General features: G+C 36.6%; 1 protein-coding gene and 1 long non-coding RNA gene across 2 annotated transcripts; both read left to right on the top strand.

Annotated features, from left to right (window-relative positions):
* The first annotated feature begins 72,733 nt into the window (after positions 1–72,733).
* PDZRN4 (PDZ domain containing ring finger 4) lies at positions 72,734–130,043 on the top strand. Its single transcript, XM_053463095.1, has 8 exons — positions 72,734–72,988; positions 110,843–111,096; positions 111,850–111,952; positions 121,600–121,698; positions 122,776–122,838; positions 125,476–125,577; positions 127,138–127,254; positions 127,924–130,043. The coding sequence occupies exons 1-8, from the start codon at positions 72,920–72,922 to the stop codon at positions 129,445–129,447; spliced, it is 2,331 nt and encodes a 776-aa protein (XP_053319070.1). The 5' UTR covers positions 72,734–72,919; the 3' UTR covers positions 129,448–130,043.
* Positions 130,044–133,982: 3,939 nt separating this feature from the next.
* LOC128490946 (uncharacterized) lies at positions 133,983–136,510 on the top strand. Its single transcript, XR_008353995.1, has 2 exons — positions 133,983–134,091; positions 136,263–136,510. It is a non-coding gene; the product is annotated as an uncharacterized LOC128490946 (long non-coding RNA).
* Positions 136,511–144,179: the final 7,669 nt, after the last annotated feature.

The raw sequence follows: 144,179 nt of genomic DNA, 5'->3' as shown, positions 1-144,179 counted from the left end.
CCTGTCCTGGTGTGTGTGTGTGTTTGGTTATCGGTGTGGCAGAGTCTGTCCTGGTGTGCGTGTCTGGGTGCGTTGTTGCAGAGCCTGTACTGGTGTGTGTGTTTGGTGTGTCGGTGTGGCAAATCTACCATGACAAACCAAATAATACAAGTAATGAAAACAGATATTTATTTATAAACAAATTTTTTTTTTATAAATATGGCCTACTTGCTTGGCATTCTAAGCCCTCTAAAATATGGCATAGATAGCTAGCACTCTAAGGGTTAAACACCAATTTCAAACAGTCCAGTGTTACACATCCTTCTTATATGTGACAATATAGTATATCACTTATTTACAGATGCTTAGATATTTGCATAACTGACCTCATTACTAAAGACAATTAGTGATGCAGGTGCTGTCTATCAGGTTGTACAGTTCTGAAATAATAATAATAATAATTAGAGCCGTAATTATGTTTTGTTTAGATTTTTACTACCTATTCCAATAAATGCTTTTAATACACATTTCTAACCAGTGACTAATTGCTTTTTCTTTACATGTAATCAAAGAGTATTCTACAGATAATATTTTACATTGTTTACGGATCAAACAGATTACCGGACAATGTACTTGTTTTTTTTTGTCAGTAATGTCTTACTAAATGCATAAAAAGACAAGAAAATCATTTGACACTTAGACAGAGATAAAAGTACAAATCCTGTCTATTTGAACTTTCCACTGCCATAAGCCAATCAGTGAAATACACTAAGTGACATTTTGAATTTTCCACTTCAGTCAATGCATCTTACATGTCTGCTTATTGCCAATGGCATGTGTCTCTTTCCTCTAAAACAGGAAACTAAAATCTTGGGTATCAAATGCACAGTATTCCCACCATGGTGTACAAGGTATCAAAACTCAATTAATTGCTGCCACTTTTGAGAGTGGTAAATTTCTCTGTGAAGAAATGTCACAGTTGAGCGTATTTGCACCAATGAAATTGTTATTTGAAGAAAGCAGATTGTAACAGAAATAAACTGGCAAATTTACACAAAGTGGTAATTAAAGCTCTTGGTGGCTGATGCAGGGTCAGAGGATCCTCCCTGCACTGACAACACATCCACTACTGGAAGGGACAGGAGTCACAGGGGCATTGCTGTTGTGTGGCTTAAACTTGCCTAACACCTTGAGGCACCTGGGATAGGTGGCCCTGAATTTCGATTTACATTTAAGGTAGAAAGTGGTGTTACATATAAATATTTGCATGCTTATACTATCTTTAGATGTGAGTACTGAAAAGTGTTTTGGTTAATTTAATTTTTCCACTCCAGCATTGTTGGGAACCTCTGAGGGGAGTGGTTGTGACCATTTGGCTCCCATGCCTGGAAAATAAAGATACTAACTTGGAACCCTGGAGAAGCAGAACTTCACTAGAGACTTGAGCGAAAACTGGCACTAGGTACCATTGTTACAATCCTACAATGCAATGGTGTAAATACAGGGGTCATGTAAGGAACTGGGTCCATGCTGATGACTGAAAGGACCCAGCGCGCCCAAAGATGGAGTTCAAGAGTCATTGCGCGGTAGCGGAGATGGACAGGGCCTGATGCAGGGTGACCGCACTCACCTGGGAGTTGAGTATCTAGGGTTGTGCAGCCAAACACCAGCGCCCTGATATAGCAGCGGATGAAGTCCAGAACGAAGTGAAATCCTGAAGGCACCCTGGAACAGGCATGAGGCATCACACAAGACTCATGTGCGGGATGCTGCAGGCTGGGAGTATGGAAGCTAAGCAGAGAAATATAGCAGAAACATAACAAGCAAGGGACAGGGAGACCAGGCACGAAACATAACCAGACAAGATATACATGTGACAGAGCACAACAGGGAACAAGACAGGACACCCCGCTGCCGGGGATACAGGACAGGACACCCCGCTGCCGGGGATACAGGACAGGACACATAAATACAGGAACTAGCCTAGGACTGTTTGATAACTATTGGAGATTCCGTCACATCTTTTGGCCATAGTATGCTTAGACCACCACTACGCAAAAGTACTCCAATGACGGTGGGTCCTAACGCTAATCCCTGCTGACAGTGGCACGAAAAAAACCAAATGTTTAAGTGTACGAAAGCACTTAATGTTTAAGTGTCTATGTTTAAGTGTATGAAAGCATGAATGTCTATGTAAATATATATTTTGTGTTGGCATGAATGTGTACATGTGTACATGTGAGTATGAGTAAGTGTATACGTGTTAGCATGTGTAAATTTGAGTAAGTCTGTTTATATCTGCGTGCCAGGGTGTATGTTACAAGAGGCAAAGAAGGCACAGACAAGCTGTGTGGGGGCAATGATGGTGCAGACGAGTTGTTAGGGGACACAGATGGCACAGGCAGAGTGTTTGGGGTTAGGATGCTGCTTGGGGCAAAGGTGGCATTCACAAGCTGTTTTGGGGCAAAGAAGGCACTGTAGGAAATATTCCTTTGTGAAGTTGGGGGGGGGTGGGCAATTTTCACACCCGACCCTGTGGTTTCTAGTTATGGCCATCCTACCATGGCTATAATAATTACTGTACCTGCATACCACCCAACATTGCAAATGGCCAAAGACGGTCACATACAGTGGATATAAAAAGTCCACACACCCCTGTTTAAATGCTAGGTTTTTGTGATGTTAAAGAATAAAGATAAATCATGTCAGAACTTTTTCCACCGTTAATGTGACCTATAAAGTGAACAATTGCAAAAAAACTGAAATCTTTTGAGGGAGAAAAAAAACCCTCACAATAACCTGGTTGCATAAGTGTCTCCTCTTATGACTGGGGCTGTGTTCAGAATTAACCAATCACATTCAATCTCATGTTAAAAAGAAGTCACAATGTTCATCTATTCTAGTAGGATTTACCTGACATTGACTTAGTTGCATCTCAGAGCAGGAGCCATGGTCCGCAGAGAGCTTCCAAAGCATCAGAGGGTTCTCATTGTTGAAAGATATCAGTCAGGAGAAGGGTACAAAAGAACTTCCAAAGCATTACATAAACCATGGAACACAGTGAAGACAGTCATCATCTAGTGGAGACAATATGGCACAACAGAGATATGACCAAGAAATGGACGTCCCTCCAAAATTGATGAAAAGCTGAGAAGAAAACTGGTCAGGGAGGTTTACAAGAGGTCTACTGCAACATTAAAGGAACTGCAGGAATTTGTGGCAAGTACTGGCTGTGTGCTACATGCGACAACAATCACCCGTATTCTTCATATGAATGGGCTATGGGGTAGGGTGTTAAGATGGAAGCCTTTTCCTACAAAGAAAAACATCCCAGTCCGGTAGTTTGCAAAAACAAACATCAACTATCAATGTATTATGGTCTGATGAAACCAAGGTTGAACTTTTTGGCCATAATTCCACAAGGTAGGTTTGACGCAAAAACAACACTGCACATCACCCAAATAACACCATACCCACAGTGAAGCATGGTGGTAGCAGCATCATGCTTTGGGGTTGTTTTTCTTCAGATGGAGCCAGGGCCTTAGAGTGGAGGGAATTATGATTAGTTCCAAATACCAGGCAATTTTGGCAGAAAACCTTCAGGCATCCGTTAGGAAGCTGAAGAGGAAGTTCACCTTTCAGCACGACAACGACCCAAAGCACACATCCAAATCCACAAAAGCATGGCTTCACCAGAAGAAGATTAACGTTTTGGAATGGCCCAGCAAGAGCCCAGACCTGAATCCAACATCTGTGGGGTGATCTGAAGAGGGCTGTGCACAGGAGATGCCCTCGCAATCTGACAGATTTGGAGCGCTATTGCAAAGAAGAGTGGGCAAATATCGCCACGTCTTGATGTGCCATGCTAATAGACTCCTACCCAAAAATAATGATTGCTATAATAAAACCAAACTGTGCTTCAACAAAATATTAGTTTAAGGCTGTGCACACTTGTGCAACCAGGTTTTTTTTCCCCCTCAAAGATTTCAGTTTGTTTTGCAATTGAATTGTTCACGTTATAGGTCACATTAAAGGTGGAAAGAGTTCTGACGTGATTTATCTATGTCCCATTCTTTCACATCACAAGAACCTGGCAGTTTAACAGGGACTTTCGATTTTTCGACAACGATTTTCATTATCGATTATTATCGATTTTATCGATTAGTTGTTTCAGCCCTACTTGATTATTTCCAAAATTTTAAATAAACCCTTGTCACAAAAAAAAAACATTTTAAAAAAAGTATTTCGGAGGTTTCCTTGCAATATAATTATAACAAGAATATTATTACCTCAAAAAGTCTTATGCCAGATGTTGCCATCTGGTATTTTTTTCTTTCCCATCCGTCTTAAAAATAATCTACATTATTAAATTGCAGATCTGAGAGGTTCCTGCTAATTCATTTAGTAGTTATGCTGAGATTCTTTTAAATATTACGAGGGATGTTCGAAAAGCTTCCGCACTTTTTTTTAACTCTATTTATTTCAAAAACAAATTACATCAAAAACAAATTACCTGACTTTTCTACATAGCCACCTTCCTTTGCAATGCAATTTTACCAAAGGTGTACCAACTTCTTCCCAGAAGACGGTCAACATCAACTTTCCTGCCAACAGTTGCGTCTTGAATTTCTTTGCTACAGGAGATGATAGATGCTTCCACTGCATACTCTGCAGTTTGCTTCTGGGCTTGTAATGGTGAACCCATGTTTCATCACCAGTGACTATCTTCTGCAGAAAATTCATCACCTTCTTTACGATAACAGACCATGTGTCAGGAACAAATATCTAAGTGCTTGCTCTTGTGCTCCTCTGTCAGCTGCTTAGGCAGCCACATGGCACACACTTTACTGAATTTAAGGTTGTCAGGAATCAGGGCATAGGCAGATCCAACACTCACATTCAGCTTTCCTGCAACCTCTTCAACTACTATTCTTCTGTTTTCGCGAATTAGTTCCAGGGTTCTTTTTTCATCCCTAGTGGTCAAGATGAATTTGTGCTCCCCGCACACACCCTTCTGCCCACAAAGAGTATATGACAGAACGCTGTTCCTCTTCTTTTATAAGTTTCACAGCCATCTTCACCCCAGGGTGAAAACTCTTATACTAAACTGCAAGGGCAGCCGGCTTTTTAGACAAAACTAGTCACATGACACGCTAAGACACGGCCAATTACTACTACTCCTGCCTTCACCGAAAATATAAAAGTACGGAAACTTTTCGAACGTCCCTCGTACTATCAGATTAAACATAAATCACCCAGCTAGACATTCGGACTAAAGAAAGTCTATGGAGGAACAAACCTCATTGGCTTTGCCAGAGATGCAAAATATCACATAACAACAATCGAGCCTTAAGGTTTGCAGATAAAGGAAGTATGTTAGAGCTAAATGACAGACAACCATGTTTTTGTCAATGGTAGCTCACATTAATGTATGCAGCTCACTGTTTTATTTTCATGGAGAACAATATTTTTGCCGTGGGACTTTAAAGTGCTTCATATCAATGCTTTTGAGATATGTTGCATAAAGTGAATTCATGGGCCTGTGTATTTTTTTTCCAAATCTGCAACATTCATATTATAAAATTAAGAATTTAAAAACTCAATGATTTATTCAGATATTTACTAAACCAGTGTTTCACTATAACAATGGCATATATGTTTTTAATGCTGGATTAGGTGTTCTCCAATACATCAACATTCTTCTCAGAGAAGATACATCACCAGTAAAATCATCTTCTCTTTGTGCTTAACTTACAGTATGACATTGTAGCAGGAATCACTTTAATAATACAATTTTATCCTAAAAATAGAAGATGGTTGCCTCTATTGAATTAACAAATATGTTGCATGCTATTTGTGGCGAGTTTATCAATAGCTCCATTATTTTATCAAATAGCATACATGATATCTTAACGCACTAAAAATGGGGGGGTTTAAGCTTCCAGTGTTAAATCTGTATCATAGTTCAGCCATATTACACTTGAAAAGGTATGTAGCACAGATGCTTTATGTTTATTTCCAATAGACCCTCAATCTGATTTCCATAAAGTCACAGATTGCCAACCAAGTATCTTGCTGCCATGTACACAAAGAGATTTTTTTTTCAGTTGATTGATGTACTACCGACGAAAGTGTCATCCCAGCCATTTGGGTAACATTGAGTGCTTGTAATCAGATGTTCAAACTTATGTAAATGCGAATGGTGGTCTCTATATGTCAGTAGTGATGAGTGCATTGAATAGGAACAGTTTGCTTGAGTGATGGGGAGTACACTGAAATAGCCAATAGCTCATAGGCTGTCCTTTATACCACACATGTCATATTAAGACCCTTTCTTTCTTTTCTTTTAATCCTTTGTTACAGGTAGATGAGGATATTCTCTATTCATATTGCAGACACACAGCCATTGATCTGAGAGGTTTCTCACTTTCCTCTGAACACTATTAGAATATAGAAAATCCACTATCCCATACAAAGAAACATAGATATACCGTATGTTTCCTCTTATCCTACAGCCTTGTGGAATTCCAAAAGATCTGGGGACTGCAAAGAGAGACTGTTTTTAAATGGGTTTCACATTTCTTATTGTGTTTGATATCGTTTATAATGTTGATTAAAATTAATATGCTGTAATATAAAATCCTTTAAAAGTGAAGGTTATCATTATCTTACGGCAGATGGGTGGAATGGATATTCAGAATGGTAATTTGCAATGGCAATGCTTAAACACCCTTCCTATATCGTGGATACATTCAACTATTGTATTTTGTGAACATGATATGTTTTGCAATCCTGATCATGTAACTTCTGTAATCGTACCTCCTGTTTTCATATATTATGAACTATATTATATTGTAAACTAACCTCTTTTTAAACAACATCACTGAAAATCATGTTGGATTTGGAAGCAATTATAAAATCAGTGCATGCAATTTAATGAGCTGTTTGAGTGTGGCACTTTTCAACCAACATCCCTTTATATGTTCAATGGGATTAATAATTTATTTATCAAGTGCTAACCTATTCCACAGAGCTACTAAATGTAAAAAGGTTGAACCATGAAACTAGATATAAAGTTATTGGGGGTCTTGTTTCCAAGAGATTTTGGTACTTCTAAGGACCATTAGAATGGCTTGTCTGATATCTGTTAAATCTGGCTTTGCTCTTTTAATGTTTCATGAAAATCTGATTTTGAAAGACAAACCTCCTACCTGTAGTAAATGTACTGTTTGATACTTGAATATTATTAATACAATTATTATTAGTATTCTTAGTATTATTTTAATTATATTGTATAATTAACAATATCTTATATAGCACCAACAATTTACACAGTGTGTCTTACAGTACATACATTAAAAAAAGTATGACAAAACTAAAATTCTAAACTAAAGCAAACTGATCCATTAGGTAAAGAGGGACTTGCTCACAAGCTTACAATCTAGATTGTAAAAAAAATGTTAGTACCATCCATCTGACAAAACTTTTACATGTACAAGTAATTTCCATTAATGGTAGCAGGGGGCTTTTGTTAAATAAACAATATACAATATATACATTTACATATTTCCTCTGTATATAAACACTCTTGTGGAATCTTGTGGAAAGCCTTCCCGGAAGAGTGGAAGCCGCTATAGCTGCAAAGGGGGGGACCAACTTCATATTAATGTCTATGTAGTTAGAATGCAATGTCATAAAAGTCCCTGTTGGTGTAATGGTTAGGTGTCCCAGTACTTTTGTCCATATAGTGAATATTAAATTAGGAAGACAATTGTAGGTTTTAAACAAAAAAACATAATAATTACTTTGAAAAATGGCAGGAGAACAACATAACGCTATGCTTTCCTTACCAATTTGACCTTTGGATTATCCATTCACATTTTTCTTGTTCTGTGACCTTTTCTTCCTATACTTTCTTCACCTTTTTGCTATAAATATCCTTAATTGTATCTCAGGAAGCTCATTTCTGTAGTGATTTTTCTCCTATATTGTTTCCTTATTAAAGATATTTATCACTTTTGCTATATTATTCATATTAATTTTGTGTTTTGCACCAGACAAGGTGTTCAGTAAGGATATAAGTTAGCAAAAGATGAATCAGAGTTCATAGTAGCTAAATTCAGAAACAATAAAAAAAAAAAGCTGAACCACACTACAGAGTGGCAATGTGAAAATGTAGTTGAATTCCAAGGGAGGGATCATAAACAGGAAAGCAGCTAATTCAATAATAGGTACAGATAGACAAGACAGTACTCAAGAGATACAAATGACCTACGGAAGACTGGGATCCAAGAGATAGCTGAGCCTCCTAGTGGCCACATGAGGAAGTGCATAACCTTCCAAGATCTCAGGTTCAACTAAGTAGTTGCTGACACCACCCAGGGCCGGCCCTATAATGGGGCAGACTGGGGCAATTGCCCCAGGCGGCACTTTAGAAGGGGCGGCACTTTGCCGCCCCAAGCACTTTTTTTTTGTTTTTTGAAGCGGAGGAGAGAGAGAGAGGGGCACCGAGTGGTTTTCGCTTACCCGCACGGCGCCCCTCTCTCTCTCTCCTCTGCGGCGAGTCTCCCTGTTCGGTCCCAGTGTCGGCTTGTAATGCAGAGCGCCGGAAGTGACGTCAATTTCCGGCGCTCAGCATTACAAGCCGGCACCGTGGCAGAGCAGGGAGACTCGCCGCAGGACTGTTTAAAGGTAAGTACCGGGGGGGGGTTATGGCGTCGGCAAAGTTTAAACTTCGGCGGGGGGGGGCGGCGTTTTAAACTTCGCCCCAGGCGGCGTTAAGTCTTCGGCCGGCCCTGACACCACCCATTAAAAAAACCCAATCTGTGCTCACATGAGTCTGAGCTAAGAGCCATGGAAATCAGAAAAGAGGGAGCCCACATATTGCATAAAGTTATATTTTCATTTTGCTAACAAAAGCAAGATTTTTTTAAGTATAGGTACAGACACATTTGTAATGAAACCAGAGATACATCTGTACATTCATGTATATTCAGAGAATAGAGTGGATATTTTATGACCACTGCAGTGTAAACAAAAGGATCACATGACTTCTTCTTGTATTCTGTTTATATCCATTAACTGTTTTTATTGTACTAGCATATATATTTTCACTCCCACCCATATCATTTTCATCATATTCACACACCTGGGTCTGCTCCTTTCCTTATCCTTCACACTACAATTAATGTATTAACTGATTGGGCATCTTTTATGTCACTTTATCATCCGTGTTTTTAATGGTATATAGGCAGAGGCTTCAAAATGCTTGTAACTGTGTATATAATATATGCATTTAGTGAAAAGTATAACATCTAAGACTTTTTAAGCTTAATATTTACAAATAACCTCTCCTGGCTAATATTAGTATTAGAGGGATGCTGTTAAATACTGTAAATATGTATTGTATAAATGATCAGAACAATTGCCACAATATTGAAATATTGTATAATTACATGATATCTATACAGTTTATGGTACTATATAACATGTAAAGGTACAGCAATACAGTGTCACGTACAAGTAGTTTGGAGACACCGTGGTCAGGTAGGACTCCTGGACAGAACAGTTCAGACAAGCCGAGGTCAGGATTCCAGAGAACAGGATAGCCGGTATACGTAGCCGAGGTCAGGATTAAGGAGATCAGGATAAACGATAAACAAGCCGAGGTCAGGATACAGGATAACAACGAAGTCAGGCAAGCCGAGGTCAAACACAGGAATCAAGCAGGTAAACGCTATCTGGGTGCTAGCACAAGGCATAGACGACCATCAGAAGGCAAGGTGAAACTGGTCTGAGGGGTTTAAATGGAGAACCGCGGAGGAAGTCAGAATCTCCCATCAGCCCCTCATGACATCACTTCCGGTGTCTGTGACTCGCGGCCATCTTGTGGATGGCGTAATCTCCCCTCATAAATTCCCGCAGTATGCGAGTTCGCCACTAGAGGTCGCGCCTGCGCAGCAGCAGGATGCCGTGTACCAGGAGGTCTGCCTCTCCTGCGCAGTACTTCAGAGGAAGGCAGTGGAAGCGGCCTTGCGGTGGAGGGGGGTCTCCCTCTCCCTCGTGGCGGCTGCTGCGGAGGTGGCTGTGCAGTGGAGAGGGGTCTCCCTCTCCCTCGTGGTGGCTGCTGCGGAGGTGACCGTGCGGTGGAGGGGGGTCTCCCTCTCCCACGTGTCGGCTGCTGCGGAGGTGGCCGTGCGGTGGAGGGAGGTCTCCCTCTTCCTCGTGGAGGCTGCTGCGGAGGTGGCCGTGCGGTGGAGGGGGGTCTCCCTCTCCTTCGTGGTGGCTGCTGCGGAGGTGGCCGTGCGGTGGAGGGGGGTCTCCCTCTCCAGCGTGGCGGCTGCTGCGGCAACATGGGGGCCGAGGGCAGGTGAGTAACATACAGTTACTGAAATGACAGCAAAATCATATAGCATGCCGCGTGCTCCAAGAATATAAGAATATAACATGGGGCTGCCTGCGCTGGCCGGGTTTGCTTTTCAGCCCCGATTCAGTCTTGGTGGTACTTGTAAAGCAGATATTGTAAACCACAAGATCACAGTGGGATCAGCTCACAAAACGTATTTTATTTAAAAAAAACAATTAGGTGACAATATTTGGAACTGATAAAAATCCTATAGCGTATGCTTATATTTAATCTCTGCAGAAGCCATGATACAGTCGAATGATTCAGAAAAGATGTTCTTAATCCCTGCAGTATGTGTGGCAGATCTGTTTTAATCCCTGTGACTTTTGGTTTCTAAATAATTATGCTTCTTTAAAATGTTTTTAAGCAAATTCACTCACAGTCTTAACTATGGACCTTTTCTGTCATTATATAAATACATTTTTAGTTGACACAACTTATTTTCATTTATCAGAGCATTAGCATCTGTTTTAATTGGTTAAAATGAACAATTTATACATCAAGAGTCAATCCATGAATTGTTATAGGGATATTATACATTTTACAGCTGCTGTATTCACTGGATACAATGTGTCTCTTATTGGTATTTCTGTTATTAGATTTATATATTGAATATTAATATAATCTGGACTATTTTGAAAAAAAAATAATCATGCAGTAGGCTTTTTGCTTTTAAATTAGATGCCCTAACTGTCCGGAAGGAGCAGAGGGCTGATACTGTGTTTTTGATCTGAAGGTAGATATGGAGTTACCTGCCGACTGCAAATAGTCCACAATTTGTTTAGGTTGTACGCTTGTTTTGTTATTTGTAATGTCACCAAGAACTTGTAGCATTCTTGTTTTTTTATTTGCATACACAACATAAACCAATGTACTCATATCAGGGGAGGGCTGGCAGCCTAAGGCCTGGGGGGCAAGTCAAGTGAAGTGGCTCCGCCCCCTCGCACTCACCTTTCACCCCTCACGCTGCTCCAATCACTATGCGGCCATCAGACTGCTGGAAAACTTATCTAAACGGCCGCTGGGTGCTGATGCCACCGGCCGGAGCTACTTTAATACTTTTTTTTATTTATTTAATATGCTGGATCGGCTTGCCATATTGAAAATAAATAAATAAAGTATTAAAGTAGCACCGGCCGGCAGCATCAGCACCCAGCGGCCGTTTAGATTAGATTTCGGGCGGCCTGGGGGGCAATTGCCCCCCTGCCCCCGGCCCAGCCCGCCCCTGCTCATATACGCCAATATATAAATTTGACAGCATATAAAACCTATTCAGCCCTTGTCTCATAGCTCAATGGGCAAGTGACAGGGGAGATCTTTGATCTCCTCAACTGGCCCATTTCCATTATGGAGGCTGTATCGACTCATGTCATATTCATACACCCTGTTTTTTAAAGGGCGCCTTTTAAGGCAGTGCCGACTCCTATAAGGAGAGGGCCCTGGGGTGCGCTGTCCTAAGCTGGGCCTAGGGCTGCACAAAAGGTAAATGTAAATAAATCGCTGTGCCACTTAGTAGAGTAAAATATACATCCATGCATATAACAAAACAAATACACAATATGAATATGGTGCTTATACCTACGGAAGACACAGCAGATGTAATAGAGACATGCCAAATGTAAGACCATCATGAGAAGACAAGATGGGCCAAATGATTCTGATCTGCCATCAAATTTCATGTTTCAATGTAATTCTGGAAAAAATACAAAATCAATAGTGACCAGGCTATTTGTAGCACATATACTGTGTTGCAAACACAATAGCTTGGAACTCTTTACTAAATAAACATATAAATGAACTATAAAGTATAACGTAGGTTACACGTTATTATCCTTCTGGTAGTCAGTACAGTGTAACTGACTTACAGGTACTATTTCAAGTAGTACATGCTGCAAACGTACCTGTAGTACCATTATTTTGTGTGTGTTCGGGGGAGGGGTATCTAGAGAGAAAACTAGGTACGTATTAATTATTGTCTGCTCAATCACAACTGTCTTGGTGGTCATAAAGTGCTTACTTTCCCCTTTTTAAGAAATCCCTTTCTTGGAAGTCACAAACAACTTTTTTGGTTGTAAAATGCCCAATAGAAATTTCTTAATGCAAACTTTTGTGCATATAATGATATATGTGTCAAATATTTTGTAAGACTACTTTGTATTGTATGTTTGTGCGTAGATGAAACCTATAAACAGATGTTTCTATACATTTGCTATGAAATTGGACATAATATTTGTAGCATTTGTTGCATTGTTTCTAAACACAATACAAATAATTTAATTTAAAAACTAGAAAAAAATATCAATAAATAGTTGGATGCAGGATAGTAAATAGGAGTGGGAAGAGTCTGACGCATGGTAGAAATACCAATTAAAATTTGGAATTGTAAATAATTAAAATAATTAATAGAAGGTTCGTGTAATTTATGCTAATTATGTGTTATGTCTTATTTATAACTCACGCAATCATGCAGAATTGTAGTGATTCAACGTTAGTATTATTTTTTACATGCTGTATAATACTAATTAAACACGCATTTCTTTGTAATTTAAAACATTGGACTATAGATGGCAGGGTATGTAAATCCAGTGCCAAGAATAATAATGGATAATTAGGTTAATGTATGTACAGGAAAGTGATATGGTGCTGTGAATGTAAACCTTCCCATGCCTCAAGATTAAAGACAATAGAACTGGTTATTGTAAAAAAATCCTACAAATATCTAATATTTATCTCTTGCAAGAACGTAGGCAATATTTTTGTTATAAATAAAAAAAAATCAGTGATAACTTTGTTCTAATGGTCTTTTGGAGGCGCTTTCTAAGACGTTCCTCCCATAAATAAATATTTTGTGATATATTGTAATGTCTCATTGCCTATACATAACCTCAATCACTATTTTACAATTCGTTGCCCTGCTGCATTTGATTATAAAACCCATTAACTTATATTGAGATGCATTTGTTAATTTTTGCAACACACACACACACAAACCTCTGCAAAATAGCTAAAAAAAAATTCTGTTTGTCTTTGTAATAGAGAAGAGTTGATGATCGTGCTGAGATATTTCTATGTGAGACCTGCACCTGACCTTCTTATCTTACAATCAGGCTCCCTGCCACAAATGATCACTAGAACAAAGGAAGCAGAGGCAGATCAGGAACTTCACACAGACCCTGGTGCTTATCTTCTATTTAACTGGCAAGAACTGTCATTCATGCTGTCATTCGGTGGGAAGACATAATGAATGGAGTCTGTAGTGCACGCCATAGATAGCAAGCCAAAGTAAAGTGATTTAATTCTACACTAAATAAGATAAAATGTTGATTTCAATGTGTATGTTCTCCTATGGTTTGTTAAGAATCTGAGATACCTAAAATAAACAGAACTGATGCAAAACGTAGTTAACAAAATGTTTAAGGCTAATTAGTACAATAATTATCATCTATTCATTTAGTTAGCAAATAATGCACTTAGTTTCAAAAGTTCTTGTGCTGTATGAGTGGCTAATTAGATGCATTTAGCAGTGGGGTATCTTAAATCAGAACATTGCTATTTATATCTTGTATATGGAAACATATGAAAAAAATGTGCATTTTCCAAAATTAACACAATTGCTGTGTTCACATGAAAAAAATGTTATCTATATGATTCAACTCTGCTAGCTTGTGTATATTTAATAAAATCTTCCATATAATCATCCGGCGAAATCATGTAAATTAGATATTCAACAGAAATCTACTTTTTACATTCGTTTTATTTTTGGCTGTAATTCTGAAAATGGGATTTGGTTATAGAGGTTATACCTTTCTATAATTCTAATGTAAAAATATTCACCTAATATTCTTTCGCTGCACATGTAATGGTTTGTTAGTGCAGATGAAATGGAAGGATTGTCATCACTGGTTCAAAGCTAAGCCTAAATACAAATGGCCCTAAGGTTTGTAGCCATGTATCTGGCAGCCTCCTCCTGCACAAACTTACAAGTTTATATATTATAAAATGCTTTGTGGTGTCCCCTAGCAGCCTACGTGCTAGGTAGTCAACTAATTAACCTATTTTTTTAGAGCCAACTGAGTGTTATTCAGTGTTGTAAAAATTGGTCAATGGGCATTGAACCAGTTGATGTGTGCTCCAGAAATACAAAGTGGCCACTACTTTTTCTTGAGTAGCGAGTTGGACTTGTCCTCTGCTCTTAAGCCAGGCATTCAGCCTTATTGATACAACGGGAATTGTTACAGTTCAAATGAGTGCAAGAAAATGGCTGATTTAACTGAACTGCGATACAGAAGGAGCCAAAGATGTTAATGAAATTGGGTAGATGTCTCAAAAGACTACGTGGTTTAAAAAATGAAGAAATAAGTAAAGTGTCGCGAAACACTGGTATGTGTTACTGTTTGACCCTTTTAATGGATGAACACATGTTAACTATACATTCTGCCAAATACTAATAAATCAAGAGTTTGCTTTGTTTGTTGATATTTATGTATATGTACATTTGCCACTTCATTTTCTTGCATACGTGAGCAGGTGTTCAGGCAGAATTTATGATGATAAACAAGGTAGTCATTAACGGAAATCCCATCATAAATCTTCTTATGTTACTGGGCTTTGTTATGGCTCAGATCACAACTCCACCTTTAATATATTAATGTTTGCGCAAGGTGCTGGATCGTCAACAAACTTATCGGTGGTACAATTTGCTTTCAAAGCAAAATACAAGACATCTGCCGAGATTTACTCACAAATTAATTTAATTTAAGCTTGCATGTTTATTTATAAGACTAGGCTCCTCTTTATATATTCATACACAATATATTTAATTTATTTTGTATGCTTGAGAGTGATGTCTTCTATGTCTTGTATAATATTTTTATTATTAATTTTACAAAATCTCATGTGACACAGTTCTATCTTCCTCTGGCCATTAGAAGAAATTCTTCTTTCTTAAATTGGGCGACGATGGGGTGGGGAACGGATGTATGTGTTTATTTTATTTTGCCTTTAATTGATTCTTGCTTTCCCTTTTACAGAAGGGGAACCATATGCCTCTGGATATCCAAATAGGTACAGATCAAATTATGATCTTCATAGATGAAGTTGGTCTCCACCATCTCAGATTCTTCACTATGAAGCGTAATCCATAGATTTAAATACCTTGAGCTGTCTCTGGGTCTCTGGGTGAAGAGCTGCTTACCTATGGCATTCTCTTAATTCTCAGAGCACAGGAACATAATTTGGTCACCCATAACCCCTGACCAGGTTCCAATCACTCTCTGCCCACTATCGGATACTTCTCCCATAAGTGTAGTAGCATGGGTCTGTTTAAGAAGCCACAAAAACAGGAGAGAGGGAGTTTTGGATAATCTACCTTGGGAAGCTCCCAGATATGCTTATTTAGGGTTGGTGATAGATGCTGTAATACATAATTGATATCTGACATTTTGTAGTGCATAAAATAATGAGTTTTTTTTTCTTCTATGAACTTCTGGTACATTTTCATTTGATTCCCATTCTTTCTTACACTCTCCATCGTAATCCCATGTGTGTAGAGTTATAACTCCCTTAAAAATACATTTTATAATACAGGGGAAGTAATGATGAGAATATTTTTCAAGACATCAATGAGACAAGTAATGTTTGAGACACTGCTTATTAACTTCCCCAATGGCTGCCAATTGCCTCTTTGAAGGCAGCACTACTGGGTGTACTGTGCATATGTGTGCAGGCATTCACTACACATTCTCAATTCTGTCTCGCCAGAAGTAGGATTGAAGAACCTCGTCAACAGTTGGCCACCGCTACAGTGCACTTGCCTACTGAACAACAAGCCAAAACACACTAAGCTAAATACTCTGACATACATTAGGAAGCTTGGGGTGATTGATACATTTAGAATAAAGGAAGAGCTATGTAAAACTGAAAACACGATATTCCTTCAAAAAGAAGTAAAATACATTATACTTGTAAACACAGGACACTTTCAGTGTCTGATCGAGTGGAACAAGAAGGCAACTAAGAATGTATTTTCCACACTGCATATGGGAAATGAGCATCAATTAGATTAAAGACATTATTTGTAATGTTAATATGATTGCCCAGTAATTATTTTATTACATGGAGGCAGCACAGGAGTAAAATTTGACAGTGATGTGAACAATCTGCAGTTTTCTGACTGTAGCATGATAATAGGATGATGAAAGTATTAAATTATGTGATTATGGTATACAAAATTAGCTTATTGTTTAAGCAGGAAAAAATAGTGTCTGTGATTTACTATGCAGTCAAAGCCTTTGAACTGTTACTGTTTGAAAAGCTGAAATACTGAAAAATTGATAACTACATTTTTAAGCTTGAGAAACATGTCCTTAGGTACCTTTCATCAGTGCTGGTGTTGGAAGGTGTGTTTTTATTACAATATATTTGTGGAATGACTGAAATCAGAGTGGAAACATGACTCCATTGTGTCTAAGGCAGGGTTCATACCCTCAATAATTACATAGTTACAAAAGGATGCAAGGTCCATCAAGTTCGAAGTCTCATATCAGTTGCTGCAGAGGTGGCCACATTAGTTGTCTGTCAAGTCTCTCCTCAGTATTGAAAATGTGTTTAATTGTATTTAATTAATGTAAGTGCTTAGTTTTTATTTGTTATTATTATTATTATTATTATCATTATGTATTCATCAGTTATCTTTCTATGTTAAGGTTATCGTATATGTATTACATGGTGAAGTGTAAGAGCAGAGATGATGCTCCTGTTTTTGCAAGGACTGATAAAATTGACAGTTCCAAAAAACAGGGTACAGAATATGGAACACAATAGCCAAATCCAGAAATAGGTCAAAGGTTAGGGTTGCTTGCTACTAAAAGAAAAAAGTCAAGAAAACTGATGTAACAAAACACCATGTACATTACTGAACACCATAGTTCCAGCTAAATGCTTTTATTCAGTTATGGAAAATGTATGCTTAATGTTTCTTTGTTTGAAAGAGGTGTGAGAATTCCTTCCTGACCAAAGAATATAAGAATGCAGACTGGAAACCCAAAAGTGACACCATAGCTGGAAACCTGGGTCCTTTTGCCAACCATGCACGATGAACGTGGTTGGCATTAGAAGTGTTTAAAATACCTTTCTGTATAATAGTAGAGAGCCCTAATTTTTACAGGGTAGTGGCATAACTGTAGAAGTCATTGGGTGTCTCCTAGGAAGGTGCGTCATATGGTTTATAGTCTGTGGCTTTGCATTCTCTCAATTTGTATAGTACACAGCTTTTTTGTAATCATGTAATCTGTGTAACAGATGGGAAGTTTTCCAGAAACAGTGCAATCCAATGCCCCGTGGCTAGATCTATCATATAGATGTTCCGGGTTACCTACAACACTGAGCTGGTGTTCAGAGGTATCTCTTGTAGCCTTAATCCATAGGGAAATGACAATCATAAAATGTTTTAGATTTAACAAGTAGAGATCAACCTATTGGCCTTCCCTATTCTATACCATTGCTTTTTGGGACACACACTATAGACTTTGATGACATTGCATTCTAAATACATATATATTAATATGCAGCTGGTCTCCCCTTTGCAGCTTTAACAGCTTCCATTCCTATGGGAAGGCTTCCCACAGGATCTTTTAGTGTTTCTGTAGGATTTTTTGCCAATTCATCCAGTAGAGCGTTTGTGAGGTCAGGTACTGATGTTGGACTAAAGGCCTGGCTCACAATCCCTGTTCCAGTTCATCCCAACGGTGGGGTTGAGGTTAGGGCTCTGTGAGTGCCAGTCAAGTTCTTCCACACCAAACTCATCCAACTATGTCTTTATGGATCTTACTCTGTGCACTGGGACACAGTCATGCTGGAATAGAAAAGGGCCTTGCCCAAACTGCACCCACAAAGTTGAAAGCATAGCATTGTCCAAAATGTCATTGTCCTGAATGCCCCATTCAGTGTCCCAATAATTTTGTCTGTATGGTGTATCTCTTGGCTTACTTTTGTCTTACCACTCTGTCTTTGTTCCCCATACATTGTGTTCTGCGTGCTGCCCCATTCTTTTATTTTGATTCTTTTTCACACCTTACTTCTATTGTACTTGTCATTGCAGTTCTCCTTCCATCTCTCTTGTGAAGGAATCCAGATTGATAGGTTCCTAGCCATAGGATATTTTCTGTAGAGCTTTGATCCTTTTTGTACAACATCACATAAGAGTAAATACATTGTTGTCCACACAGGTCATCAGTGGCTTTGGCAGAAAAACATGTTGTGAAATTTAAACAGCCAAACTTTCCATTGTACTCTAGAGATGTAAAATAAATCAGACAGCCTCTCAGAAACAGAAACCAAATAGAGATTTTCTTTGTGTGCCCTTTTTTTTTTGTTACAATCTCTACAATGACTGGGTCAGACTCTGCCCTAATTTATTATCTTTGCTGTAAAGCCAACTATTTTTCAGTATCATGAAAGCTTGTTTGATCTTTGTGAAAAGACACTTATGGCCTATTTCAAAAGGCAGTCATCTGCTGCTTCAATATTCTTGTTTGAGAATTGCAGAGCTCCAGCATTTTATTTGGTTCTTCTCTATGGTTAATTAAATTCCATTTTAAATCAAATGGAGAAAACATCTATGTTTAACAATATTCTCATTATGTAGAACACAAGTACACTGTTGAGATACGTATAAGAAACATCTTTTTTTCAGAAGCCAGCTTTGTCTTAAGTAATATGAAAAAACCTCCCCATGGCCTTTTAAAACATACAGCACAGCTACATTGTTTTAAGTATGGGGAGCCAACATAATTTAAAACAATAGAAAACTCAGCTTTTATTCTGATCAAATAATTCTGGTACACTTTTTATAAGAGCTCAATGACAAAAGGAAACCTTCCAGATATTTGCTAATGTTGAAATATTTTCTTCCTTGTACAAAAAAAACTCATTACAATAAAAATTCAATTATAGTTATTATCTTCCCAGCTGTTTGGAGGATACTCACAGTATATACTGATTACTCGTCAGGGCGGTTAGACAGAGATTGATGCTGTATTAAGGCAGAACACAGGCACTTCTCCTTTGTTACTGAACATTAGACAAATTAGCCCTTACAAATTCATGCTCTACCTCCACACCTCTAAATCTAACTAGGGATCTTTGGCTGGTTATTATTGCTAATAAGCTTCATTCAAAGGGAACTCAAGCATTGACATTGGGGGTGGGAGCAAGGGTGAGGCAAGAGAGCCAGGAGTCAATAGAACCTAATAACAATCACTAGACTCAATGCACCATCCACTGGTCCTGGGTGATGACAAATGATCTTGTTATTGTCTGTCTGTAAAATTCATTTTACCCCCACTTTTGTAAGAGGTCATATTTATCACCCAGATTGCATTACCTTCACTGTCTCTCTGGACAGGAAAAATGGTAACATAATTTAATATATAATAATCTCATACATGCAATTCACAAAAAATGGTGCACAAGACTAGCCCTTTTCACTGAAAGAATAGCATGATAAACTTTTTTTTTTAAATTCTAACTCTGTCAAGTTAAAAGAATTTAAGAGAAATGTTGACATCTCATAATAAAACATTTTATACCAATATCTGGTAGTATCCTGTCAGGCCTGTAATAATTTATCTTTTATGACACTAATAATCCTGTTTTTTTGAAAAATCCATGTTTTTGCACAATGTTATATGTAATATGTATCCTAAAACTAGCATTATCCAAACCAAAGTCCTTTTACATCAAAAAGTTGTAACTGGGGTGCCTGGACTGCCAAATGACTGGCAATTCATACAGGAGTAGCAATTGTGGTCAAGCACCAGGATAGTTGCCCTCTGCCCTCACTCCTCCCACCAGGTGAAGGCTGCTTCTTCACCACTGCATGAAATTACTCGATCCTGTTTAGCATCTGCCACCCACAACATGCCATTCTATTGTTAATGTTCATGCTGAGCCAGCCCTCTTTGCCAAAATCTGACAAGCTCTCATTGTGGAATTCTGAATGGTTTAAGGAGCAATTGTCCCCCGGGCCATCCCACCCTTGGTGATCACGCAACGATTAATGGCTGGGTTTATGTGACCATCTATGAATGGAAACTGTACACTAGATGGTCACAAGCTTAAATACAACATATTTATCAAAAGTGTTTGGCACATTTTCAGTGTATATGAGAAACACTGAAAACTACCAGCCTTCAGTTAGTTAGATCATTTTAACTATGTACTCATCTTTTCGGATGTCACATTGTATTGCTTCTTAAAGTGGTACTTCAGCCAATAAAAAAAAATTCAGACTCTTATTTCAATGTCCCAGTACTACATTCAAAGATATATGTAAGTTGTGGGTGCAAGGAATGGACCTTTGCTCTTATCCACCACTCTCTCAGTAAAGTAAAACTCTAAACCTCAGACACTCTGTGGTCCTCAAGCTACTAGTTTTGAAATTTTAGTCTGCTCTACTACTGTGGGAGCAGCACAAGATTCCCCCCCCCAAACAAACGGTGGCTTGAAAAAAAGTTATGTTGGCACATTCTGCTGCCCTAAAATATAAGCTCAATTAATCTCCCCCTCGCCTGTCTTCTGTCAGTTTCTTTTCTGCAGCTTCACACTCTCTCTTTCACTCCCCTCCCGTCTCTCCTGGCATTATCTTCTCTGCATCTGCACAAGAGATCAGATGAGACCAGACAGCTGCCAGAGAAGGTGAGTGAGCAGGTAGGGGGTAGATACAAGGCAGGGGGAGAGGGCAAGGGCACAAGACAGGGCAAGGAGAGCAGACAAGGCAGTGGGGAATGGATAGAGGGAGACCTGGGGTAAAGTGCAGGGAGCACAGACAGGAATGAGAGGGCAGGCAGGGACATACAGAGAGAGGCCTTATATTTTGGCAGAAAATGTTGTTCGCAAAAAAAGGTTATCCATATTTCATCAGAACTGAAACGGCAGTAAACAAAATTTGTTGAGCCAAAAACAAAACAAAGCATTTATCCAAAATGATTTTGGCCGTTGTGTACAAGTCTAGTTTCTACTATATGTTGTCATTTAATTCAGTAATTTAAGTCATACCAACAAACTTCTTATTTAACTAATATCTGTATACGGTATTAACTTCAACTACAGATTCTAGATGTTGTTCATAATGACAGTTTTACATGACATTCCATGATAAATGCAGAATTATCATAGAAATGATATTTACCTAATTATGTTTTGTTCACATGTACAATAATCTGACAAGTCTGTCTTTAGCAAATGTAGAACAATTATGTATGCACCTTGTTTGATGTGACATTCACAAAATAAACAAAATTTGAATACTTTGAACCAAAGCCAGAATTAAAACGATTTTATTTCAGTTCTTTTAAGAACAATGTGCCAATATTAGGAGATAGTAGAAGTTACTTATGCATGGCTCAGTGTTGTAACGTGATAACACAGTCAATATTTACAGTCACCTAAGAATAACAGGAATTAATTAGGTCTGGCAGCATTCTGCTGTTTAGCTTAGTGATAAGACGATCCAGATCACTCCAAAAGCAGTAGCTAATGTTTGCATAGGACACCAGTTGGCGGTTGTAGCATATTGCGTAAAACAAACAATACTACATAATATTAATACCCCAGGGAATCACCACTTGGAGAGCTGTTGGTGGACATGCCCTATTAATAATGTAAGTTAAATATTTGGTGTTTAATAAGTGCCTATTTTCGTTATATAATTAAGCATATCATTTACCTTGCCTGTGTAAAAAAAAATCTAATGACACACAGACCAAAATGAAACTTTGGTTATGTTGTGGAGGAGCGCTGTGTCGTGTCAGTGGCTTGAATGCCAAAAATGGTTTTAATTATGCTAGCATTTCCTTTTAAGCGGTTGCCGAAAACCTTTTATTATGAGCGATCCCTCAGCGCCCCTCTCTCCCCTCTGCTCCCTGCCTCCTGGGTGCATCCGCCTCAGGACAGCCCTGGCCTTCGTGATTGGACGGCTGTCTAGCGCCCCTGCTGCCATGTCGCCCTGTGCAGCCGCACAGCTCGCACACCCCAAAGGCCGGCCCTGCTTGTGACCACCAAAGTGGTGTATGTGTGAGGGCATGGTGCCAGTCCACTTCTGGTAAAATATATGCCTAAAACAATAATTTATTGTTGCCACATCTCTTCCTGCTACACATTTATATCACATTTATGCCCATACTGCAAATATATGTGAGGCAACATTCAAGACATCAGTCCTCAAAACACTCAGAAGGTTGACTCTCAAAGAGACACTTAGGTATTTGATAAGGTCATCTATCTTTGAACATGTTTACTGATAAATTTGGTATCTCATGAGCTCACGTCAACGCCAAGTGATGTAATATTTGATTTTTTTTTATATAGTACAAAGGTAATAGACTGGGAATTTTGTTGAGGAGGCATTAAGGGCCATATCATTTTGTAATACATCACAAAAAATGCTTGGAAGCATGTTATATAACTTAGATTAGTTTCAGTATATCTGCAGGTATAAAAAGTAATACAAGTAGTAGATGTTCAAGTATTTTCAGAAGAGCTAGATTTTTGAAATAAAAGTATGTGTACATATGATGGTAGTTCCTTTAATCAGTGAATAATTGAACAAAAGAGATAGTGTTTATTTTAATTTATTTTTCCTTGTGGAGTGTTGGCAGGTGAAGTGCATTTCTGATGCATTAATTTTTTTGTTTATTTTTGTTAATAAATAGACAATATTGGTATTTAGTCATCTTCTGACAACACCAAATTAGGCTTAACTCTTTAATTACGCTGAGGAGGAAAATCACCTTCTTAAAAATCCTTCAATTAAACGAAACAGCTGTTAAAAAATAATTAAAATTTCACATGCATCATTTAAGTTCTTGGAGTGTTTCCATTTAATAACAAAACATTTGCCTCAGTATATCCTTTTTTCATAACCTTTTCAAAGATTTATGGAGAAATGCAAACTGTGAGATCGGGATTTTTTGGTACATTATCAGGAGACGGATACAGGTGGCTACAGAAAACCAATAGCAAAATAGCTTTTTCAGGTTTTTCCCAATATTAATCATAAAGCCAAATTATAAAAATGCAAGCTTTAGTCAAAGTCAATACTACTTCACTGGGACACAGGGGCGTACCTAGAGTATTTGGCACCCGGGGCGGATCCTGTATGTGGCACCCCCCCACACACACTTTAAAACTACCTGGCCGAAACTGAATATGACCCCCCACACACACCATAAAAAAATCTAACACTTTTATTTAAAGTAAGTAACACACCAAAATAGGACAAAACAATTAAATAACAATATATATATATATATATATATAATTGTTAACAGCAATCACATTCCTATCATGCCCAGGCATACCCAGATTCCAGGAGGCACTCGCAGACTTGGCATGATAGGAGTATGATTGCCCTATCTACCCCTTCTCGCTCCCTTCTGCCCTATCTACCCCTTCTCACTCCCTTCTCCCTATCTACCCCTCCTAACTATCTACCCTCTCCCTCTTTGAAGTTCACTTACCTTTCAGGAGTCCTGCGGTGGGGGTGCAAGGCCTCTGTCTCCCAGCTCTGCCACTGTATGGAACAGTATAGAGTGATGGGAGTTATGATGTACTTTAGAGCATAATTATATACTGAAAAATACATTGGAAATGGTACAGCATAACACCCATCACTCTCACACACTTACCAATCCACATTTACCAATCCACACATACCAATCCACACGCATACCAATCCACACACATACCAATCCACACACATACTAATCCACACACATAACAATCCACACACACATACCAATCCACACACATATACTAATCCACACACATACCAATCCACACATACCAATCCACACACACATACCAATCCACACACATACCAATCCACACATATACTAATCCACACACATACACCAATCCACACACATACACCAATCCACACACATACACCAATCCACACATATACACCAATCCACACACATACACTAATCCACATACATATACTAATCCACACACATACCAATCCACACACATACCAATCCACACACATACACCAATCCACACACATACACCAATCCACACATATACACCAATCCACACACATACACCAATCCACACATATACACCAATCCACACACATACACCAATCCACACATATACACCAATCCACACACATACCAATCCACACACACATACCAATCCACACACATACCAATCCACACATATACCAATCCACACATATACCAATCCACACACATACCAATCCACACACATACCAATCCACACACATACCAATCTACACACACATACCAATCCACACACATACACCAATCCACACACATACCAATCCACACACATACACCAATCCACACACATACCAATCCACACATATACTAATCCACACACATACCAATCCACACATATACTAATCCACACACATACCAATCCACACACATATACTAATCCACACACATATACTAATCCACACACATATACTAATCCACACACATACCAATCCACACACATACCAATCCACACACATACCAATCCACACACATACACCAATCCACACACATACACCAATCCACACATATACACCAATCCACACACATACACCAATCCACACATATACTAATCCACACACATACCAATCCACACATATACTAATCCACACACATACCAATCCACACACATACCAATCCACACACATATACTAATCCACACACATATACTAATCCACACACACATACCAATCCACACACATACCAATCCACACATATACCAATCCACACACATACCAATCCACACACATACCAATCCACACACATACACCAATCCACACACATACACCAATCCACTCTCACTGTATGCTTTCCTACCTTTCCTCTTTTCTCCTTACAGCTCCTTTTCCTGCTCTTCGCTCCTCTTCTTCTTCAGTTCTTCTGTCTTCTTCCGATGGCACGGGGTTCAGAGGGCACGCACAGCGGTGGGCGCGGCTTCAGTGTTGTGCGCCGGGATCTGACAACAAACCCCGGCTCCCTTGAGTGATTTTAAGCCGGGTTCAAGGGAAATCCTTGAACCGGCTTAAAATCACTCAAGGGAGCCGGTGGTCTGTTAAAGACCTCCGATACCGCTCCCTTGCGAGCCTGCTCCTCCAGCGGCGGACATTACTGTCCGTCTCTGGAGGGGTGCCGGGTGCCGGCAAGTTGGCACCCCCCTGATGAGCGGCACCCGGTGCGGACCGCCCCCCCCCCCCCCCCCGCTAGGTACGCTACTGCTGGGACAACATATAAAAAGGTTATGTAAAATCCAATGTACATGTTATAATGAAAAGTAATAAAGTTTAATGGAGTTCCACTCAGTCCAAAGCAGCAAAGTAATAAACATAAACTGACACACACATAAGCCACGTGTGTATAATAAGGAGGAACTCAGTACATATTTGATACAAATGCCACAATGAAAGATGTCATACCCAAATGATGGAATCAGCAACATTGTATGGTCTTTAGTTGTTTTAATGTTGTTAAATATAGCATATAACATCCACCTATTGTCACATTTTGGGGGATTCTGATTCAATCCTACAGATGGTAGCTTCCCCCATTGGCTCCTCAGCCAAGCACATACACCAAATGTCTGAACCTGCGGTTCCTCTAGTGCTGAGCAGGATTAGATTGTAACCTCGCAAGAGCAGGGGCCTCTTCTCCTTTTGTACTAGTTTGTTATTGTTTGTGATTTGAAATGTATCTACCGACTCTGATTATAAAGCGCTATGAATCTGCTGGCGCTATTTAAATAAACGTAATGTAATCAGTGGCCGGTTCCATCATTTTGGTATGACATTTGTCATTGCGATTTGAATGGAAGTGCCTTTCTGTGATTTATATGGATACTGCAGATACATTTGTATCGAATAAGTAGTGAGTTCCTCAGCATTATACACACACTGGCTTATGCGAGTGTCGGTTCATGTTAAACATTTAGTTATTGAACATCATTCCACTGTTAATAAACATAATTTCAAGAATTGTAATCAATAGAAGTGTTCAAAGTCAGTTCTCTAAACCCCAGTAGAATAACTTTTTTATGATCTCCTTGCACAAAGCACAAGTTGGATCGATCAGGGACCTATCATTTTGAAAGATTCACTTGTTCTAATGAAAGTCAACTCGGTTTTTGTGTGCCGAACTGCTGCCACTGGATAATCCTTAAAACTATTTAGCATTCTTTAGAAATAAATCAGTGTAGGTTCTAATCAACATTTAGTGTTGTCGCTCCTAAAGTTCAAACAGATATAAACTGCAGCTGAAAAATAGTTACTGTATTGGTTGCAAAATGCACCAAACTAGAAAAGGAAAAAGTTAATAATAAAACTATACAGCATTTTTCTTTATCATATTTCCATGGTATAAAAAAGTTAGACACTTGCCAGAAACTGACACCTGTGACACCTTCACTTCAGGCATTAAGGATAAAAACAGCTGTCCATTTCACCATAACTGCCATGGATTAGATTACAACTGACAGCAATAAGGCACCGGAAGGGCACACATCATGTCCTCTCTTTCTTCACAAGTTTTAGAACATTTTAATAATTGTAAAAGAAATGCAAACTGAATAGGCAAATTCATGTATACATTTAGGAGACTTATCTCATAATCACAGCCCAGTGGGGGCTAATGTCACATAGTTAATGTCACATCTAAATTATTACGCTTGTAATCAGTTTAAAACTCCAAATTAGGACAAAATAATAATAATAATAATAAAATATATATATATATATATATATATATATATATATATATATTTCCATATATAATCCATATATTTTCATATATATGTGACTATGAATGTGGTTTGGTAATGTGTAGCTCCTAATTGAGTGGCATATAAATTGGTGCGTGAGTGCAATCTTTTTATGCTACGGTCACTGTGTTTGCATCCAAAGGGTTAAAATGCCACTGGCATATTTTTACCTGCCTGGGCGTGTTAGCACAGTGTGTTAAATTTCTTTAGCTCTGTGTTGAGGATTCTATAGCTTTTTATGATCTTGTCTTTCTATAGTTGCTCTTATAGTCTGGGCACCATGTTGAATCACTGTAGAAGCAGAAGTTTTCTATCGCTTTCAATTAAGCATTTTTACTGCAATTTTGTTTTTCATCGGGGAGTTGTATTGCAAACCACGCATTTTCAAAAATTAAAAGACACCAATTAAGGTTTAGATGAGTTGAAAATTAGGCCCATTGTGTTCATAGCAGTATTAACACAACATACTCTATATGGCCTTATTGAACAATGTAATGTTCTCCGGGGTGTGTTTTTCCTCTTCCATTTTTTCAAGTATATATATATATATATATATATATATATATAACTGGTCATTAGGCCTTTAAAAGGCTGTGTATTTTTAGTCATCACTCATGCAACCACTCCAATCTTTTAGTGTGAGGCCTTCTGCCAGATACACCTAGCCACAAAGTTGTATCATGCTTCTGCCTGTACAGAGTAGATGTCACTTAATTGCCAGGGCTGATTTTAATTTCCAGTCCATTCATGTATATATGTATGTATGTATGTATTGTAAAGGAACATCCTATTAGTGATTGAAGCCATTACTCCATCAAAACTTATCCCCAGACAGGTAGACGTCTTACAGCCTGTTGATGGGTTTGCTTCACCTGTGGGACAAATCATATTTAGAATTAAATATAGTGCCATAAACTGCATTCTTAGCACTTCTGAATTCTCAAGCCCTGCAGAGAAACATCTTATTGTGTCTGATCTTGTCCAATTCATATTTTCTCATGGGAAGCTTAAAAAAGCTGATTCCTAACATTGCCTGACACAGCCAGTCCTAGGACTTTTATGTCTACATTTATTCATTTGGTTGCCAACATAGGAGTGATCCTCGTGGTGATATTCTATACCTGCCCAGCACCCTAGGCAGCCAATTAGTTTGCCTATACGATGGGGCCAGCTCTGGTGCCTACCTTGCTCCTAGCTGCCTGACTCCTACATGATGCATAAAAATGCCAAACCCTTTCTCAAAATACATTAAACTATAAGAAACAATTGTTCATGAAATGTCACATTAAGCTACAGCCTTGTTATGGTCAAACAGTGGCTTGTCTCCAGGATCAATACTGCTGACAGTCATTCATAATTTGGACTAGGTTTTCCATGACCAGCAGTTTTGTTGATTTAGCACTTTTAATATACCCAGAGAGGGATGTGCACAGGAGATTATTAGAGCAAAAAAGGTGGAAAGGGCCGTATGTTTCATTGGAAAGAGAATGAATTTGGTACATGCACTGATGTGCTCACCCCCATCACCCTGCTAACACATGATGTAGGTTTTAATTGCAAGATGAGAGGAATTTGTATCTTGCCAGTTCCTACGTGACACTGAGAAAGATGAAGCCATTTGTTGGTATTATTAGAGCCAGCTGTGTATTTGGCTGAAGCGATTGTACACTACATCTCATGTACTTTTTTGAGAGGATCACAAGTATCTGGACCATATGGTAAATTATTTTATTATGATCAAGAAGGTTCTCGAAGTCTGTTAAATTTAAGAGCCCTTCAGATATCTGATTTTATTTTATTACGTACACTACATGAAGCTCAGGGAATAGAGACATTTTTAACATGGCAGTCGCAACATTTTGCAATCATTTGATCCAATTTGCATCAAGGCGAAGTAATAATAGCATAGTAGTATTTATTAATTATATTTTGGAGTTGATGGTGTACATTCACTTCATAGGACTTGTTACTAGTGGGGTACATCAGGGATCAGTATTGGGACCTTTACTTTTTAATATATTTACTAGTGATGGTAAAAAAGGTCTTAATGGTAAGGTGTGTGTTTTTGCAGACAATAAAAAGGTCAAATGACAAATGATTTAAGTACATTAGAATAATGTTTTTTAGTACTCTACATACCCTATGTTTTTTTATTATACCCTATCCCATATGTTGGTTAGATTCCCCTTTTTTGATGTACCCACACAAATTATACATCTTTTTACATAAAAAATAGGGCTTACAATTGAAATCAAAGAAACATACAAAACATAATTGTGAGTGCTAGTATGTAAAAATAACCATACTAATATGATTTATCTTTTGTACAGTAGGTGCCACTGATGAAACAATGACCCAATTTATGTTCACCAACATCCCTTGATTACAGATATACCCACAAGCATCCATCCCTTACATAATATAGGTTAGTATTGGGGTAGTGAAAGGGGAGGTTATACTTTTTACATTTTATTTTTTTTTGCACTGTTATCGGTGCAATATGGATAGAGATCTCTCATGCATACATCTTATGTATTCCAGTGATGTCACAATGACATCAAGGAGCTCACTGTATTATTTATTTATTTTATTTTTCATTTTTATTTCTATTTCATTAAAAAAAAAAAAAACTTTTCGGGTGTCAGCAGCGACTGCGTGATCAGGTGTTCCTTATTTAACATTGAACCTGCACTCACACAGAGCGGTTTTACACACGACCAGTTGGCAGGAAGCGACAAATGCTGACTTCTGCTGACAGGGAGGAGTCCAGGTTGTCAATAGACAGCCAGACAAGGAGATGTCCATGCTGCTGTGAAAAACACATGCAGTACAGGTACGTCCTAATGGTGTCCTACCACACCTTTTGTTGATGTACCTGTACGTTTATAGGGTAGTTAAGAGGTTAATGTTGATAAATGTAAAATATTGTTTATTTTCTATTTGTTTCCGATGACTTAAAGGTAAGCAGACAATGCAATAAACGATCTCAAAAAGCAAGCATGATGCTGGGTTGCATAGGGAGACATGATTAGCAACCAATGGTAATTGGTTTGCAGGATGAAAATTATCAGGAAGACTAAGGGATCTTAAGATGTATAGCTTGGAGGAAAGAAGAGAGGGGAGGAGATGTCTTAGAAACATTTAAATGCTTAATGGGATTTAACAAAGCACAACGGGCAAGCTTAGTTGAATGGAGTAGAAATGTTACAACAAGAGGTCCTTGTCTAAAACTAGACGGTTCAGAGGCTTAGATATAATGAAAGGAAGTTCTACTTTTCTTTAGATAAATCGAACTGTCTCAAAGTAGAGGTTGTGGAGGCTAATATAGTGGAGAAATTCACAGAACCAGAACTGGTTTTAGTCCCCTACATTGGGAGACAAAGGGCAGACTAGATGGGTGGAATGGTTCTTATTTGCCATCAAATTCTATGTTTGTATGCAAGTAGATTTCACAATCATCTCTATAATCAACTGATTGAAAGGTAATTCTCCATTCACAACAAAACAAAAAAAAGAACTACAGAACAATGGCATCACGTGCTTACATTCCTTAACTTTAATCTAGAGACTATCCTTAGGGATAATCATTATTAGTTATTACATTTTAACCAGTTATGTACACATAATCCTGAGTGCCTGAATTAAAAATATTAAATAACTATCCAAAATAAATAAGTAGTAGAGATTTCATCATCTTTCCGTGGATACAAATTCATTTTCTGCTGGTGTTTTTTTTTTTTTTTTTAAGTGGTCTTAAGGTGTATCAAAGGCTGCAAAATAAATAGGAAAATTAAGAATGCTTCATTAAGTCAATTAATTAATCATGGGAGGCAGAATCCTGAGCTGGGCTTTTTTTCTAAGCCTGTTTGCTGCCCTCCACCTCCTCTGTGGCTGTCAGGATATCCCGACGAGGGACAATAGGGTCACCACTCAATCACAGACAGTGCAAAAACAGTGGATCTAAGATGGCAGAAAAAAACATCTGATGCCTCCACTAGACCGCAATGTCCGTCAATAATTTCATTGGTGCACTACCTACTTTCTTAAAATACTATTACTTGGGAACGAGCCATTGCATAATAATTATTTAATTGTGTAAGAATTTGGCTTCAGTTAGAATTTATTACAAGATCAAAGTGGAAGACCACAGTAAGCTTATTTTAATTATATACATTTCTTTTGTAGACATTCTGGATACTGTTGTGGGTCTTATATAAATATAATAATTTTCTGTAAATGTGCTTGGGATTTCTGATTTTTTTTTTCTTTTCATTGTAAATCAATGTTTTAGCTGTTGGTTTCTGTGATTGGGTTGTTTAATCCTGTGAAATAAAAATTTCAATAAAATGTGCTTGGGATAGTAGTGGATAGTGACCGGTTTGTCTGCCAAATATATTTTGGGCTGCTTTGCTACTGCTTTTTTTTGGGAGAGTCTGCTTTGTGGGCTGAATGTTGCCAGCCCTTCTTTGTTTCTTTGCATGATAGATTTAGGCTAGTCAGCATGAAGTGGCGGTTCTCCAGGTCACTGGGTCACCACAGAGAATCTCCGGGTTGTGTGTTTGAAGCATGCCCCACTTGCCCATTTCCCCTCGTACCACTTTACATTTTTCAGCGCGTGCGGCTGGCCCTGCAGGCAACATCAGTGGACCACCCAACAACATCAGAGGATCAACCACTGATGTCAGCAAGAAAGCCCATTGATGATAGGCTGGATATTTCCAGGTACAATAAACAGATATTATTAACTGAAACAAAAGGTACTAGGTCACCTGCTTTTTAGGTTACCGTTCAGGTGTCCTATGATCACCATGTTCTGATATATGCTACGAAGGTCACATTAATCTCTAGCTGTGGTGTAAGGAAGGACAGGGAAGTCATATAACGACAATCCTCCCCAGGCAGTCAATTAAATGCAGACCTCAGAACCTCTCATGGTAGGCTATCTGGAAGTCTCCTTTTTTGGGAGAGTTGCTTCATGAAGAAGTAAAGAAAGTCCAAACTGAAATAAAACAACTGAGATGCAATTGAAGTGCAGACTTTTAGCTTAAATTCAAGGGATTAAAATGTAATTAGACAAATCAACTCAATGATAAATAAAATGTTCCTTTTTAATATTTGCCGAAAATCCTTTGCAGGCAATGTGTTATGGTTTCTTGTATGGTACCTTAACTGTTGACAATCAATATCAAAGTCAGTTTTAGATTGGTTTATAAATGTCTAAATAGAAAGGCACAAATATCTCCTGGTATTTGCAGCATTAGCAGAAATCATACCTTGTAACTTGATATTTGCAACAATGTAACTATAATGAAAATAAAGTATCCAATCCTGGATTTGGAGCAGTCAAAAAAAAACAGTCTGTTTAGCAGTATGCAACGTGGCTCCTGGTATTTGCAGCAGTAGCAGAAATCATACTTTGTAACTTGATCTTTGCAACAATTTAACTATAACAAAAATAAAGTATCCAATCCTGGATTTAAACCAGTCAGACAGACAACATCCTAGAGGGAGCCAGAGAAGCGGTGGATCCAGTGAAGGTAAGTAGGTCACAGGAGGACGTAAATCAGATGTAGCGTGGTTGTTGGAACTTGCTCAGGCTCAATACGCAGGAGTGAGAGGAAGTGGAGAGTCAGTTTCAGATAGCCAGCCGGTTTAGGATGGAGGATAGAGGCTGGTCTCCTTGATAGTGGAAACAGCTTAGAAATGCTTTTGAATAGCACCTGGAGGATACAAAATAGCTAACAGCAGGTTTTCTTAACACATTGAAAGTGCAGGGAGGCTTGGGCAGATACAGTTTAAATAGGAATAAGGTGCTATTCACCTGATTCAACTAAAAGGCACAGTTCACTATAAGCAATGATAGGTGGAACATAACACAATGACTGCTTGAAGCATGGACATCACCAAACGTTGGGTTTCCTCCTTTGTGATGCTTTGCTGCAGCTGTCTTCAGTTGTAGCCTTAAATTTTGTCTTCAGCAAGTGGAAGGCGTACTTGGTTGGGTTGAGATCAGGTGATTGACTTAATAAACTCCAGGGTTACTTTCACAGTATGTTTTGGGTCATTGTCCATCTGTAAATTAAAGTACCATCTCATAAGCTTCACTGAATTAGTCTAAATCTGAGCAGACAATATATCCCTACACATCATCAATAAACACAAGTGGCCCAGTGCCATTCGAAGCAATGCATGCTCGTGCTATCACACTGCCTCTACTGTGATTTACAGATGATGAGGAATGCTTTGGATGAGCAGTTCCATGCCTTCTCCATACTTTTTTTCTTTCCATCATTCTGGTACAAGTTGATCTTAGTTTCATATGTCCAAAGAATGCTGTTCCAGAAGTGGAAGTGCTTTTTTAGATGTTTTTTGGCAAAGTGTAATCTGGCCTTATCTCATGAATGGTTTGCAGTTTGTGGTGACCCCTATGTATTTGCTCTTGTGAAGTCTTCTCTTTATGGTAGACTTGGATAATAATAAGCCTACCTACTGATGAGTACTCTTCACTTGGTTGAATCTTGTGAACCGGTTCTTCTTTACCACGGAAAGGATATTACGATCATCCACCACTGTTGTCTTCAGTGGAGTCAAGGAATTTTTGTGTTGCACAGCTCACCAGTGAGTTAGTTTTTTCTCAAAATGTACCAAACGGTTGAGTTTATCACTCCTAATGTTCCTGCAATTTATTTTTGCAGTTTAAGGATGGACTGTTTCACTTGTATTGTGAGTTCCTTTGGCCACGTGTTGTGGGTTCACAGCAACAGCTTCCAAATGTGAATGCCACACCTCGTATCAACTCCAGACATTTTACCTGCTTAACCCCTTAATGACAAAGCCCGTATATGTACGGGCTCAAAATGCATTGTTTTCAATGGGTTTAGGGACCGCCCATTGTCCTTAAGGGGTTAATTGATGAAGAAATAACAAAGGAATAGCCCACACTTGTCCATGAAACAGCTTGAGCCAATTGTCCAATTACTTTTGGTCCCTTGATAAAGAGGGGACTGTATATTAAAGAGCTGCAATCCCTAAACCCTTTTGGATGTGAATACTCACACATTCAAGGTGAGAGACTGCACTATAAGCCCATATTCATTATTTTACTGCAACTTAAATTTATTTTGGTAAACAGCTGAAAAAAACTTGTGTCTGTGTCCAATAATTTCTTGACCTAACTGTATTTCTAAAACAATTTAGTGGTTTTGTGCCTAAACGCCATACTGCAAAAAACTTCCTATCATTTCAACTAACAAACTCATTCAACTCAGCTAAATTATCTTCTTTTTCATTAAGAGCATACCTAAAAATGTTAAAGTGATCTTTCTGCCTATATGCTTTTTAAATTGAAAAACAGCAGACTCTGTGAAATGTCCTCCTTAATGGAAATGCTTGACACTGTAGAACATTAAGCAATAGTGTGCTGTAGAACAGAACAGATATGTGAAATTATCCTTAGTGTAGCAGTTAGTAGCAAATTGACACTTTCAAGATCATGAATACATGGACATTTATCCAACTGCTTGCCCTTCATACTCGTTTGCCAAATTTGTATTAAAAAAATGAAGCATTGGTCCATTAGGTAGCTTCCTTATTACAGTAGCAGATGCTGTTATAAGCGTGGCATTGCACTTTCAATATGCCTATTATTACAGAGAAATTAGAAAAAAGAAACTGTGTGTCATATCAGGCTGACCACGCATTCTAATGAAGACAAAGACCTGCTTACATCAGAGACACTGTATGATTTCAATGGTCCTCCAGGAGCCTGACTTTCTGTTGTCCTTTCATTAGTAATCATTTTTTTCCATGTGCAATGTTTTAAATCCCATAGCTGACATCGTCTAAATAGCCTTTTGTAAATGCCGTCTAACTTTAGGGCTTTTATGACTATGCGCACCAATCTCTCTACTAACATTTGAAAGGGCTTCTAATTAATGAAAAAAGAGTGACAGGACCTGAAAGCAAAAGGCTCTGACAGATTATTGTGTGATGTATTACTATTAGATATGCTCCAACATCACATTTTTTATGCCTTTTATGCTTTTTAGGTTGTGTGCTTCCATTTCTCTATATAATTTATTTTACTGACTAGTAGATTTATTAGCACAGTATTTTAAATTACTAATGAAAAGTTTAATATGATTGTAATTCACAGACTACCATCAGCTTTTAGCTTGAGATATTTTACTGAATACTGAAGTTATGTTTTGTATGCATTTGTAGGGCTGCCACGTTTCCCCCCCAGAACAATACCAGTCATAGTTGGTGATGGGTCAATGTTGCATGATCCTACGAGATAGAGCTTCAGGGTCCTCTGTGCAGTTACAGGGTACCTGAAGCTCAGTACTCATAAAGCACTGTGGATAGACTGAAGCACAGTAGTAGCCCAAACAGTGTTTTGACCCATACCTATTTATTACTTTTTCCAAGAATCCAAGAAAAACTATTAAGCATTTATTTAGCATGACTAAACAGGCAACCCAGGTCGTGTGAAATCTGTGATGACATTAGGTGTAAACATATAAGAAAAGTGTCTGAAAGTAAGAAGACTAGATCCTGCAGGAGTCACTGGTGGAATACCAAGCTAGACTTGTTAAATGAAAAGTTGTAGGCTTAATCATGGATTTACAGAAGAGAATCTCAACTGAAATAATCTCAACATGATTTATTTATATATATATATATATATATATATATATATATATATATATATATATATATATATATATAGACCCAGTGCCATAGTGTTGTTTGTGACTATTTTGGAATGTGGATTAGATCAATCATTCGTATTTATTTTTTCTACCCATCTAGATAATGTAATAATTTTCTGCCCTGGTGAAATGAATGGTTAAACATTCACCTCCTTCTAACAACAGTATAGGACATAAAGGGAAATGTAGTAGAATTAATTTTGAGAAAGGTGTTAAATAGGGTAGATAATGAAATTTTGTAACCACATCACAAAAAAAGGTTTCATTCATACAACAAATAGCTTTTTTTTATTGGTGCAGACATATGCATTTATACATTATATATATATATATATATACATATATAATGTTTTACATTTATATTCCTAAAGTAAGAGTGGCCTCTGCAACTGATCAGATAGTTAATGTCTCATATGATATGACATCTACATGCAAAGGCAGGGCATTCGCTTGGTTCTACAACCCAAAATTAGGTGCTGGTAGCCTATGTAACAACTGAATTAAATCTGTTTTACAATGTAATAATGATAACGAGCAGATATGTCTGCAGAATAGTAATATTCAGATTTTTTGCATGCTTTGGCAAGAAGTTAGACATTCCTACAAGGAATTTGTTTCTCTAAGGCTCTCCTCATTCATGAGCACTGATGTGTTAATGAAAATGAATGAAAATCTGACTGGTATAATGTACCCATAGTTCTAAGAGCAAACAATTTATTTTGTTTGCAACAGAGTGATTTGATTCTGCAGTATATATAGCAGTCTGTCAATAGATATTATAGTGATGGGGTGATTTTTCCTTTTTTTACTCTATATTAAATATCTTTTCTGTCTAAAAGGGTTTAATGTAAAAACCTGAAATTGAATTTATTTTTTCAGGAATATAATTTTTTTCTGCGATAGTTTACAAATGTTTTTTGTAATACGATTGTTGTATATTTAATTATATCAGATTTGGGACGGGATTACGCTTGTTCTGTTTGAGATTAGAAAAAACAAGGTTTCGCAGGATTTCCCAGGTCTTGTAAAAGCTGATAATAATTGATGAATGACCAGATTGGCAGACCCTGACAGCCTGCTTGCCTGGCCTTTGCACTGTGACAGATCAAGCCTTACAAGTGTGAAATAGCCAATTACTGAAATAACTATTGAAAGTAAAAGGCCAATGCACATATTGCTACTGTGGGACACTGTAGCGTTGTAGATGGAAGGAAAAACCAAGATAAAGTTCTTTTCTAAGCAGCTGATCCCACCATGGCTTAACAATGCTATTGAACAAGCAAAGATGAGACAAAAGACTTTTCCCCTTTTCTAACAGTGAGTATCCTCCTTTTTATTGACGTAAAGTTTATGATGCATGATATAATCTTGTAACAGTGGTTCTAATTTGCACATATAAATCTTGCTTTTAAAAAGCAGTTAAACAGGTAATAGGAGAAGTCACAACCATAGATTTTGTGCAAAAGCATTAAACACTATTTTTTGCCTGAAATGAAAAGTCATACAGTGTGCCGAGTGCTAATCCTTAGCAGCCATGTGCTATTGACAGAACAATTTATCTTTATAAAAGACAGTGAAAAATTCCAATCTATTCACTGACATCACATTATCAGCCGTAATATATGACTGCATCTAAATATAAGGTATGGGTCCGACACAGCTGAGAGCTTCCTGGCAATTTTCCTGTAAATATACTGTGTACTGGACAACCAGCAAATTACACTTTCGCTATGTAATTGAATGACCTATATTTATAGGAAATTTAAAGTTTTACAGTGTTTAATGGGATATAACATAATATTTAGCTTTGGATAAGCTGCTTCTTTATAAGACTTTAGTAGTAAAATGAAAGTCATTTAAATGCCCTTTTAATGTGTAAAAAGTATTACAGGGCCACTTGCCTCCGTACTATACCTTAATGATTCAAACTTATATTATGTGGAGACCCCAAAATTTCCATATTATACAGAAACACCTATCTATATTCCATTCTTGTTTTATTACCTGTGAATCTACTTAGCTTAGCTGCCAGTTCTTACTGTTATGTACTACGTGGTTCAATATATAGTTATTATACCCCTGTGTGGTTGTACATTCTAGTTTTCCTTTCTGGTTTTATGTAGAACAATTTTTGTGTCTTTTAACCTGAAAATTCTGCTTAATTTCTTACCCTGCACCATTTCAGTTAATGTAATTTTTTATAAGGAGATACCGCGTCCATATCTTTCCAAGAAGCCGCGTGTGGGGAGCATTACCTTTCTGTTCTGAAAATAACTGTGAGCTGTATTATGAACTAATATGAATAACGTATTAAATAATAGTACAAGAATACTGGTATGTGGGTTGTTTAGAGGGCCAGGAAGGTGTCTGTGTCAGTGTAACCTTTATCAGTAAAAATCTTCAAGTAAGCTTTGTTCCCCAAATTCAATAAATTTAAAGGTATCAAAATCACTATTGTTTTTTTTCTCATTATCCAATTAAAATACAGAAAAACTTCTACAATTTGTAATAATATATTATTCTTAGAGGAACATTCTAATACGCAGTAATTTAAAACTGAAAAAGCACAATGGAATCAGAATATAATTAAGGAGAATAAGCCACATGATACACTTTCTAATGAGAAATTTTCTATCAAGTATACACATTAGGGGTATTATCCTCTGCAGGCATAAAACATCATATTGTGTTTTAAATACATTTGATCCAATTTAACAAAGATAAAAAGTGTGTATGAAATGAAATGCTTCTGGCTCTTTCAGTATAAACCAGAGTGAGAAGAGACATTTGTATTTGTTTCATTCAGTTAATATAACTTTAGAAAGAATGTAGTAATTTTGGCAATTCATATTTTATTTACATCCCAAATATATATGAAATCTTAAATTGGGTACAATATGGTCAAATCATTTTGTATCATTATTTTAGTTACATGTGATCCTTCAAAAAAATCATAAATTCTACTAGAATATTAATCACGAGGAAGGTCTTTTTGAAGGTGGCTAGTTATAATGGTACTCTGCAATCTGATACATTATGGATCCATGCTAGGGGTGGTGGCACCAGTAATTGCTGTCTGCTGTGGGTCAATATAAGGACACTCAAAAAATAAATAGTTGAAATTAACATTGAAATGCTTTGTATTGTTCTTGTGTAGTCACTCAAATTAGTGACTTCCAAAGAAATAACTTAGAGAGCACCGATCTGCATCTAGTCACCAAATGTTTGTTAATCCAAACTCAATTTCTTACCATATATGGTACAAAGACTGACAGCCAATCAACATTCCGTATGCAAATAAACAAGCCTAACGCTTGACATGTTAATAAAGTTACATGCATTTAAACTTTCAAAATGTGTTTTATTGTTGTCATGCGTTACACAGCATTTTAATACCTTTATCATACAGTATATGCAGAGCAATTTTAGATTGTTCTAGGGGTGATCTTTGCTTATATGGCCTACAAAAGAAGAACTAATAGATCATCCTCCTGGGTCTTTTTAACCCATGGTTCCAAGATGCTTCCCCATAGAAAAGCTTTATAGATACAACACCACTTAAAACGTGACCTGGAGCCTAGCACCATAGTCATGGCTCCAACCACACCCTTAAAACAAAATTTGAAGTGTTGAGAGTTGTGGTAGCTACTTACAGACTTACAGATGATATCAGGCTTTCTGTTGCTCTTTGTACATGTAATTGGTTAGCATTTTCATCTTTATTAGCTTCTATAAAGCTTTTCTGTAAACTTTGTTACAGTTCTCCCCTGTTTGATTGCAAAGATTAGTTTGGAAAATCTATTTCAGATCCTGTACTTTATGTTCTTACAATCCAGAATGCAGGTAAAATGGTCAAATATTCTGTATAGATTGCATGAAAATATGTCCTTGATGTCTACTTAATATTCATACCTATCCTGCCTATCCAGGTGTATGTCTGTTCTTTGCAAACTACAGGACAAGCCTTAGGCCTTTCAAGCACAGGGTCAATGGTTTAATTTGAACTCCTGACTTTGACTGACACTCACTATCTCCAACCCCTGGGGTTTTCCAATTTCACAGTCAAATCGGATCATTCTTCTTTTCAGTCCAGTCATTTTCTAAACATACAGGGTTAGGGGCTTTTAAATTTATGCATTTTAACCTTCTTTTCTTATATTATATCTAACTCTAATATATCTTAGCTCTAATAGTTATGTTACAAACCATGTTTCTTAATTCCCACCATTGTAACTCTGTAGGTGGCAAATCATATCAGTTGTAATGTCCATTTGAAATTAAATACATGTTTTTGCCATGGATGATTATTGTTATGGATCCTTGATACTTTCTCGTATGTTATCCTGTCTTATAGTCCACATTTTCAGCACAAGATCTGTAAGATTTATGTCAGGTGGAATAAAAGTTTGCATTCCTCATATGTATGTGTGTGAGAAAGGGGAATTCTGGTACCCAGGGCTCTTACTTCATGTTGTAGCTCCCATACCACAGGCTAGGAATATTCAGTTTAAGTTTATAACCAAACCTCTTCATGGTGCATGGTGGCAGTGGATAGCCTTCACGCGTAATCAGAATCACTGGATAGCCTTCACACTTTATTATTCCTCTTGCCCCTTTACACACAGGTTGGGCGAACAATGAGTATTAGAACCCTATATTACACAGGGATGTGTGCTTACACGTTTTCCATCTTTCTGACAATTCATTACATGGGAGTGGAATGATAGCAAAGGCTGTTAGAGATTCGTAATGTGTTCTAGTTTTATACCATGTGTATCTTGTTGATAGAGGGGATGGCATGGCTATGTGTAGGTGGTGAAACTAATTAAGCATCTAATTATGTTGCCATCACCTCATTGACCTCTGCAACCTGGAAAAGAAGCCATTGATGGATACAGATGAGATGGGGCTACGATAACACAAAATAACACTTAAACAATACTAAACTTGCATTGAGCACTTAAAATAGGTGCTACAATATTTATTTACATAGTTCCTTCTGCTAACGCAGTATATGGCCTCTGTATACAACACCATAGACAACACTTAGCAAAGCTTATGATGATTAATACTGGCTCAAATAATGTTGTAGATGTAAAAGCATAGACTTGAGACAGACAATGCGAGGTATACGGATCCTTCAAGTTTACTGGATTGAATCTGCCATCATCCTTCACCATAAACTGCCCAATAGCACCATTAGACTGTATGAGGACATTTTCATGTGGGGGATGGGGAAAGCCAAGTTATTGAACAATGAAGCTTTGTGTATACCAAGCAAGTTACACCACAGGCTGTTCATCAGTCTGAACCTAAAAATTTAGTTTTCACAGAAGATCAGACTTGTGTCAAGTGATCTTTGCCTTAAAAAAAGCCGTCTGCCTTTAGGAAAAAGATGAAATTTCTGCCAAATATCACATACAATAATAACCATTAGATTTTGTACATCTTTACTTCATAAACGGTTTCTTTGCAACACTGGGGGCTTTGTGCGGATAAAAGAAAGATGTAGGTGGATTATAACTTGAATGCACATGTGTCAGTTTGTTAGTTTTCATAATGTTTGTCAGCATATATACATTATCATAAAGATAGTCACCAGAAAAGGACCGCCTGCCCCCACCCCACTTGCCAGCTCTCTCCAATGACCAGTTGATTTTTGGAATTCAAGGACAACGAGGAGTGAGGGTTCAGTAGACTCATGGCCTCTTTTGTCCTATGTGAATACATGGAGAACCAGCACGGTACACACAACCAGTGCATTGCATACATTTTCTATGATATGCCCAAGGAATATACTGGGGAGGGGGCATCCAGGAATATTTATCTATGGTAACTTAAAATGAATTGTGATTTTGATACTTTGAATATATGTACAGGCATGATTGCAAAAGATGATCTTAAATACTTTAATTGCAGGTACATTTTAATACAGAATAATGCATTATTTATAAAAAGAATTAAAAAAACCCATAATGGTAGTAATTTCTCAGTTTTTGTTTTATTAACAATGTTAATACTTTTCAAGGAACGCTGTTTGTCTTTTGTGATTTTAACATTAATGAATGCCACATTGTGGCATACTAATAAAATTTATAAAATATGTTTCAAGATGATGTAATTAAATATTTCTCATTCTTGTATATTTATTACATAAGCAAAAAAACAATAAACTTTGTTATTTAAATGAATGAAACCAGTTTAGTAAATCAAAAGAGTTGCACATGATACTATTGTAAATTATAGAACACAAGAAATTATTTTCCTTACTTGTATTTTATTAGCCTTCCCATACAATGGCCCTTTTTTTATCCAGAGAACAAGCACATGTTTAATGTCAGTAAAACTTCAAAGTTACAGGTATTTGCTTTGAGAATAAAAGAAGTTGAATGGCCACTCTGTTTTTGTCCATCACCCTCACAGATACAGATTGCCTTCTTCTGAACTCATGGGTTTGAGTAACTCAGTATGCCATCCTGGGTCATATATAATGTTTGTTTTACAAGGATATGTTTTTTTTTTATACATACAAACTCAGATGTAAACATTCCTTATTGTAGATGGAATCATTTGTATAATACTATTTAATCCAGATGTGATACTTCAAAAATGTGAGTAGCCATTTTGTTTATTATAATCAGCTATTGTAATTGACATACATGCTGATGGCATTACTGATGAAAAAATTGTAAAAATAATCTTGGTGAACTTCCTCCAAAATTGTGGAGCTTCTAGAGATCTGTCACTAGAAGCTATGTCATTTTTGCTGAAGTTCGCCAGGTGGTCATGTCCACGGAGATGTGGATGAAGAGAGAAGAGACAAAAGAGACAAATTACTATACAGTCTGGCACAGTGCCCAAGAAAATGTCGGAGGGTCCGCTCCGGGAGGTCTGCTGCCGCCGTGGGTCCGTCGGGTGCCCACTTCCTCGGGTTGGGGGGTCCTTGGTGGTGCTTGCCGTCGGGTCGTCCCGTGCTGCTTCTCATCAGGGGTCACGCTCTTCGCCGTCCTCGGTCGCCGTGGCGTCAGTCTTTCCCACTAGGGATCTGCTGGGAGGGTCCTGGGGGGCTCTTGTCCTGCCCCTTGTGCTGCTGGTCTGCTGGTCATACCAGCATTTGAAATACATTGAGGCGTCTAGTTTTCAAAAATATATGGTTTGATGGGGTAAATTGCATTGGCCAGCTTCAAAGATACCCGAAATGGCACATGGGGCAGAATGACCAGCTTTGGAAAAAAATGGTTTTAAAATAGCAAAAGGCTACTTGTACTTATTGCCCAATGACTTGCAGAAAAAAAACAAAAAAAACATAAAAACATTGTGTATTTCTAAACTCAAGACAAATAGTAGAATCTATTTAGCAGGTTTTTTCATTAGCTTTTTAGGATGAGTAAAAGATTTTTCAGGTCAGTCAGAAAGTGTTTTTCATCATATCTTATTATTTTTTATGGGAAATTAGATAATATGATCAAAAGAAGAAGAAGAAAAAAGCCCTTCTTGTCCTGAAAAAAAACAACATATAACTTGTGTGGGTACACTAAATGAGTGAGGAGAAAATTATATCTAAACACGAGCACCGCAAAAGTGTTTAAACAGCCTCTTTCCCAAAGGGTACAAAAGGTGAAACACAGCCTGGTCCTTAAGGGATTACATCCTGTGTTAGACCTGGAATGTAGGATACTGCATCTCACTGTCTCTCTCACTTTATCTAGTGGCTCCGCCTCTGCAATGCCTCACAGGTCAGAGAGCACGGTAGCCATTTTGTAAGCTAGTGAGTGTTAAGCAGTGATGCAGCATGGTATGATACTCTTATATTTGTGTCCGCATTAAATATCCTGATTATTCAGTAATATTCAACAATAAAGCAAGGTTGTATTAAACTACCGGCATTATATCTGAAACAGATAGGACTACAACATCCTATAAGTTGCGAGGTGGGGCCTCCATGGAGTACTTGGGTCAGCAAGTTCACTAAAGCCAACTGGCATAAGCACTTGCAAAAAAAAAAATCCCTTACAACTTACACACACTCACCTGCCGGCCTGTCGAATGGATGCAAGTTGACTTGCAACTTCACCTAACGCCCCTGCACGTATAAAAGAGCAATAGATAATACCAATAATAATAATGACCATTATTAACTTAGGACTTTATAAACAGTGAAAAACCCATACTTAATAACATAATACACAATACTTAATAATATAAAGTTTACATAATATGAATAGAAGATCTTCCTTCCAGAGAAGCTGAATACATGTGTTTATTGTAGATGAAAAAAATTCACACTATTCTCACCATTCTTAAGAAGCGGAATAGTTACGGATTGTGTATGTGTACAAAAGTACTGTTCAGGGAAGACTGACTCTGGTTGTGGCTTAGTATCTGGCAGGCAATTCCTAGCCAATTAGTCTATTTCTTTTTTTGAGGTTGTGCACAGAGGTCTGACTAATAAGTTCAGTCGGCTGAAACAAACGGATTGGGTTGACTATCCCCTATAAGAATAAAGAAATAGTACCATCCTTATTTTTGTTGATATGCAGATACTGCAGGGACACAGAGAAATTGAAATGAAAAGGTTTCAGAATGCAATAAAACATGGAATTTGCCACTGTCTTGGATTCTATAACTCTAGTTCATTAGGTATGTTTTCAGTTCAGTGCTCAGCCACCTGTTTGCCATCCAGGCATTTCACAGAAACCTACCAAGATCATTTGTAAAAAATCCAAATTACCTTCAAAATGGTCAAGGATGAGGAAATTCTAAAAAAGGTCTGACATCTATGGATTTCCCAAAGTGTGAAATAGGAAACAGGCAAAACAGTTATCATGTGGTCCCCTAAAAATCAGATTTTTTTATATATATATAATATATTCCACTTCAGTATAATTATAATTAGCTACAGTATTTTGAGCCCTATAAATGTCCGTGGTGTGAACTGCGAGTGAAGCATCCAACATTGACATTGTAAGCAGTAAAAACATCTATATGTACATCCACACATGTGCATACAGTAGATATAAAAGTTCTACACACCCCTGTTAAAATGCCAGGTTCTTGTGATTTTAAAGAATGAGACAAAGACAAATCAAGTTAGAACTTTTTCCACCTTAAATGTAACCTATAACGTGAACGTGAATTCAATCTCAAAACAAACTGAAATCTGTGCACACATCTTAAACGACTACTTTTGATTTTATTATAGCAATCAGTCTTTTTGGGTGGAAGTCTATTAGTATGGCATATCTTGTTGTAGCAATTTTTGCCCACTATTCTTTGCAAAAGCGCTTCAAATCTGTCAGAGTTTGAGGACAGCCCTCTTAAGATCCCCCCACAGATGTTCAATTGGATTCAGGTCTGGGCCCTTGCTGGGCCATTCCATGACTAAGGCCCCGGTTCCAGCTAAAGAAAAACAACCCCAAAGCTGCCACCACCATGCTTCACTGTGGGTATGGTGTTCCTTGGGTGATGTGCAGTGTTGTTTTTGCACCAAACATACCTTTTGGAATTATGGCCAACCTTGGTTTCATCAGACCATAACACATTTTCCCACGTGCTTTTGGGGGACTTGTTTGTTTTTGCAAACTTCAGCCGGGCTTGGATGTTTTTCTTTGAAAGAAAAGTATTGCCCCCCTACCCCATTGCCCATTCATATGAAGAATGCGGGAGATTGTTGTCGCATGTAGCACACAGCCAGTACTTGCCAGAAATTCCTGCAGCTCCTTTAATGTTTCAGTAGGCCTCTTGTTAGCCTCCCTGACCAGTTTTCTTTGTCTTTTCATCAATTTTGGAGGGACGTCCAGTTCTTGGTAATGTCTCTGTTGTACCATATTGTCTCCACTTGATGATGACTGTCTTCACTGTCTTCCATGGCATATCTAATGCTTTGGAAATTATTGTGTACCCTTCTCCTGGCTGATATCTTTAAACAATGAGATTCCTCTGCTCTCTGCTAGATGCAACTAAGTAAATGTCACTTTAAATGATGGCAGGTGTATAATGACTTCTATTTAGCATGAGTTTCTTTAACATCACAAGAACCTGGCTTTTTAACAGAGGTGGGTAGACTTTTTATATCCACTGTAGATGTAAAGGTAATAACAGGTTTAGGAACTTGCTTTCAAGTGGCAATTCTTCATTCTTAACTGATTTACAAAATTATTAGTGGTGTGGAGGAGACACATTTAAATCTTTTATTTTATTGTTGTATTTCACTAATATACACCCGGTAGAAGATGGATCAGCATTGAGCTTAAGTAGCACTGTTAATTAAATCTATGCTTTCAATTACAGGCAATTTATAGGGAAATGTTCTATTTGTTTCCAGGTACATTTGATTACTGGAAAAATAATTCTCCTTGTTTCACTTTATTCTAGCAGGTGTTCTTCATCTAGATAAATATTGATTGACAAGAACGTGCCAGAGCAGCTAGGTTTTCAGTTCCTAGTTTATTTAATTCCCACTTGATATTTGTTTTACACTGACTCGCTCTCAATGCCATCAGAACAACATTTTGTATTGAGCGGTTTATCCACACGGTGAAGCATTCCTTCCTGTTGGTACATTGTGCTACAATAAAGGGTACTTTTGAGGTTTGATAATTAGCTACCTAGATCCATTAGAAGGGAAATAACAATCTTTGTGTATCTTCAATTGCGGATACAAGGAAAAATGGCTCATGTTTGTCTGGGTCGTTCACATTTTTCATTATTTATATTTTTTATCATTTGTCTTAACAAACAGTTAAAAACAATACAACATGTTCACTAGAAAGGTTCACACACCACCTTTGTGCTTGGGTGTTTCTGATTTACTGAAACAAGGTTAACATAGGGGTGACAGAAGTTTGCTGCAAGGCAACATTTTCTGCAGTAGCCACTCTTCAAATTGGTACGTGTTCTTGTATAGGTTGACTTGATTTGACTAGAAGGTGACATGACAACTAAAATACTTAAGGTGCAGATGCATACGTGCTGAAGACAAGTTATCTCAAAATGTTAGGTGTTTACATTTAACAAATGCAAACATTTGCAAACAAAACATATCCAAGATGTTGCTATTTATGGAGCATGTGTATCTTTTTTTTTTCTCACCAAGGAATTATTAACCCTTCAAGTGTAAAGAGGTGAACAACACACATTGTTTACACCATATTGTTTGGTATAGTTATTACACAAGATTATTATAAAGTCTACATATTGTGAGATAGGGCTGGACTGGAGATGATGGGGCTGGACTGGAGATGATAGGGCTGGACTGGAGATGATGGGGCTGCCCTGGCATTTAAAGTTCAGCGGCTGTCTGATGACATAATTGGAGTAGACGGCTGGGTATGCTCACGTAGCATCTGGTTTGGCATATCCAACCGCTGACCGCACACTACAGCCACTGATCTGCAGTGGAGCATTAGATTGGGTGAGTGTGTGGCTCTTTTGCCCAGTGTGCCAGATTGGCTAGTGCGGGCCAGTTGTGAGATCATTAATCCCTTTTAAATGGTCATGCTCCTTAAATCTTAAAAAACAGAATGATTCTATTGCTGTCTCTTGTTCAACTATTTTGAAAATGATCCTGTGAAAATATGTGGATTTTCTCGGGCAAGTCAATGCTCCCCGGTGTTTTAACACGTGAAGTCTTTAGCTCATTGAAGTCTATAGTAATGCTAAAGCATCGCTTTAATCGCTGCTCAAGGTTAGAAAATACATTGAATGAAATACTCAATATGCATTTACACATCCATCCGAATGCACTTCTTGAAAACAAAAACTTTCAAATATAATACAGCCCATAAAACCAGCCTTCCAACATGCAGCGATGATACATAACAAACGATTTATAAAAGTAAGTGCTGCAGACGGAAATTGAAACAATGAGTTATTTTCTTTATACTATTCAACTGAGCTGTTTTAAAAAGCAAATACGAGTAAATTGTACTTAGATGGTAATGGTAGAAGTAATATTAAAGCATACTAAAGAGGCAATTGATTTGCAGTAATGTCCTGAAGTCTCAGAGTAATATATTACAGAACATTGAAGCGCTGTATTAGAACAGCACATAGTTGTTTGTTTGGGAAGTGCATTAACATCAGAGATTAGTACAGTGAAACTTTTTCCCATATAGCAGGAATTAGTGAATGTCTGTGTTTATGTTACATTAAATTTAATACAATCAATGCTATCAGCTCTTTGAATAATCTTTGTATTTTTGTAGCTATATTCTTTACTAAAAAAAAAAAAAGATGATGTTGAACTTTCCCGTTAAGATAAAAAATGGTCTTATCCAGTATTATAGCATGTATATACATTGTATTAAACTGGAATAACTGCTTATTGGACTAATTTCGTCTCAATTAAAGCCACCTGTTCACTATCTTATAAATGCACCACACTTAGGTGGTGATTCCGAATTGTATCACAGAGTATGTGACACTGAAATGCATTTGGCCAGTGCTGGTTATATCATCTCAGATACAACAGATAGCAAATTTCCTGAAAATAGGTAATTAGACATCCTACGGATTACCCCCCCCCCTTAATGTTCTTTTGATGTTGCCTTGGTACTTTCAACATCTGAATAATATCTGCAGAGAGAATCTATCACCTTTGAGACTGCGTTGAGGGTATATTTTGGACAGAAGGCAGAGTGTTTAAAGTCAGAAAGCTAATTTCAGTTTTATGTAAAAACACACAGCATATGCTCCTTGTTTTTCTTTGTAATCATATAGTAGTTGTAAAACATTTAGCAGTTTGTAGAGATTTCAAGGGCACACGTTGCTTAATATTTGGTGGCTCATAAAATATGCACATATTGTCTGTAAAATATAATGTCAACTTTCCATTTAACAAGATAAATCAAACCAGGCCAGACTGCAAACAACTTTCAGGCACTGAAATGGTTAAAGGGACTACTTGTGCTAAACCGGTTGGTTTTAGTTATTTATTTATTTTCATCTGATAATGTTTTAGTTTTTTTTTTCTTATACAGAGTCAATATATTCCCATACTAGGCAACCATCTGAATTTGTCCCAGAGACACCATGAACTAGTTGTGGCCACTGCCTGCTTTCTTTAGTACTTGATCACAGCAACCCCACCTACCTTGGCTTCCATAAGGAGAGGGACCTCTGAGGCAATATGCCTGGAGGCTTCCCTGGCTTCCTGATTTCCATATTGGAAATCAACTATACATTTATGAAGTAAAAGTCATATTATCATACGTATTATGTAAAAAACATGGAAGTGGTAATTGAAATATACATCATGAGTGCAGACATTATTTGATAAGCCCTGAATATTATATTGATAAATAAATAATAATCATTTAGTATAGAAAAATCTACAATGTATTAACACTGGTTGGGATAAAACCAACAAATCTGGAAAGGTGCATATTTCCAGTTTTCTTTGGTTCCTTTATCACATAGGTTATTTTAATATTGTGATTATTTGATTGAGGTTCAGTACTTTGACATGAAACACATATAGGAATCTGCTTATCTGGAACCATCGACCTGCTGTCATGAGTACTCAATCATTTTGTATATCTCAATGTAGTTAAATAATATGGGATATTAAATAGAGGCTTAACCAAATCCCTCCAGCTTATACTGGCAAGGAGCTAACCTTTTAACTGCGCAGGCAAGCGTTGATTTTTGAGGATTATTCATTTTTGTTTAATGAGTTGTGTGTCGTGATGTGGAACCTCCGTTCCCACAAGACTCTGGGCTGTCATATCTATTAATTTATTTGATATGGAGAAATGTTTTAGGTAATGCATGGCACTTGCATAGCTGCTTTTACACGAGTATTAGTCTATACAAGAATAGCCTAAGAGAAGGGTCCTGGGCGAAAATCCTAAATGGTCCTACGAATTATGTCAGTGACATTTAACATCTGTTTGCACAAAATGTTACCTGCATGTAAGCAGACAGAATCACTCTTGCTAAAAAAAAAACTGTGCAAACAGTTCTTTGTCACAAGCTCTTTCAAACATCAACATTGCTATGACAACCACAGCTAGATAACCCATTTGGGAAAATACTTGTAGGACCTAGCACTCTATTATCTGTCATTCAATAATTTCATGTTCATAATAACCAGGAAATCAATGGCTTTCCTCTGAGACAGTTTGTGAAAGGGCAGGTGTACTGTTGTCAGCACGCGACTGATATTTGTTTTTACTTGCCATTGTTACAGACACCAACTAAATTATTTTGTTTTTCAGGTGAATAGCTTACCATAAATACATATTTTTTATGAACTGCTTTAAAACATTAAGATAAATATAAGCACATTTGAAATAATAATAATAATAATTATACCACTGGCTAATATTATTGGCAGGCATCATTAGGTATTTTGAATACCTTGCAACTTGGAGACAATGGAAAACCCTTTAGTGAAGAAAGTAACTTTTAAAAAATAATACAACGAGCAGGAAGCAATATTGAAAATATGTGAAGAACATGACCTATTAAACATTAAACAAATGGATGCTATATAAGGATTTTCAAGCAGACTGGATTTTCTCAAAACAGCAAAAATATTTAGTAGGTGTTTTGTGGGTTTTTGATTAACTTAATAAGTTAACTTAATTAAATGATTAACTTAATAATATATTACACTTTTACTATATAGCATTGCACTTGAGGGCCACAGCCTTCCCTGGGATTTCACTCAAAGACTCTGGATGATGATCAGGCCTAAAAGGCCCATACCAGCGTAATTTAATAAATATTAGTATACTGCTTAAATTGCATTTTCTCTGTTTATGTTTTAAGATGAGTGACTTCTTTACACTTACACTATGCATGCATTTTGTGGACTAGGAGTAAAAGTGCACAAAGAGTTGCAGGTGCTCACAAGTTCATGCATATCTATATAATGTGTATACTTCTTAACTGTTGTGGACATCCTGCTATTCCACACAAATTTCCCCTTGTTTACTAGTATTCAAATCAAGCTTATACATGCCAACCCCTCAGTAATTATTAGCCCCTTAATGACAAAGCCCGTACATGTACGGGCTCAAAATGCATTGTTTTCAATGGGTTTAGGGAACGCCCATTGTCCTTAAGGGGTTAGACATGAAAAATAAGTTTCCTTTTCCCTGCTGTCTGTAATTAAGCCACAATGCAGTTCAGGTGCACAAACCAAAGAAGCAAGCCAAATTCTTTCTACAAAACAGGTTGGCATATTTGGCACAGGCTTTATAGTTTATTCACTGAAGTTCAAGTGTTTCTTGTTTGTTTTTTGTAAAGGAATTTGTTAAATAATCAGCTTTTTTAATGGTAAGGTCCACTTCTCCTCTTCTTTCCTTTACCATAAGTCCTAACTTTTTTATGGCGGTTTAATAAAAAACATGTTTTGGATCAGTTTCTGTAATCTGCTCTAGTACTGTGAGTCTGTCTCCGTGTTGCAGCTGGTGGGGGGCGTGTCCTGGCCCCTGATGATGTGGCTTCATTGGTGGACCCTGAGGGGAAGGAGGCTGGCACTTCCCTGGTGAGTAGTGTGGCTGACTGTGTGAGGGGTGTCAATCTGTAGCTCGTGGGTGGAGTCTTGACTGAGAGCCCTATAAAACCCCAGCACACACTTAATTCAGGGCTTAGATATTGAGCTAAGTTGATTCTGCTCCGCTTAGTCCCCAGTTTCTTGTGTTATTCCTGACAATCATTGATGGAGTTCAAGGCACTGGACCTTGACTTTGATTACTGGACTATTATAATATCTCCTATCCTGACCTGGCCTGACCCTTGCGTGTTTATCCGTCCTGCACCTTCGCTTCCTGACCCTTCCTTGTTTTACCGGTCTGCCCCTTTGCTACCTGCCTTGACCTATTGGATTGCCTCATTACCTTCCTTTGCACTGCCTTGTTGCCTTCTGGTTACCCACCCGGCTATACGATCTCAGCATGGTCCTTGACACATAGATTAATCATCTTGGAAAACTAAAAAAGATAATAGTGAACTAGACTTCAGGAAAAAGGAACTAACATTTTAACCATTTTAACATTTTTGTGTTAAGATTTGGGAGTGCTCCAGCTATGTCAACATGTCAGTGTGTGTGCAGTAGTATGTTAGTGTGTGTGAAGGTGGGTGTCGAATTATGTCAGTGTGTGTGCGGAAGTATGTTAGTAGGTGTGTGTAAGTATGTTAGTGTGCATGCAGAAGTATGTTTTTGGTGCGTGTTTATTTGAATGAGTGGATATGTATATATTCGTGCATAAAATAATGTAAGAGTACAAGAACACATATTACAATGCAGGGGCTGGGAGGAAATATGACTAGGGGCTGGGGGTTGTTATACGAACCTGAGTAAAAGCATATGATGGGGTAGGGGATCTGAGAGCAGGGTAGGGTATATGACAGGGGCAATTAATTTGACAGGGGGGTGGGGCAAGGAATATGATAGGGGAAAGGAATCCAAGTAAGAATATGACATGAGATGTGATGGTGAGGTGTAAAACATGGGGGAGACGTAATGTGAGGTGTAAAATAAATGTCAGTAGCAGTAATAATTAAACTAATTTAGTTCTAGATTGCAAGCTTGTTTGACTTGGGTCCTCTTGTAAATCGAATTTGTTGTGAAGCATTAATTGTTATGCTTTTTCATTGTACAGCACAAGGGAACATGATCTTAAATGACACAATTAATAATAACAGTTGTGTGTCCGCCTGCTATTTTGTTGAACAACACACTAGGCACATGCCTAGGGCCCCCATGCCCTAAAGGGACCATTGTGCTCTAATGGTTTACCCAGCTGTGGCAATGCCGCTGCTCACATAGCAATAGCATGCTGTCTGTACTACCATCCCTGGGAGGAGGCATGTAGTTACATGGTCCTGCACTACAGTACCTGACCATTAAGTTCATTGTGCATCTGTAAGTGGCCCTAAATTCCACATGTCTATGGGCCCAGAAGATCTTAAACTGGCATCATATTTTAGCACATCTTTTGTGCCCATTATACAATCTACTGTTATACTGCAAATACACAATTAGTGTATAACTATGTGGAAGTGACAGTAAAATTAATATTTCACTATTTGGAAATGTCAGTAAAGAGGCAGGAGAAAAATACATTTGAAACTTGAAGTACCTTGGGAAAAAGAGCAAGACATAGGTTTGTTTATGGCTTATTAAAAAGAAACACCAGAAATTGGTCTTTCACATAACATTGTGTATAGTGAGAATGAGTTTTTATTGTTAACCCTGACTTGATTAATAAATCATTTTTATAGTAACTTATATTTCCTGTTAAGTCACATGCACACCAAATACATAAAAACTGCTGGGCATATGTGAATTAACAAGTACGGTACATATCTCTGATTTTCCTAGGTTTAATACTAATTATTTATAAGCTGGTTCCGTGATTTGCACAGAACTTGGAAACATCCACTGTTCTGGGAGAAGTAAAAAATAAAAATGGCTAAAAAAATGTACACTGCCATAAATATAGAAGATTGAACATGCTGGAGTTTCAGAACTTTACTTCTATTGACTGTATCCCACTGGCAAACTGCAGTAATAATGTCCAACATATTCCATCCCACAAAGCAGCTCTAAATCTCTTCTGCCATGATTGGATTCAGTAACACGCTGCAATGTTCTGATGAGGTAGATGTGTAGTCTTGCTACTACTGTGCAGAAAGCATGTGCCAGAAATTAAAAGTCAGTCAACTAACTCCCTCCTTTGCCAAATACAGTACAGGTACTCTTCAACTTACAATGGAGTTATGTTCTATACAGATGTGTTAAAAAGAAAGCACACACACTTTGAATTATATGGTTTTACGTATCAGGACATAATAATCATCTGTTCCTTAGCAGGTCTAAAAATTATGTAAACACTACCTAAGATGAACAAAAACACCATGTCATGATTAATCCAACAAAAATAAAGCCAAAATGGAGAAGCCATCATTTTCTGTATGACTTTATCAGTCTCTAGGGACAAGACAAGATGTTGATGCGGTAAGCTATTCTCGGGCTCAAATAAAACAAATGTGTAATATGAGGCCTACCAAACAGGCATGAGCATGGTGCAAATACAGTGTATCGACTGTACAGTGTATACAAAAAAACAAAAAATGCTGCTCACCCTAATATTTGGCAACAAATATATAAAGATAATATAAGTGAGAGGTTTTAGTTACATGAATTGGCCAAAGCATAATTAAGCTCACCCGCCATGTCAAGGCACACTCTCAATAGGGTGAGAACCTACTCTCACCTCCTACATAGTGGGCACACAAAGCAGTTTATACTGCTACCAAAACCTTATTAATGTGTTGGGGGAGGTGCAATTAAACCTCCTCCCAATATTTCTTTATCAGTCTCCCACATCATTGTAGAGGAATTTTGGCCTGCTCTTTTTTACAATATTACTTGATTGAGCTTTGCGAGCATTTGTTTTTGCACAGCTCTCTTAAGGTCCTGCCACAGCATTTCAGTCAGATTGAGGTCTGGATTTTGACTGGATCAAACACCTTGATTCTTTTCTTTTTCAGATATTCTGTTGTAGATTTGCTGGTGTGCTTGGGATCACTGTCCTGTTGCATGACCAAATTTCGGCCAAGCTTTAGCTGTCAGACAGGTGGCCTCACATTTGAATCCAAAATACTTTGGTATACAGAGGAGTTCACTTAATGACTGCAAGGTTCCCAGGTCCTGTGCCTGCAGAACAAGCCCAAGTCATCACCCCTCCACCATCATGTTTGATGGTTGGTAACAAGATTATCAGTGTTATTCACTTCACCTGTCAGTGGTCATAATATAATAATAAGTAGATACTGTATACATAGATTGGATATTCTTGTGGATCTTACTAATAACTCCATGCAGATACCAATATCTTCACATGACCAGTAGGCCAATTTTTCCAGTAAGTGGCATTTTAGTGAGTTTTAAAAACGGCAACCAAAATGGAATGGCAAAGGGGAGTTAATATATACATAAAGGGAACGATGGTGTCAAGGACTCAGTCCATACAGACGACTTTAACGACACAGAGCGCCCAAAGATGCTATTCAGGAGTGATTGCGCAACAGCTGAGTCGAACAGGGCCTGGTGCAGGGGACTGCACTCTCCCGTGTTTTGAGCATCCGGGGTTTTGCGGCCACATACCGGTGCCCTGACATGGCAGCGGATGTTTCCAGAACAGAACCTGGTGATATCCTGCAGGCACCCTGAAGCAGGCATGAAACATAGCTCTACAGTGCAAGATGCTGCAGGCTGGGATAAGGGAAGCTAAGCAGAGTAAAAGCAGAGGGTAAAGAGAAACATAACAAGTGAGGGGGACAAAGTGAGCACCAGGGAGACCGAGCAAGAAATATAGAGAGAGAGAAACGGAATAAAGCATAACCAACCAAGCCAAACATAAATAAGAATACACAGAACACTGATTCTAAACATAACCAGACAAGACATACATGGCACAGGACACAACAAAGGACAGGGAGCAAGGCAAAAAACACGGGGGATGGAGTGAGGAGCTGAGATCCACCGACGCTTCTCCTTTAAGTATGGATAGGAATTTTAACTGGGACATGGGGAGAGGCGAGAGGAACCAAGATCCTCAGATGATTAAGGGAAGAGAGGGCAAAGGTAACATAAAATACTGACACACATAAATACATGACTAGCCTAGGACAACAATAACAATTGATAACAATTAGAGATTTAGTCACATCATGTGGCCATGGTATGCTTAGCCCACCACTAAGCCAAAGTACTCCAATATTCGGTGGGTCCTAGCGCTAAGCCCTGCCTACTGAATTTCTAATAGGCTGAAACTAAACATTAAATCTAAACACAGAACAGAGATAAAAACATAACTAGAGACTGCAAACTGAGACAAACATTACAAACGGGTGGGGCACAACTTATAAAGGAGACCAAAATTCAAAGGGGGAATTGTAGCGAGACAGGGGAACTGTAGCAAAAAAGGAAAAACTAGAGGTAAGCAGCTTCGCAGCCTGGATGGGGCCTGACCGATGGTGAGGGGAAGCAAGAAAAGTAGCAACAAGATATGGTGGAAAGAAATCTTAAAGGTCCAGTCTAAGGTGGAAAATGTTATTTTTTAATTCTTTACTGCATGTTGGAGTTGACTTTTTATATGGAAGCCAATGCATTTTACTGCATGTGAATTGATGTTGCATGCATTCTTTGTTTTCATTGTCTTATTTAAATCTCCCATGATTGCCTTACAGAAACCAAATATTTCTATGTAAACTTCTTGCACATGTATATAACAACTCTCACTGAAGTCAAATGTGAAGAAAATTCTAAACTGAATTCCATGTGATATAGTATTGGTCATTACCTATATCTTGCAGATGCAGTTTACACTACTGTATAACTTGGTATCAGCCTCTTTTGTATTCATACTGTATTGATATTTAAAATATAATATGAAATAATGAATTGCCATAAAGGATTTTATAACAATACAATAATCATTGACGTTTTTTATTGTAGAAGCATCCAAAATGTTAATACTTTCCTTGTAGTTGGTCAGCAGAACTCCAAACTCAGTCCATTTATCTAGACCTCTATTACATTAAGCAATAGTATTAACATTTACCATACTGCTTGTCTGGGATGCCTACATATTAAGTGTGTCTACTGAAGTGCATTTATTTCTCTAGTGGGAATTCCAGTCTTCCATTAAAGGTATTTAAACTATCTCTGTTTGCATGACTCTTCTCATCCGTGCAAAGTTGGTGTTCATATCTCCCATTAGACACAAATCAATATGTTTTTGCCTGTAAATGGACACAGTCTTTAAGCCAAAGGAAGGGGGGATTCAGGTTGTGATATATATATTGCTTTATCTAGACTAATATTTTTATTGCATTCCTACCAGTTGATGAAATACGCTTGGTCTGGTAGGTACATTACAAAAAAAATATGGTCATTCATTTTCTGCACCCTGCCTTGCACAAAGGCATAAACAGTTGCAGTAATTTCTTTGGGGGATTCTGATATTTACATTATCCGCAGAGGTACAAATGAGTTGTACAGATATAGGCACATTTATTATTTATCGGTTTGGTTGGCTGCATCGTTTTTTATCCCCAAGTGTTTGTCAGCAACTTGCAAAAAGATGCACAGGACAGGTCATTACGAGACAGTCTGTCTCTTGGAATGCTTATGGAGAAGCTGTGTATTCCAACAGTCTCTGGAACCAATCGAAATCATGAATTTCATGTTTTTTTATTTGTTTAATTTGTACCTTGTCATGTATACATATTTTGAGAAGCCTAAAACAAACTTGTTTATTGAAGAAATGCTTTGTTTACCCAGATCCTCTTGACAGTTGGTGAAAGGAAAGCCACCAAGATGCCCCAAGTGATGGAAATATTGATTGCTTTCAATGTTATCACACTTTCAAAGACAAAAAGTCAATCTTATCTGCTATACAGACATTGTCTGTTTTGTACGGATTACCAAAATATCAATAAGGAATTAATACAAATCAACTTGTGTCACTCCATTGTGAAATTAATTTAGCGTATACTTTGGGTGATACTGTGAGGACTGGAAAGAACAATTAAATTAGAAAATATATTTTGTCTTTCAATTGATTTATTTCTTGTTTTTAGGAGATTTGGGAGTATAGGAAACCATGTGCTACGGCAAGCTTATCTACTATTCGTGGTATTTTTTCGCACCGGCTAATTTGTCATGTAAAATATATGTCAGTTGTTTCCGCCTGTCTATTTGTATTGATAAGCAAGATCTTGGCAGACCTGTCCCACGTGGAAGGATTTATTGCAGGGATTTTCTTATCACGTCTATGGCTGATGGATGGAGTCCCCAAAGCTGCCTATAAAACCTAATGGAAATGAGACTGAATGAAGCTGCTTTTATGGTTAACGTGTAACAAGCCATTCAAGCTAATGTGACAACAAAATCATGCTATTTTCTACAGCACAGTTGCAATCATTGAACAGTGGATTGGCAAAGCATATGTTTATCTCTGTTGTGATATAATAGCTATTGCTTTAGTAATTTGTAAGTATAAATCAAGAATAGATTGATATCTATGGGCCCTGTTAAGGGCATGTATACAAAAGCAGCAAATGTATTTGCTTTTTAACAATGCATTTTATTTCACATTTATTATATTTTCAATGTGTTGATCATTTAACAACTGAGTAAAACACATGCACAAATGGTGAATGAAAACATTAAAAACACTTCTACCATTTGTTATGATATTGTTACATTGGTTGAGGTAGACATGTCAACCAAATGTATATATCAAAAGTTACACTTGCCAAAATGGTGCCGGTACCAGTTCCTGGGGCATTCAAATATGTCAACATGGGAGCTGCACTTATTTGACCAGCATGTCTTCTCTTCAGACCCAGAATGCTCTATGCTAAGTTTCACACACATCATGTTGTGCCACAACAGAAAAGATTGTGGTTGTGCACACAAGCGTGCATCCAACCCAGCAGCAATGTTTGTAAAACCAGAATAAACATGAAGCAAGGGTGATGAATTAAGAATAACCATAACTGTCCCCCCATATATTCCTACTCAATTGGCTAGCATAATGTATAGGTAAAAGGTTCCTCCTACAAAAGTAACACTTTGGTATTTTTCAACGACAGGTCCACCTTAACTATCCTTTCCTAGGGACCGACCTCCCACTCTTCCTGGTCCTGTGTGTACACTAGTATCATGAGTAATACGGAATAGCTGGAAACAATAGGTTACTATAGGTTTACAAAGCAAGTGGCGGTCAGTGACTAGAATAATTTTTGTATCATGTATGGTCCTCTCTACAAAGAAGAGAACCTAGCATTGGCACAGGACAGCAAATTTAGCAACAAACAATGATCAGGGTATAAGACACGTGTGGGGTGGGCGGGAAAGGTTAGACCAGGTTGTAGGATGTTTCTAAAGTACACTATGAAATATATTTTTTATAAAGGATAATTATCATACTAACAAGTAGAATTATATGAAGCAGCACTGTTTATACTAAAGGCTTTTGAGCCAACATGAACTGAACTTATCTATCTTATGCCTGCACAAGCTTGCCCAACCATAGTTTATACTGCTCTGACAGTTGGTTGTTGAGTAAATATATTTATTCAGGTTCTGGTAGCTTCAGAGGAACATCTCCACAACGTTACTCCCACACAGGGTAATAGTCAATGTGCTGTGAAGCTGAGATCCTGCTGAATCCTATATACATTACAAACAAGTTAGTCCAGATTGTATCCGTCCACTCTTTCTTATTATTGTTTGCATAACAGCAATTACAAAGTTGTACAGGCTGCAGTTCTTGGTGATGTTTACACATTCATGAAGTTGTCAAAATATATATATAATTAAAGAATATTGTTTAAATTGGTAGTCACCATGAAATAATTAAATATTAATTTATGTTGTCGGTGTAGACTTGATTTTAATGTTTAACCGCTGTACCTGCAAGTAAAAATTTTTAACATTTACACTTTTTCATTTACATATTTTTCAAGTAAAATAGTTATACAAGACAAACACATTATTGTTGGTGAGCTGTGAGCTGTATGCAAAGCCTACATTATTTAAAATATGTAGGAATTAGTAATTATGTACATAAAGGAATGAGTAAACCCCCCACGAATGCCTGTAGAGTTTCAGCTAATTGTCTGTTTTGGAAATAAGGTAACACTAAACTGGATGTATTCTATTTTGTTTCAAAACACCATGTTAAACGTTTGACATTGTTTGACCTCCCCCTTCTGATTAATTGGTTAAATGATATAAGCCATAACTTATCAATTTGAAACAATTAATCGAGCCTCCTTTGGCTTAAAATTATTAGGTCTCTACGTAAAAGCTCTGGTATTTTAAAGCCAGCAGCCCATAAAGTGTGTGCCACCACCTGCTGAAGACACAGAGCACCATGCATATGGCTGCATGTATCCAGCACACAGCCACACACTAAAGCATTGAGTAATGGTAAGTGAAGTCTGCTATTGGGTACCAACCCAAAGAGCTTTTGTCTGGTGTGCCAATCTGGGCCTGTCAAACCTAGCCATTGGCAAACCTTTCCTCTAAATTTCTATGCTTTGTTTTTTACAACATGTACCATGTGCATATTGCTCTCCGTGAGGAAGTCTTTATCAGTAGTTAAAGGGCAGTATTTTAAAGAAATAACTCAAGACTAATTGGAAACTACTCAACAGCACTGAAGTAAGCTAACTTAAAGAACAACTAATTTATTCATGGAAATGTTGAGTTGCGGAATAATTATTTCACATGCTTAAATTTGGCCAAGTTGCCATCATGTTACTGTTAAGTTGAATTTGTGTTATCATGGGAAACTGGCAGTTAAGTCAGTGGTTCAGTTGGTCATAAAGTATGACAGCCCTAATAAGTTTATTGAGTTCTATGTTACTGTATAGTTGAGCTGATTTTGTTGAGTTGAAACCTTTTTTCAACTTGACATATTCACTTCTTATTAATAGATGAGTTTTCTTTTCATTCTCGGTGAAGAATTAAAATTCTTCATTCTTAAGTTGGCACTTAAGTCAACAAGCTATAGTTGAATTGCCAATAGACAGAACAGTTATGAATTTAGATTTGTAGACATTTTAAAGAAATTTACCAATTTAACTAATTGAAAAATTTGTCAAAATCATTTTTGGTCCATTTGCATTAGTCTAATAGACAAGTCTAAGAGACAGGTTGCATCTCTCCAACCGAGTCACATTGCCTTGAACAAATTCACAAAGGTTGCTTCTCAAAGCCTTATGACTAGACCACATAATATTAAGACAAATTCGTTATACGTACATAGATGTTTTGCTTAACATTGTGAGAGAAAATGAGACCAGCATTTTTCATTATCAAAAGTATCTTAGTAAAAAATTAGAGGAGTCAATTTGTAAAGGTGCTTTAGACCAATTGGATAATTAGGCAAATTCTTGTATCTATGCTTTTTAGGTTACTATGACCCCTAAAAATGTGTCATTGAGTATTTGTAGAATACGCTGTTAAGTGTGACTGTATTATGGAAAAAATGAATGCAAGATTCCAGTTGTATACAAAAACAGCGATTTAAAAAAACCCTCATTGCAACAGGAGGTGATTACAGAAGTCATTAGCAGCAGATGTTTTAGTGTCCACCACACCAAGAAGCATAAGAAGTCCCCATGCACTACCAAGGCTTACATTACACCCCTGCGTTGAACCCACACTAAATTAATTCCCACAGTATCCAGACTTTATATTGGGATAGATAACAAAATAGCATTTTTTTTTCTAAAGCCAAAATTCACTTTGTGCAGGGAACAGATGGAGCGGATAGAGAAGCAGACTATGCTGCCATATAATATCCAGTAAATGGGGGAGCCTAAGCGGCTTTTCATTAAATGCATAAGCTATTACTAAAAAAAATTGTAAAACCTTTGCCTTGTGCTAGATGGAATTTTATTTAGGACAACGTTTCCAGCTCATATCTCTATGTCAACAGGGTGATATATTATTAAAAGTAAGAGTTATTATACAAAATGCTGGATTATAGCAAAGAAAAAAACAGGTCCTAGAGTTAACATCATTAATTCTTTAAGCAGATAAATGCCAAAATGCATTACCAAACTCTACATTATCAGAGAGTAAAAAAAAGTATTAAAAGATCATGATTAATAGTTTAAATACTGCATTGTGGTCTGTAAAAAATATTCATGTATTTTTCTTATACTTTTGTTCTCCTTTTCAATCTGTAGTTGTTGTAGGTTTTTTTTTTTCTTTTTTCTTCCAAATGGGCTTTTGTAGGATTGTTGTAGATAAGTTTTGGTTCAGTAGTGTGAACAATTTATCTGCCAAGCAAGAGGTTAGGATGCTGTAATTCATTTAAGTACCTGTACAATAGTTTAACAGCTGGTGCAGGCTCCAGAAACTACATTTAGTATACTATGTTGGGACTTGGGCTTTACCCAGACAATGAGCTGGGTCAGCATTGAGCAGACCTAAGCACCTCTTAGACAGCTGGCACAGTAACCAAATACCAGCCAATCTTAGGAAAAAGACACATTTAATAACATTAATTTTCTCATGCAGCAGACGGTGGGGTAACAAAAGCCAGACTGATTGGACAGCAATGGGACTTTTAGCTAATGATGTCTTGGCAATAAATAGAAAATGTTTCAAATCCAAGTGATGTAAAAAGTAAACCATTGTTGCAGGGGGATTATTTTAGGATGGGCACATTAGTTTTAGATCATTACAAAGCATTTTGCTGACAATGAAAGGCTTGGAAGTACTTTGTGGTTTCCTGTTAATAATTGTCACCGAGCAAAGATAAAGTCTTTGAACTGTAATTTTGATGCAAATGTATTATTATACACTATTGGAAGATGTGCATCTGGTCATTAAACACCCTGGCTTTGCTGATTCGCTTTCCAGGAGTGATAAATAAGCTATTTAATCGAGAAATGCTATAGAAAGCGTAGACACATTTTCTATAATTGAAAATAATTATTCTAATAGATTGCTGTGGAAAAAAAAAACCACTTACTTGCTTAAGAACTGAAAAAATACAAATGTTAATATTCTTAATTAAGTTTGTTGAGTTAAAAATATATAAACCTCTCTCTGGGATATGTTATAGTGACTTCCATTTTTTGCACTCTGTATATAGAATTATAGCATCAGTTTGTTCCCGAATAGCATTAAAACCTTATAAGGGGAAAGGATTATTCCTTCCTAGCCCTCCTGGTGATTGTAGATTTCATTGTTTGCTTGCTTTATCTGTCTTCTCAAACCGTTATTTATCGTATTACTGGGGCAACTCAATAAGGTGGTCTGGTGATGTCAGAGTAAATCACCTGGCTTATTCTAGAACTGATATATATAATCAAATCAATCAAGCGCATGACTGATTTTACAATGCATATATTAGTGTAAAAATTGGCATATACTTAAAATTAGCGTATTAAGTAACAAATATTGTTAAACTAAATGCCAGCATTACAGAAAACATGCCAAGCGTAACCTGTTATTGTTACTGCAAGTATTTGGTGCCAAGTCCCGGGCTTTTTACACATAAGAACTTAATGTGTAATTTTTTTTAGTGACACCAATAGCTGCATTTACACTACTCATATATTATTTATACTCTGGTCTGGTATAATACTTTTCTCGCAATTTTCTCACAATTTAAATCCCTGTTTGAATATAGGTGACTTAATCCAGAATATTGTATTACCTTAAATACCTCCTAACAATAATAACCAAGTACTAAGGCTCTTTACGCCTGGGGCAAGGACAAAAGCCCTGCCCCACACTGACGTCACATATAGCTCTGGAAGGGGACCAAGTTACAGCCCTCGTGATTGCCCCTTACAGGGGAAGGGTGGCATTGTTTCACGCTCACTCATATGCATCAACTTACCTCACTTGTAGACTGCCTTCAGCCCAGCTTGTAGCCAGAGCTGCTATGCTGCTACTGTGGGGTCATATAACTTTGTGTTACATGATCCTACTGAGGTCCTACTTCTCAGCTCAGAGAATTTAGACTGCCCCTGGCCATAATGTTGCTGCCATAAGCATGTCATCTTTGTGATTACCTACGAAAGGGTTATTATTTGATAAAAGTCACAGGGTTTTATTGTTCCCAGTTATGATTGTTATGAGTATGTATAATGCACTTAATTTTCCATGCAATGGGTCTAAATTATATGTGTATACTACATTTTGGAACCACAGGTGTATTTAGTTTACACACAGCAACTATAAATTACACATGTATAACAGAGCACATGCGTACTTGTGCGTGAGCAATTATGTGTAGGTGTCTGTGTGTGAGCATGGATGAGTAGCTGTTTGTGTGAGAGCATGGATGTGTAAGTGGGGTGAGATGGAGTGTGTGTTGAATGAATGTGTACATGTGTGCTAGTGAATATGAGTAACTATATTTTATTTGTGTAAGTATGTTTACATATGTGTGCCAGTGTGTATTTTGAAAGGGTAGGGCAAGGGGCAATGATGGCACAGACCAGCTGTTGAAGTTGGGGGGGCGGGGCATTTTTTTTGCACCCTGTGGTTTCTAGTTACTCCCCTGATGTAATAATATGATCTGCCTATGAGTTCTTTGAAACTGCATTACTTGGTATGTAATGGGCTGTTTTTGTGGAAAAGGCAGGTCAGATATCTTGACACTCAACTGATGTTTAATCCCTTAATCTGATTTCTGAATTAACACTTCTGACAAGTCACAATTTCCAAGTAGAGGAAATTTTCTTTTTTTGGATTTCCCTCATGGATTTAATTTGAGGGGATATGTGTTTATTTTGGAACTGAAAAGAAATTTTAAAACAGATGTGGCATTTGTGGCATCCAGTAACATACAATAAATGATAGCGCCGAGGAGCTGTTACATCTCATATAACATCCTCTCTTTTTCTATAAAGCTTTGGTCCATTCGCCTTAGGATGTCTTTCATTTATCAAAGGTATACCGTCTCCAAAACAAGCCCTCGGTTTTAATTTTGAGCAGTCGGGGTGAACTTCTCTGATCTACGACCCTTAATGTCATACGATTTTTCAATCAGGTTGGTCCTTGGCTATCATCCAGCCTGTTAGGTAAAATTAACATTGGAGATCTGATTATCCGGCTTTCTCCCCTAGAGGTATAATAAACAGCAAATGATTGCTAATCTTTGTGGAACCCTGCCTTGATGTTGTTGAGTTGCTCATAGTGGCAATGCCAATTTGTTAACAATTAGTACTCATTAAATTCGTTTGTACTGTGGACTTTGAGCAGTAAACACAATATCAAAAGCAAATTACAATTCAGATAGTCAATCAGTGTGATTACTACAGTATTAGGAAAACTCACTTGTCCTGTGTACAATACTCTAGACCTTTTTATCATGAAAAGAAAAAGACAATTCTGTTTGTATTATAATTTTAGCATAAAATCAGGTTGAGAAATATGAATTGTGGATGTTGAAAGTGTTTTTTATGACTTACTGAGAAACTTAAATAAAAATTCACAATGGCCGTGCAAATTAAATATGAATTTAGGCCTGGATGTCCATTACAGGTACAGCTAGCCATATAGTCTACATGTGCTCTGTAACATAAAATTAATTGACAAACTAAGACAAACCTATGCATTAGGTAAAGAGGGCCCAGTTCACAAGTTTACAATCTACAGAGAATGGGGAACTAATGAAAATTAAAGTATTTGTAGTAGGACCATATCCTGGAATGGAGCACAGCTTAACCAAAATAGAAGATGACAGACAAACGGTTAACTTATGCACAATTATGCACAATTGGATCAGTGAGCCCCTAGTATTAGGGTATTACTGATAATAAAATGTAACTAATCTCCCTGAATAATACACACTTCTAACCCTTGTGACAGTAATCAACTGTTTCTAATTGTGTCAGCCATTTATGTAAAAACAACTACTGTAAGGTTAGATATAAACAGAATTTGCTTTTTTAATTGAACCCTGGTAATTTAGAATAATTTGTTTGTAGTCAGTATATTACATGGGGATAGGGGATCTGTAATTGCCACATCATAATGCTCAGATGGCATAAAGACAAAGTGTTTTTTTTTTAGTTTGCGTAGGTTTGGAGTGAAATACAAGCCATGTATTGATTTGCTAATGACTTGTATCTGGATCAAGTGCCATAGAACTAATCCATGGACTACCCACTAGGAAGCTGAATGAAATGAAATGAAAAGGGCTAGCACTTGAGATGTTTTGGTATAATGTACTACTCTGGCATATGTAGTGAATCTAAAATCAAAGTGTGATGAGATAACTATTTATTAGATTTTGGCGCTGGCCAACTCTTCGTGTTCGTCTTTGTGGGGGAAAAAATCTTCGTATTCCTCGTGTTCCTTTTTTTTCGTTGTTTTTTGCCGTTTTAATACGAGGTTAACGCGTTACGCACTACGCAGCAGCTTTGGTGCTAGGATTTTAAAGGTCCGTATGAGCAACTCTCTTGGTCGCCGGCAAGGGCCTCCTCTGCCATCAACCAATGAAGTGTGCTTGCACAGACATTTAAAATCCTGGTGCCGCAACTTGGCCAGGGGGGGCCACTGGTCTCCCTGCTCCAAGAGTTAAAGCTCCGTATGAATGACCAATAGAGTCGCTCGTACGGACCTTTAACTCTTGGAGCGGGCTCAGGCCATGTTGCGTCACAAGGATTTTAAAATCTGTACGAGCGACTCTATTGGTCGCCAGCAGGGGCCTCCTCTGGCATCAACCAATTGGTTGATGCCAGAGGAGGCCCCTGCAGGCGACCAATAGAGTCGTTCACATGGCCCTTTAACTCCTGAAGGGGAAATTGGCCTGTCTCTCCAATCCAACTGTTAACGGTCTTTAACTCCTGACAGCGAACCTATGGATTTAGGAGTAGAATTCCATAGGATTAGAATTCCATAGGTTGGCCGTCAGGAGTTAAAGGCCTTTAACTCTTGGAGTGGGGAGACAGGCCAAGTTCCCCGTCAGGAGTTAAGAATGACTTAATTAGTCGCCGACAGACGACTGTAATGACCCAGAGCGCCCAATGATGGAATTCAGGAGTTATTGCGCAGTAGTGAAGTTGGACAGGGCCTGGAGGAGGGTGACTGCACTCTGCAGGGTGTTGAGCACCTAGGGTTGTGCAGCCACATACCAGGGACCTGACATAGCAGCGTATGTTGTCCAGAACAAAACGTTGTGATTTCCTGCAGGCACCCTGGAGCAGGCATGAGACATAGCTCAACAGAGAAATGTGCAGGATGCTGCAGGCTGGGAGAAGAAAAGCTAAACAGAGTAACAGCAGAAACATAGAAAGCAAGGGGGACAGAGCCAGCAAGGGGAACAGATCAAAGAACAGGGAGACCAAGCACGAAACATAGCCAGACAAGACATACATTGTACAGGACACAACAAAGGACAGGACATAAGGCAAGGAACACAGGGGATGGAGTGAGGAGCCGAGATCCTCAGACGCTTCTCCTTTAAGCAAGGATAGGAAATCTTAACTGGGACATGGGGAGAGGAGAGAGGAACCTAGATCCTCAGATGATCCAGGGAAAAGAGGGCAAAGGTACATAAAATACAGACATACAAAGATACAGGACTAGCCTAGGACTATATGATAACAATTGGAGATTTAGGCACATCTTATGGCCATAGTATGCTTAGTCACCCCTATGCCAAAGTACTCCAATATTCGGTGGGTCCTAGCACTACACCCTGCCTACTGAATCACTAATAAACTGAAACTAAACATTAAATCTAAACACAGAACAGAGATAAAGACATACTTAAAGACTGCAGACTGAGACAAACATAACAAATGGGTGCGGCACAACTAACAAAAGGAAACAGGAGCTGAAGCTAAGAGCAGGACTGGAATCAGAAGTACAGGACAGAGCATAAGGAAATCCAGGAATGGATTATAACGAGACAGAGCAACTGTAGCGAGACGGGAACTGTAGTGAGAAAAGGGAACTGTAGCAAAAAAGGAAAAACCAAAAACATGCAGCCTCGCAGCCTGGATGGGGCCTGACAGTATGTTTTCATTTATTATGTTGTTCTATTTGTTAAAGATATTCTAGTTTTGCATGATATAGTATTTTCAGGAATCTGCATATTAGCATTATATGTGCTCTAGTCCTGTTACCTTAGCGCAATCTACTAGACAAACGCCTGACTCTTCCTGCCTTAGACCGTACAATGGCTCAGGTACCCAACTGGATACTAAAAGTCTGTGGATGAGCAGACTTCATTAGCATTGCCATAAAGAATCAGCAATGGCAGCCTCCAGGTCTTCAAATAAAGGAAAATTATTGGAACAAAAAAAGAAAAAAACATGTTTTTGTAAATATACATTACTGTATATAGTAATGTATGTTTTGCTCAAGTAGAACATTCTTTTTTCCTATTGAAGTTTGCTGTTAAATATATAGAGCTGGTTATTATTTATATGTAGGCCCAGGCTGGCCATCTAGCTGATCAGGCAATGTCAGTGTCCAGCCATCAGTTGTACTTCATCAGGCAACCAATGGCAGGGCAGCTCATTCTTATAAGTCAGCAATGGAATTCTGGAACTCAGGTGTTCTGGGTCCCTAATGATTGGGAAGCAGTATGTTCACTATGCACTATAGTGGTACACCTATATCACTACTTTCAGGGACCCCATCCACTCAGCAAGATCTCATCAGTTACTAAGTTTAAACTTAAAGATAACAAGTTTGATACATTGCTCTACAGATTTCATTATATAAACCTTACAAAAAAATTGCCAAAGTGTTCAGTAAATGTTTTGGCCTTTTATCTCCATGCCTCTGTGTCTTTAATATAGTAGAATGATTACATTGACATCTTGTATGGTAGTCAATGGTAAACTTCCATTGCATAGGTCCATTAGAGAAACAGAAACAGCCAGAAATAATGTAGATTGGTGACCATGATGAGTAAATATATACTTTAGCGGGTAAATATGTGTAGTTAGTATTATAAACAATTATACAAAAAAAAACTTTCAAACGGCTGAAACATACTATTGAGACTCATTTTATTGGGATTGTATGCCCATAAAAACAGCAGTAATTGTTTTGGTGATTTTTACCATAGCAAAACTAGAATTGACAGATTACCCCACTAATGTTATTAGACAGATCTTGTGTGTATAGACAGACCAGACTAGTGTCTCTCTTTGTCCCTGCATGTGTACTCCTTGTCTATGCTATAACACTAAACACACATCTTGTTATTTATTAGAAAAGTGAAATATTTAAGACAACTTTTTGAATACTCAGTACCTACAAACTCATACAGACGTTTTGGAATCAGATAGATTCAGAAAATACTTTTTCAAAAGACGCGTTTGGAAAAATAAAACATTTTTGAAGCAAAGTAAGACGGAGAATAAAGATGAACAGTATTGTGACAAATTGAGCACATGTACAGTTATCCACGCCATTGATGAAGAGTCGCAACAATAGAAATAGGATTTTGCATGGACTATTTGAATACATATTAAACTAAATACACGCATAACATAATCAAAACACCCTGTATGTATCACTGGTTGTATCATCACTTAGCACTGCGTATGTAGGTTCCCTGCCTGATCACTGATGTTCCATGCACATTTATGTCTTCTGCATGCTGGTCCACTCATTGAAGGGATTCTACTGGAACCCTTTCCGGGTTATTCATATGAAATACCATGTTGTGACCTGGCGTGATCTTCTGAAGATAATCCAGGGGACACCTATTGTGTCCCCTGGATTCCCATTGTACACCTATTTTTATATATAGTGCAGGCAGGGGGGTAAGAGAACGAAATACTAACTTGTTTAAGGATTACTGTTGATATGCTGCTATATTATGAAATAGATAGGTCATATACCTTTAACTCTATGGACCATCTGGATCAACCTTTAACCCATAGGTCAAGGCTTGGACAAGTAATGACCAAAAACATTAGCCTCTGAAATGTGTTTTATGGCCTTTACAAAATGTGTAGTTGTTATCTCTGTAACAGATGACCATTGTCAAATTGAAAAATAAGGAGCAGAATACCTAGGATGTAAACATTGATTGGGTTAAAACAAAATGTATCTTTCTGCTGGCTCATTGCTTTGGCCTTGAGAGCAGTAGCATAGATTTGATATTAAACAGCTGATATTATATTATACAACTATACACTAATGCATATTTTCCACTTTTGACCAGAAATGTAAAACAGCAATTAAATTGGTTGTCTGTGTGGTAATTTCATATTTAGGTAAGCATAACAATCCTTGCTTTTTTCATATGATTTTCCTATTACTATAACATCTTCCCCTTTTTTCTCTGGTTATTAGTTTACTTCTGCCCTCTAATCTCTTATCTTTCCTTGTCTAACCTTTACCTGAAATCTAGGTTGGCTTCTGTACACAGGTGCATTTGATATGTTACTTGGACACTGTCATGCATGAAGTTTACCAAACTTAGTTATCAATGAGTTAATAACTTTAGAACTATTATTACTTAATAATTTAATTAATAATAATTATTACTTAATAATATTTTTTTATATGCAGCATTTTCCACATAAGCAGTCAATCAAGGGGCATATAGTATGTTGGATATTAGGTACACTAACCAGACTCTGCCATTATATTTTTATTATACATAATGCACACCATAGTGACTGTTTCAATATAACTTATTTAATAGCTTTATTGCTTTTTAGACATTTATTGGGAAAAAAGTGACAGTTGATGATTTTTGTTGCTATAGCCTTGTCTGTTATCCACCATCTGTCACATCTGCACAATTCACACCCAAGCATGTGCATACACCCATGCACAGAGGGCACCATGCCTTGCCTGCATTAAAAGTAAATATCCTACAAAATGTTAAAATAAATACTGTATATGTGCTTCACACAAAGGAATATAAATAAATATAACATAACATTAAAAAGGGAATTCAGATTTTGCTCTTCACCCCCACCTGGTGGCAAGAATTTGCAATGCCACAGTTCACCTGTCACTTCTCTCTTTTTAAAAGCATATATATTATATTATTTGCATAAGCACAAATATATATGATTTACCTGTAAAGTTTAATTTAACACTGGAAAATTAGCACAATATAGTCACACAAATCTGTTTCTATTTTTCTTCTTCTACAAGAAAGTGCAGAAAGTACATGAAATACTAATCTTCGGTTTTCCAATAATTTTGTATCATATGATATTTTTGTATTTCATTTACAGGACTTAAGGTCTGGGCTGGACTGGTGATTGAAATTAGCCCTAGCGCTTGAAATTTAGTGGTCCATAAAATAACATATGTGCAGCCGCATGCTGGATACACATAGCTGTGCTCTTACGCTTAAAGACAATATGTATTATACATTGGTTGAAATATAGACAATGTTTAAGTGTTTATATGGATGAATAAAAATGTTTCAACAGCAATGCCTATGTTGGCAGCTTTTATACAACCATATCTGTCACATTTTAAATTCCTTTTTATCTCTGTAAGAAAAGTCTGTATCATAGTGACCACCTATAATTGAATGTGCCCAGGGCAATAACAGCTAGAGGACTTTTTTGTTTTTTACTTTTCTTAAATATAGGAATGGCATTCAGATTTTGTGATTGCCGGCCAAAAGGTGATCATCTAAAAATACAATCCGATTGTAGCAATATATAACAAGTTGGGTTAATAAACTTGTAATTAAATTGATTTATGGGCCTGCACTTGGTACTTTACTCTGGTAACCTTTCCAAATTGCGCACAATTCTAATACCTGAGAATAAAAACACAAACTAGCCCAAAACATTGGATTTGATGTGAACGCAGTAATTCAATTTACTACTAATGTTTTGTTATTGATTACGTGCCTTTCACAAATTAGTATTGCATGCTATAGGCTTACAACACTTAATTACAAGAATTTTAGTTTATTGCTGTAATTGTAACAATCTGTTATAACGGTTTAACTAATGATTGTCTTCAAAACACTCTCCACAGAATGTACTCAAAGCCAAATATTATTATATGCATTTCAGCTTTTGCAGTGTTTACATTTAGTTATCGTTAGAGACTAATGATCAAGTCAAACTCCACTACCTGGTACCGAGGTTGGCCGAGTCAGATATACCTGCGTAAGCCTGGATTTAAACCAGGCCAAGATTTAGAATGCGTTATGTGCATATCTAGAATTTTTAGAATAGAACAGAATAGTTAAATCATCTGATTATAGCAAAACAACCGATATGAATGCATTATAGTTCGACAGATTTCTGCACACTATTTTAGCAAATATGTAAATCAATTTATTATTGGCCATGGATTACGGAATGATTCCTGGCATGGAGAGATTAGGGTATCCTCCATTCACATCCAACCAACTTGTTTTAGAATGAAAATCTAAAAACTACGCAATGAAATGCTCATTGTGCTTCTGTGACATGGGCAGCTGCCAAATTCAGGTCTGCAGATATCTCTAGGCTGTACTCAAAGCAAGATGAATTTCAGACACTATTATCTAAAGGTAGCCTCCCATCAGTGATCTTTGTGTAACAGACAGCTTTTTTATTGTCAATGAGACTGCCAGTCTAATTACCTTTAGATGATGCAAGCTGTGAATGATATGCCTGCCTGTCACCTGTCATAAAGGAGTGCTCTGTAAATTCATCTCATCCCATTGTTCTACAGAAGGAAATATTTTGACAACTGGAAAGAGTTTGTTTGCATGTAACATGTTCATGGTATAATACAATATTTATGAAATAACTAAAATTTCTGCTTTGCCTTTTTTTTTTTAGAGGCATTCAGTCTCTCAGTCATATCAATATAAAGTAGTACATGGCTTAACCCTGCAGCTGCCATATCTCAATATATATATATATATATATATATATATATATATATATATATATATATATATATATATACACAATGTAACCATGTACTTGATACTTAGATCTGTGAATATATATATATATATATATTGTATATGTATCAGATATAGTATGCACTATGAGTATCCCACAGAAATCATGGACCCTTATATTCTACAACAACCTTCTCTATACCTGTATGATGTCTGTCTCTTTATTCAGGTTACTGACACTGGTACTTTTCGTTTAACCACAGTACATTTGCTTCTTAATTAGTGAATATTCATCTGTCATCAAGAGTAGCTATGACACTCCTCCCTATTAACATGATCTGTCATAAATAATCAATGAGGTTGTATTAATATTCATGAGCTGGGTTCTGTGTAGTCATGTGCAGTGATGCAGAGACTAGGGGGAGTGTGTGTGTGTGTGTGCGCGAATGTGATATAGCAGCGTAGACGATGGGGAGAGGAGCTTGCCACACAGTCCTGGTTGATGCTTGCAGCTAACAGTGGTGTGTCTGTGTTTACATGCTGGAGTGACTGATGAACAGCAGTACTCAAGTCGGGAGGGTGATTCCCTGTCAAAGCATTTGCCATTCAGAACACAGGAAATTAGAAATCTTCCCAAATTTGTGCAGATTACAATGGGTTGCAATTTGTGCACTTTTCAGAAGCGGGAGGAACACTACAAACTGCTGTATGAAGTGGCACAGGTGAGTACTCACAATCCGACTTACATGTAAACGCCTGTGCACGCTAGAAAAGTTTATATCTTTACAAGAAACAATTTCAATTGCAAACATGGAATGCAGATGTATTGTTTGTAAATAACTGGAACTTTTCAGGAAGGGGTTCCTTGTCCTTTATTTGGTTTGTTGCAGATATTTGATATTATATATATACACTAACTAGATTAGAAGGTAAATGACATCACCCTCTGTATTGGATACTTTTTGAATTCTGTGTACTTAGGAAACTAGCTGTCTCTCAGCATACAATACATCTGTTCTAGGCTCTGTTGTAATAGGCTGTTCTATAAATGACAAATTGCAAGTGACATTGGCTAAACTCCAGCAGTTTAACAGTCTATATACAGTGCAGAGTGATGGTGCTCTGTTGGCACGTCTGTACCTCCATGGAGTGCCCAAAGATTTTTGACTCTTTCTTCAACTTCTTCCTGGCAAGATTCTTGTGGCAGGGGGCTAATTATACAGTGGACTGTGTATGTGAGGCAGCCCCCACAGTTGCAGTGTTAATGTACATTTTCATGGTAATGTGATCAGAGTCTCGTTAGCACGACTCCAAAACGATCTTGAACATTAATTGAATATTAAAAATGACCTGCTCTATCACCGTTAAAAGTGTTTTGTTAAAACATTGTTAATTACTTCTGGAGGCAAATATAAGGATAGTTCATGAAATTAAAAAAAAAAAACTAAAAAAATAAATAAATATATATATATATATATATATATATATATATATATATATATTTATATATACACATAATGACCCTAAGCAAGGTCTGTAGTCACTTTCCTGGCTTATGTTTGGTATTAGGGATTGTGTGTAAAGTAATCAAGTGTTGAGTGGTAGGAGTGGAGTAGTTAGAAGGATGATTATGTTGGTTTCCATGGTGATTGCTCCACTTTATCTATTTGCACCATACTTGCTCAGAGTCTAGTAGTTTAAATCAAACCCCTAAGGTAAATCACTCATAATATGCGTTTTTATGCATAAATAGTTTTAGGAAGAAGAATTAATTATTTATGGTGTAAACGTTTTGAGCAAATAAGGAAAAGCATTTCAAAACTTATTGCTAAGTGTATCATTAATTCTAACGCCAAGTTTCTTGTTTCCTGATATGCTGTATTGCTGGTCAGACATTTAAGATCAGTATCACCATAAGCACTCTAGATAGAATGTATGAGTTAGTGCTTCACCTTTACTGTCTTTCAGATGAGCATTAATCTTCAAAAATGTGAGCATTTCCAGCCCTAATATGCACTCATCTTACAGTACTTCACATTCTATTGTAGGTTTAATGTCAATGATAAGAGATAGAAGGACAACATTGATGTGCCTTGTGATTTGTGAAAGCTTCTATAATGGGTGTATTTTAACAGCCATATTTATGTGGTTCGCAAAATATGTTTAAACCTCCAACCATCAAGGAGTTAATTTTTGGATTATCAAACATCTTTTCTTTGCCACCTGCCAATGGATGAGGCACCATTCACTGGGGTGACCAAGGCTTAAGTAGCTCAATCTGATGAATTAAAATGAATTAGTCATCTCAAACACTAACACTTGACTTGATCAAATCCCTTTAATTTTACGGTCTCATAGCTCTGAGATCACAACCCTGTTGTGCTTGTTTGATCTGTTTCTTTCCTAAAGGGCAAAGGACAAAATTAGACTGACATCTCAGATACTATATGCTGCAGTGCAGTGCTTGGCTACACATACCTTTGGCTATACCTGTGTTTGTCTGCTAATGACTAAATATTTCTATTGTTGTTTGTGTGAGGACACGTTGGAGTTAAAGTCTAGAGATGTTCATAATGATGAAGGGAAGGGAGTATTTAGTTTCTCCCTCCTTACAGTCTGTGCATTGCTTCCAGTGCAGAAATCAGATTCTCCTTTATTTCTGTATTTCTGTAATCGGTTTCCACAGTTGGGTTCTTTTGAAGATAAAACATTCAGTCTTAGCAGGCATCTCCCTTCATCCTTTATACCTACTGAAAAGCAGAATAAACTGAATCTTAAATTGCCTTACAGAAAACCACAAAAAATCCTAAATTTTTTGGATCATAAAGCAAAATTACCATATTTGCCATTCTGTATTTATATAGCAAAATTTCTGTATCTACTGTATTTTGTATAATAAGGGTCAAATCTGTATCCTATCACTTCTATACCTCTAGTGAATCCCACTGAGACTCTAGGTATCGTAAGCACTGGTGACCTGTGCTTCGTTCCTATAGGACAGAATTGTACATCACGCAGTCTCTTTATTTAGAACACACAGCTGGAACCGCAAGAACAGTCCTCAATAAAATGGGAAAATTACATGATTCATTCTCATGAATAGATACGTCGGAAACAAAACACTTTGTGTACGGAAAGAGATTGTGCTTTGGCAATGCAGAGGGAGATTCATTTTCTATATTCTATTAAAGTAATTACGTGTAAGAATGAACCCACAAAAGACTGTTTTCAGCCAATCATAGTAACTAACAATTCACACAATTACCATCACCTACCATATTGATTTGAGACTCTGCAGTTTGTTGTGAGTCCAGCCTTTGTTTACTCTAGGTCTGAAAATATGCATGTACCTTAATGTTCATGTTCACTCAGTAGATGCAAATGCTTAATGGGCATGTGGTGGTACAGTGTTTAATCATCAAGTTCCCCAACAGAGTGCTTTCCTGTTTTCCTTATAGAAGCACATGTAGATCTTTAGTTCAGATCCGCAAGAGATTGGTTACCCTATCTCCCCCGTGCAGATATTGTAAGAAGGGGCAGTGTACTCCAGTATGCTGGAGGACTGAAATGTATATTCCGAAAGATTACAGTCTAGTTTTTCAGCCCTACTTAATTGAGTTGGCTAAAAAGGAGCAACTCAACTCCACTCCTCAGTTTTTGTCAACCAGTGTCAGTAGCCAAGCAATCTGCTTCTTCCCAGAAAGTTGACTGTCAAGATTCTAGTTTGACAAAATCTTAGGAGAAGGGAAATTGACCCCGTAGGCCTGACAGACTCAACAAATAGCTTGATTGCCTGCCCGACCGACAGAAAAGGCCACTGACCTGTTATAGCCAACACATCTGACGCTGTCTCTGTTATAGACTTGACAGGAGCTTGACTTGGAATACCAAAATTTCAAAAACTCTTTATGATGAGATAGTTTGCAGCGTGAGTTGGCTTTCTTTGTTTGCTATTGATTGGACAGATGGCTTACCTCCGCAACGCAACTCATTACCCTAACCTTTGTTAATTGACCTGGCTCTCAAAGTAAACAATTCTATAATCATATGTCTTTTTCCATAACGTAAGACAATATTAAAAAGATCTGGATAAAGTATTATGGAATAGACTCTGTAGCATTATCCATGAATAGAAGCACAACAATTGATTAAATATAAGGGACCGGATTCAATCTAGACTTTTTCTGACAATAGATTGTTAACTACTATTCACATACTCGTTTTAGCGAATGTATCTCATAGAACAACGTGCTCTGTTTCCTTATCTAAACCCCGATCAAAGGAATACTTAAGTGACGTCTGCACACACATTGTTGTCACAGCAGAAGCACCTTACAGCAAATGTGGTACAGCCAGTAGTGCGAGTACTCTTATGTTTGCTGATGTTTCTTTTGTTGTCTGTTTACCCTTGTATTTAATGAATATCTTTTTTGGCGTTTCCCGCTAAAAATAGTTAACACATTTTATTACAAAAAAAAATTTAGGGGAAAAAGCATAATTTCATGTATATGTCAAATATTGGGATCTGAAGCTGGAGTACTTCGGAAGGTTGTTTCCGGGGGACAGTATTTTCCTGGTTCTTTTTGCACTGTGCTTTTTTCTTTTTCTTTTTTTAAACTGAGGGGTATTGCTTTTGGTGATAAATATTTATTTGTGGTTTAATGTTATGTGATATTTCCTTCTGTTTTCTCTTTCACAATTGGTATGCTGCAGAAAGCGGAGCTGAAGATCAACTCGTTTGATTTGGATTTAGTACTATGTGCTCAAACTTTATTAGGTTTGTGAGTGCATTATTAAGGAATATTCACGGTTCGTGGTGTTATTAAGTATGACTCTGTTTGTTATGTTTACCCTCAAAGATTTTTGTGATTCCCTTGGAATTTTTTTAAAGTGAATATTCTATATGTTAGAATAAGAAGCCTTCCCTATGCAGATGTAAATGTGGTTTGGTGATAAACATATTTAACATCTAATTTTATAAAAATTTAAATTAGGATTAAGGTTGTTTTTTTTTTTAATAATATATTCCATGTGTTGGCATTAAAAGGATTACTTTGTCACTGGTATGTTTCTTGGCTTCTACATAAAGTTTTCTATGGTCTGGAAATTATGTGTGAAATGCATTGAGTTTTGCTAATATTCCGAGCACCCTTTTGAATAATTTTGTAAACGTTGTTTAATGCTGATTTCAATGTAACTGTTTTTAGAAGTCACAGTCTAGAATCCAGAATGGCTGTATGGGGTTTATTCATGGTCTTGCTGCCCAGCTCCACAGAACAGAATGTCTTTATGGACTTTACCCCACCAAATCTGTTGGAAGGCACTTTCATGTAAAAACTATTTTTCTTGGTTTACCTTGACCAACAATAATCATGTGTTTCAATGCATTTTATACATACCTCTTGTAATGATTGAAATATGTTAATATAACCACAGTAGATTATTTTAAATGTATTCAAATACAAGGGCTAATTTTTCCAAACCGACTAGAGGATCGAATAAGCCAAAGGGAACACAATGGCAATTTTTTTTATAAAGACTGCATCACTTGAGAATAAAACTTCTCAATAGCTCTTTCCCAGAGTCAGACTTGCACACTTGCTAAAAACGTTACCAGGTAAGCAATCAAAGGAACAACTGAGGGTTATGCATGTGTGATGTTAGTTAATTGGAAACATTAATTGGGAAATGATTACTGATGAGGATAGTTCTTTGAAGGTAATATTTTGATTAGAGAAGTTCACCTTGTGCATCTTGCTAAGGTAATCTTTCATCAGTAATCACCATTTTTATTTATTTGTTATTCTGTTGCCTTTTCTTGTATTACTAAAAGACATATATAGATTAACAGGCAGGAATCTGTAGTAAACATAGCATGCAATGGGAAGGCAAATTTCGAATTGGTGAGTTCACTATTTCTTGGATTTTAGGTGAATTATAGTGCATGTTTTTATTTATTCTTTGTGAAAAGACTACAATCCATGCAACACAGATGAAACTAGAGACTTTTAATGGCTATCTCCATGGTTACTATCAAAGTTCAAATCACATGATGACCAGGAAGGCTTTAACTACATTAGTAGAATGGGAAATGTAATCCAACAACATTCCTTGAGTTGGTCTTTGCACTGAACACCCCATATAAGAGCATCCGTTTTCCTTTATTCTTATTATATAACAAAGTGCATGAATGTGTTAATGAATGTGCAAGTGGTGCAGGAGTAAACAAATCCCATGTGATAATGTGTAAAAGCGAGCTTCAATGGAGCTTGTTATCTTGGGTGCTGTTTTAGGCCTGCACTGGGTTGTGTAGGCCCATGGGTAAAGGGATATTAGCACCGTTTTTAGCATGAATTAATTAGCTTATTTAAACTACCTATGTAGCTTGTGGTTTTTATACGTAAATGTTTGTCTCGGGGAAGCAATATTAACAGATCAACATCCTATCCAAAAGCTCTCTCCCTTCTCCTCAACCACCACGTTGTGGTACGAGTTTGAAAAAGTGAGAGATCACATGGAGATGTTTAATATTTATTATTTTGCTTACTTTCAGCAGCTCATTAAGCTTGGAAGCAGCAAGCAGTATCCTAAATTGTAATTTCAGGTCCAATAGACTGGTGCAAGGCAGATGTAATACCCATATTTCATAATGGATCAAAATCTCAGCCGACCAACTACAGGCCAGTGAGCTTGACATCCGTAGTAGGGAAATGATTTGAAGGATTATTTGCTAAAGGCATATATTTAAGAATACATCTTGAATCAGAATATCATTAGTAGAAGTCAAAATGGTTTTGTGAATGGCAGGTCTTGTCAAACCAACCTAATAGCATTCTAAGAAGAAGTCAGTGCAAATAGGAGTGGCAGTGATCTATTTTGGACTTTGCTATGTTTGATACAGTGCCACACAAAAAGGTTACTGTATAAATTGTCAAAATAGGCTTAGGGATAAATGTATGTACTTGGATTGGGATAAATGTATGCACTTCGATTGGAAATAATGCAAAGAGTGGTTGTATATGGAAAATCATCAAACTGTGCCAAGGTATTAAGTGGAGTACCTAATGGCTCTGTCCTGAGTCTTCCTTTTTGTTTATTAATGTTCTTCCACGTTTCATTTGTCAGCCATGCCTTAGGTGGGGTAATACAATCTAACCTCGATGTTGCTTCTGCGCATGATGATTTAGACAGAGTAGGGTAATGGGCAGCCAACTGGCAAATTAAGTTAAAAATAGAAAAATGTAAAATGTATGCATTATGGGAAAAATTATAACAACGCAACACATACTTAAAATGGTATCTCCCTGGAAAAACTACCAAGGAGAGGGATTTAGGAATAATTGTAGATGACAGACTTAGCAACAGTGCACAATGCCAGTCAGCAGCTGCAAAGGCAAATAGGATATTGGCATGCATAAAACAGGGTATTGATTCACAGAAGGAAGCTGTCTACTTGCCTCTTTATAGGTCAATGGTAAGACCTCACATTGAAAATGTGGTGCAGTTCTGAGCACTGGTCATTAGAAGTGACATTATGGAACTAGAAAAGATACAAAGGAGATGCCAACAATTAATAAGGAGATTGGAAGATTGAAGTTGCATCTATATACTACAGAAAAGCGGGTCCTAGAGGGGATATTATAACATTGTATATGTGCAGGGCCAATATAAAGACCTCTCCAGTGATATGTTAATCAACAGAAATGTACAAAGAACCAGATACTGGACAAGCGAAGTTTTCATAGGCAAGAAAGGAAAGAATTCACATGTCATCTTACTCCCTTTTCTCCAAGTTATAGATGTTGAAATCTTTGGAGCTTTCCTGATGATTTTTATCCTGAAAACTGTTATCCTTTCTCTGAACACTCTCCAGATTATCAATATCCTTAGATTATCAATATCCAGATTATCAATATCAATAGACTCTCCAGTACTTTACACATTACAATACACTTATTGTAGTGCTATTACAATAGGGAAAATAAACAATAACATTAAAATTGGCAGTACACAAAACTGCCAATAACATTGACTCAAAAACTACTTGCATAGATTTTACATTTATCAAGGTTGAACTGCAGTTTCCCTTGTCCATTCCTCCTAGTTTTCCTATATCATTAGTCTTTTTGCTAATTTTATTGGGAATCAGTGAGGTATTCTGGTAGTAACATGATCATCCTTTGAATGTTCTGCATTAACTGCAACTTTCTTCTGTCACTCACCTATTGCCTATTGCAATTTATTTATGAGTCTTTAAAGAGAGATAGTGTCAAATACCTACTAAAATCAACTGATATTCAACATCTCCTTTTAATTGCCGTGTTAGGAACTGCCACTCCTGAACATGTAATATAAAAATATATATTTTAAATGTTAACCAAAAAAGTAATAATACATCCAGTTTATGAAAATATTCAGCAGCTATTGATATTCTTGTACAAGCATCGTAATGTTCTTTTTCTTGACTACCAATATTTGATATACTGCCAAGAAAGGTCACCTGCAGTTTAAAAGTATTTATTGACTTTTCAATCATCTCTACACTGAAGGATGTCTTTGGCAAAGAGATTAGTCAACTAACTGCTTACAAAAGGTGACATTTTAGTTTAAAATTATGCTACTTTATGAAGGTGCAATAAGTCATTAGTAGCTCAGAGTCCTTCATAAGACCATTAAGACACAGCGCAGACAGATCTATTATTCAACATTTAGATACTATAAAATCCGATGTTGCAATTAAACTGAGTCGATTTACGAGGAATTGATAAAGCAATTGAATGTTGTGTGATATTCATTACAGACCGTAGCTGAAAGATTAGCTCTCAACCATAGACAAGAGCAGGATATGAATAGGAAATCCTCAATGGTGACACATTCATAACTATCACCTTACAGACAGCTTTTGTAGACGGTGCAGTATGGGCTTAGAAGCTATGTAACATAGGTTTAAAAAGGTATATTTTCAGTAAATTTAGTAAAAGGTATCCAAAAAAGAAATAAAAGCAAAACATGATCAAACATAAAAAAAATTAGGCAGTTTTCGCCTTTAGAGAGGGCAAGCCCAGCAAAATGGCACAACATACCTTTTACAGACAATGTGCTTTTTGGGTACTATCCAGTCCTAGGTGTCACACATTAATCAAAGCTGGCTGTGTAGAAACCTCATAATAGGAACACAGAAAGCATCCCCTCAGGGTATAAATGCTGTCTAAAATTATTGTGGCTTTGATATTCGCTGAATTGCAAGCAGAACACACAAAAGGCTTCTAGTAGGCGCCTAAAGTGTTGAAAGTAGAGCAGCTGAAGGGGCAACAACCCTGGCCCCCTTGCCAGGCCTTCCTGAGTAGGATCAAAAAGCTGTTTCAAGTGAATAAAACTCAAGCCAGTTGCAAACAACGTTATATCAGTGTATTTCTGCCACAACTATTAGGATTTAGCAGCTCAGTTCATTTCTGTATTTTCACATCTCTATAAGCTACGATATTTACCAATAAAGCTAACTTTCGAGTCCCAATCTCCACTGGATTAGCACTGAGTTGCATTTTTCATTTTGGTCATTAGTGAATGTGACAAATTTGGCAGGTCAACAGAAGTTTGATTACAATCTCGCTAATTACAATTACAGTTGTGTACTTGTCCAGATGAGGAGGAAGCTACAGAACTGGGGAAGAGCCAAATAAACAACTGAATAAAGCAGTGATACTTTAAACAATTAGAGAAAGGCTTAAGCTCTGGCATTTTCATGGTATTTGATGAGTAGCTTTGATCACAATTTGTTGAAATGGAAATATATATTGTTTATTGGTTAAGATTGCTACATTTAAGAGATGTATCTATGGGGTTTTAGGAAAGCTATGATGTTACCAAACTGAAGGATACATCATAACATATCTTTTTTTAACTAGATGTTATACTTTTTTGTCTTAAAAAGCAGAATATACCTTTGTCAAATAATGACAATAATTGCAATTTAAATCCTGCCATTTAAAATACCGTGACCTATCTACACTGATAGATTGGCAAGCTCTGCCAGAACCAAGTAATACACTACTGTGAGTAATGAGTGATGGGCCATAGCTGATCATTGCATTTTATTTTTATGGGAGTAAAAATGAACATCAGTAAAATTTAAATATGTGCAAAATGGACGATAACATTCACACACGTTAAGACACACTGGTACAGAAGGAGAAGCTCTTGAGAGTGTACAATCTATTGGGAGGTTAAAGGTGAATGAGACAAAAGATGAGGCACTGCTTGAGCGGGGATGATTGGATTGGAGTGAAGGTCACATGGAGACTCACTGGTATAGATAGCTCGAAGGTGAACAGAACAGATTTTTTTTTTTAAATGCAGGTTGTGGGTTTGAGTGTTTCTCTGTATAGGTGGGTTTTTAGCGATAGAGGAAAGTCTGATAGAAGAGGGTAAAATCCTGGAGACAAGCCTGAGAAGAGGTGATAACATTTGAAGATTTGGAGAGTGCAGTGTTGTTTAAGTCCCTGTAGGTAAGTTTCAGGAAAAATAGCGTTTTCTAAAATGGAATTCAATAAAGCCCTTTAGTACGTACATTAACGTCCTGACTTTTTTGCCTGGCAGCCTGGACTCCCCCTGTCAACAGAAGCCAGCATTGCGTAGCTGTTACATAAGGAATGCCTGATCCCCTCGGAGGACAGGATATCCCCTGCAGGGTCTGTCACACGCATTGCAATCCCCAATGCAAGTCTATAGAGACGTGCTTGAATTGCAGGGGAATTGCAAGAGAGTGGGGAAGACAAAATTGCAGATGGCCCTGGCTTTAGTGTACATATAGACCCTGGCCCTGTTCACTACCCCCAAACCTATTAAGCCATAGCTACTAAAAATACTACCATATAAGGCACTGTGTAAGTGGTGGATGTGGCCCTCTAGAACACATGAATACTGTATTGTGTTAGGAAAATCTGAATGGTCAGTGTGTATTACACCTGTTGGGATGTTTTAACACTGGTGTTTAGACGCTAAAGTATTGGTTATTTATGTTGGACTTGTGTATTTGTTTTTTTATATTTTTACTGTTTCGTCCATGCTGTTTTTTAATTATTTTTTGTGTATGTTGTGTCAGTCCATTGTGCAACCCAGTGGAATATTTTCACATATAAATAAGCCATTAATAATAATATTCATCCTGCAGCCACTGCTTTACAGTCTGTCCTCAATGACTACCACTTCAATAACTCAGAAAGCCTTTATTACTCCGGCTTGTCACAAATTCAACCAGGTATTTATGTAAGTGCTGCATTGTAGAATTCAAATCTACTTGTATTAAAACCTATAGTTATGACTTCAATGTTGGGTTTTCTGTCACTGTTGTAAGTGGTATTTTTCTAAACCCTGTTATTCCCTTTACTGTCTGTGCTTGTATCAAACTATCATTAGTATTTAATGCATATGACAATGAAATGTGCAAAACAGTGGTGAACAGACATTTTCTCTAGATACCATGTAGCACAGCTACACAGTTCCATTCTTTAAATATTATTTCTGTTCTGTAGTTGAACCCTCCGGTGGTTATATTCACCTCATCAGGATGTGTTCTGTCCCGTGACTGATGCTCTATACCCATTAAAATTGATGGAAAAGAACAAAGAGAAGAAAAATGTGTCCGTCAATTGATTGTGTCTTTCAGAAGGTAAATGAGGCTACGGAGTGCTAGAGGAAAAAAAAAAAAAGATTTTAGCCTCTTTTATTACTATTTTTTTCATTTTTTTGACTGCAGTTATGTAAATGTGTGTACATATGAAAACATGTGTGTGTATATATATATATTTATATATATATATATATATATATATATATATATATATATATACATACTGTTACAAACACATATAGGTATTTCCTGTCCCTCATTCTTGCGTTAGTGCCAGTTTTCAACAGGGTCACGCCAACTGATGATCCGCATACTTTTAGGGATAGCAGTAGCTGAAGGTCCTCATGATTGTTCATAGGACATTAGTATATCAACCATTCCTAGCAGTCCTGATCAAGGTGACTAGCTATCTCTTGATTTTGAAAATTCTGTTAGAATGTAAGATGTATAATATATATATATATATATATATATATATATATATATATAATATGTGCCTCTTGTTTGGTACACATAAAATGGTCATATAGTTGCTTGTATTAAGAATGTCTATTAATTTCCCCTGTGTATCAAATTCCAGTCTAGACCATCAGCCTCTGACCTCCAAGTCATGACCTGTAGTAAGGTCTGCTGCCCTTATAAGTATGGTCCCACAGGATACGACCTCCTGATAGAAAGAAGGTACTTAAGAAAACCTCATTAAAAGTCAGCTTTATTACCTTTAATCCTGGTAATGTCTTCTTTATACTGTTTCTGTGGTGTAAACACCAAATAAGACAAATTCTTGCACAGCATGTAGAGATATATCCGACTGTAGCTTATTAACAAACACACCATGATTTTGACTTTTAACACTGCAATTTTACATAGACACAATGTACATCATTAATTAAACATGTAAAGTATCCTACGCAAGGTCCCAAAAAACATTCAGGTGCCCCACAAACCCATCCCCCCATTTGACATTAACAATCTGCCTTGATAAATTGGTGATGTCAAGCATGCAGACGGAGGGATGGCGATATTGTGTCTTTTTACTGCGACTTGCTTTTTTCAATTTAGTAGGAACCTGATGAGGATGGGCAGTATGCAAGTATGCATAAAAATCAGTTTTGTACTGGCAGAAGATATATTCAATACAATATCTTAACATATCGTTATTGCCAGTATGCCAACTTTATGCAATCATTAATAAAACAAATATACATGAAAACACATTACTACAGCAAAAGAGATGTTGCTCTTAATATGCGAACTTGATTCATTCCCAACCAGGGCACAGACTGCCCTCTGTCACCTATGTATAAGAATGTGGACGCAATTTCCATTAAACGAGCATTAGTTTAGAAAAATGAAAATTTAAGTACAACCAGAGCATGCTGCTTGATGGGAGACCACAAAAAAACACGATTACCTTTGTTCGTTGTTATGTGATAGGAACACGTATTTTTTCTGTGAGACATCAAGAAGCTGTAAATGGTTTGTTCTTGAGTGATGATACACATGTGATTTTTATTTCTGGTTCATTACTTCTTTATGAATGAGTAATCTGTTTCTCTTTGCACATCTCCTGTCAGAAGATCATAAACACAGGCCAAGTTGTGCATGTTTTCGGAAGCTGTTCCCCACACGTTTGCTGTGCTTTGATGAATAGTTTATGGATTGAAAATAGTTTTCACATCTATGAATTTGCATTAGTGCTGGTTAATTATGCATTTAGCGTGGCGCCTTTTGCGAGGGTATAATATGCTCGTGTGGTACGGCTCATGTAGTGCACAAGGGCATAGATTTACCCTTTAGAAAAGAACACTTTACACTGACATTGTGTGAGTTCTAAATAAAAATTACTCATTTAAAAGAAATAAAAAATAGAGCAAGCAACATACTACAGATCCCAAACTTAGATAAGATAAAAGTTGAAGTGACATCTTTCACAGCAGAGCACCTACTAGTAAAGTCATGACAGTCTGAAAATGTACTTTGTTTTAGTCTGCAGAAAAAGCGTGTTTTTTCCGCATGGACTTTTCCGTAAATGCTTAGTTCAATATGTGCTCATCTGATTCTTGAAGGTACGGTCTAGGCAAGAATCAAAACTCTCAATGAGTGATTCCCCCCCATTCTGCCATCTACAACTAGTAATTTAGAACTCAGTGCCAGCTATTTTGGTTGATTGATGCCTCTTTTTTGTCTGGATTTGTGTCTGTCCATAGGGTTGTGATTGGCCGTATGGCTAATTTTTCGAGCAATGAAATGCCTACCAGTAAGTTAGTCTTTTGAATCGTTTGTTACTGTCAAGTACTTTTGCTCCTACCGATCCAAAGGTTTGGGGATTTAAAGCTCTGTCCCTCTCTGCTGTATTCTTGGTGTATTTAATAGGACATCTCTGAATTATAGTCATTATAAAATAGCGAGAATGTGTTATGTACTTTGCATTACTGGTTCTAGCATATTTTATTTAAAATTTGGCATTTCATTTTCATGCATTAAGCTCCAGGATAAAGTGGGATTTACATTGGCGATAGCAGCAACGTTCATTGATATTAGACCATAAAAAAGACTGCACCTGCCCACGTGTGGAGTTCCCCCATCTTTAGCATTATTGCCCCAGTTATGTTTTTTGAGCAAAATACAAATATAATTGCCTGCATTGTATCAGATATATAGTCGTTTGCAGGGTAATTAAAGTGTTCCTTAAAATCCTTCGAAACCCATTCTAGATAACAAACTATATTACTGTGGAGGGTTAACTGGGATGGATTCAAGATAAGCTCCATACCTGATTCAGCCTGGCTCATCAGCAAGGAGAATGAAAACATACCCAGCAATTCGCCTGGTTTCATCTTGAGTCTCCAGGTAAACCACTCCTTCTCCAGGGTTCCTGTTTAGAGTCTTCATTTGGACAGGGGTTTGGCATTTGGTCACCTTGGACCGCAGGTTACCCCCACTCTCTCCTCAATTCCTGTCCCTAAAAGTGTAACTGTGGCTAGACCTGCCCCTGCTAGTGGCTAATTCTGCCCACTGATAGTAGTCACATTCTCAGGAGAGGGAACGTTCCCATATAATATGTATTTGGGTCATTTCTATAGCCGCCGGATTATTCAATCTGGGCACCATTTTACAGGCTGCCCCCACCTCTACTATGTACATGAAATACTGCACTTCTTTCATAAAGTCCATATATAATGAGCTGTGAATATATAAAACAGGTCTCCATTAATCTTTGTGTGTTATTTTTTGAGGCATTTCACAGAAAATACATTGGCTGCAAATGTTGAATAAAGTTATTTACAACTATTCTATATTCTTTTATTTATAAGCATGAACTTTTTATTAGTAGTGGTGTACAGTACCCTGATGATATATGAGCATATTAGCATCATTTGCTTATTGCAGAACACACTCAGGAAAAAACAGGCAGGAAAAAGCCCCCGCCTAACTGTTCAGTAATAAATTAATTAAACCTTCAAATTATTTCAATTCTTGAGTAGAAGTACTCAAAAAATCCAGAATTTACTGAATGCTCTCCAAGCAATGCTACTGGTTTCCCCTGTGATATGAGCTGATCTGCTGGTTTTATAACCCTAAATGAATGAGCCCTTCTTATATTTAAAGGATTAAATATAACATTTTTTGCTGTCATATTTAGAAATTAGACTATAGAATAGATTAAAGTTAATTATGTTCCCATTTGCCACGGACGAACACGTCCAGAAAAGCCATAAATGTGCAAAATGTCACAAAAGTGCACAGCTTACGAAATAAATATACAAAAATAAAATTTGACAGCAGATAAGAACCATTCTGCAGATCTTGTTTGCCTAAATGAGTAAATATATTGGTGAAGCATGCCAAATTGAACACACCTTTGCCAAAAAGCACTGTTATTCTTCTTTAATTCAATGGTTTTTTTGGTGACAAAAAACAAAGCATTGAGTTTGAAGTCACACACTTTAACTTATAGGGAACAAAATCTTCCCAATCTCTCAAATCCAGAATGGTATATGAATTACGTCAATTTTAGAGGTTTTTGACACTGGATGCTCTAAACATTGTTACTAGTAACCCCATTTTATTGTAATGCAATTGTCTCTTCTTCATACAAATACGTTTTATATCCTGCTTTCATTCTAATTTATTTTGGAATCAATAAACTGTCACCCATTTAAACTTACATATTTAGGATTCACTGTCTGATTGATGTCTTCATGACTCCACTGGGACATTATACTGGAAAAAAGGGAAAGTGAAATTGAGTCTCTGGGGCTGGAGGCTTCACTCAGATTTGCTTAACCTTCTTTCAGTGTAGGTAGAAATGTACAGGCTGCATCCAAAGGTCTGGCATCACAAAGGAACATTTTCTCCAAGGGCAGTTAAGGGATAGCAATGCTGTAGAGGTTTTTTTTCACGTTAAAACTATATCTTGAATAATAAGATGAACACTTTTTCTAAGTTTATTTTCTAGAGTTAGCATGCGAGACCTTGGATCATTTTCATCCTCTGCTTGGCTGATATAAGCAGGAAGCTCTGCCTCTCATATTCTGGAGCTTGGAGGGTATATTTTAGTTATACATGTGCTTCCAGTGCTGCAAAATTCATTTCTGTCACTTAACCTTGAAATGAAATTTAAATAAAATATTTAAATCACATCACAAAATGATTATTTTGCTTCATCATCTGTATACCATGCTCTCCTAAAATGCTAGTTAGCTTTACTTCAGAAACAGAATGCCTTTATCCAGATGGAAAAAATATTGCTGTTATCCCTTGGTGGCTGAACTAATCTTTCAGAGTTGACAGTAAAACAGTTTGTCTCTAGAGGTAAGAGAAACATAGTGATTTAAGTTAAGAAGTCTAAGAATGAAGGATCCCCTGTGTCTGTCTGCATCCCTGCCTCTGTTTGTTCCCATCTACCAGTGTCAGTATTATTTACTGTATGTCTTGCTCCTTTTTGAGCTTTAGTGGAATACTTTGCTTTTTGAAGATTTGACAAAGTTGGTAGAAATACTTGATGACAAGGAAAAAGTGCCATTGAAAGTGAACATTTCAGGTCTAAAATAACTCTTCTAGATGCAGAAGTTTGCTGCAGCAGAACAGACAGATCACATAATAAGGACAAAGAGCCAGGCTTTCCACAAAAAGGATGCTCAGACGAAAGAGAATGCTCGAGTCTTGGCAGGTCATTCCCACTGCACCCTGCTAGGACTGATAAGAGTGCATTTGACAGTGTCTGATACTGATGTTAGCACACCTCTCTGCTCACTGCAAAGGCACGAGGGCTTGGAAAAGGATTGATAAGAAACACAATGAATGAAAAAATAATAGGGCCCACTCAGTGAATATAGTAATTTGCATTACATTACCAAATAACTCACACAGTCACAGTTGCTGGACTAGCTGGAGATAATGCAATGTAACAGCATTTAAGGTGTTAATTGTTACTACAGTTGTTACTATATATGTAAATGTTTCATTTCTCACAATCCCCTAATTTTGTAATCACCTTTCACATTTCCCCTACCATTCCTTTTTTTCTGGAAGCACAAAGTGAAACACTTTACTTTAATAAATCGTAAAGGTATTTATTTTGCAGTGAATTGTGTTACCCATTCAAAGCAGAACATGGATTAATGATATTACAATGGATGAGGGCGGACACACATTACTTAAATGCTCATTAGTATCATAGCGATACTGAAATTCTACATTGGGAGAAACTTGGGGATTTTTCTTTTATGAATGAGTATGAGTTATTTTTCTCTTGATTGTGTTTTTTTAATCATCCTGGAATTAATCAGTGTTTCTGACACATTAAAATCTGTATTATATCACTTGCATTTTAACAAAAATGCTATTCACCAGTTTATGAAAAAAACATAACTAGGTCTTCATTTACTTGTAGACATATTAGGAAACTTTTGTTCATAAAATTCCACTTGTCACATCACTTAGTGAGAAAAGAATTAAAATAAAAATATATATACCGTATTTGCTCGATTATAAGACGACCCTGATTATAAGACGACTCCCCAAAATCTGAATATTAATTTATAAAAAAAAAGAAAAAGCCTGAATATAAGACGATGCAGGGGATCTGGATCTTAGTCTCATAGTCAGACCTATTTGAGGTCTGATTATAAGACGACCCCAATTATAAGATGAGGGGTATTTTTCAGAGCATTTACTCTGGAAAAAAACCTTGTCTTATAATCGAGCAAATACGGTATATTCCCCTCTTTAAAGGTGATGTTCTACCCTCCTGTTCAGTTTAACCATCAATACTATTCCTTTTGAATGGCCAATAGCGTCTTAGAAATAATGTGACTTGTCATCTGACACAAAAGCAGACAGATTGCTGCCATAGACGTTTAAAAACCTTAAAAGTTTATATTGCTTTATAATAATATGACAGATTGGCTAATGTTTATTTGCTTTACATGCAAGAGGGGAAGAAACAGCATGTGTAATTCTGTGAGCTGCTGAATTTGTGTTTTTACAATTTTTTTAACTTAAGGTTGGTGAGCAGGCACTGTGAGGAACATAGAGTTTATTTATAAAGAAAAAATTGGAATAATTCCAACTTTAATAATATTTGCTACCCCCTTAACAATGAGAGATTCCTACATTCCTACAGAATGTATTTTTAATGTACTTAGGGACTATCTGTAAATCTACAGGAGAAATTGAATTTGGCAAAAATTAGACATCATGAGTTTTAAATAGATTTAAGATTAAATTGTTCTAAATACCGGTATGTATAGTCTAGTATGAATATTTTTAACACATTACATATTTTGAAATACTAAAGTAGCATTTTTAATATTACAACATTACTCATTCATGAGATTAATGGTAAAGTATCTGTAATGGACACGTTTTACATTAAACCGTTTATAGGACCAGTTATAGATTTGATTTGCATTGCCTGAAAATATGTCAGTAGTAAGTGTCTTAATTGGTAGTATTTCACGGTTTAAAAGTACACTGTGTTGTATCACAGATAAGGCAGTATAATATTAGGATTAGTTGTAAAATATATTTGGCAGAATGCCAACACTATTGTAGAAGCTGAGAAGATATTTTCCAGCAAGCCTCTGCTTCCCTGTTGGGTCAGCCATTTTCCTTCTCTTCAAATCCTTGTAATGTGGGCACCTCTTCCAATTAAGGCAAGGGGTAGATGTTATTCTAGGTCCCCAATGGGGATGACTAGGCAGCCAGGGACAGGACGTAACACTTCACTACTCGTGCATTGTGCTCCCAAGCATATCCAGGCATTGCTGCCAGTGACCCACCAGGCATTTGCTGGCCAGCCATCTTTGTGATGCTTCTGCCCATATACTTCCTTTTTTGTGAAAAACTTGATATTCATAAGGTAAAAATACCATCTTAATATATTTACGAAGTGACAGCCCCTGGAAGGATTTGTTATGCTCATCCATATCCATCTCCTTACAAATTATCGACTGGGTTGCAAACAGTAGTGGAAATGACCTAGCCAGGTAATTGAATTCATATTTTGCATACAAAAAAAAAAACTTTTGGAGGGAAACCTATAATACTTTCTCTAACAAGGCATGAAAAATTAGCAAACATTGGTGCCTACATATATATATATATGTGTTCTTTAAAATGTTGTTACTTTGTATTATTACCGGCGAGCTCAGCAACTGTGCCTGAGTGAGTTATTTGGTAATGTAATGCAAACCAGGAAAACTATATTGAAATGTGTCTTGTGGTCATATGGTCCAAAGCTGTTTCTGCCTCTATCTGTCTGTTATGTGAACATCTGTGGTCCTGTTATGGTAACATTCACTGTGTTTGGAACATCTGCGGTGTTGTCATTTTAAGTCTTTTCTGTGTTATGACCGTGCTGTACAAAAAAGAAATTGACACACACACAAGCACGTTAATGGCTTCAAACTACCTGGTAATGATTGTGGCAGAGGAGCCTGTCTTGCAGTCTGAGTCTTCAATTAAGGATCTGCCCAGGCTGGAAGCAGGCCCCTAATTGGAGAGAAACAGACTTTCAGCAGAATGTAAGAGACTGATTCATCACTTATAACCTAACGTTACTGATTTAGTGCAATTTTTTAGTTGTTGATTGTGCGGTAGGATTGCCATTTTAGTGAATTAACTACAGATATGTCTTATCTATTTCAGTGCATCATTTAAATTGAGCAGTATCACCCATTGATCATTGCCAATCCTTTGCCAGCTTAGACGTAGCGTGCTTCAAAGAAACAAAATTTCTCCAGTGTTTTGTCTGCCATATTTTGTACTTCACATGGTTCATGCATTTCTATAAAGCAGTTAGCCTCCTGTCTACTTCTATTTCTGTCAGCACTAGCTGAACAACAAGCTATTGCTTTCAGTACCACTCGGTTAATTCCACAAACTGTTATGTTAGACACATCTTATAATAAAGAATACAGAGAAGCCACTTAAACTACATTTGGCACAAGATCAATCCAGTTCACACTACGTTGCTTTAGTGCGTGTCAGCACTTGAAAAATATTTAACTAATAAAACAGTAGGTGGTGGGTTTTGCACATTATGTTTGTCAGTGAGGTGTTAACGGCTTGTAGCAATATAGTGGTTTCTGTCTTATTGACATTTGTCCTGGTAATTGATCTGTTTTCAAATGGAGAATATTGAATTCTGCTCTATTTGCTTATCTTCCCCCTTTAATCACAGAACGGGCTGGAAAATGAATGGTGCCTCTAAATGAATCTGAATCCTGGGTCTTTGAAGAGTTATTTTTTTTTAGAAATTACCCTGAAGACCTAAGTTCTTGCTGAAAGTAGTTGTGGTGTCTAAATGTATCTTCCTCCATTTATAGTGTGGAATTAGAGGGAAAGAATGTTCCAGTCACAGGCAAATTAGGAAATAATTGGGCCAAGATCACAAAAGTTGAAGAAGACTACCAGGACAGTGTCCATAACTCTCAAATGGGTTTATTCACTAAACTTTAGGTATGTTGTAGCAAGTTGAAACACTCCAACTCACTGACTTAACTACGTATGATGATCTACCTGGGACCTCTCTAGGCTGACCTAAAGTCTGTAGGTGAAACACCCAAGATTGGGGGGAGCAGTGTGTAGCCATGCCAACCCCTTTCTGACCCCTTTTCCTCCTATTTTACTACTAGCGAGGCCCTGCACACAGCTAGCCCCAACCCCTCCAAAGCCACTCAACAAAAAGACCTAGAGCTTTAAATTACATCCCACTTGTAAATGTTATTTTTCTCCCTCCTTTTACCTCGTGTTAAATTTACTCTATCTTTCTCTACCTAGCGACTGGCATTTCTCTCAAATGTTCCTTTTTGGAAGGACCAGTCCCTCTCCCCCTCTTTCCTTCCCTGGTGTCTCTTTTGCAAGAGGACATAATATTTGACTGGCATGAGCATATCATATCATACAGTCTTAAAAGGTACAATAAATACGTTCTACAAATTAGCCAACAAAACTTAAAGTCGGTAAGCAGGAAACATCTAGATTGATACTACCTTTATCACAAAGAGTGGTGCATTATTTCACCAAAAAAAATTGCACCTTAATTGTTACAGCTGTTTAGATATATAATATATATATATATATATATATATATATATATATATATATATATGTATATATATATATATATATTTGTGCATAGTAAGTCTAGGTTTAAAGCCATATTTACATAGAAGTGATTTTGTAATTGTAGATTTAGAATTAATGCAAATCGAATGATTCCATAAGGGTACTTGAGACAATAGCACCTTGTGTCAGGTTGTATGCATTCGTTTTTCAATCTCTGGGAATTAAATTGTAAGTAGCTGTGATTGCAGTACTGGTCTCTAAAGACACTCGCAGCAATGAAAATAAATGAACAGGCTCTCACTAAAGAATGGTTCATCGTGGTCATTAGTGTTGTAAGTGCAGCAGGTGAATTTGCCTGCTGGATGCCCTGTCACATCCTTGTGAAATATGGCAAGTAACTTGAATTACAGTAAATGAAATATTCAGGCCATACAAACATAAACCATTGATATCATACCACACCTCATAGATTTATGTTTATTTAGACATATTTTTTTTCAATTTAAAAATTATTTTTCTGAAAGAAAAAATATATATTATAAGTAATTTCAGTGTTTTAGTGTCCTTCGCCTGATATATGTTATTTCTATTTAATGGGACACTAATGTATTTAAATATTTGATGGTAAGTAAACAACCACATTATCCTTCAATCAGGAAGAACAGTATTGCTGACTGGTAAATAATCACTTTGTGAGGCCTATTAGCACAGTCTACCCACCCAAACAATGCCTCTTCATACCAAGTGCTGTCATGCAGATGGTCAATCTATGAAAGCTTTTTGCTCAAATTGCGAATATATTTTAGTTTGCATGCACACCCATTGACTTTTCAAAATCAGATCTCAAGAATAATGCTGGCAGTAAGTGTGACAGCACAAAATTGTGTACCAATTGCATGTGGATGTAGAACCTAAAAACTGTACAAAAGTGCATCCAACAAATCAAAACTAGTTCACTCTTTTGAGAAAATGTCTTCTTTCATGCAATTTAATGTAATATGTATATTGAGCGTATTTAAACATAACTAGATTTAAAATATATATATATATAAACATTTATCTCTTATACTTGATGACTTGCTAGAACTATTACTACCTAGATGACATCTGCTAACAATTTTTGTTTCGAAGTAGAATCATGGATTCCTAGTTTAAAATCCATAAAAATTCCTAGTTGAAACCAGAAGAAAAATATGTTACAAGAAAGAAGAGATTTCTAGATCACTGGCTTTATTTGGAGATGTGTACAGACCAGTTAGAACATTTGCATTTGATTGACAGCACTTTAGAGATGAAGAGAGATTTGCATCAAATCACCGCACACACATAGTTACACAATAGAAAGTCTGCATAAACATTGACTTAATTGCAATGCACTTGAAATGCCTGGTGCAAGTGTGTTCAGAACAGCCCTCAAGATTTATTACTGTTCCCTAGTTTTAGGATGAGCTGCGGGTAACAATATATGAAGCATTTGGCACCTCCTTGTTCTCTGTCTGGCCACAAGAAGTTTCATACTAGTAATGCAGAAGAGTAGGGAATACTTTTTGTTGACACTAGCAATGAGAAGACAATCTATGGCCGATAGGACATATTCCTTACTTCGATACAGCAGAAGAACTGTGCTTAGTTCTCCAAGCGTACCTAGAATAATTTATGCTGTTTAGAAGGCAATGGGTAGTCACACCAAATATAGATTTGATTTAAATTTTTCTTCTGTTAACTCACTTTGCATTTTGTTAAGTGATAAAAGTAAACTATTAATATGTCTATTTTTGAAGGAATTCTTACTTTACAACTTTTTTTCACACCTGCCTAAAAGTTTTGCACAGTACTGTACATTGTGCTCACCTGACGTGACACAATGTTTTAAATTCAACTCCCCGTTGCAAATGCATAGGAGTGAATAATCTCCGTTCAATTTTCTGCCTGAATGTAGAAGTTTAGTATGTTACTTTTTCTCTTAGTTATGGTAAAGCTTGATGATAGCATGGCATCTAAAATTACTAATGCATCAAATATGTTATTATTACTATTATTATGTACACAATATTGTTACTTAATTAAATGTGATTCCATGGCTACTTCGCATGCATATGTTCAGTCATCATGATGCAAGGATGGGTAAAAATGTTGGATTACAACAATTATAGCCAGGAAAATGTATAGACTGTCTAGACTATACCATACGATGAATCGTCAATGTCATACTGTTAAAGGAATATCATACTGATAGATTCTATTTCCAAGTAACACATTGTAACTGAATATGAAACAAAGAGAGATAGATATAACAGAGATACTTTTATGTCATATGTACTAAATTGAACCAACCCCATAATCTTATTGAAACATTACAATCTTGCTATTTTATACATATTTTAATCATTCTTAAAATTCTGATTTTGACTGGTAATTCAATTATGTCTGATTGACCGAACCATAGATTCAGTTTAGATTTTGATACGTTTTCAAAAAAACCACTTTTTTCTAATGATCCATTTTTACACAGTTCCCCATCTACCTAGAGACTACACACGGCGTAAAAAAACTTTTATTATAAGCAGCACTTCCTGTGAGCAGGGCATGTTTATAAAAAAAATATTATTTTAATGAAAGTACTAATGATAGTAATGAATTATTTACTGTTATTTCCATAATTTAGCATGTAATTAACTGTTTTCTAAATATGGTCCCAAAGGCTATTCTCAAAGTAACAGTATTGCATATAAAATGTGTCCTTAACAAATTTTTCTAGATGTGTAATGTGGCTTGATATGGCCCATACTTCTACATGAGATTCGGCTGTGCACTGAAATATCACATGAAATAGCTGGTGCACTTGCTTACGCAGAAAAAAAGAATTGTGATATAAAAATACAAATAAGTATTTTAGTATAGGATTAATACATTAACCCTGAGACTGCAAGATCAACGATCAATAGATTGCTTTGGCATACGTCATTTGGTTTTATGAGATTCAAAAGGGAAAAGAATTTGCAACGAACATACTCATGTTTATGTCATTCAAAAGTTTTGAATTCAGTAGAGATTCTCTTGCTAATCAGTCCCGGGTAACACAGTGGTTCTCTGAAGTAAAGCACAATTGTTCCCTTTATGTCCTCTGCAGCTTTCTGTCAAATTCTCAGTAATTGGCAGTGACAGCTTTTTAATTGAAATTCATATTTTAAAACACAAATTTTACTGTGTCTATTTTTTTTACCCCAACATCATCCTTCGGCTCTCTAATTACAAATTCTACTAATATTACAGCAAAATTTAAGTTAAATACACTTCAAGCAAGTTTATGCTTGAAGTGTATTTTTTTGTGATGTTATAATGGAACTATAGAAATCAAGCATTGTATTCCATTACACAAACTCTAAGTCTCTCCAAATTTTACTTTCAATCAATTCTTCAATGAGAGCTCTAGCTTTAGGTGATCCAGAAGAGCCCAATCGTATAAATGGACAAAACTGATCATGTGCTGATGTTTATTATGTGAAAAAAATGCAAATTAATATTTAGTGTTTGAGTTTAGTGGTTTAAGCAGTTGGTTTCATGTTAGCATTGTGTATTCCGTTCTTACCTGTATGCTAATTAAAGAGTAATGACATATATACCCTTCTATGAATGTTAAGCCCCATGGTTGCTGGCCACGTGCATCCCTTTATGACCACAGGGTACAATATTCTGATGGCTACTTCCGGCAGGATAATGCACCATGTCACAAACCTCACACTGGTTTCTTGAACATGACAATGCGTTCGCTGTACTCCAATGGCCTCCACAGTCACCAGATCTCAACTGTGTGATGCCACCATGTCCATATGGACCAACATCTTTGAGGAATGTTTCCAGCACCTTGTAGAAAGTATGTCACATGGGAAGTTTTGAAGGCAAAAGGGGGTCCAACCCGGTACTAGCAAGGTGTACCTAATAAAGTGGCCAGTCAGTGTATATTGTATTGTTAAAAGAGACAGCAAGCTTTTTCCAATGCTACAATAAACAGCAATTCATACCATACTGGTATCTTAGAATACATTTTGCAGACTGCAGACTCAGACATGTAATTGGATCGCTTCATACATTTCAAAATACAAGGTGAAAGTTTTTCATTATTTATTTTATAGACATGAACCTGAAACCAAGTTCCAAGTTCTTGCACATTAAAAACAAAACTTTTAATTACACATTTGTAGCATCTAAAACTTGGTTATACAATATAAAACGAGCACTGTGTATCAAAATAAGTCATCACCCTGCTAAATTAAAGAAATTTCAAACACAAAAATAGCCTGTTTTTGGAGCGTTTAATTTCCTCTTGCTGAAGGCTGAAAACAGACTTCAGCCTTTACGCATCCTATGAAATTAAATCAAAGGTAGTCAGGTTTTGAAGCTACACCATTTCTCCTTTTTATCGCTTTTATACAGCGGATTTGACATGAAGTTCTATTGCAAGCGCATCAGGAATATTAAAATACTCACATTATCAGTCTTTTGCCCCAAGCTTGATTTAATGAATGCATAATACTAGATCTTATAAGAGCTAGGACTAAATTGACTAAATTACTTCATATCGCACTTACATATCAGCAATTAATAGCTCCTTGTCATTGTCCAGTGGAATTGATATCATCATGTCTGCAACATTTAATTTTAATAATGAGTTTTACAAGTTTCATTAAATTATATATATTTTCAAATATATATATATACTGTATAAAATACACACTATATGGACAAAAGTATTGGTACACCCCCTTATTATTGAATTTAGGTGTTTCAGCCACACTCATTGCTAACAGGTGCATAAAATCAAGCACATTGGCAGTAGAATGGGTCATACTTTAAACATGGCAGTGTCATAGGATGCCAGTTCATGGAATTTCTGCCCTGCTAGATCTGCTGTAAGTGCTATAATTGTGAAGTGGAAATGTCTAGTAGTAGCAACAGCTCAACCACAAAGCGGTAGACCACGTACACTCGCAGAGCAGGACTGCTGAGTGCTGAAGAGCATAGTGAGTAAAACTAATTTATCCTCTGTAGCATTGCTCACTACAGAGTTCCACACTGCCAATGGAAGCAACAGCAGCATGAGCACTGTGCGTCAGGAGCTTCATGAAATAGGTTTCCATGGCTGAGCAGCTGCACTAAGCGCAATACCAAGCATAAAGCACACCATCACTGGGCTCTGAAGCATTGACAATGTGTTCTCTGAAGTGATCAATCAAGCTTTACCATCTGGAAGTGGGATGTATTAATCTGAGTTTGGTTGATGCCAGGAGAACGCTACCCAATGAAATGCATAGTGCCTACTGCAAACTTTGTGGAGGAAGGATCATGGTCTGTGGCTGTTTTTCAGGGTTTTGGCTAGACCACCTTAGTTCCTGTAAAGGGTAAAGTTAATGCTACAGCATACAAATACATTTTAGACAATTGTATGTTTCCAACTTTGTGGGAATGGTTTGGGGAAGGCTATTCCAGGATGACTGTGCCCCAGTGCACAAAACAAGGTCCATAAACAGGGCTGGATGAGTTTGGTGTGGAAGAACTAGACTGACCCACACAGTTCTCAACCCCATTGAACACCTTTGGGATGAACAGTCCCATGTTCCATGTAATTAGGAAAAAAATATCCAATTGTCTACAAAAAATTACTATTCTATAGTGTGAAAGGGCATCTATAGGGGTAATTGTTTAACTCATTACATGAACGTTTTGTGGTTTTTAATATATTTGATAAATAGATGTTTTTACTTGTATTCAATAAATGTTTACTTTATTTCCAGTTAGCATACCAAGGAATGTTCCATGTTTGACCCAGCATCTCTGGATGATGCCATGCCCACACCTCTCCCACTTTCACTCCTACTCCAAAGTCATTCCTGGCTGTCTACGGCTCGTTCTGCTTGTATGAGTGTAGGTAGCCCTGCCCCATGCAAGACTAGCCCCACCTCCATGTTCTGTTAACCCTGCCCCTTTATTTGACTAGCCACACCACCTTATGAAGCCACTGCCCCAGAAGAGGGAGAGCTACAGGTAGCCTACCCTGGCTAGTTATCAGGTATGCCAGTTACTTAAATAGGAGTTTAGGTTATATACAATAAAAATTATCTACTTTTGTAAATGGCTATGTAGATTTATAAATGTAACTTTTAACAAAGCATATTTAGTATAAGATATCATATACACTACATAAACCGTAAACAAATACAACCAAAGTCTTCGTATCACTTTCCTGAAACATTGTTTCCGTATATCATTCTTGAAATGTAATATAGTTTCACAGAGGGTCTGCATGTTTCCCTCAGCATAACAGAACACTAATTACAACCAAATATTGCTTCAATTAAATATACACTTAATTAGCTATGCTAAGCCCTTCCTTGAGCTTTTAATATTTACAGCTGAATAATTTCTTTAGTACTTTTTAATTAAAATTGTTTTTAAAGATCCACAGGTTAGCCACGTGCACACTCGACATAAAAGTTAGCACTTCAGAGTCTCATTGCTTTCCAGGTGCCAGCTAATTAATCTTTACTGATTAAATGTTGAGAAATTCATCTGAAATGGAACGTAATATGCTCAAATATTTTCACCGCGATCATTTTATCGCAGCAGAGTAATTTCATAAAGGCCACAAGTGCTAATTGTTTTGGCGAGGCAAACAGATAAGACATATTCACTAACCAGCCTGCAGCAGTGTCTTTACATAAACAAGGAACATGACGTGATTTCGAGTTAATTTGCTAGCCCTGGCAATTTATACAGTTATGCACCATTAAAAGTAAGTGCATTATACAGATAAACGGCAACATTGCTGGTTTATACCTGTGCTGTTCCTATTCCCTACATAGCTCTGTCAGATTCTCCTTTACCTAATGTTATTGTCCATTCTGTATATTGAACATTTTAATGTTTGCATATCCCTTTTGTCACAGCACTACAGAATCGGATGGATCTATCAATAAAGTGTAATGTAATGAGCAGTCGCAGCGCTCACCTGATTACTCAGTTATTTTGTGTATTACCAGGTTTTACAGAGTATTTTATAGTACAGGTTTGAAATTGGAATTATTTTCATTAATTGATTAAAAAAAAAAGGTAGCCGATCTTATTCAAAAAGATATGTTTCTTTAATTATTTTTCCTCTGTTTTGTTAAATCAACGTTTTCGTGGATGTAATGAAATATATGTACAATATACGTGTAAAGAATACTGTCTTATGGACCATACGTATATAAGGGAAATGTTGAGCAGCCTTCTTATGATTGTACTTGACTGCATAAGTATAATCTATTAGTGGATTAATGTATATTCTGAATTAATGGTGACCATTTCTGAGGTTAAAACTGAGAACATGATGAATACTAGAAAAAAATATTTAGTCAATTTATGTGTAATATCTATGCAAAGCATTTCCATATAAATTGTGTTTTTATGGTTAAATATAATTTACTAATTGTATTTGATTAAAACTAAAGTAAGTCAATGGAGAGGCAACTGTTGATTATGCTCCCATGTTTATTATGTTTCTTTTTTTTTTGTAATATTTTAATTACGTTTTTGTCATAGATTAAATGAATATCAGTGTTCTCTTAGATATGTAGGTAGTTCTGAAACGGCTCTTCTTAAAACAAAAAGTGCTGTTGAAGTTAAGAACATGAAAAAGGTACATGGATTAACCTGCAGTGAGCAATTTATAGCGCTGAGGAAAAATATTTTGCCTGTCTAATAACGGCAGTGAACTTGGAAGAAAGACACAGATCATGCTTTAAAATGAATGGTAGCGGAGATTTGATTGACTACACAAGTTTGAAGTCAAATGGGATTTCATGCAGAGAAAATATGCAGCTAATTCTAGTTTTAAAGCTTTCCCTGTTCTTTTATGAGACAGTGAACAATACGTACAGATGAAATATAACAAGCTTGGTGATAGCTTGAGTGTGAAAGTATGTGAGAAGTATTATGACCAAGATTTTGCTGGCCAGTTTATCAAGACATAAGCTAAAAAATAATAAAGTATTTAAACAAACTGAGATTTATATATAGGAGTATATTCTAGTACAAAGAGGTGAAAAATGAGCAACTTAAACATGGCATTGGTAACTATGGTAAAAACACTACTTTTACCACTTTATATCAAATTTAATCTTGAGACTTAACCTGCTCATTCAAATCCACCAATGAATTTAAACGCATAACAAGAAACTAGAAAATGTTATGGCAATGAGCCGAATGGCATCATGAGTAAAAAAAAAAAGGCATTGGCTCCCCACTACCCAAGAGAAAAAAATCATGCATATCATAAATGCTTAAAGATTAAGGTCCAAGAAAGTTTGTCCTTGGAGATTATATGCACATAGCTTTTGTCGTTAATGTTTGACAGCAACCCTATAATTTAGGAGAAATGTTCCAAAAAGACTGGTGAATCTTAATTGAATAGCAACCCATGCACCTCAAGTCACTACTACAAAGTGTCTGTCCGTGACTTCACGATGATGTCTTGGTGGTACAAGTGCTCCATCACCTTCCAGAGCCATACAAATATTACATAAGACAAAATCTCAATGTTTTAGGTCTAAACAAAGTATGAACTACAAGATTTTCTTTACTATGATCTCCGTCTAGAGTTTTATCTTTTTATCTCTCTTTATGACGTACTCTACAAGTGGAACATTTTTGCTTTGCATGTAATCCAGTCTTTTCAGTGAAGCCTTGAAGGCAAAACATGAGCTTATTTTTCCATTGTCATTTGAATTGTAGTGTCTCTGATTAATTATATTGTGCATAGAAATGATGTAGCCATAAACCATATGGTACTGCACGACACAAAATGCATGATAGAACTTTCTCTGGTTTTGTTCTTCAAGGATACAAGCACTAACATATTTCACTCATGCATGTGAAAGCTGCCATTTGTTTTATTAGCTATCAAAAATCTGGAAACTGCAAGTGTTTCTGATAATTCGACCTGCTTCAGCCAAGGAAACAATTTGAGAAAACCTTGACCTGTCTAGTGAAATGCCCCTGCTTTGTTTTTCCAAAATGGATTGGAAATTGTAAATCATTCTGAGAATGGACAGTTTATTGATGGATACCTCTTGTTTTTGAAGGGGGTCAGATGATAAGGGTCACTTGTTTTCTTTTTCAATAACACCAAGAGGACTTATTGACTGTAGAATTTGATCTTTTTGCCTAAAACAAGTTTTAACAAACCGTCTTTTTTGGCAGTTGAAAATTAGTGTTTATATTATATTAATAATAAGTTCTAATAATAAATGAAATAAATGATTTTACTACATAATTTTACATCTTGTGTTTATATGTCTCAATATAAATGAATAGGAGGTGTTGACTTAATAAGGGATTGTTAATATTACTCCCAACTAACAAAACCTAAACTAGCTTAACTGAAACTGCTTCATTACTAGAATTAGACTGGATTTCTTAAATGACAGAATTTCGCATGCAGGTACAAAATACTAATGATTTTCAAATGTGGAATCTTTTTTGATTCTTAGAAAATATTAACTAGTTAAAGTAGCTGAATGGCGATAGTCGTTCATAAACAATAATGTGCCTAGCTAGAGAGCTGCCACATCTTATATATAATAATAACAATAATATAATATTTTTTCCTATTATTTTCATAAGCTAGCCATTAACCATTTTTTCACTCTCCTATGCTTTCCAAACTACTTTACTGACTACAGGCAGGATTACAGTATGTTTGCCTGCACAGACTATCATTAGGAACTTCACCTGATGGGTGTATTTGGGAATGTGAACCTGTATTTAACCCACAATAGGTTCCTGGTTGTTTCGGCTGGATCTGGCTACTTGTTGTATCGGCTTGTAACCGTATGGGCTTATACTGCTCTTTGATTCCTAACTCGAAACCTACTAGAGGGATGCATTAGTAAAATGAAAATAGAGGTGGTTGTATAATTTCAAGATAACTTGTCAGATGTCACTGTTTATAGAAAATAGCATATGCAAACTCTGGCGTTGATCTTGTAAACATAGTTCACTACATAAAGACTAGATGATTGACATATGTATCGCTTGGAGCAAAGTCAAAAGAGAGTGTGGCTATTACAGAAACGCTTAAATACATAAAGGGACAAAAGAAAGTACAGAAGAGAGGTATATATGAAAAGTGAGAGAGAAGCTGGACTAATTGACCATAGGATGTATTGCTCAGATTTATTGTGAGAAAGTATTTTTCTTCTGCAGTATGGGTAGATAACTGGAATAGATTTCTGGTAGAAGTGTCAGAGGCTACAAAGTGAGTGACTTTAAACACGTATGCACTAGAAATAAAATTCTTGAACTTAAGTGAAGTCAAAGGGATACTGTAAGTAAGAACAACTGGCTCTACTATGATACAATGCTAGATTTATTAAGTGTTTGCAGATAAGTATTTTTAAATCATAATTTCGAGGTGTTCCCGGTGGAGAAGTTTACAATACTATAAGAATGTGTGCTGCATACTGGAGTTGGAATAGTGCGCAACATATAAAAGCTCTTCTGGGTAGGTAAATTAAGGTTTCTGAAATGCTGCAGAATAGTTAGGTAATGTTAACACATATTTACACATTACTGATTCTTGCAACAATATTTAGATCTAGCCTACAATGCTTATTCCAAAATCCATATTCATTCTTGTTATATTCTCCAACAAAAAATGTTTAACCCCTTAAGGACAATGGGGGGGTCCCTAAACCCATTGAAAACAATGCATTTTGTCATTAAGGGGTTAATTAGTACAGGTCTTGTGTCTTTCACAAGCAATGAGTTTATCTGAATTACTTTGTTTCATTTACTTTATACTGAGCAGTATTGTGCACTCACGACCTTAGTCTCTCAACACTTCCCTAATTATTCTATAGCTTAGCTTTGTTAAATCCATCGCAAAGCTTTTCATATTTACAGTTGAATGCCTCCTCTGCTAATCTTCATTTTTAATTGTCTTAGATGATCTACAAATGAACTTGGTAAATGCTTAAGTTAATATAACCCTTCAGCATTTCCAGGTTTTCATATACTATCTTAATAATCTTTACTGATTATATGTACATAGAGTCTAAAACTCAAGGTAATTTACACTGACATGGAACACTGGATAGCATCTACTTGCCTTCTACTGTGATTATTTTATCTATTTAAAGTAATTTAAAATGCCTCAAGTGCTTATTGTTTTGATGAGACAAGCACATAAAATCCTGCTAGCTAAGGTCTAGGTTCTGTTGACTGTGAAATGTGTATAGATGGATAATTCAATAGTTCTATGTATAGCTAATAATATAGTATGATAGTATACACTCATATCATTGTGGTCCATAAACACTGGTTACTTAAGAATTGAGATGTGAGGATTTATTGTAGAGGAGAAAAATGTTATTTCATTGCACAGGAGAAATGTTTCATCTGTTGGGTCCAGATGCACTTGAATAATGGTCAGTAGGAGTTTTGGAATTTATTAATGAACAATTCTTGTTCTCTGACAGGAATGGGATATAACAATTGCAAATGAATGGGCAATATAAAGGGACATTTTGTTGTTTAGTACCTAGGAGAAGCTGATCATTCAGTTAAAAACATATTTTTAAGATCTGAGTTGTTGGTGAATGGGTATTAAGTTGGATGGTTATACAAAACTATGCTGTAGAGGATTTCTTCATTTTAGAGTATTTTCTAAATCATCGACTCTTGTGTTTGTTTACCAGAATGATACCTGGACATTTACAGTGAAATCTGCACATTTTTATCATTTATATTGTATTTGATATAATGAAAATACATTTTTATTCTTTAAGTCTTCAGTAAAAGGTGTAAACATATATAGTATTTCATACAAAAATGCTAATAACCATTAATGACAAAGTTTTGGATTGTGAATTTTCAAAACAACTATTTTCATCAGTATATAGATTTAAACATTTAATTCCATTAACACATACATTTTTGTGCACCTTTATTGCTTTAAAATTAGGATCTCAAATGATTCCTTGTGTATAACACTCCTGGTTATATTTATTAGGAGGAAATATGATTTGGCAGGGTCCTTTTTTCATTTAACTGTTGAATTCTACAATATAACTGTCAATGCACTAGTTCGATTCCACTGAATAGTTTAGAATGCAGAGATTGATGCATACAGCAAATGGAACCAAATTTAACTCAAGGCAACAGGTTCCAATCAGACTCACCCATGCTGACCCCCATCCTCTACAATGGGCACAGTAGCATAAGAACTGGACCATGGAACAATGGAAGAAGATTGCCTGGTCTGATGAAAAGTGTTTTCTTTTACATCACGCCGATGGCCGAGTGCGTGTGTGTCGCTTACCTGGAGAACACATGGAACCAGGATGCACTATGGGAAGAAGGCAAGCCAGTGGAGGCAGTTTGATGCTTTGGGCAATGTTCTGCTGGGAAACCTTGGGTCCTGCCAGTCTTGTGGAAGTTACTTTGACACGTACCACCTACCTTAGCATTGTTACAGATCAAGTACACCCTTTCATAGACTAAGTATTCCCTGATGGCATTGGCCTCTTTCAGCAGGATAATGTGCCCTGCCACAAAGCTAAAATAGTTCAGGAATGGTTTAAGGGAGACAAGGAGTTCAAAGTGTTGACTTGTCCTCTAAATTCCCCAGATCTCAATCCAATTGAGCGTCTGTGGGATGCGCTGGACAAATAAGTCCGATCCATAGAGGCCCCACCTCACAACTTACAGGACTTAAAGAATCTACTGATAACGTCTTGGTGCCAGATACCACAGCACACCTTCAGAGGTCTAGTGGAGTCCATGCCTCAACGGGTCTGGGCTGTTTTGGTGGCAAAAGGGGTACCAACACAATATTAGGCAGGTGGTCATAATGTTATGTTACACACACACACACACATCAGAAATAGCCACTGAAGTAAATCTACCCAAAAAAAATCTAAAAACAGAGAGGTAACCTTATTTTTTTATACCGCTGTATTTTAAGTCTAGGGGCTTTGTTAGCTAACTTTTTATATAATGTACCTCTTAAACTATTTACAAAGAGGGTTGCAAAATAGTGTCTATGCAATGAATATGTGTGATAAGAATAAAACTTGTTCAGCTTTTAGTGGCACTTAGAGTCTTTGTACATTTTAATTGAGTTCCTTAACACTGAGACTAACGCGCCTTCAGATTTTAATGGAGAAGGTCACTGTGACGATAAGTTATCCAACATGTATTATCTGCAATGTCCAATAAACCTTTTTTAAGCTCCGTTATTCACTGCGTATGTAGTCACATAGAGTTAAAAGTCTTGAGTGCACAAGTGTGAGTACTGCAATTTGCCAGAATGCAGCCATCAATCTGTTGAAACCACTTAGTTTGAAAGGGAAATTGTGAAGAATATCATTGTCTGTTTCTGAACTGTTTCAATGGTAGTAAGCGTACGGTTCCTTTGACTCTGTCCATGCATAATGAACAGTATATTATAAAGATAGATCATGTTAAGTGTCACTTAAGGTGTTTGTGTCATTATCCGAGAATGATACAGTAAAGGGATAGTTTTTGTCATTAACTAAATCTGATGTGATCATTTCTGGGTGAAGTAAAAATATTTTTCATAAGAGAATGTTCTTAGGAAGTAAAGTATTTTAACATGTGTAGAAATACAGAGATGCCCTTTTCATACACCTTAAGGTCAAACTAATGTGTTCAGTGGTTCGTTAGAATTATGGCTATTAGAAGACTATTTTGTAATCACTGCTTACCTATTTTGTGGGGAGCCTGGCAATTCTCAGCAGAGAGGTCATGTCTAGCCAAATAGTATATTAATATAACGATCATAAGCAAGTCTGTGCCACATACCTTGCTCTGTCTAATATGCATTCATCAAAAGGGGATTCATAGAAAGCTCCTAAAAGAAGAATAGAAGGGGCCATTCATTGTGGGGTTTATGCTAGTTGCATGCTACATACTTTCTAACTATATGTGGACTTTTATATTAAAAAAAATATGTCTTTGGCTGATAATGTTTAAATCAAAGGAGTGTACTTGGTAATTTCCCCAACACATCTTGCCCACCCTCCTCTGCTTGATTCCCAGACCCTCAACTGTGGCTTTTGTACCCCACATTTTCCATAAATATGTTGCATTCACATAAGTACCGTGTATTGTTTTATTAATTTCCCATTTAATGCAATCATGGTTATGATATGAGAATACTGCACTTATATTTATAACCAATATATATATATATATAATTGTTATGAACAGAATTTGTTGTAAATTTCCATTTATAGAAAGACTGTACATTCACTTTTGAAAGCAGGCGTAGACTTCCCATCTGGCAACCTAGTCATATGCCCGTTGGGTTGTGGACAGGCGATGCTGCTCTCTTACATTTACTGACGCATGCATAGCAGATCTGATACCTTAGTGTGCGGCCGCGTGCTAGATACTCATTGCTGCACGCTACATATGTCATTTATCGGCCGCTAGCCTTAAAACGTTAGGGCCATTTTAATCCCCAGTCTTGTCCTGTTTGGAAGCATAACCAATGCCCCTTCACAGAGAAGCCATTTGTCCTTTCTCGATAGATTTTAATTGGTATGCTGTAAAGCCACGGTGAAATTTATTGGAGAACTGATATATTGTTTCATTAAATTGCAGTTTTAATGTTTCAAAACAATGGATGGTTCATTTCTGACACATGATGTCATCGCAGGTGAATGAGACCTTGTTTAGGATTGAATTTGCCATAAAATTATATGTCAATTTGTTAAATGCCTTAGTGTTTGTAATTGTGAGGGGTATGCGTTTAAGAGCAATAATCTAGCATTGCAATATTGTACATCTTGGTGAATTTTCTGGACTGGAAATGATGAAGAAGGCAATTACTTGTATCGGTTGGTCATTAACTACACTTAGTTCACCTTTGTTCTTAAATTAGAAGCTATTACTTCATATCGGAACATAGTGAGAAGGATAAGGAAGCACGGACATTGCGTCTGACTCAGATAACAGAAAGCTATATACTATAATTAGGTTGTAATGAAAACCATAATTGGCAGTTCTAGATGGATTATATAGCTTTTTACTGTTTTCTTATTTGATCACAAGCAACATACTATAAAGGTGGAGATGGCCCTGGAAATGAACTACTGAAATATTGCTTTCTAGAATTTAATGAAAGCCATAAATGTTACTCGAAGGGGCATAATTGGTTATTTTCTCTCTTTCCTAACTGCTGTTACATGTTTTGCTGTTGCATCAAAGCATAGAAGAAAGGGACTCTGCTTTTAGATAAAGTGTTTTTATTTAACAAGACATAGCAGGATGTTTGTGAAAGCATAAATGACACAAATACACTATATTGTGACAGCACAAGACACGACTCTCTTGTAATTATTAGAGAAACATTCTGTAGAGTTGCGTGCCAAACCCTGAGTGATCTAAAATAATGACGAGTGTGAAAAGATATGCAAATATGGCTATTTCTGTTATTGCCTAGTAATTTCCAACACAGTAGATACATTTCACCTTGCTGCTTTGGTTTGCTTCCATAGGCCCCATAATCTGAATTTTGAGGTGGATAATGAGATTTTACCACCCAGTACTGTTGGGCGGGATTCAATGGTAGAGAAAAACGTGTACTATGCCTAGTGCCTATAAGTAATTGAACATCTATTCTTCCATTAAATGCTGCATTCAATAGCTATAGACTCTCAAGTTTTCTTTCTAGTATTTAATCTTGAGTAGTGATGAGTAGTCACTGAAAAATGCAGTCAGATGTGGTCAAGTCTCTTGTATATTGTGACTTGTCAGATCAAGCTTTGTAGGTCCAATCTCCATAAATAAAGAACACAAGCATAATTCAGTTCTATAATAAGCTCCTCTAGTAGTGATTTGTGAATCCCCAATTACTTCGTGAAGCTACCTGTGTCTGAATAAAGGAAATGTTGGTAAAAAAGTGGGTGTAAAAGGGAGCGGTTTGTTAACTTTAGTTTTCTAATAAAAACAAATTCTTATAAGTATACCCATCATTTTGCTAACTATTAAAGACAACTGCCTTTAGTTACGTGCAATTAAGTATTCAGTATTCCTAGGCGAACGTATGATTTATATACTTCTGACCTTTACAGAAGACTTTCAGCATGTTGATGAACTTCTAGTACAGTGCATTTTGTCATAACTGCTTATATCATATCAAATGTACAAGACTGATCTATTTAAAGGTCAAAAAGTTAAATGCATTACCAGCAGAGAAAAGAAGCCTACAATGACTTCAGCTTAACGAAGTATGTTTATGATGTGTGACTGTCTTAAATGGGCTTCTCTATTATATATGGGTATAATAATAAATGTTATTGATAACATTTTTTTAAACTAATCATTAAATTGTATTAAATGAATGGCACATATTTTACTGTAATATTAAAAAGTTCCGTTATCTATAATTATTATTCCTAATTATAGATAAAACATACTTAAGATCTATAGATGATGTGTTTATAATGATATATATAATTATTTTTTGTAATGTCTAAACTATGTCTAAACATAGGGCAGGTCATTCATATCTCATGCAAGAAGCCAAGATGTGGCCCAACTCACCAACTCGCATGCACGTCTTTTTATCCTTTTTCATTTTTTTGTAATTTGTGTATGGAAGAACACATTGTGTTTTGGCATGCACCAAACCTAATTCTAGACATTGTTGCTGAGCCTCTCCTGTCTCATTCATCTACCTTAGGCCTTAGTTGTCTACCACTTAGACAGGCCCTGTCCAAACAACATGGACATTGTCTGCTGAAAATATAATGGCGTTGGGTTGGTTCTGCATAATTTTGTACAAAAGTTGTGTGAAAAAATAGCCCTTTGGTGGCTTTCCAAACCTTGTATGCACTGTATGAAAAGAAACTTGAACTCATTTGATGAAGTCCTGAATGTCTGAGGCATGGTGTGTTTTATTGCAATATCACAGTTTCAGTTTGTCTTTCTGTTAGAAGTGATCACAAATATCTGTACTTATTTTTATTATGTCAGAGAACAACATTAATGCAGTCTTTATATACAGCATATAAATAAATGTAACGCTTCCTTGTTAAGAGTCTTTACTGTTTCTTTAAGATAACATTAGGCATTGTTTCAGGAAGAACCAAGAGGAATAAAACACATACTCCATAAAATAACTACAGTTTCTGAAGTAGATTATAAAGGAAGATCTTTATTCTTTAACCCTTTATTTTAGATTTTTGAAATATAAATGTAATAGCATAATCCCATGTTATAATTACTTTTTTAATATGGGGTATATTTGTGTTATGTATGTAAAATGCATTTAATGTTGGAATTTTGTTTGTTTTAATAGGTCAATGGAAAGGATCTCTCCAAAGCTACTCATGAAGAAGCGGTTGAAGCTTTGCGAAATGCTAAGGAACCAATAGTAGTTCAGGTTCTAAGAAGAGCACCTGCTAATAGAGCTCATGGAAGCTCACAGGAGGTACATCTTGTTAATGTCAGCACACAGACCGACATTACCTTTGAACATATAATGGCTTTAGCCAAACTCCGGCCATCTACTCCTCCTGTTCCTGACATTTGCCCCTTTCTTCTCTCCGACAGGTAAGAACATTTCCCAATATTTTTTGGTTATTGATGGTTGATTGAACATCTAGGACTGACACTGTATCAAGCTAGAGTTCCCAGCTAGTGATAGCCCCTTATAAATGTCAAGACAAGGAAGCGTACGGCTACGCTTAACAAACAAAAAAATCCTATAGCTCCTTCCTATGAAAAGACTCATGCTGGGCATTGTATAGTATGCACACAATTACTCAAAAGTTATATCAGAATGTAAAAATGAATAAGAAGATATTCTTCCTGATCATGCTTTCAAGCACCACGTAGAGATTAGAAAGTACTTTTTTTTTAGAACTTAATGCCTAAGCCATAATGGCAGATTTCAATATTTTGTACTGCTGTATTTATTGAAGTTATTGTGTGCACGTTTGTGCTTTTTTTTTAAATATGAATTGTGGACATGGCTTCATTAGCAGACAAGCTAGTCTTCAAGAAGAAGGATTGGAATCCTGTAGCTGTGGAACATTGCTGTGCCTTTGTTATAAATGCAGTGCAAGATTTCTTTTGATTTGGTGCACTGATCATTGCCTGGAATCCAATTTAAGCTATGAAAATGACTTCTCTAAGTGTACAGTAAATGAAAAGAAACATATCTTTTTGTTCAGTGTTTCTTTAGATTTGCAACCCGTCCTAACCCCTTGAAACAAGAAAGCCAAAGATAAATTTGTCATTTTTTTAATTAAAAAAGAGAACATTGTCTCATATGGTTTTCTCGCACCAATTTCTCCCACATAGCTGCCATTCTCTTCATCCAATGGAGCATGAATTTTATGAAGGTAATGAGTATCTTTCTAGCTTGCCTGCTGATGGAGAGAGAACCGAAGACTTTGAGTATGAGGTAAGCTCATTTCTCATTTTGTCGGACAGCTCATATTTCCGTCCATGCATAGCAGAGCTCATTTATAATTGTGTTTACATGTATTATTTGCAGCATCTAATCAAATGGTGCCTAGTGTATTTCTGTATTTTGTGTCAAAACAAAGAAAATCAATTGTTCTATTACCAACTTTTTATATAATGAATTTTCTGCTGTGGAGATACTTAAATGTATTTTCAACTTAATATACAGTGGTATGTACGATCCATCTAACACAGAAAACTTTATATTTTTATTTATAAAAAACAGCCTTTGTAACCATAATGGTCACTAAAAGTGTTGTTTTTTTTTGCACCGCCATACATTATGTTGTTTTTAAAAGCCTTAATAAAACAATAGATCTTCTGATTCACATATTGATGACTGGTGGGAAGATATGAGTATATCTTCTACATCTATATGATAAACCTACTTACTCTAGTGAGCTTGTTAGTAAATCTATAGAAGGCACACAAAAGATTAACCATAGCATGGGCCGCTATTTCTACTTATCTCCCTCTGTGCCTAATCACTATACAATGCTTGTGGGTGTTGATTTCAAGGGTTCCGATTGTTGATGGTCTCAATCAGCACAGATCTTTGGTTACTAAGTGAGCTGCGGTGGAATTGGCGTGTGTAGGGCGATCATACAATATAGAGGTACAGATCTCTATGCTCAGCTTTGAAAACTGGAATAGAGCATCGCAAATCCGTCATTGTGAAGTACCCCATAGGCAGAGATGCTATTTTAAATAACTAAAGGATTTAGATTTTAGAATGGCATATTTTTCTAACATGGAAAAGTATTTAGGTCAGTTTGTGACAGCCTAGACATCTTTAGATCTAAGGAGAAAAATATTATGAGAGTATTTTAAATAAGGGATTATGAAGAAGGTGGTGTCATTAAAGCAGAACATTATATGAAACTGGTCAGTAAGGCTAAAAGAAAAAAGAACCCACTGTTGCAGACAGCGCAGTGGCACATAGATTACAGAAGAACGTGGCATTTAGCACTTTTTAGTAGACTCACAATGAGGAATATAGGAGTAAATACAAAATTCCCCAGCTATATAAAAAAAGGTTTTGAATTATTCTGAATTATATCATATATTATGTGTTTCTGAACCTTGTTTTGACACATTTAATGTGATAACTATTTAAAATCTGGGTGCTCCTATGTATAAAGACTCTCCCCATGTCTTAAAAAAGTCTTACTGGGGGGAGCAGACACAGGTAATGGAGGGAGTATGAGCAACATTTTCAAAAGTATCAAAAAAGCAGAGGAGAGGAGCTCACTTGACAGCCTTAAAAAATGATGTTACTCTAGGAAAATGCTTAGTCTACATTTGGCCAAGTCATACTGTGCCCAGTGATTTATGAAGGAGCGTGTTCAGTCCTTTTCTCATAGGTCCTCATTAGTCCCCTTTGTGACTTAGGCCTGTATGATCATTACAGTCACACCAATTGTCTAAGCCTTTCTCATTTGATGATTTTTTGCTGACAACATAAACATGATGCCATGATTCACATCTGAAGAGATTTGGGAATACGTGTTAGTGGGGATAGGCAACCTGTTTGTACATGGACACTCCTGTCCATGAAGAGGCTTATGAAAAATATTGGGGCTTTACCTTGCCTTACAATAGCTTCCCAAAGGAATTCCTTTTTTTTAATAAAAGAGAGCTTAAGCATAATTTACTATTAATAAACTATGCTTGTAAAGAGTAAGCTATGTAAATGTATTTCTGTTGATCACACTTATTTTCAAATTCTATTACTTCATATTTTTTCATGAAAATAAATGTGTCATCTGGATATAAGCGACATATGGATACATATATGTACATATAGATATTACCATTGAATATTCCTAATATGTAAGAATACAGCTTGTTTTCAGAATATAGGGATTTCATGAACAAACACCCCTATAATAAAAGCTGCAAATCTAATCTAACCAGTGAACTGAGTCTTTAGTAAATTTAGTAAATCATTTTGTTTAGTAAATAATTTACAGAATTTCCAGAATATTGTAATTGGGAATTTTCTGAATCATTTCTGTGCATGCTGTTCTGTATCTAACACAAAGATATCAGCCATAAATAGGGGCATATTGTGGGTTATATTTAAAGATTATTATAGTACAAAGTTTGAAAAATGGTATTATTACTATAGTGACCAAGGGAACGTTCCTGTTGAATTCACCATTTCGTTGGTTCCTTTGGCCATTACATATCTGTGAAAAAGCACCAGTTGAAAAGATATTACGCAAATGTAGAAGGAACCAGGTAAGCATTGTGTGACCCTGATAATCTGGGTGTGAAAACCCTGAGACTCAGTGTCAGACCCTTAGTTAGGCTGGTATGCCTTGCAGCATTTATTATGTCAGAAGCTTTAATACATTCAGGTTCAAGATAGATGCAGGTCATACGTTAATTGAACGCGCAGTGTTATGATACCATAACTTTATGAGCTCGTCAAAGCAACTGGCAAGGCTGGTGAGATCGATCCAGATGTTCTGAGCATAATTTTAAACCCAGTATGAACCCATCAAAAGCTTAGCAATGTATTGGAAAAATGTACATTTTATAATTTAAAGGGTTACGTTTAATACTTGAACTATATAATAAAATAACGCTATTTATTCCACTTAATTTGACATTCAAGAAACGGTTAAAATAGCAGACAGATTTTACACTTATGGGTGATTTAACGTGGAGAAGCTTGCCTTCTTAAATTAGTTATTCATCTTTATTAAAAGCTCACATGAGTAATATCACACTAGTAAATGCCCAGATTTTCAGCAGCCTCAATTTTTTGCTAATCGTCCCACTGTAATCATCGATTTGATGTCAGATGAGATTCAGTTCTCATTCAGTTCTAGGTAGGCACAGTGGAGTCCTGTCTTCTTATAGAGTAATTGTGGGGGTTTTTTGGTGACTCCACATTTTTAATACCTTTGAGTATATAATTCATTATTTATTCTCTCTAGGTTTTGGTTGACATCTCAATTCCCTGTTAAGGGCAGAACCAAACATTTGGCCAAAAAAGTTTTGAATTCCAGTGATGTGTGGATGGATTCTGGAAAACAGAAAAATTGCTTATAGTGTTACTGGTTGTACAATGTCATTGTGCGATCAACTTCGATGAATTCTTTCTATTCTGTTCTCTACTTAATATATGTAGAAGTATTTTAGATGTTATAGGATTTGGTAATCTTAAATTAAGTAGTTATACTTGCATGAGCAGATTGATGCCCTTTAAGAAGAAATAATGGACACTATAATAATACACTGATAAAATCTTTCCTAGGAAGAGATGTATGGTCAGTCCAGTTGTGCTTTTTTATGAGATTGACAAGGGTTAAAATGGAGTTTTGAAACATTTAAATCATGCCAGTGGCCAGAATAGAGTTATTTCTTGGTGCTGAGTCATGAAGACTGTGTTAACTTGAAATGTAATGTAATATTACCAGTGAGGCTGCAAAATTAATGAGGGTAATTGTTTAGAAATAATTTGCTAATTGCTGGATATTTTTATGTAGACAATTTTTGTTATTTTACTCGTCACATAAAGAGAAAGCGTGACGGTTTTTTTTAAGACATAAATTATACTGTATTTTGGTGTCGTTCAGCTTTTCATTGTACAGGTACAAGTAAGCGCCATAAATCAAGTCATACACAACTTGACAATGGTAACATGACCGAAGCATTACCTTGAACTTGGTTACTCATATTTGTGACGAATAGACTATAAGTCATCATTATTTGTACTTGGTTGATGAAAAATAGAATTGTCTACAGTTCAATATTTAATACTTGGGCTTGGGCTTAAGAATTTCTGAAAACTAATCTTGAAAGTCTGCAGTTCAACTAGACAATAAAAGAATCTTCTTAACCAATATTTGGATTTTAAGTATTTTTGTTTTGACAGATTGCCTCTCATTGCCTGCTCCTCTAAACTCAGGCTAATTATTTTATATAGGCCAAATGTTAGATGTATTTTCATGTTAATATTAACACTACTTTTAACGGTTAAAGTAATAAACCTAGAAAGAAAGAGAAGGCATGTACTCGACTTGTGCAGGTGGATATAATCCCTTTATTTTCATTTCCTGCCCTTTCAGTTGGAAAATATTCAGAGGGCTTTTTCCATTCAGAAGTTGATGTCTTCTTTTCCTTATCTCTGCTTCTTCTCTTGCTTTTTCTTGTTTTTCTGTCTTCCTTCTTTGTCTATTTCTCATCGGTATCAGTTCCGTTAACCAGGCCTTCCCTGAGCACTTCTGCAAAAGGTTGGAGACTCTAGTTCTGTGGCTCAAACTTTCCTATGTTTAATACTATAGTCCTTTTTTAGGCTGATGAAAACAATAATTATGCTTTCCTTGTTATCTATTTCATAATGATCATAGCAGACTTTTTTTCCTTTGATAATGTGTAAAAAGAAGATACATTTTTTTTCTACACAATTAACATATTATCTGATATGGCAATACTGAGTAAAATTGAAAGATAATATAAGTTAACAGTCCTCCGGCCAGGGCATTATCTCCATCTAGCACATGGAATTGATAAACACAAGTGTCTTTTTTTCCAGCACTAGTGACCATATCTATTTAGGTGAATCTGACATCAATTCTGATTTGTTCCTTCTCTTTTTCTTTTTCGAAAAGTCATGGCATTCTCTGCCTGTCATCACTGATAAGTGAAAAGACAGAAGGGAATCCAATTTTGTTTGTGATTGCAAAGCTGTCAACAGATTCAACTTGTTTACAGGTTGGCGGCCACTTTAAAGAAACCTCTTGAAATGCATTTTCCCTGCAAGATTGCTTTGTGATAAATTAATCTTATATCATAATACTACAGACTGCATGAGGAAAGTAGTGTAATGTATTGAAAGAAATACATCTTGGGGATCTGCAAAATGGAAACAAATGTCATTTTTTTAGACATTTGATATATATACCATTTATCAGACATTTCTCCCTGTTTTGCTTTATTAATCCACATAGACACCAGTGCTATAGAATCAGAATCACTATAGTGTTACACAAAATGACTTGGCTTTGTTTAAAAATAAAAATAACATTCTTTTTCTTTCATTATCGCATTCCTATTGAACATTTTATCAATTGTGTTGCTTTCTCCTTTCCAACAAACCATGAGTTTAAACTTGGTATTAGAGGACTGCACTGGGGGGCGGGTCCCGCGGGTCCCGTGGGACCCGCCAAAAAACTTGCGGGCGCGGGCGGTTTTGCTGGGGCTGCGGGCGGGAGCGGGCGGTCAGGCACTGTACCTGCGGGTCCCGGTAATCCCGCGCAGTCCCGCAAGGCTGCCTTCTTGCTGCTCCCTTACAGTGTCTCCTAGTTTGCTCCGCCCAGGAACAAAACGAAGTCACGTGATGTGACGTCACTTCCTGTGACTCTGCCTTGTTCCTGGGCGGAGCAAGAGAAGAGACGCCATGAGGGAACAACTCGAGGGCAGCCGCGCGGGACTGCGCGGGAAATCAGGTAAGGAGGCGGGCATGATTGGCCACAAATGTGGCGGGAGCGGGCGGGATTGGCCACAAAAGTGGCGGGAGCAGGCGGGAGCAGGCGGGAGCAGGTGGGAGCAGAACACCCACATTGCGGGAGCGGGCGGGAGCGGGATTAAAAAAGTAGTCCCGCGCAGGGCTCTACTTGGTATACACCTTTAACTCCTACTAAACCTTATAGAACTGCTGCCCCCCTTTTTATTTAGTTTTTAATACTATTTAATGTTGAGTAATATTATGGCATATGAAAGAAGGCATGTGCAAGAAAGCCTTTAAATGTATTTTAAACTTTATTATTATAAGTTAAGAACCATATAATTATATTCACCAATGGCGCATGCCTTATTATGTAAAAAGAGCATTCAACCAGAAAAACTAACTTTATTTTGAAAGGTTTATTTTGGTAGTTGAATCAATTTTTAATATAAATTTAGATGAGAGGTTCTTATTACTAAAATCCTTATTATTTAAATGTTTGCCGGATGCTTTATTTGTGTTTAAAATTTTAGAACAGCTTGAGGTAATGTTTCAGGGCACATTCTAAAGTAATCAGTGCTAATAAATGAAATATATATATATATATATATGTATATATATCTGTGTGTTGTGTTGTGAAAATGTCCCTAAATATTGATGTTTTGGGGCCAATCTAAATGTATTCAGTAAGCATAACATGCTGGGACAGTTTTACGGTTGGGTTCCTTCAGCAGAACTTATAATGTCTTAGACTGGCCTGAGCACAACATTAGTGACCCTAAGGTAAAGGTTTAATTTAGAGGGAGAATTGGCAATTGCTGATGTTGAAACAGTAGCCAATGATGAAATTAATTTCCCGCTTTATTTATCGTGCTTTTCTTCAGAAATGTAACACACATATGATGTGATTGCAAATTCTTTGGCATTGGAATATGATCATGATGGTTGAGAATCCTTCTGAAATGGTCTTATTTCATATACATCGTTATTAATGTGAATGAATGAACACTTTGAATTATATCATTTTATGTAAAAAAATGTATTAAAGTATATTATTGTGTTATTTACGACAGTTGACTTTTGTCCACTAAGAATAAAAATATTGCCTACTACTACAGCAAAACATTTTTCCTATAGAATTTAGTTAACGTACAACTGAGCATGTACAGTATAAGTTAGTGGATTACAAAAAGGCCATTTGTTTCAATAAAACATGGCCAAAATGATTTTTCTAGCCCCCTCTGCTGTAACGGCTACCAGTTTGCATTATCTGGAAATGCAAAGTTTCAGTGACCGTACAAATGGTGTAAAGGAGTATTGTCACACACAGAATATGACGTAGTTACAAGTTCTGTGTGTTTTTAAACTTGTGTTTACAACCAAAGTGAGTGTCTACTTAAGGTAAATGAAACAGTTTATTTGGCAAGTGTGACATAGTAGGATACACTCTGAGAAATGTAATGAAAAAAGGTTTATAGGCATCTCTCTTAAAATTTGCACTTTATGGTTTATTTATATTTTTGATCACACAGGGTTAAGTATTCCAATGGGTGAAGGCAGTGAGCAGAACATATTTTCAGTAGCACTGAGCAGTAATGCAGGTTAAAACATAAGCAGAGAGTGGGACATACTGGTGTTTGGAGGTATAGACAATAATATAGCATGCTGTGAAATATCTGATGCTTAGCCATGAGACTGTTGGAAAGTGTTTGTGTTAATTTCATATTAATGGCTTATACGAAACTATCTAGTTACAAAAATCTAGAACTGCTGTTACTGTGTGCTAGTTAGCAGAAATAAGCGTTATAGATGTCTTTGTTTAGCACATGCAAATGCATCATGGAGATTTGAGACTTGTTTGCTGTATAATTAGCATATAAAATGTTTTTATCATTTAAAAAAACATATTAAAGATTTATAGTTTGGATAAATAACTTGATTAAAATTGACAAATAAAAATAAGTACCAACCTTCAAACATCAATAAAAACTTAAAAAATACATAGTGTGAAGCTATAATATACTTCAGTGACATGTAGGAACCACAAGTATTATTATTATATGTTATATATTTCCAGCACCATGGACAGCAGCCTGAACATTCATGTTTTCAGTACCATACTCTGTACTTCAGTACTTTGTCTTCTTTACTTGTAGTTTGCAAGTTCTGCTGCTTTGTAACTGTCCTTGAATCACTCATACTTCTGTTAATGCTTAGTGCATGATTTAGCATCATGCGTTTGGAACTGTGCTGAACTTTTCCAATGGTCTTATATAAGGAAATCCCATATTATAACATACTGAAGCCATGTAGAATTGACAAAGAACAATTTTAATTAATTCTCAAACTGTTTCCTTATTTTAGATGTTATTTCTCTCATCCAACCATTACTGTTTGATGATTTTAGTTAACATACTGTATTTAAACCCCCTTTAGTCATTTATTGCTAATTTTACTTTTTAATATATCTTAAATGTTTCCATTTCAATTTAGAACTTAAATATAAAGTTGAATCCTATAATCATTTTAAAATGTGTTGTAATATGTTTCTGTTTACTTATATCCAGTGAATCACGGGTTCCCTTAAACCAGTTCCACATTTTTGGTATGCGATTGTAGTTACATAAGATAATTTTGAAACCCTTAAAATCGAACCACTTGATGAAACAAAAAATGTGACTATGCAAGGCTGCTTCTTTGTAGGCTGGGCTGCAACCCAATGCAACAGAAGAGATTTAGCTTCAATGTTAGAGATTGTGACTGTGGAAAATAATTTAGTGATTTCTCCCTGCTGCTGTAGATTACTTTCCAAGTGCCATATTTTATAACGGTTCTTATCGGAAACCTTGGAAGAGCAATTTATGTTTGAAAGTGTCATCTCTGATGCAGCAATGAGGGTAGTCACTCCCAGTTGTATATCATCATCATGCCATGAGGATTTAGGATAGGTTTATATAGTAATCTAACTGCTGTAGAAACTTAGTTTGTCACTGTTTTCCCAAACCTTTCACATACAACGGATCAGTTTAAGTGCTGAACCCAGCGTGACTGCTGCTGGAGTGTCTGTACAAACACAAAGAACCATTATAGCTCCGAGTTGAGAAGTAAAAGAAAGCACTTAATATTCTATAATAACACCACCCTGTCAGGGAATCAAATCTCAGCCTCCCCCATGAGAAGTGGGTATACTGGTTATATTTTCAATGCTTACTCTATAAAAATACATACATTCTTGTGGGAGGGTGGCAAGGTCTTCATCATGTAGGTTGTAAAGTTATACGTTCAGACCTATTACCAAAGGTTTGAATTGTGAGTTAAGTTACAAAATTACTCAATAGTACCCAACCTTAACAGCAACTCATCAGCATATAAAACATCAAGTTGCTGTTTCATTGAGCACCATGCCAGTTTTTGTTAATGTATCATTAGGTTGCTATAAATTGTGAATTAACTTTTGTCATCTCCATCTAGCTTTTTATTTCAGTTGATCATACAAGTCAATGGTTGATTCTGTCATATGAGCCTGTCTGGGATTAACTCAATTATTGTTCTTCAACTTTATCACACGTTCTGAGGCAGCTTGTCTCCTTCTGAGAAATTAGCTTAACTTTTGTCGCACTTTGACAGGTTGTTGATTTTGAGTCAACTGCTTACTGCACTCAAACTAACTTTTGGTGAATAGTCAAATGGAAGATGACTACGCAATGCAAGATGGTAGTCAGACTGACCCTCCTTCTAAAGTACAAATGTAACATGAATGCTTAGTCTGCTTTATGGTTAATCCAACCCTGAAAGTGGGCAAATATACAGAGCCAGGGACCATACACTGTTTTTTATTTTTATTACAGTTCTTTTCAATGAAATGAATTAATGTGAACAGATACAGTAATATTTGTAAAGCTTACTCTATAAAAAAAGACTAATCTGTATTTACATTACAAACTGTTTTAAAATGATAAGACCATATTTGTGTTTATCAGTTCCAAGAGTAGATGTATGGACTTTATTTAGAGTGTACTCTACTTTGAATCTGTATATAAAGAACCTTCAAGTACAAATTCTGATTCCTTTTCTACAAAAGGCATGAATTCCATTTTAATGCTATGTGTTTTCCCCTTTTACAGGAGGTTGAGCTATGTCGCCTTAATAATCAAGACAGGCTGGGCCTTACAGTCTGCTACAGAACAGATGATGAAGAAGACACAGGCATCTATGTCAGTGAGGTACATAGTGAGTCTTTACTACATAGAAGGGGACATATTTAAATAGAAAATAACAATGAATGAAAGACATGGCCGCTCCTACTAAAGAGATTGAAATATTCTATCTGATTTGATGTTTTTATTCTATGCTTTTGAAATATATCAATATGTAATGTTTAATCAGTATGACTAGAATGGGATGAATATATTCTATTTACAAAAAGAGCTATTTGTCTCCATGGAGGAGCTGAGGCATTGTGTGTATCCTTTACGTGCTTATTGGGGGAGGGTAGAGGGGCGACTGGGGTCACCAAGCTATCAAGCACAGGAATGGGCTAAAACACACAAGAAGAGCAGCTTCAATGTAACAAGCAGGGCTGCAGGGTTTGTTGCATTTGATACATTTAAAACAATGATGCAAACACAGTATTTTCCATCAGCAGAAAAGCGTTCCATCAATATGTTTACTATTATTATTTTGGCTTGAAACTAAAATCACTATTTCATTTTCAATTGCCAAAAATCCTCTCTCTGCATGATACGTTCCTGATTTGCTTGAAGAATGAAGGGTTTTTTTGTAATTACATAGCATTCTACAGTTAAATAAAAGGCTGATTTATTATTTTGGAGAGAGGCTATTAAAAAAAAAAGAGATTATGTAACATTTTATATGAAATGTAACCTAAAACCTAATGCTACACTTGAGGTGTTCTGCTTGAATAATAGCTCCTGGCATGACAGTGCTAAATGAATGGTTTAGGATAACCATCAAGCGAAAGGTGATAGATAGTGCTCCCAGTATGGCCCCTAGATCATTATTCATTCCTGAAATATTGCAACTTAGATAAGCCAGAGAGCCCTACGTGTTAGTTTAAAGCAAGCGCCATGAATTTATCCATAACAAAAAGTGACGTTCATCAGATTTCAGAAGGGTTTATGACCTACAGTGTACTGTTAAAAAAGATTAACTTGGTAAAAAAAATGATAAAATATGTTTATTAAACATTCTTCCAAATGCTTCTTTAATTGTACACTTTAATCGTCACTCTGTAATAGCATTGTATCTTATTTGTTTTTTGGTATTTGTCCTTGCTTTAGGTTGATCCAAATAGTATTGCTGCAAGAGATGGTCGCATTCGAGAAGGAGACAGGATTTTACAAGTATGCCTACTAAGTTATTCTTTACTTCTTTTTGAATTTTGGCATTATGTGATACATTTATTTCATATTGCTGGCTGTATTTCCTTTTATTGGAAATTATAAGTTTGGCATTATTACACGCATAAGCCCTCTGGTGACAACCCCTGCAGACTGCAATGACCACAATAAGGTCGCTGGCCTTCTATTTGGCATTCTTTTTGGTATTTTATTAGCAAGTTTCTAATATATTGGTTCACTTTTTATGAGTGTTGTAGAAGTACAAGTTAAATGTTCCGAGTGCACTTTACAATCAGTTTGTAGGATGTTTCCAGGAATTTGATATATTTGTAATTTTGAAATTTTGTGAAACATATCAGAAGATCCTAAAAATAAGTGGTGATTGTGTGACATACCCCCCCCAGCCCGTGCTAAAGTTCTTTGCATGGAAACTCTATAGAAAGAATATGTTTTATGGAAGGTACTGCCTTATAACATGTTGACACATATGGACACATATGGACCTGTATGACACATGAGGTGCTTGATGTTCATTACCATAAGAAACTAGTGACTTAAATGCTTGAATTCACAGCAGCTTGAATGACCAATTACATGTTCCAGAGTTCCATCTCTAGCTTCTTCCCTCTACAGTTCCTGTCGCCCCTGGCCTAGTAGAGAGTAATAATGGGCATAAGCCTTGGTCAGACAAAATCTTTCTGCTTATTGCTAGTAAGAGACTCAATAAACTGGATTATGACATAATATCATCTGTAATTCACAGCAACAAGAGAACTGGCAGGTAGGAAAAGAGAACTATGTAATAATATAACATCTCCCAGTTCATCTGCACTGAAAACTATAACAATAAATCTTGTACTGTTTTTGGAAGTAAATATATTTTCCATCATCTTTATTCTTGAGTATTTTCACAAGTAGGTGTGGCCAATGAAAATGTAGAATCTCTACTACCATTGATTTTAAACCAGATAGTTCAATGAAGCTGATACCGCTTCTAAAATTGATGTTAATTAACACAGGTTAGATTGTTAGTGCTCGGACATACCTATCTATGTGCCTATATGGTCTAGAATCTAATTCTAGCCTTCAATGATCAGATAGCATGTGGGCAAACATGTATAGCTGTAGACATAGTTAGTGTGGGTCGATAGGGCCAATTCTTCTATCATCACTCATTCAGACAAGACCTAGAAACAGAGAGATTACACATCAGAGATCAATTCACTGCTACATATAGCCAAAAAATATATAAATAAATAAATAAAACAAAGGTGGGTACGAGATAAGTTTGTGTTGGTAACCCATGTTCACAGAAATGATATGATAAGCTTCCTTAAATAGGCCGGTTCCAATCTGTATTCAAAGTTCTTAGCTCATGTTATAGAATAATTACCAAATGATGGCAGAATTCCTAACAAAATAGTGAGTTACCGGGAATAAAAAAAACCTTTTTTTTGTTTCTGCTCTAAAATAATATACTGTTGTACCCGTTGAATTTACAATAAAAGTACACACATTGTTTCCATACTGACTCCCATAAATCTGCTATTAATAAGTATACAGAGTTGCAATCAAGTGTATTAACAAGAGGACTGCAATGTAACAAACCCAAATACATCTGCAGATAAGCAGAATTCAAAAACTGTCACATTAGGATCTGAGAATGAATTGTCCTTACAACCAAATTGGTTGTAATTATGAAATATGATGCATGTAGAGGGCAGTTTTAACTAAACTCTCGGGATGTTCATTATTATAATTGGACCTCTTTCTGTCTAAAGCAGCTTAGTTATTTCATCATGTACAAGGCTTGATTCACAGGCTTTTCCAGCCATGAATTATGACGCTGATGTTTAAGGTCTTGTAGTATTTAGAGTCATCACCAACTAAGGATTTACAGCTGCCTTAAAAAAATCTAATTAACTAGAAGTGTGGTAATTTAAGGTGACATAACGCAACACTTTAATGCATTAGCTTCACTTACATGGCATATATTCCCATGTAATCAAACATTTTGTTAAACTGGCTTTGTTTCAGCTATTTTCACTATGAATTCCAGTTTCAGTAATGTGGGCAAAGGATACCCAATTTAGAGTTTATTTATTGCAACCTAATAGAGAAAGGCATTTTATTTTACAGGATTACGGAATGATTACATTGAATTACAATGAGCAGTGTCCTCTAAGTATTGCCTGGCGAGAGATAATACTGCAGTTCTCTCTAATTGGCTCAGTGCATCGCTACAGTATGAGTGATTTCAGCTAAAGAATTGCCATTCTTCCTTCTACCAGTGCTATTATCTCAGAGTGACACTTCCATTACTCTGAACTGTGAAAGATGAACGTCACCTGTCAGAGGCTGGTTAATTGTGTTGCTAGATGTATGTTACTGGGGCGCAGGTTGGACATTTATGAACATAACTGCCTCTTCTGGTGTTTGCCATCTTTCACCGATCAATAGTGTTCTTATATTAAGCATATAATTGAGTGACAGCATTTACCATCTTGGGTAGGGGATGAGTCTGTTGTGTGGACTTCACTGTCTGTACATTTTATCACAAATGAGTTGATATTAGTCCTTTTATCTGTGTTTCTATGTGGCAATGGAAAGTGATGTTTGGTTTGTTTTTTTTTCACCTAGATTAATGGCCAAGATATACAGAACAGAGAAGAGGCCGTGGCATTGCTGTCCAGCGATGAATGCAAGAAAATTGTCCTGCTGGTTGGAAGACCAGATATACCGGTTAGTAGAGAGACTTCAATAAAACAGCTTGTCATACTGTTTCTCTGACCAATCTGTAATAATTGAATTATGTATTGTTTATCCAACCTGACAGCCCAAAATGAAGACACCTGAGGGTGTGAGTTTCCATTTTGAACTCGGGTCAGTGTGGCCGTTTGTTATATATACAACTTAAAAGCTATATAAGCAGGGGATTAGTCGGAGTTGAGCAGAACATTACCAAAGTGTACAGCTCATGCTGAAAATAAAGATATTGTGAGCAGTCAGAAATAACATTGAGTTCTGTCTATTTTGTCTCCCACTGGGTACTTGCCTAGTCTCCCTTTTATTGAAGAGAGCCATGATGAAAATTAAAAAAACAGCCATTGTCATTAGGCCGTACACTAGGTTACTATTAATATACTATAGTAAGGTGTCGTGCTACTCTACACTTACATTTGGCTAGTCCTGCTACCATTGTATGGTGAGCGAGCTATAAAATGTCTATTTAGCATTAAAATAACACTTGGTGTAGAGTGCACAAAATTAATATTTAAGGTCTAAGGCTGACACTTTTGCAATACAAAAGCAGATGGGGCACATCTAAATGTGTGAGGGAAAAATAGTAAAGGCTTTTAGTTTTGCTTATCAACATAAAATCTGTGTTTCCAGAGCATAGCAAAACAAAGCCAAAATGGAAGCCATGACGGTAAACTAATATAATGGCATTATTTCTCTCAAATCAGTGTGTGTACAATAAAATATTGTTAAAAATATATATAAATAAATAAATATTGTTAAAAAAATGTCCAAAAAGATATACCTCTAAATTGTAACCTTGCTTTTGTTTGTCTAAGTCTGTCAATTCTAGTTGTGCAATACCCCTTGAATATATGTATCGTAGCGAAATGATGCAAACATTGTTGGTGCCATATAAACAAAAATAATACATAATAGTAATATGCCAAAAGACATGCAGGCAAAAGAAATATCACCATTTCAACACATGTTACTTCATCAATGATTAAACAGAACTTCAGGGAAAATGGTTGGAAACCAAAGATTTAAGGAAGATGTTGGTCCAATAAAAGGTATCAACGTCCTTCTTGGTTGATGCACATTGTTGTCCCTAGTGGCTTTCCTAAATTGGATGTTTTCCAGGTTTGTGTACCTGGTGCCAGGTTATTGCACAAATGGTAATTGGAGAATTCAATTCATTTTTTAAACCAATTACAACAATGGATTTTAAAGAATTTAAATAATAGTGTAACCCGTAAACAAACAACTTGTATTATCGCACAGCCAATTTCTAGCACTAGGCACAGTAGTGGAGCTTATAATGCTAAAAGAGCTCTTTTGTGATCTTATACCTTAAATAATATGAGTCTTATTGTTTAAAGGATGAAAGGCATCCGAGATATGTTGTTATTATTATTAGTATTATTATGAAGCAAATAAAAAGCTTATTTTTCCAGAAGAAAGCCATTATGATGAAAGGAAAAGCCTAGTCATTGCGGTTAGGCCATACACTTCATTACCATGGGCTAGTGTTAAAGTAATGTGCTAATGTATTCTTTACAGCTGGATGAAGGGTGGATGGATGATGAAAGGAATGAATTCTTAGAGGAATTAAACATGGAACTGCTGGAAGAACAACATAACGAAGCTATGCAGTACACAGCTAATGAAGTGCAAGAGGTACATAGTATTTCATATGCAACTAAACAGCATCTTATTTCATTTGCATTGAGATTTAACAAAATCGTTATTGTTTCCTATTTGTCCTGTATTGCATGGGTGAGGTTTTTCCTTTCAAGTGTTTGGATATTGTGTTATTCCATTGCAATTTACAGCACCAAACTATTGAATCTTGAAAAACAATCAAAAACAAACATCCCATTACGATAAAGTGATTTTATAAGCATGTAAGCAGAGGTAATGCTTCTTGCGGTTGTATGAGTGTTGGGATATGTCTTTGTTTTATGAGTTTATTTTAACTGGCTCTGTACCCTCCTACCAACAGCGTTGTCTTACAGTGTCCCTGTCCATGGTGCTGCTAGCCAAAACAATTCTGAGCACTTATTTAAGAAAGGTTTTTCAACAATTCCCTTTATTTTTTGTTCCGTTTTCCTATAATAAATACAGCTTTTGGAGTGACGTACCATACAAAGCTATGGCACCTAAATAGTTATTTTAGCATAATTTGATATTCAAAAATAAATACTGTACATTCCCAATTAAATTGTAATTCATCCATATAATTGGTTATTTATCTTACTTGCTCCCTAAAATCAATAAATGACACAGAATCATAAAATAAAGTGTACCTGGTGATAATAAGTCCATTAAATACCCTTTTTATTTCAGCATAAAAAGCGAGAAGAAGAAGATGGCACTACAGACACAGCAACTTCCTCATCCAACAACCATGAAAAGGATAGTGGAGTTGGGAGGACTGATGAAAGCCAACGCAACGACGAGAGCTCAGAACTAGAAAACACAGCGGAGGGTCCCACTAACACATCTCTTCAAACAAACAGGGAGTTACGGCAAAGCCAAGAAACAATAGGAAGCATTGAATTGCACTGTAATGGAAGTCTTGCTTCAGGAGAGTACATGGATTCTGATTTTGTTGGCAATCAAGACGAAGAGTGTGACAGGTATAGGCAGCTATTAGAGCTTAAGTGCCAGATTCGAAACCGAGGAGAGTATGATCTGTATTACTCTAGCAGCACTATTGAATGTAGCACGGCAGAACAGGGTGGAGTGGAGCATGAGTTACAGATGTTGAATGAAGAACTGAGAAATATAGAGCTCGAGTGCCAAAGTATTATGCAGGCTCATCAACGCCAAAACAGAGAACAGAGAGAGGGCGTCTGGTCCATCCAGGAAAATGGATTCCAGAATTATAACACCAGTACAGATTTTCAGAGGGATAAAGTGGGTGAGGTCATAAAAAACCTGGAAAGATCAGATAAGGACAGCTCAAGTGCTTACAACACAGCTGAGAGTTGTAGGAGCACTCCTCTAATTGTAGACAGATCCCCTGACAGCTCTCTCCAGCGAATAATTAGTATTACAAACAGAAAAAATATCAGAAGCACTATTGTAACAAATCATTTATCATCTGGACTAAGTAAAATTGAAAACGCACCAAACAAACATAAAGCTAATGAACAGAATCTGAGTACTGAGTTTCGGGATAATGTGCTTGAGAGCAGGACAATTTCAGAACTCAAGAAACAAAGTGCAGAGGAAATTCCATACCTTTCCCCTTATCACAGTTCTACATATAGATATGGAAATATACCCATTCATGCAAGACATTATCAAAGTTACATGCAACTTATTCAACAGAAATCTGCTGTTGAATATTCACAAAGCCAGCTTAATTTGGTCACCATGTGCAAAGATTCACAAAGGTCAGCAGAGCCAAGGATGGAATGGAAGGTAAAGATCAGAAGTGACGGAACAAGATACATCACCAAAAGACCAATACGAGATAAGATTTTAAAAGAACGTGCCTTAAAAATCAAGGAAGAGAGAAGTGGAATGACTACAGATGATGATACAATGAGTGAAATGAAAATGGGTCGTTACTGGAGCAAAGAGGAGAGGAAACAACACCTTATGAGAGCCAAGGAGCAGAGGAGAAGGCGAGAGTTTATGATGCGTAGCAGGTTGGAGTGCCTAAAAGAAAGCCCTCAAAGCGGCAGCGAGAGCAAAAAAGAAATTAGTATCATTGAACTGAGTCACAAAAAAATGATGAAAAAACGTAACAAAAAGATTTTGGACAACTGGATGACAATACAAGAACTTATGACACATGGTGAAAAGTCTCCTGATGGTGCCAGATTACACAATGCCTTTTTATCAGTCACTACTGTTTGAGTATGGCTGCCAAGAAGTATGCTACCTTTTTAGGTAGAGTACGATTGCCTCGTTCAATGTGGCATTTTTATATATATTTTGTGACTGTTTATAGTTTCAATTTTTGTAAGCAAAAGTATTGGGCAATTTTACATTTTGTTTTTTCATAAACAAGTATGATCAATATTTCATTACCCGTGAAAATATTAAGATATACATTTTTTTTAACAAAATGAAACTTGAAAAAAAGCCATTTGTTTTCTTACGATTATGTATGGTATCTGTTGTAAATTTCATTCTGGATTTAGTCCTCTGATTTTTTTTTCTACTTTCATGATAATATAAATACCAAAAGAAACCGTTTTGTATCTTTGCTTTTTTTTTGCATACGCACAACTATACTTCCTTTGTAGACTTTATATTGTGCCACATATCATCTTATGGTTACAAACATGTTTGGTTAAAACATGAAAAAATGTAAATTACAGCTGTGTTTGTCCAAGTCTGGTGTCAGTGGGCAGCATTACCAGGAATTGTATTGGCATCAGTCATGTAGCTAGATATGATAACTGTTAAAATGGAAGAAAAATAAATTATTATTCATCTTTGACAAAATGGTTAATGTTACTGTCGTTTTACTTTACTTAATGGTAGCCATTGACATAAGAAACATAGCACTATGAAAAAATATCAGGTGAAAATTGGATGTGCAAGATTTAGATAATAGATTTGCTTCAATTTATTCGAATAGCCTTTAATGTTACCAAGTATTTACCTTGAGTATATTCCTTTGTATCATTATATTGTTACCTATAAAGTACTATGCATGTAACTATCCCTTTGTAAATAAGCCTCTCATCCATTAATTGGGGAAGAAGAGGAAGTCAGGTAACCCAGATGGGTGGTCATGCCTCTCACCCACGAACTTAAGGATAGCCATACCTCTCCCTGTCACTTGCCACACTCCCAACACAGGTATGGCAATCTGGGCACCTGAAAAGTTAGGGGCTATGCTTCTCTATTGCTCAAAATAGTCATGACAAAATACTTTGTTATTATATTAATATTAAAATGAAGACCTCCATACCAATTATATTCAAAACATTGGGTGATATGTCAAAAATACCTGTTTTGTGGTGTTATGTCTTTTTTTTTTTTTTTTGCTTGTGCTGAATATGTTCACCTGATTGAAACATAAGGGTTATGTATAAAACGTGATTCTGGTGCCAGAAAAGATTCAATGAAATGTTCATGCTCACTATGCCATTCTTTTACTTTTTCTTTATATAAGAATCACTTCTTACCCATATCATCCATTTAATCTGATGGCAAATAAGAGTAAGTTGGCCCTTTAAGTCTATCACTTTATCTCCTATTATATTCTCTACTATAAAACAGTGTTGCTTGGTCTTATGCATTGCTTTTGGTTCTAAATATGCATGACAACCCCCTGAATTCCCCAATAAAGACACATACACGTTTATTAAATCGAACATATATTTGTCCACAGATTTAACAAAGATTTACAACTACCAAAGTCATTGGCAACCAGACCATCACAATTGAACAATAATAACAATTCCCCAACAATAAAAGAATTACCCTCGATATTATAAACTTTATAAATATTATAAACGTTACAATATGGTTAAGTTGATTCATTTTGGTTGGTTTTTCCTAGTTTTGTCACAATGGCGAAGCTAGATTGGTAAAGTCGCATGGTAGAGTGGCTTTTAGTGATAACTAGTTTGACTTGGTTCAGGTTGATGTGGTAGGTTTCGAGCTGGCCTGGGGGTGTAGGGGTATCTTGGTATGCTCCTACAATTGATCTTTGGATAAGTTGTTGCCACCTCGAAACCTACCACATCAACCTGAACCAAGTCAAACTAGTTATCACTAAAAGCCACTCTACCAACCGACTTTACCAATCTAGCTTCGCCATTGTGACAAAACTAGGAAAAACCAACCAAAATGAATCAACTTAACCACATTGTAAAGAGAGGAAGGGTGGGACAAAAACAGGTTTTGAAAACAGGTTAGTGAATTTACAGACAAAATGGCTCCACTATAACTATGACTCCTTAACCCCACCCAAAACACCTTACTCCAATGACATAAAACTAACCCCTTAAGTCTACATGGGCTACATGATTAAATTCTGGGTATATGTACACCAAGAGGTTTTGGTAGGTTCACATTGAACCACTGCATGATTAACCTGTTCCTTCACTATATTCTGTTTTTATAGAGCAATCTGGGTCTCATATTATTTAAAACATGAATCAAAACCAGATAAACATCATTTGTGAACTGAACCTGCAGTGTGCAGGTACATGAAAGTGCAGCTACATGAGCCATCAGTCTTAACTTATTGCAAGTTTTGTCTAGCCCAGTCTTAACATCACTACTCTCCTGTAATAAATGAATAATACACGGCCGATTATACATTTATAAAAGTCTGCACATTAAACAGTATTAAACAGCATTTCATTAATCCAAAGACAGAGAAACATTTCAAAATGCGAATAAGGTAAAAATACTTCTTCCTGTAAAATAATTTAAGTACTTAAAGAAGTAATTAGGAATTACATAATTGATTATTAAGTATTTAAATTATTAAGTAATTAAGTCTTGAATAATCATGAATGTAATGTCCAATTGTTACACTCAATATACTGAGCTGTGACCAAAGGGATAATGTCCTTCCTAGTAACAAAAACCCTTTAGTTCTATACTTTGCTAGAGAACATACATAATTTGGACACAGTTACCCAAAAACTTGACATACTGTTCTTTAATGCAGGGAGTACTCTCTAACATATCACACGTCCAATACCTTTCTGTCTATTCTAATTTAACCTGTCATTGCCTTGTCTCAGGCTCTTCTACAAGCAAATGCATGAAGGATTTTTACTGACATTTACAAGTTCAGGGAAATTAGCAGCGTAGTGGTAAGATTAGCAATGGTTTTGGTTTAGACAAAGTTTTAGCTGAGTACTATCATTAAATCTGCGAAAGTGTGCGTTTTCCTTTTGTTCTTAAATCACCTTTATCTACTCAGTCAACTTTAGCAGCTCCTGAGATTTACAAGTTATCATTCACATTAAAATTCATTGTAAACTCTTAGCAAATCAATGGATGACATTGCTTCTCGGAGATAATTTTCTTTCCTTTTAAACACGTCTGATGAATGTCAAAGAGAAATCTCTAGATAGCAGCTTAATGAAAAAAAAAATAGTAAAAAAAAATATCCGTAGAAAAACAAAAGGGATTTATGAAAGAGGTTGAATGATTTAAAAATATTTATTACTAAAGCATGACAATCCTGTCTCGAGCATTGCCATGCTTACTAATTGCTAAAGCCAGTGAAATTTAGAAAGTCAGAATATTCCCCTATAATATTTTCCTACTTGATATACTAATAGATGGATCATCTAATCATATCATATCATCATCATCGGAAAATAGCTAGGTAAAATATACTATAAACAGGGCACAAGTTGCTTTCATAGTAGACCTCAATGTACAATGTTTGTAGAGTCAGGGGTGAGTCTAAGGTTAATGGCAAAGCAATTTCTTTGCTCTGAAACTCACTCCAACATTCCCACATGCTAACATCATTCACGTACACAAACTCTCAGTGGAATATTCCAGACTAGGCCTAGGAATGCAGGTCCTGGGGTGCTTCAGCCCTTCTGCCACATTACATGGAGCCATTCACCCTCTTTGGTGATTAGACTTCTTGAAGTCTCAACGGGCCACTAACACTATGGAGGATTGTGTCATGTTAACACAGCTTCTATAGTTCATTTCTGCCCAGCACTGCAAGCCCTCAAAATGTGGAGCACTAGGATATTATGTCACATCCCAGCGCTCAGAACTAAGTACGGCAGCATAGATGGAGTGACTGATAGCGCCGTCCTGGGTATGCAGTCTGTAAGAAATCATTTTTATACTCTTATTTTGTTCTGCACATTTTAGGCCTGAATGCAACTTGAGTGCTAGGAACATATGGTATCAATTCAGTGACGTAGTTTAGAGGGTCTTCTGTGGAATGCCGGTGTATCATATGACTGTTCCAATAGGATTCCTTTACGTATACCCTAACCAAATGTAAAGGGGTATAAATTGGCATGACTACAAAGACGAGGTCTCGTTCTACGCTCTTTCTACGCTCTTTCTACGCTCTTTCCACGCTCTCATCTTCATCTCACCAAGATACTAAGCCTACAGTACCTTTTAATCAACATTTGTTCCAGCATTGGTATTGTATGAATTGATAATTTGTCATCGAATAAACCTAATTAATAAGACATAGAAGCTGTGGTCTTGATTGCTGTTTGATCACTGGAGAAGCTTAGATATTCAAGACAAAAAATATTCTAACAAATTGACGAGCCAGCCAGTCTTTAGTCAGTTTTCTACGGCGAGCCTTTACTGCACGTTTGTTTTTTTACTTTTCCTCTTCCGACAAAGGGGGGATAGTGTGCAGTTGTCTGAAGAGATCAAAGAGATCCTCTGACTAAAAACAAAAAACCTAGCAGTGTGATCAGAAGAGTGTAATTCGACACTACCAGACCATTACCAGACCACGTGGTGAGAAGGAAGAGCATTCCAGAACTGTGTATCGTAGTGAGAGCAGACTGAGCAAGCAACTGATCTACGGTAAGTATGGATTTTGTTAATACTTTGTCTTCCGGAAGTAAACTTGAATTTACGTTTGTTCCTTATACGGCTAGTGATTCAGCTTTGTGGTATGATTTATGGCGTCAATGTGAAGATGCAAATAAGAAGATAGACAAAAAGATATTTTCTGGGAATAAGGATAAACACAAGTTGAGGAATGTAATGAAAATGATAAAGATTTTTAATACATTACTTGCTGGTGGTGATGATCTGACTAATAATGTTAGTCAAAGTAACTTAAAGAGTAGTGACATGGTTACAAATGAAATGCACAATGTGGGTGTAATAAAAAAAGAATGCCTTAAATGTGAGTTATTAACAGAAGAAATTTCTGATTTGTCTGATTGTTTAGAAATTAAGAATTTGTTAATTACAAAGTTGCAGAAGGACTTGAAACAAGTTTGTGTTAACACAAGGAAAGATAAGCAAAGACACAGCTTAATACTAGAAAATGTAGAGGATGAACAAGAGGTCAGTTCAGAACAGGAACTGCAAAGAAAGAAGCTTAGAAATAAAGCAGCAAAATTAAAATTGCAGATACAAAGCGAATTAATGAAATTACTTAAAGAAATACCGCCGTATAATTCTAATTTGGATGCATTTGGTAATGCAGATGTATTTGAATCCAGCACAGACAAGTATAACTTGGATAATGGAGAGAAAAATATTTTATTTAAAATTTGGTTACCTACATACATGAGTAGAAGATTAGTAGCTCCAATAAGTTCTCCTATAGTGGAGGATGATAAAATCATCCATGGAACAGATAAGGATAGACTCCAACAGTTGATTAAGTTTACAACTGGAAATGAAAATCCAACACTTGACATACTAGAAAACCTGAAACCTACAATTTCAGAGGATCCATTTTCTTTCTTGTTAAGATTTGAGCAGGCTTACAGATTAGTTTTTAACATTTCTGATGATGAATGTCCTGCCTCTATGATTCAAGTTTTTGTTAAAAAGTTTAACTACCTGGATCCTACTAGCATAGCAATTGCTTCTGATATGCAAACGCTTGAGGATGCTGCTGCATTTATTGATAAAATCAGGAGAGAATGCAGACATGAAGGGGTTAAAATGAATGTGTCTGTAGTTAACATGGTTAATAGCAAGGATATAGGTAGAAAGGTTAGATCACATTTCATTCACCCCCCTTCTCCCCCTCAGGAATTTAAACATACCCAGATGCAGAATCCCAGGGGACACAGGTTTTGGAATAAAGAGTCTTTTCACTGTTTCTATTGCAAGAAACTGGGACATTTTAAAAGACAATGTCGCAAATTTCTCTATAATAAAAAATTAAAAGAGCAAAGAAAATCAAATGGATTTGTTTACAGTTCAGATCCAAATGTATATACTAACAGGGCTGTAACACCTCAAATAGATTTACTTTACACTCCAATGATTAGGCAAATCAGGGAGATTGAAGTTAATAAAGAAGATTTACCTAATACAGGAACTACACAGGAATATGTTTGTTGTAAGTGTGGTGGGAGTTATAATACGTAGATCAATGTTGATTCAGTATATAGGGAGCTAGGATAGCAATTAACTCTAATTCGTACTGTATCCCTGCACTCTGTCTTCTATGAAGATGTTTTGAATAAGTTAATTTATTTATAAGAAAAAACTATATGAACAACATCAGATGTGTTATATGTTAACGTTTTGTGTTTTGTTTTATTCTCTAAGTTAAGATCCTGTAACGTGATATGTTGTATCTGTTAAGCTGCAACTACATAGTGTCCATCATTTGCAGAAGTACAAGTTAGGGATATTTCCTTTCTTGCTTCTCAGGTTGATTCAAACCCTTAATTTAGTTCATGAGAACAGGGTTTTGTGTCATGACTAAAAAGGATTACTATGTATTGTATTGTATTGATCAAATATGTTTTTCCATCAATTGAGGTATTAATTATTTACTATTGTCCATATTCTTAAAATTCATCATATGATCCAAATTCATGTGTTATAATTTGCTTTTTGGTTATTTTATAAAATGATGCAGTCTTTAATGTTAATCATTTTAAACAAGTTCTTAAGAATCATATTAGAACATTACATCATGTTTTATAGTGAGGTGCTATAATAATAAAGGTGTTGTATCAGCTAAGATTTTGATGCTGCATATCTGTTGTGTTTTTTAGGTTGTATGAAAGAGTCGAATGGACAATGCAAATCATTAAAAAGTCCATCATGGCAAAGACATCTGACATTCAAGAAGAGACAATCCTTTTTGTTTCTAGCAGTTCTGACGGTGACAATACTGATGATTGACTGTTCTAAGGAAGGTCTACAGAGTTAAGAAGATCTACAGATTTGACAACCAATGTATAGCCAATTTAACAATACTCAAGGGTTCCCAGACATAATTAAGAAGAAAAGAGAAATTGATGGTTTCAATGGTCATGTGTGTTTTGGTGTAATGAAAGGGTACTTATCAGTATGTAACATTAGAATTAACTTTACTAGACAAAGTAATGTGAGGTTAAATGTTACGATAGGGCCTAAACATTTATTTAGTTGGACTAAAGGGACCTACACACAAGATGATAAATTTGGGTTTTGGGAACATATCATAAACAAAGTAGTTTTATTGAGTATAGTAATAGAATGCAGTAATAATGTATGTGAAGGTACATGTATAATACCCATGGCAGATAAAGAAGAAACATTATTCATTATGAGAGTATTGGGAGTACCTGTCAGTAGTACACAATTATTATTTTATAAATTAGAGTATCCTGATTTTGTTTTTTCCACAGATATGTCAGAACCGGAACAGTTAGACTTGTCTGCATGTTTACATTTGTGTCCAAAATTATTTGTTACAGAAATTATGGCAAAATCATCTGTTGGTTCCGCTATCACCAATGTTTTGTTACATCCATTATTGTTTTATTTGTGTCTTTCATATGTATTATTTTTCCAATATGTTTATTATGGAGAATAAGAAAATCGTATTTAACTATTCAAGAAAAGATAAAGCAAGGAGAGATGATATTAAGGGAAACTTTAAGACGTAGGATGCATCAGTCTTCCACAGATTCTTTTTTATAATATTATCGTCTACATATCTTCCTGCACTCACTGAATGTGATACGAATGTGATACAAATGTTGTATGAATGGACAGCAAACATTTATTTATGGTACATAACCATAAACAGGGGGAAATGTAAGAAATCATTTTTATACTCTTATTTTGTTCTGCACATTTTAGGCCTGAATGCAACTTGAGTGCTAGGAACATATGGTATCAATTCAGTGACGTAGTTTAGAGGGTCTTCTGTGGAATGCCGGTGTATCATATGACTGTTCCAATAGGATTCCTTTACGTATACCCTAACCAAATGTAAAGGGGTATAAATTGGCATGACTACAAAGACGAGGTCTCGTTCTACGCTCTTTCTACGCTCTTTCTACGCTCTTTCCACGCTCTCATCTTCATCTCACCAAGATACTAAGCCTACAGTACCTTTTAATCAACATTTGTTCCAGCATTGGTATTGTATGAATTGATAATTTGTCATCGAATAAACCTAATTAATAAGACATAGAAGCTGTGGTCTTGATTGCTGTTTGATCACTGGAGAAGCTTAGATATTCAAGACAAAAAATATTCTAACACAGTCCCACTGATTCAGCTCCTTGATAAGCAATATAGCCATGACAAATTTGAAAGGATTCACCAAACTTGGGGTACTTTGACGTAGTGATGAGCTAAGCAATATATGGCCATATAGTGTGACGAAATCCCCAATATTTAAGCCTTAGATAGGTGTTCTTTAAATGTAATTCCCTGGGAATGCACTGAATTCTTGCTTTGTTCTAAATAACATCAGACAAGTGCTATATAAATATCCTTTGGGAATGCTAAATGCCTTTTTTTGTGTGGGGTACAGCATTTTGTCAACGTCCAAAAGAGCCTTTTGGCAGACAAATATTTTGTAGGTACATTCTCTTTTGTCATCTAACAATGAATTGTGTCCCAAGGCAGAGCTTAGCTTTGTAGGTACCGCAATACTTTAAAATGGCAAATTTGGGCAAAAGAAAACACATTTCTATACTATTCAGAAAAATATTGTTAAGCAATGATGAAAACTTTGCAGCACAATTACAGTTCAAAGATTTAACTAGGTATTTCTAAATATTCTACATTTTATGGAAACTGATTATTCAAATTTCTTAAGGTGTCACCTGTAGCGTTTTGTTTTGTTGCTAATGTCAAGAATGAATTCCAACATTATAAAGCGATGTCGAGTACAGGATTTCTGCTGAGACCCTCTATTTTATTAAACAGATATATAACTGATATATATGCAGCTCACTGTTTTAAGTTATCTGTATTCAAACAGCTGCATTTTCCTTATTTCACATAAGGCAGTATTTAAAGAAAAATATGCCCATCATAAGTTTTATAAATGATGGGCCCCTATGCCTTTTATTCATTTATTTATATTTTGGTAATTATACATCTGAGAAGTTCTGTTGGAAATATACTGTGTATAGCTACAGTAGGACAATGGCATTGCTTTTGCAGAATTTATGTTCTTACAGAGCAAGTAGCTGATCCTGAACTTAAATTAATAGTTTAATATGTAGTGTGTGATAAATCCAGATCTTCAGTGATGAAATCTATATAGCATTAATGCCTGTATAATAAATCATTACTTGCCAACATTTGCCAACCTATAGGTGACACAGGTAAATTGTGAAATCCAATCTACTATCAAACTGTTCAGCAGCAGATCATACATTACATTCACCGTCTCATTTAGACAAGCCATATTTGCACTCCTTGGTTTACTCAGCAAATTACCTGTAGACCATCTGTTGTTTTATTTTCTCTCCTGTTTGTTTGTTTCATTACATCTAAAGTACACCGAACCTTTAAAAATGCTTTTCTGTTTCTATGGCACTAACCTATCAGTTCCTGTTTTTGTGTCACATGAGAAATAATTGTTCAAGTTTACATGATTTAAGAATTAATTCTGGGCAATGTTTGGGCTTTCAACAGTACTATGTTATTTCTTGATGCTGCTTTTAGTTACAAAACTGATCAATTTGTATGTGGAGTATGTGGAACTGCACCTTTAAATGGGAATATTGTTGCTACAAAATGACAAATGATGCTTCACTTTATTCAGTATAGAAAGTCGTGTAAAAAAACAAACTATTAAAAATAGAACAAAGTACTTGAGAAAGAAAGGTTTTAAGTTGTATTGTATCCCACCATTGTTATTATTCGCTAATAGATAATAGTATATTGAGTAGACTTGTGCATTCGTATTCGGGCGAACATGAAAACGAACACGAAGGGTGCGTTTTCGTTGTTCGGCCCGAATACCGAACATACAAACAAGGTGGCGGCAAAACGTATACAAAGATGAAGACACACAACACGAAGAATCTTCGTGTTCGTCTACTAATCTCCCTGGTCCCTTCCCCATCTAACCTATCTTATCTATGCAGCATCACAGGGGTTAATGGGAGCGGAAATACGTAGGTTAACTCCTGACGGAGGAACTTGGCCTGGGGAGACCATGGTCTCCTCACTCCAAGAGTTAAAGGTCTGTACGAGCAACTCTATTGGTCGTTCGTACGAACCTTTAACTCTTGGAGCGGGCTAAGTTGCGGCACCAGGATTTTAAGAGTCTGTACGAGCGACTCTTTTGGTCTCCAGCAGGGGGGTCGTCTGCCATCAACCAATGAAGTGCAGGTGCCTTTAAAATCCTGGCGCCGAAGCTGCTGCATAGAGTGTACCGAGTTTACCCCGTATTAACCCTTTCTACAAAAAACGGCAGAAAACGAATGAAAAAAACAAACAAACATGAAGAATGTACACAAATGTTTGCCCGAACCGAACACGGGAATGGGCAAATATTTGTGGAATACAAAGATTTTTTCCCCCACGAAGAAGAACACGAAGACGAATACGAAGAGTTGGCCGGTGCCTAAGTCTAATATTTAGTAGCCCAGAAGAGGAGCAGGCACAACCAATTGCTGGTTTTAGAAGAAACATTACAACAAGAAAATTAAGGTCCATGCAGGAAAGATCTTGAATATACAATATGCTACTGCAAAAAAAAATGTAGATAAAGCCATCCAGTGCACAATCCATCCTTGTACCATCGGTATGGTAGGACAGCTTACAAGTGCATAGAAAAAAAATTTAGTGCTGTGTCCATGAGTCATCGGCTTGGCTATTTTACAATAAAAATATGTTAAAAGGCAATGTGTTTCATACATCTTGATTGACTAAGGTCTTATCCATTGAAATTCTTAGCGAGTAGTAATGTTTAGGAGTATTTACAACTGCATGAAACATCAATCGTTTCTACCTACGCACTAACACAACATCAAAAGATACTTCTAAGATTCTACGCTTGGTTGTTTTCAAATCCTGAATGTCTCGCTTGCATGTCAGTAATGGACACCTTTGTTCTGAAGTACCTACCTCTATCTTTAATTACTCCTTATAAAAAAGATAGAGGTGGTGATAATTGTGTGGGATTACCTCTCCTACAGGAATGCATTGTACCTCTAACATCTAACCATTAAAACATTTGGCTTGGTCTCTAGCAAAATAATAGGCATCACGATTATTCCAGATACAGATTTCCCAAATGTTGGTTTATGCAATAGTTGACTGCAAAGTTTTACTTTGATTTCAGCAACATATAACAGTTCATTAAACCGTCCTGAACTTAACTTCCATCCCCAAATTGCCACCGTAGGGGAGGAATAATTTAATCATGATCATTAATAGAAAATCCATGACAAGTCCACCCCTAGTTTACACAACTTATAAACCACAAGTAATATTTCAGATTTTTCTATATCTTTGCTTTACCACTAGTTCTGCTCTCAGTCTACTATCTATCATTCACTGCACATAATCTTCTAATTATATAGGACTTTTAAAGTCATGTAATGTACTTGTTTATGACCATGTGAGTTTTTTGGATAGCTTTGGGTCTGGACTGGCCATCTGGTGCAGTGGGCAAGTGTCGTTGGGCATCTGGCCAATAGTACCTCATGCTTTTTCTTACTGTCACTCCAGTAAGTGTATTGTGTGGCTGCCGGCTTCATATACACGTCCCCACGCTGCTAGAGAATACAAACCTACCATTTAGCACATGGTAGCCTTAAAGTGCCATGGCTGCTTTTCATCCCCAATCCAGTCCCGGATAGGTTAACAAATTAATAGTTCCAGTACACAAATAATACATTTCCAATAAGGTTCCTTATCTGAATAGCATACACTGTTTTACAATGAATTAAGATTGGCATCAAATGAAAGGATTGATGTCTGTGTTTAAAAACACTGAAACACTGAAGTTAGAGAAGCGCTGCCAGATTACATTTGCAAAAGATTAACATAATACCCCATTTTGCATTTCAAAAGGATAGCTGGTTTTTTTTTACTTAACCCAGCTGGCAATTTCTGCAATGCAAAAATATGTTTAATGGGAGAGACCGTGCTATCTTAAAGTTATTTAATGCTATACTGGGAACAAGATGAATCACATCAATATTTATGTCAACAGCAAAACTGTCAAGCACATGTCAAAATGTAGCATCAAAAATAAATCGATGTCATTTTTCTCTTTGCTTTCTTGGGTACTCTTCCAATTTCATATATCTCTTCTTGAAATTTTATTTAAAAAAAGGTGGGTAAGTGGTTCAGATCTCCCATTTTGGTTAAGGTGTTGCATATTAATAACCCATTATAGTTTGCCTCTGTCGTTTCATGTGTTAAGATTCTGTAACACCTTCTTTCTTAGTTCTTTCTGCTTGGCATTATTTTGTTAAATGAGTCTTAATTATACATAAGCAGATGGAGATTTGAATTAAAATTACCTTACACTCGAGTGGCTTTAGTTCATTATAACATATCTTTCTCTTAATCATTGAGGCAGTTTCATCATCGTTCATATAGGAAGTTATTAAAGTATTGTAATTTCCATATTTCATCTGATAGATCCACTATTAAATGGCAACAAATGCACATTATGATCTGACTCATACCACGAAAGAGTGAATTATTCATGTCAGCTGCAGATTTTGTACTTTGTCATGTGTATTTTTTTTATAGAAGGGCTTCATATTTGCTTACGCTCGGTATTTCACCTCATTAAGTTTCTACTGTAAATTTTTCATAAGAGCTCTTTCACATCATTTGTCTTAGTGGAGCAATTAACTGGATCAAATGGGATACAATAATGTGAATTGAATTATCCCATGAATGGGACTTCACCAATGACTAAGGCTTACCTGTCTCAGTATAACATCGTTATGGATATACCTTGGAAAGGGGTTGGTTAAACAGTGGATAATACCTAAACATGAATGACAGTGGTTTACATTGAAATAACCTATATGTGAGGTCTACCTTTTAAAAACTTTCATTTTAGCAGAAAACCTTATATATTTTGATAACCTGTCCTTCCAGTTGACATACAGATTCTTATTAGCTATGTTAGCACATTTTATACTTCTGGCTCAAGGATCCCGTATGGATTGGTAAAATGTGTATCAGATTTGCACACATATACTTCCTCAGAGTTGTAGAGGCAATGGGCAGTCCCAGGTGTTGTGGGTTTTATCAGATTATCTAGTAAATTATATGGCCTGGACCCAAGTATGAAAACTTGGGCTCAAATTTAGTGCCCCATTGTTAAATTTGCTTAGATTTTTATCAGTGGTGTAAAACAAAGCCTCAATCCAAGGGTTATGAGATGCTCTATCCAAAGATATTGGTGGAGGGGCACCTCTAGCAATGACAACTACATCTTCACGAAACAAGGGTATAGTGGTCTATCACACCAGTACAGTATATACAGCAATGAGAAAAGTCACCAGAATCACTGGCTCTGTGAGAGACTACCTAGCGGGGGCGTAACTAGAAACCACCAGGCCCTGGTGTGAAAAATTGCCCCGGGCTCCCTAATGTCAACAGCTGGTCTATGTCATCTTTTCCCCCACAGAACTGGTCTGTGTCTTCTTTGCCCCTTGCTCCCCTTCCAACATACAACATATGTAAACACACAAATTACACACACTTACTCATACTCACTAACACACATTCCATCTCACCCCACTTACACACTTACACATCCATGCTCATACACAATTATACATCCATGTTCACACACACTGACAAGTACACATTAATGGTCACACACGCAGACAAGTATACATGCATACTCACACACACACAAGTACACATCCATAATATTACACAAGTACGCATCCATGCTCACACACACCTATAAGTGCACATCCATGCACACACACACACACACACACACACACACACGTATGCATGCATGCATGCTCACACACACACAAGTATACATGCATGCACACACAAGTACACATCCATGATCAAACACACGCAAGTACACATCCATGCTCACACACACCTATAAGTGCACATCCATGCACACACACACACACACACGTATGCATGCATGCATGCTCACACACACACAAGTATACATGCATGCACACACAAGTACACATCCATGATCAAACACACGCAAGTACACATCCATGATCAAACACACGCAAGTACACATCCATGATCAAACACACACAAGTGCACAGCCATGCTTATACACACAAGTGCACATCCATGCTCAAACACACACAAGTGCACATGCATGTTCACACACACAAGTACACATGCATGCTCATACACACAAGTGCACATCCATGCTCACACACACTGGTCCATGCTCACACACACACGTCCATGCTCACACACACATTATATATATATATATATATATATATATATATATATATATATACACAAACACATATACATATATCCCACCTCCTGCCCCCCCGCTTACCTCTCACAGCTCCTGCACAGTGTGTGGGCAGCCTTGGTTTCACAGCATGGTCCACGTGACCACAATGCGCTCCTGTCTCCCAGTGCTGGTTCAAAATAGTTTGGAATGGGCCCTTCCAACCTTGATCGGTGCGGTCCAGGTCCGAAGGGCCCTTTCTAAACTATTTTGAACCAACACGGAGAGACAGGAAGAATGGGTT

Source organism: Spea bombifrons, chromosome 4 (assembly GCF_027358695.1).
Source record: "Spea bombifrons isolate aSpeBom1 chromosome 4, aSpeBom1.2.pri, whole genome shotgun sequence".
NCBI classification, from domain to species: Eukaryota; Metazoa; Chordata; class Amphibia; order Anura; family Pelobatidae; genus Spea; species Spea bombifrons.
This window is presented reverse-complemented; position numbering and strand designations above follow the sequence as displayed.

Bases quoted from the DNA above. Each gene is read 5' to 3' on its own strand.
- PDZRN4 (XM_053463095.1), top strand. From the start codon at position 72,920: ATGGGTTGCAATTTGTGCACTTTTCAGAAGCGGGAGGAACACTACAAA. The intron at 72,989-110,842 runs GTGAGTACTCAC...TTGTTTTAATAG, and splicing joins TGCTGTATGAAGTGGCACAG to GTCAATGGAAAGGATCTCTC. The intron at 121,699-122,775 runs GTACATAGTGAG...TCCTTGCTTTAG, and splicing joins CAGGCATCTATGTCAGTGAG to GTTGATCCAAATAGTATTGC.